We start from the raw sequence: 144179 nt of genomic DNA, 5'->3' as shown, positions 1-144179 counted from the left end.
TGTCTGCTTTCCTTGGTAATTCTGGAACAAGCCAATTAAGCTTTCTGGCTACACAACTTCTAGATGCCATAAAATTTATTATAAAACCAACTGATGCTGACACATTTTTCATTCAGCTCTTACAAGTAGAAAGGTTACATTTGCATGAAAGTACATTTGCATTTTCCTATTTACAGAATAAATACAACTATAGACAAAGCAGAAATAAAAATGCTTTGTTGGTTATTTACCTCTTCCATATGTGACATGTAAGGCTTGAATAGAGTTGCTTGTAATGGAATTCTTAAAACTAAAGCTCTGTGGAATGCTTGAAAACCGTAAAGGTAGATAGGTAGAAAAATGAGCTTGTACATACCTAACAACAAGGTAAGAGTAAGAAGAGTCTTATTTTTATTTTTATTTATTTTTATTTTTATTTTTAAATAATATTACTTACCTTTTTGTCTGCAGGAATCTGGATCTGACCCTTCCATCTCAGCACAACAAAGCAATGGGGGCATGGTATGAGACATCTCCTCAAACCAGAGGTTCACCCCGGATGAGCTATGAGTGTCTGCTGTCATTTATGGGTCATAGTTGACGTGGTTGTTGCACTAATATATTTGGCCAGCTGCATGGGTTACCAGCAAGTATAGAACTGGCTTCATAGACAGGGAGCCTTAACCTTCTACCAGTGAGGTCTCTTCTCCCTTTGTGCTCCAAGAAGACTGTAAAGCCTCTAAATGTTTCTGAGTGCCAAAGCTAGGACTGTTGTCTGCCCAGTTTCCCTGTACAATCAGTGGGGAGGCTGAGGGCTCTGCTGAAAGCAGTTTGAATTCTAGATGGGCTGGATTAGCTGGGTGCCTCAGACAGATGGCCAGAGTCTGGACCTGAATGTGGCCAGGAATCTGTCTCACAGTCTCATGTCTTGGGCTCCCAGTTGCAGTGCTGTGTACACTGTGCTGAAAGGCTGCACTCCCCTGGGGCACATTTGGCACAGCTGACCCCAAAGGCACAGTTAGTATTTCACTAGTTCTGTAAAGTGTTATGCTCTCTTATAGTCCTTTGGGCATAAGGGTGAACAACAAAGCATAAACAATGTTCTTGTAGCTCAAGAGACCTGAACATTGGCATCTACATGAAGGTGTCTACGTGTGTGCTAGGTGTCTAAGTTCTATTATAATCAATGGAAATCTAGTAAGGAATTAATTTCGGTCAATTTAGGTGCCTATTGCTAATTTAAGTGCCCTGGGGTATTCAAGAGAGCTGCATAGGGCTTTCAGACATTACAGAAGAGCTGTGAATAACTCCTGTCCTGCTGGATACCCAGTGCAGGTGCGATACTTAAGAGCAGCTCAAGATGCTTTTCTCTAGGCAAGAGTCAAGCCCCTCATCGATCCAGTTAGTGGAATCCAGATAGCCACGTAGGTACTGTTCTGTGATGAGCTGAATCTCTGCCTGGGCTCCTTGGCTGACTCGATTTTACCTCCTCTGACAACAATGGGAGCAGAGATACCTAGTGCACATGTAAACATCTAAATTTAGCCAAGTTAATCTGGGAGCTGAACCCTGCCTGAAGAATTGAAAACATAACTGTGACAGACCTGGCTTACCGAAATTTCCACAGCCAGTTTTCACCTGCCAAGGCAGGAATGTCTTTCTTTGATGTATGATTTTAACCAGAGCAGCAGGTGAAAAATTTATGGTGGGTCTATGCTAATTGCTGTTAATTCCTCATTTGTTTTCAGCTGGGATTTGGCTGCTGCTGCTCATTCTGTATTCTGACAATCCACAGATAATTTTTTTTTCCCCTTCACTCTCCCTCCATACACTGAGACCCCTCTCTCCAAACTTTTTTTTCCCTCTTTTGGCTCTGTTACTCCGTCTCTCTAATTCATATACATAAATGGATGGCATTTGTTTTAATTTGACACATATGTTAATAATTGCCAGTTGCTCATATTGATTGGGATACCACTTATCATCTCTACCCAAGTGGCATCCAACATTTTAAAATACCATTGGGCTGCTAGGGGAAGATGCTGCCTGACAAAGAGCGAGTCTGCTAAACAGTGCACGGCAACATCTGACTGAGATCTGCAGAAACCATTAATCCACTGCCATTTTATTCTAAGCTTCTTATTTCAAAATACACGCTGTTCAGAGGAACACTAGGACAGATGGAGAAGAAAGGCTAGAAAAGCCCGGGGTATTTACTGTAGTGCTGTAGACACAGCCTCCTACCTGGTGATATTGCTGTCTCACTAAATGTATTTTTCAGCTTAGTGTTTGTTAAACAAAAACAGAGGCTCTTTTATTTAGCAGCTCATTCCACAGAGCTTTTTGTTCACAAGGCCTAAGGATGCTGTTGATGTCCTGGGCAGCATTTTCTCTGCCTCACAGGAAATTGCTCTAATGTAAAAAGCTGGGTACATGCTATTCCAGAGATTGTAATAGCTGTCGTGCTGGCTCACACAGGCACAGCACTATCACTGTAATGGTCTTGAAAGCTTCTTAATAGGTAATGCAGACCAAACTCAGATGTGTTAGATCCTCCTGCATTATCATTACAGAACACTCTTTGATCAGTAAGTTGGCTGCAATAAGTGAGAATAGGATCAAAATCCTACTCTGAGTTTTTGTGCTCCTGCAGGTTTATTTTGCCTTTATATAAAATCACTCCCCTTTGCATGTCACCTAGGCACATGAATATTGTGAATTTTGTGCAGAGTTATGAAGGCTTGCTTCATTTCTATATAACTCAATTTCTTCTCAGCTGCTAATGTGTGGAGGGAATTGTGTTTGTGCATGCATGCTCTGCTCAGCATATGGTCCACAGCCAGGAGCAGATAACATCTCCTAGCTGTTGTATCCTCCAGGAATGCTGCCAGGGATTATTTGGTCTCTTCAGAGGCTATTTTTCACAAAGCCCACCTGTAAAGAAGCGAAGACCCTGGTTATTTACAATGGACACAGCAGTAGGTAGCAAGATTTTTAAAAAATATCCATAACATAACATGCAAGTAGTTGCATGTAGGTACCCTTAGTTACACCGGTGTGAATCTGCAGAAACTCTGTTGATGTCCATCTAGCATCTGTTTTAACCTTACTCTTGTTTGGTGACAGCAGGAAGAGCTGTTAGTTTGGCACTGGATTTATAACTTGAAATACAGGGTCCTTAGTCCACTGTGAGCAGGGGGAGTAGATTACCTTATTCCACCTTTAATTGCCTACTGTAACCCAGTTTTGACTTCTGTGAAAAGTGAGAACATGGGGCAGTTTTCCTGTTCCTTTTCCAGCTTCTACCTCTTTTCCCAGTTCACAATAACAGCTGCCAGTGACCAGGATGGCAGCTTCTCTGCCACAGAACTGCAGCAGCTGAAAAACAAAGTGACACCATGACACAATTTCTCACATGGTGCTGCCTGGTTGTCGCATCGTAGCAGGTTGCAGTCACTGCAGATTGGATTCAAAGTGGCAACTAAACCATGTTTTCTTCCCTGGTATCTTCCTTCCAAGATCGAGCACATGATCTTATGCATCATTTATAGGCTCAGCAAAACAAGCTTGTCCTTCTGATTTATAACACTTTTAACAGACACCAGGGATTTGGTAAGTCCCCTGGCATCCCACATTCTGCAGCTGCCTATTATGACTAACTCAACTTTGGTATGGCTCTCGCTGGCTTCCTTTGTACATTACTTTGTTTAAATTGGAGAGTTATATTACTTCTTATTGGCATGAGTTTACATCTTCAGAATACCGTACTTTGGCTGAGACTAATCCAATTTCTTCCTTGTTGACAGGAATATGGGAGGGACTGTCACTTGCTAGTCTGTGTATGAAATGTGATTTCATGCTGACTCTCCCCAAAAATGCAAAGCCAAGCAAGAGTGTTACAGAATGGAGATATTTTAAAGATCATGGCAGTTGGGAAAGTTTTGCATTTTCCTCAGCCTTTTTTTTTTTTTTTCTTTCAGATTTTGACAGTTGTGTTGTCTTTACAGTCTTATTCTTATGGATTTATCATTCTTAGATTTAACTCTCCATGATCTAATATTTGCAAGCTTGGAGAGCCAAAATGCTTCAATAGCTGTTTTAACTGAAGGAGATTCAGCTTCCTGTGAGACTATAACAACCTGTTTTAAATATTAGGTCAGGCTGTAAGTGAAAATTTTAGCTTCTCTTTCATCACCACAATACATGACGCAGTAACAGCCTTCTTAAGGAGGGGACTTTCTAGATGAGCATCTCTTATGTGGTCCAAGGCATGCTTGATTCTCTTCGATTCCAGTTACATCATGACTTAAATGGGGAAGGAGGATTTGAGGAGATCAGAAATAAAACATAGATACCCGGTTACAGAACTACTTTATTATGGAAGCAAAACAAAACAAAACAAAACAAAACCAACCAACAAACAAACAAACAAACAAAAAAACAACCAAACAACACATATTTTAATCTACCACCAAGAAAATTAATTTAAAATTTAGTATTTTACAAGGTAAAACCCAACATAGTAAAATTTAGCTTTATTTTTACTAAAATATTTAGCTACTGTTCAGGTACGGTAGTATACATTTAAAATACATGTTTGCAGTACTTAAGAGGAAATGCAAGGAAAACTCGATGATTCTGGTATTTATCTGCACCAAATTCCCAACTATGTTGCTCCACTTTTTGTGATGTATACATCTCATTCAATGTTATATTTACATTATTATTGGCCTCATGCTAATAGCTATGAATTTGTTTCTTTTATAGTTGGTTATATAAAAATCTAGGGTGTGTGATATAACAACTGTTATAGGACTTGCCTAAACCTGGTAGATACCTAGACTGTGATGTCAACTTGTTTTGTTTTGTTTTGCTATTATATATATATATTTACAATTTGCTTTTGTTATGATAACATGTTCCTACAGAAGTATTGATCTGATGGAGAAAACTTATGAAAACTGCACTTCTGTGAGGAGACAAGAAGGCTGTCCTCATTCACCAAATCCAAAATAGTTCCTCACAAAGTGTGGGCAGAAGACCTGAAATACTCCTGCTTTGGGGGAGTGCTATGAACACAAACCTTCACCTCATGTGACCAAGTTTGCACAACATGTAAAAATGGTGTAAATATAGTATTGCCCCTTCCATACTTGCTGAAGCACAATTGCTGAAGGAAGTCTGAGGGGCTATATCCCATGTGTAGCTGCTTTTGCTTTGCATCTAGTATGGCACTGATTTCATTAATATCAGTACAAAACACATGGCAGAGCAAAAGTTTAATGCATCACCATGTACTAAAGCATGTGCTAGAAAGGAATTACATATATATATATATATATATATATATATATATAAAACAGGTTGTGCAGGTCCATGTCCAGTCCAGTTTTGAGTATCTCCAGGATGCAGACTCCACAACCTCTCTAGGCAACCTGTGCCTGTGTTCAACTGTCCTCACAGTAAAAAACATTTTCTTATCTTAAAACAGAATTTCTTGTATTTCAGTTTATGCCTATTGCCTCCTGTCCTGTCACTGGACACTGCTGAGGGGACTCTGATGCCACCTCCTTTGTACCCTCCCATTAGATAGTTACACATGCTCGTAAGATTGCCACTGAGCCTTTTCTTCTCCAGGCTGAACTGTCCTTCAAAGTCCTTGCTTAAGTCAAGATAAACAACATCCACTGCTCTCTTCTCTTACACGAGCCAGTCTACCTCCTGCAGAAGGTACAGATGAAAGCACTGTTTCCTACGTTGCATAGGCCCAGGCCCTCCTAGTGTTCCCTGCAAGTGTTGAGGGATGTGGATAGAGGCAACTCAGCAGAGAGGGAGCTGGTCCTGAACAGTGTGAATGGGAACGGTTCCAGACCACTTCTCTCAGAGGCTTGGACACCAAAACCAGCACAGACATAGCCTAAGAGGTGGGAAGCTCTGAATCTCCGCTGGGTGTTTATGGATCTTGACACTAGCATTAAGTGACTTATCTGCAAAACAGAGGTACCAGGACTTCATTGCTTTGTGGGACAAGATTCATTAGTTATGTACCAGGCTTATGTTTCTGTAATACCTTGACCATCTGAAAAATTAAAAAATGCATGTTTTTTTTTTTTTTTTTTTTCCTGAAGAAAGTTGAAGCTTTTCAAATGTACATCTCCTAGACACTATGAGAAATGAATAAGAACAAATCTAAATCATCCCACGTATTTGTATAAGAAGTTAGAACAGTTTTTTTTTTTTTTTTTTGTCTCCTGTGTTTTCAGTCGAACTAAGAGCAGAAATCACACGAAATGAAGACTTGAAGCTTTATTTATTAATTTATTCATATTTGAACTGAGCCATAATTACCTTCCTATTTTTACTTTTATTTTCTAATATGAAGGTATAGGCAGGAAAGATTATTTTCCACCGAGAGTTTCATGTTATATTGGAAAGTATGTTGTGGTTCCTTTTATTTTGCAGCATCTTACATGATTGTAAAGTCACATCTAAATTGAGAGAATATCTCAGTTTCTGAAAGAGGAAACTGGTGTATAACTGCCAATTTTTAATCCACCAGTGAGAGAAGCCAACAAAAGCTTTGCATAAAAATTCTTTTCATGTTTACATTTATTGAATTGAGTATATTCAACCACCAACATACCAGCTACTTCCCTAGAAGTCTGTATGAGAGGAAATCAATTTAATTGTATTAGAACAAGGCTGGATTTGCAATCTGAAGGGCTTGGGTACCTGGAGACTAATTTTTCTCAAAACAGTTAATTTCACAATCATTTCTGAGATTCCATTTTGCATGTGGTTTGAGAGAGTGTGTTAGAGTGCTTTGGAGCTTAGAGAGCAATTACTTTTGACATGCTACAGAATGAATACTGTACCCATTGGAATATAAAATTATTCTGTTTGGAAGCATACTCGGCCCATGATTCATAAAAATATCAATATGTTACTATGTGTTATGTGAGGTTTGAAAATCACTGTTATATTGCCCCTACCATTTAAGGAATGTTTCTTGGTTTCAGAATACAAACAAGAATTATGGAGCTTTGAAACAACAATTTTACTAGCCTTGACAGTAGCCTTAGGAAGGCGCAGTGACAAAGGTCAGAGTCTCTTGACCTTTATAAACATTTCCAGTTGTGATAGAGTCTGTGTGGTTGTTTTCAATTCAGAAGACCACAGGATGCTCTCACTTCACAAACTCCCCTCTGACTGGTGAGTGCATTATTTGTACGAGCAAGCCATGGCCTTCCAGTGCTTTCAGGCTAAAGCTAGATCTGCTTAATGTTGTATAATGATCATGACTTTGGTTTGTACTTTAAAAGTCTCAAAATGAAATTTGTATAAAATACAGAATCTACTGCAATTTATCTATAACTGTTTCCTGAAGTACTGCCAAAGATCACTTAAAAATGGACCAAATTCTGAAATCTTCCCTCTGTCTGAATACATCCTATATCTTCAATAGATTCAATGTTTTTTTTTTTTTTTAATTATTATTATTTCTTTTATTTGTCTTTGTGCTTTTGTTCGTTTGTTTGTTTTCAACAGAGTTTGGAAATTAGGTTTGAATTTGTCCAACATAATGAAATCAAGAAATACAGTGCATTCATATGTGTAAGGGCCTTGTGGTTGAAATCAGACCAATATTTCAAAGGAATCATGAAGTTAAGATTCCAGTTGTTTCAACTACCCAAATGGAAAGTTTATAATAAAATATTTGAAAACAAAAAAGCAAAACAAAAGCAAAATCCAAAACCAAACCAAAACCAAAACCAACCCCCCCAAAAAAAACAGTGAAAAAGGACTTAGTTGAAAGTACTATTTTTGTAAGCCTTTTGTAAGCTTTTCCTGCCATGTGGTTGGATTGATGGAGTACAAGATTTAAGCAAAGAAATCTAAGTAATTCAGGGCTGACATGTGGATTTAGGAAGAACATGAAGCTGGACGTAGACACATTAATAAAAAATTTACAGCACTGGGCACAGATAGGGACAGTCTCAGATAGTGCAGTGTCCAATATTTGGCACTTCTGAAGTTTTGGAATCACGTTTGCCTTGGAATTACATCAGTTTGTGCTGCCAGAGGACCTTGTCCCTGTGTTGTTGGAAGTCAGCAGGAATTTTGAGCAATGTTTTCAGTGAGGAGACACCAAATATTATTCAGTAGAAAGTTGCAGATTGCACGTAGGACACTGACAGGATTTAATCTGCAGCAAGTAACTGCTTGTATTGCTGTAATGCTGTCACCAGTGTCTGGTTGTTTGACGTCACTGTTGGCATACCAATTCACCTCCCAGCCACCAGGAATGACAAAACAGATCCCACACTCTCCTTCTGCAATGGTACGGGCATCTGAGGAGGTGAAGGGGAACTGCTGATGCCTGTTGGAGAAAGCCTATGACACAAAACTGAGCAGTTCTGGCCTCACCCTGTGGACAGTGATGGCACGCACCAGATCACTGCGAGATACACCGGGTTACTGCAAGGCTGCCAGCCTTTCCTGGGGGGATCTCTAAGGGATTTGGTGATGGGAAGGTGGATGTTACTGCTTCTGTGTGGTGCACAGACTGCAGAGCCATGCTGTGATGGAGAATGAAATAGTGAGCAGGTGGTCTGAAGGTGTGTCCCTTGGCTATCCCACTGTCTCTGGAGACTTCAGGAATTGGATTTGAGAAAGCATTGCTTAATTAGCTCATCAGACTCACTGAACCTGGAAGCAATTGAGCTTTAATTCACTTTTCATAATATGCTTTGTTTTTATGAACCTCATGTGAAGCACTCACTCTGTAAATAAATTATATTTGCCCTCTTTTTCCTCTTCTTGCCACACTGGGCTCATTTAATACTCAGTTAACTTGTATCTGAGAAGCAAACAATCCCAAACCGGAAAGACCAGAGCTCTTTAGTTTTAACAAACCCTCCTTGTTCTGGAGCTGCAAGCATAGCTTAGTCTCAGCAAAGTAAGAAGCATAAGCAGCCTTTGGAGGCATTTTTATTAATATGTGGAGTAGCTTATTAAATCATTACTTCCTGTCTGCCTTAGTGTTTAAAGACTGTCTAAAAATATAAGGTTAACTCAATAATATAGCAGTCAGGTATCTGCAGCTGGATTTAAGTGGGATTTGAGGCACATCTCCAGAGAGTAGTCAGACACTGTGCCGAGATGTCTCAGGTAACGATGGTTGGGATAGTGTGGCTGCTGATGGCAAGAGGGCAAGCAACACACAAGCAGGGCTGTACTATTATATATGGGCTCCCTGGCCTACCTCCTCTGCCTCCTTGTGCTGGCTCAGGGATCATCGCAGGCTGGGCACAACCAGCCTCCTCCTTCCACCCCTGGCACTGTGACCATTGCAGACCATGTCCTGCTCAACCTCGGCATGCTTACAGAAAACCTGGAGCTTCAGGGGAACTTGGCTGTTAGATCCTGTGGAAGTGAGCAGTGGTTTTCAGAGGTCCCAAACTCCCTCAGCTGTGGGAGTGTTTTCAGCCTCAGCACACCCCTTCTGAACTACAGGGGTCTTCTCCAGGAAGGGAGAGTACTAAAGCTCCAGAGGAAAACATATTGTTGTGGGGACAAAAAGGTTCCCCAGCTTCTTATTGAACACCATGTTTTCTCTGGAAGTTTCCGAAGGAAATCAACCTGAGAGATACCAAGGATAGAAAGACTCGAGTTGGGCGAAAGTTATCAGCAACTGAAAATAAGGCTTCATAATAGCAAATCTGAGGGTATTTTCAGCTGCGTGTGTTGCTATCTGCACGGCCTGTCGAAACAAGAGCCTGTTTCATCCCTCCTGTGTTTCTGACGGGTTCATGTGAGGTGTTTATGGACCAGTTCTGCAGGCAGGGTGAAATACATCTGCTTGTAAGACTGTTGCAGCACTGAGCACCACAACATTTCTGATCAGGAAATGAAGACAGAACAATTCATCAAGTGCATCTTTAGAGTAAATTTTAAGCAGGCAAAAGTTAAATATTCTGCTGGAATGTAATCAGGATACCAGTCCTCTGCATAAAGTATGATCAAACTAAAATGCTGAATGAGACTTTCTCTTTTCATATTTTATTCAAAAATATTAAAACGTTTCAGAGAAAATAATTCAAGCTTGTAAAAAATCTTTATCGAAAGAAAAGAAAATCTCATAACAGCTGTAGCTGAGACAATACTTTTGACTTACAACACTTCTTAGATAATTAAGCTGAATATTCAGACTGTGTATGGGCCTCCAGGCAAACACTTAATCATCTGCTTTTTTGTTGTTACTGTAAGGGCAGTTATTTATGGTAATTTACCAGTGATGAGTGGAAAGCAATGCTGGTAATCTTCATCTTTCTTCCCTGTTCTGCTGGGCATGCTGAAATGCAGATAACACACTCTGGTGTATTAATCTTGTGAAGGGATTTATGGTCACTGTTCTCACTGATGCTAATGGAGATAACGTACATTCACAAATCCTGCAATCTTCCAGATGACAACATGCTTACTAATAGCAGATCTGGCTAGATAATACTGAGAAATATACAATTATTGTCTTAATTTTCTACAGACTGAAGGTTCCCTGGAGAACCCATGCAAGCTGAAGATGCTTTGGTAAGTGTAAGCAAATTGTGGAGTATGGCAAGTGGTTTTTGCACATGGTTCAAATTCCACAGTAACAGGCCTTCTCAAATGAAAAGCTAAAATCCCAACCTGACAAACCATCCTGGAGGCCTTCTTTGTGAGGGAGGCAATGGGGACAGTCAGATTTCCCTGGCAGCAGGCCCAGCAACAGCCAGCAGATTACAGCAGATCCTTGCCATGAGCTCATCCATATGTAAGCTCATGTACGTTTTTCCTACCCTGCCAGCTATGCTCACAGGAGGTAAGGATTGATTTGATTCTCAGTTGTGATTAGCATGATTGCCTTTGGATTCCAACCCAAGGAAGGGTAAAAGAAGTGATGAAGATTGGCTAGACAACCCCAGGTGCAAGCAGAGCACTGACACCCTGCAGCATTAGCCCCGAATCCTGAGGTAGAAAGGAGATCTAATAGGATCAAATCCACTGCACACAAGTTGTGCAGTCAATTTCATAAACTCATAGAAGTACTGGTGGGAAGAGACCCCAGGAGGTCTCCAGTCCAGCCTCCCACTGAAAGAATTGTTTTTAATAGCACTACATCAAGTCACCTGGTGCTATCAAAAATGTTAGGTCAAGGCAACTGTGGCTTTGTCTAGCCAAGTCAGGAAAACCTCCAGAGACAGGTTTCCTCAGCCCCCTGGCATCTGCTTCCAGTGTTACACTGCCCTCCAGATCAAGGAGTTTTTCCTAATGCCCAGCCCGAACTTGCCAAGCTACAGTCTGTGGTCTTATCTCTTGTTGGATTTCTGCCACTACCAAGAAGAGTTTGTACGTCTTTGCAATTGCCCCCTCACATAGTTGTAGGCTGCTGATAGATCCTTCACATATCCTCCCCTCCACTAGGCAAAGCAAGCCCTCCTTGTAGGCCATTACCTCCACCTCTCTTGACCATGTTGGAAGCACTCTACTGGGGGCCCCCTCCAGTTTTATATCCTTCTTTAACCGGGAGCACAAAATACAACAAGTCCATTACACTGATTTTACTGTGCAGGAGTTACTGGCAGGTGGAGTCCAGTCTGAGTGCTCAAGCAATACAAAATCCCATCGTAGTGTGTTTATGATGTAGAAGCACTCCGTGTGCATGCATACAGATGCTGCTTAGAGCCTTCTGGGTTAAGCAGTCTCTGCAGATGCCTGAACCTCTAGAGCACCCTGGAGAACAGGAGTGGAGCTTGACTAAACAAAAGTGCGTTGGCTGTAGATTACAAGTGCCATGCATTAGGTGCCTGGATTGCTGTGAAACTCCCTGATTAGCAATGGTTTTAAGACTGCCTTTTCTTCAGGCAGATAAACAGATCAACAAATATTTTTGTTTCAAGCACTAAACAATGTCTTTACAGCAATTCTTTTTAATGTCTGTAAGCCTAATTAATTTCTTAAGTGTATAGTTTTTGATGCTAATTTGTAATAACAAAAACCCTCTGATCCAAAGTTGTCTTTGGAAAGAAAAGAATCATGCTGAAATTGCAAAGAGAGATGAAAGGCATTGTTCTAAACGTATGTATTAATTAACATTTCTATATTACTAATCCTCAAATATCCAAACCTTTGGAGCCCTGAAATTGCTTGCTAGAACTTTGACAGATGTGTTAAGAAGTTATTCTCATCATCTGGTCCCAAGACAAAGTTCTTCCATGCTGCTGAAAATGTAGTTTTCTTGGCAAAAATAGGGAAATTTTCTTTGAGAAAAATTAGGATTTTTTTTGGCATAAGGAGTATTCCAGCTGGCAGCTCTTAGAAATTTTACATCTGAAGAAAAAAACTAAAGTGAGAAAGGAAAGCTGAAGCATCTGATACCATGTATGGCCTTTGTTTAAGGGCTTTATTTGGAGGGTGATGGACTTCTTCCCCAACTATATTGCACAGTTCATATGCAAATCTCATACTAAAGCTATTTTTCAGGCCAGATGAGGCTAAGGAGAGCTCTATACTTTTCCAGTGGCTCACCTGCATATATCCATCTCTCCACCTAGCAAAACACTACAGTGGGATACAAAAAAGCAATCATGTACTAAACCGTGATTCATGTTTTTTTGTGTAGTTCTATAATCTCTGTTAAATATGATTCTTTCCTCGTGATGCAAACTGTGGCCAGTGCTCGTATGAGCACCGCAGACAACTTCTGAGTGGAATTCATTTCAAAAAAAGTTAAAAGCACGAGAGCTGGCCAGATTTAAAGTTCATCATGTGAGCTCCCATCACAGTCAGAAATAGGCACCTTCTGAGGGTGAGTCACCCTCACTCTTTCGGAGGCTCATGCCTGTGCCTCCCTGCTGGCTCCCAGGGGAGCCTCATGAGCTCTCTAAGGCTGACAGATAACTGTAGTGGCTGCAGTTAGGTCCACTGGACCTCATTTATGGGGATTAAACTGAAATATCAGTCTCTTTCTTTGTACATTTTTTTTTCACAGACAAAGCTTTTTTTTTTTTTTTTTTTTCCCCTCCTCTTATTCCTCCCACATCCAGGCACAGGCTTAGTTTTGACTGGTTTGGAGACTGGAGCCAAACAATTGAGGGTGACAATCAATAGAGATTATTGTTGAGGGTGCAGTCATAAAACTGCATCACTAGAAAGAAAAAATAGAGGCTGTAGACATTAAAATGCATGTTTATGCAATGCTTGCCAAAAAATAATTTATTAGACAAGTAATACTGCTCCAGTTTTCCTGATAATTCTTTGTTTATATCATCCAGCATTCCTTCACTTATGGTGGTGATCTATCACTTATTTCTTCAGAACTATTCCAGAAAATAAGAAGACCATGCTAAGTACTAACAAGACCTCTGGGACACAAAACACTGCCTAAATACTTTGAATTCATTCTCCTTTTAAAGTATAAAATAAATCATGAACTAATCAGATTCTTCATTGAAAACCCGCCTGTAATCCATACATATTTTTGAATCCAGTTTCTCAAAATGTCCTCCTTATTAGATCAACCTTTTTCAGCAATTCCTTTCTAATCTTAGTGATGCAGCAACAAATCAAGCACAGTAATTTTATTTCTAAAATGCAGTAAAAAACCCCTTTGAATATTAAAAGTATAAACATACGTCTTCACACGTGTGTTTTATTACCTGTGCACATTTGCAATAGTTAAAGTGATACAGCTAAAGAACATTAATAAGAAAAGAAAACCCCTCGATATCATTCTGTCGTGGTTCCGCTCGAGTGGGCAGCCGAGCTCCACCACAGCCGCTCTCTCACTCCCCCTCCTCAAAGAGGAATGGGGAGAAAATATGTGAAAAGGGCTCAAGGATTGAGATAAGGACGAGAAAATCACGCAATAATTATTGTAACGGGCAAAACAGACTCGGCATAAGGAGATAGTAAGATTTATTGCCTACAACTAACAAGCGAGAGAAGTGAGAAAACAAAGGAAAAAAAAACCAAAAGCACTTTCCCCCCCATCCACCCTCTTCCACCTCCTCCCCCCGAGCGGCGCAGGGGAACGGGGAATGGGGGTTATGGTCAGTCTACAGCACTTCTTCTCTGCCGCTCCTTCTCGGTCACTCTCGTCCCCTGTGCTGTGGGGTCCCACCCACGGGATGCAGTCCTTGATGAACTGATCCGGCGTGGGCTTCCCACAGGCAGCAGCTCTTCCAGAACTGCTCCAGATATGGGTCCGTACCACGGGGTCCATCCCTCAGGAGAAAACTGCTCCAACCTGGCTCCCCTACGGGCAGCAGCTCCTGCCAGATCACCTGCTCCTGCGTGGGCTCCTCTCCACGGGCTACAGGTCCGGCCCGGAATCTGCTCCGGCAGGGGTCTTCCACAGGCGGCAGCCTCCATCAGTGCAGGGCCACCTGCTCCACCGTGGTCTCCTCCACGGGCTGCAGCGTGGAACCCTGCTCCACCGTGGTACTCCATGGGCTGCAGGGGGACATCCTGCTTCACCATGGTCCTCACCACAGGCCGCAGGGGACTTCTGCTCCGGCGCCTGGAGCACCTCTCCCCCTCCTTCTACACTGACCTTGGTGCAAGGCTGTTCTCCCACTCCCTTGACTCTCCCGGCTGCTGTGTGGCGCAGCGTTTTTTCCCTGTCTTAAATATGCTCTCACAGAGGCGCAAAACAACATCGCTTATTGGCTCGGATCTGGAAAACAATGGGGCCCTTCCCAAACATGGGGCAGCTTCTAGATCTTTCTCACAGAAACCACCCCTATGGCTCCATGCTACCAAAACCTTGCCACGTAAACCCACTACATTCCACCCCTCGCCTCTGTTAAAAGCATATTTAAGACTACTCACAACATACTCTCACTTTACAATTATCACAACAACCTTCACAAACTTCACTTACATCAAAAAGAAAAAGAATTCACCACACCAAAATAAACATAACATCATCACAGCACCGACAAGGTGGACATTTTACACACACACCACCCCTCGTCCCTTCACCACACTAACATCTCACAGTTACTGCTTTCTTAAATTCTTCACAACTTGTACATTCCTAACAATCATCCTGCACATATTTTTGCCCGTTACTTCTACTAACTATCATACTTATCTCAAATTCCTTGAGCCCCACGTTGGGCGCCAAAAAAGACTGTCGTGGTTCCGCTCGAGTGGGCAGCCGAGCTCCACCACAGCCGCTCTCTCACTCCCCCTCCTCAAAGAGGAATGGGGAGAAAATATGTGAAAAGGGCTCAAGGATTGAGATAAGGATGAGAAAATCACGCAATAATTATTGTAACGGGCAAAACAGACTCGGCATAAGGAGATAGTAAGATTTATTGCCTACAACTAACAAGCGAGAGAAGTGAGAAAACAAAGGAAAAAAAAACCAAAAGCACTTTCCCCCCCATCCACCCTCTTCCACCTCCTCCCCCCGAGCGGCGCAGGGGAACGGGGAATGGGGGTTATGGTCAGTCTACAGCACTTCTTCTCTGCCGCTCCTTCTCGGTCACTCTCGTCCCCTGTGCTGTGGGGTCCCACCCACGGGATGCAGTCCTTGATGAACTGATCCGGCGTGGGCTTCCCACAGGCAGCAGCTCTTCCAGAACTGCTCCAGATATGGGTCCGTACCACGGGGTCCATCCCTCAGGAGAAAACTGCTCCAACCTGGCTCCCCTACGGGCAGCAGCTCCTGCCAGATCACCTGCTCCTGCGTGGGCTCCTCTCCACGGGCTACAGGTCCGGCCCGGAATCTGCTCCGGCAGGGGTCTTCCACAGGCGGCAGCCTCCATCAGTGCAGGGCCACCTGCTCCACCGTGGTCTCCTCCACGGGCTGCAGCGTGGAACCCTGCTCCACCGTGGTACTCCATGGGCTGCAGGGGGACATCCTGCTTCACCATGGTCCTCACCACAGGCCGCAGGGGACTTCTGCTCCGGCGCCTGGAGCACCTCTCCCCCTCCTTCTACACTGACCTTGGTGCAAGGCTGTTCTCCCACTCCCTTGACTCTCCCGGCTGCTGTGTGGCGCAGCGTTTTTTCCCTGTCTTAAATATGCTCTCACAGAGGCGCAAAACAACATCGCTTATTGGCTCGGATCTGGAAAACAATGGGGCCCTTCCCAAACATGGGGCAGCTTCTAGATCTTTCTCACAGAAACCACCCCTATGGCTCCATGCTACCAAAACCTTGCCACGTAAACCCACTACACATTCACGCATCTGGAGAACCAATTATTCTTTCGACCAGTGATGTCATCTTTCTAGTGTTGAGGGGGGCCAAGGGATAAAACAATAAGTCATCTTGTAATCTTTATAATTTTTTAGTGGTCTGGTTTGTAAGATTTGTAATCGTTTTTACTGTACATGTGCCTGAAACAGATGCAAAAGCACACTTTAGGAAAGAAAAACAGCAAACACTGTTGGTATTTCATGGGTCTCAGGCAGAAGCAGTCGAGTAACTGTGTCTGCACCCCAGTGGGGACTGTGCCTGGACGGGATGGCCCCAGCTGCTCTGTCAGGGCTCCACCTAATGTGTCACAATTTGTGTGTGGCCCTATGAGTCAGGGAGTAGGACTGAGTCTACACAGCTGGTGGAAGAGCAACATGCCATTCAGTAAGGATATAGAATGGGAATATAGAAGATGTAAGAGCTGTAGAGGGTAACATGGTTATCAAAAAATAAATACTTTTTCTCTCCTGCTTGTTGTCTGCACCTAAACACACCATGCGGAAAGATCCATCCAGGAAAAGCCCTGTGTGGCTCAAGAGAAGTGGTAAGAAGACCATGAAAGTGAAAAGACTGTAATTTACAGCATGTAAAGATTACCCAACTGTGAGAACAGAGCACCCATAAAATGTGGCAGGTCAAGCATGAACAGGAAAATAAGAGAGCTAAAGAAGAATTGAAGTGTGCCTTGCAAATCAGGGTAACAAAAAGTTATTTAAATATCTCAAAAGCAAGAATCCAGTAAGAAAACTGGTAGTACCACTTGATTATCAAAATCTAAAAAGGACACTCAGAGATGATGAAGCCAGAGTGGAGAAACTCAGTGAATTCTCTGCTTCAGTCTTCACTGTGGGGAGATTATTTGGCAAATAGGTCAGATGATCAGGTTGAGATGAAGACAAAATATTAGCCCAAACAGGTAATCTAGATAATTACAACTCAAAAGATCTGGATGATGTTGATTTGTGAGTGCTGAAGAGCTCCTGTATGAAATTAGGTGGCTGTGGGCCAGGGTTTCTGAGTTGTCATTATGGTCAGCTACTGTGCCAGAGGTCTTGGGGATTCCCAGTGAAGCTCCTATCCACAAAAGGATCTGAAAGGGGGACTATCAGGCAGTGACCCTGGTTTCCCTCCCTGGCAAGATGGCAAGAAGGCAGACTGCATGCAGGAGTCATAAAATGTCACCCATAATTACAGCTGTCGTGCAGCTGGTGGAACAAAATATCCTTCAGAGTTTTGTGCTGAACAAAGAATTTCTGATCCAAGATTTTGTCCTGACAAGGACACTCTCCCAAGCGGAGAGCAGGTTTGCCTTTGTTCCTCCTGTGCCCCTTTGTTTCCTGGCCTGGTTCTCTCTGCTCCTTCTGGTAGGCCTCCATCCTGGGCACCCACCGGTGGAGAGCACTTCCAGGCACATTGTGGCTGGAAGAATTGGCTTGTGACTGGGAAGAGTCCAGTACAAGAGTAGGCCAGAGACATCATTGTCACCGCCTGGACCTCTGCTGTGGGCTGTGAGCTGGCAGCCCCTTTGGTAGCTACCCTTCTGCCTTGCTCTCCCCTTGTTCGTCCTTTCCACCTCAATGGGCCCTTTTCAAGGCATGATTTATCTTCATCTGTACAAGTCCCAAAGCCAGCCTGGCACCCACCTCCCACAAACTTTCCAGCTTTCCTGCTAGAGGATCCAAATTTTGTGGTTGGTAGTTATTTCTATTGCTAGCTAGGTACCTTTGAAATTAATGTCTTAAAATACATTTTGAAGTGAAAGGTTTTTTTTTTTTTTTTCTTTCTTTCCATGTGCTGTTCCCACAGGATTTCTCACATCCCAGGTGTTCTCTGATTTCTACTGGGAGAGGGATTAACTCTTGGACTAACTGTTGGATGGTGTCACGGTGTAATGATGTTGAGAACCAGATGTTATTTGCACAGACTTATGCACTTTTAATGTTGTGTGTGTAGTATTATTTATGAAAGTTGTTCATATAAGCATTTCACAATCTTCCCTACTCAGCCCTGACTGTCAGTCATCTCTGCTGGAAACCTCTAACTATTGTGATTAAATGGTTTTCAAATATTGAAAAATCCAGGCATGAGTGGCTTGATCTGAATTCCTCTATGGTGTCTGAGTATGGTTCTGTGTGACAGACTGCTTATTGCTATGTATATACATTTGTTTGGCAAAATGGGGTCACATGGACTTACAGGAGATAAAAATGTGCCTCTGAATATGCAGATTTTAGTTGTATGATAGCTGTTTCCCATTTTTTTTCTTTCATATGTTGCTCTGAGTTTGTTAAATTGCGGCTAGAAAGTACTACATAGTAAATATAATCCTTATGCCTCTGTGTTTTATTGTTGAAGAAGGAAAATGAAACAAAGGCATTCTGTTAAAACGAGCTGCTTATTTACTATAAACCTCCATGCACTGTTGGGAGGTTTGACAAAAATCCCTGGAAGCAGAAAAATGCTAGGGACTCCAGAGAGGTTGGAATATGTCTTTCCTCACAGGAGACACACCACTTGTCTAGAAGATTCCTAAAATCCTGACAGGACAGAAAACTGTGCTCAAAAGCTCCTATTTTGGAGGTTTAGAGAGGTGGAGAAGGTTTGCTGGGTTAGAAGTCGTAAAAACAGTGTTAATGCTGTTACTGGCTTATCTTCACAGCAACAAAGGCCATTTGTAAAATCACATTATTAGCATCAGCATACAGGCAATTTAGGGGAATTTAAATATTTTCTTGGGACAAAAAAATCCTTAAAAAAAAATATTTCAATCCTGTTCAGAAGCTGTTACTCCACTGCTGATGAGAAGGATGGAATTCAGTCTTTGAGAGGGAAACTGTGATAAAGGGCCTTGTGGGACCATATCTTCATCTTCACAAAGGCTTTATGAGAGCCTGCTGATCCTAACAGAGGCTCCAGAAATGCTGGCTGGAGCAGATCTTTGCACCCTGCTTGGCACCATATTTTTGCTGAGAAACTGTGGCTCAGAGACCATGACAAACTCCTGTGGGTTTGGAGCCTCTCCCTAAATATCTGGAGGCAGACTGTCTTTGGGCTGCTGAGGTGCTTGTAAAAAATGTGTAGAGCTCATCCTGCCAGGCACTGAACACTCTAGATGAAGTCAGCAATGAATTTAAGCACAGAACTGATTCATTTGACAAAATTATTGAGTTTTTAAACCCACAACCAGATTCCTTACTGGCCTAAGCCAATGCACCCTGCCTTTGGCATTCTTCATCCTAAGATCTTACAGGAAGTAGCAGTGCCCCCAACAAAACCAGTGTTTTTGCTGTTCCAGCATATCTGGGGGAGATTTTGTAAGAGATGTGGGGGAATCAGGTGGATTGGTGATCAGAGGGACATGAATTCTGGGTCCTAAGCCTGGGAGGGATCGCACTGAGAGCTCAAATTGCTGATCTGTAATCACCTTACCATGGGCGTCATCCACAGCCAGCTGCCCAAAAGAAATTAGCTTGTTGTTTGGGCATTCACTGCAGGGGCAGGCTCCAGGGACATGGGGCTGTTTTCTCTGATCACTCATTATAGCCTGTGCACCTTGCTTGAGGAGAAGGTAACAAAATGCTATCCTGGATCTCTTTCATCCTATTCCATGTCCAGGATGAGCAATCATGGAATCATTTAGGTGAGAAAATCCTTCAAGGTCATCAAGTCCAACCATCAGCCTGACCTACCGAGTCCTATCACAAATCTGTGGCCCTTAGTGCCATGTCCATATGTCTTTTACATGTACATACCTACAGGGATACGGATTCCATCACTTCCCTGGGCAGCCTGTTCCAACGCTTGGCCACCCTCTCTGTGAAAAAACTCTTCCTAATATTCAGTCTAAATTTCCCCTGATACAACTTGAGGCTGTTGCCTCATGTCCTATCACTTGTCACCTCACAAAAGAGACCAACACTCTCCTCTGTTGCCACCTCCACTGAGGTAGTGTGGAGAGCCATGAAGTCTCTGTCTCTTCCAGACTAAACAACCCTACTTCCCTCAGTTGTTCCTCACAAGCCTCATTTCCTACTCCCTTCACCAGCTTCGTTGCTCTTCTCTGCATATGTTTGAGCAACTCAATGTTCTTCTTGTAGTGAGTCATCTCCGCAAGTCATCTTGAGTAGCTCTCATCTGGCCCTTTTCTGGCACCAGCAGTAGTGTCAGTTCTCGTGGTACATCAAAGTCCTCTGCCTATCTGTTGGGACGTCTTCCCTCCATCACAAAAGTGATCCCTGCCAGGGTCGTGCCAGCCTGCCAAACCTCCATACCTTCCACTTCATCTCCTTTCAGTCTGCTGTCCTGGAGGTTTAATAAGGATAACGGCAGCCTTCTGCCTCAGGCCATCCCTGTAAGTCAAGAAAGAGTGCTCTGATGTTGTAAATTGTGTTGTAACTTTCCTACTTATCTCTCAGGTTTTGTTAGTTTATTTGTTTCACTTTTCCTCTGCAGCTATCAGCTGGTGCTAGGCAAAGGAGACCAGATCAGACCAGTCTGACCAAGGATTCGAGCCAGCATGGCAAATCTGGAACAATTTCTCTTTTTTTGTAGTGCAGCAGCAGCAAGTTAGCTTTCTAGCCAGCACTTCGTAGTCCCTTGTGACTATCATAGATATAAAAATCATGTGATGTTGCTTGGAAACACTCAAATACAAGTACTTTACATGTCCCACAGACTGCACTGTATTTAATCAAAAATAACAAATACTACATAAATACACCAAATTCAGGGGCATCTGCTATTAATTGAAGCGAGTAAGGATAATAGTACTGCTCATGAATCTGAAATTCTCTACTTATTAAATAGGAATTGCTGAAAACACAGCATTTACCATATAAGCTGTAGAAGTGGGGAAAAATATGACTCGCTGGCCATTGATAAATCGAAGAAGTTAAGCCTATGGAGTAAAACCAAGATAGAGTGAAGCAGTTTGTCAGAATCAAGCAAACCAGCATCCAAATTAACCCAGGCGAGATCCAGAGCTGGGCTATAGCCCCAGATCAAAACATTCCTCTGCACATAAACATCCTGCCATGGGGGCTGATCAACATCTCACGTTAGTAATACTATATTCCCCAAGAAGGGCTTTCAAGGCACACATCAGTACAAAAGATGTGAAGTTCAAAGCCAACAATAAGAAAACAATTAGAAACAGACATCTCCTACCCAAGGACTCCACCAAGAATGGCAAGTTTTTATTAGCACAATAATCCCTGCAGTGGCAAGGAGAGCTCTAAGAGAAGTCATAGAAGTAGTTGTACAAAGTAGTCGGCAAAAATTAGTAGACATGCTTGTGGACAATATTTTATATGTGCATAGTGGGAAACAAAGAGCAGAGAGAGGATAACACATCACTAAGTAAATAAAATGATTCAGACTTTAAAACCCGTGAAAATGGGCTTCAGTTTATCTTACATGTTTTTATATTGTTCTGCCCCCCAAACTGGAACTCTTCACGGTCTTTAATGTATTTATGGACATGAAACCTTCCTGATAAAGGGATTATTCCCATTGCACATGCAAGGAAATGAGATCTTACACAGGTATCCTGTGAGAAAGCAGTGAGTTGCATCTGTTCTTGTCAGTGTGGGGCCAGCCTTGGACCATGCTTCCTTTCTTTACCATAGTTTTTCTCTAATCTCATATAATTAGATAGTATATATGTTCTGGTAGATAGCATGTATAATGCTGTCCTAATCCATTAGAAAAAGCTTTCTGCTACCTAGATTTTTTTTTTTTTTTTTTAGCTGTTAGAGAAAACATCTTATAGTTACCATGATAACATGTACCATAAAAGTGGTAAAGCGAACAGGACTTTTAATGCTAAAATAAAACTATGCAATGACTGTGCTGCTGGACCATGTTCTTAATTCTTCCCTCTTTCTGTGCTCTGACAAAAGCTCTGTCAAGAGAAGGGCTTTATTACCCGACCATGGAACTGCCTCCGTTACTGCTATTGCTGCAGGTGTTGTAGGTCACAGAAATCAGCTCATCCTTTCCAGTATTTACCGTTCTGGTGATTTTGTTCCTGCGTATTTCTTTGGAAAAAAGTAATCTTGGTGAACTGACCCTGAGGAACCACCTAAGATGGATGTTTGCTTAGAGGTTTCCTGAGCAGTAATACAATCCAGGAGGAGACATGAGGCCACTGAAGATGCCTTAACCACAGGTGAAACCTTGCTGGCAGGGAGGCCAACAGACAGCAGTTTGCAGCAGAACACACTTGACCCATCTGAGAAGCTTCTGGGATCTCCCTTAGTACAGTTTTTGCTGAAATGCAGCATCCACAGCACTTTTTTTTAAACAGAGAAGACAATTACACAGGAAGGTTTATTTGGGAATCATCAATCATCACCAAATGCTCTATGTCATTCATATCAGCACTTCAGTGTGCTGTGTCATAATAATGCTGGAAAACTTTGGCTAACATCTAATAGCAGATTTGTACCATTCCGAATTATTCCTTCAGACATATAGAACAATACAAAGCTGAGCTAGAGAAGGAGGCTTTTACACTACAGGAGTGAGTCCCTGCAGCATTTTTCCTGCATGAATGCTGCCTGTTGAGGATGGCCAGGGTTAAATGGATGAAGAGAGGCACTTCAGCAAGAAAAGGAAAGAATGGGTGCAGGAGGACCATGCAGCCTTTCACATCACATGGAATAAGCTTTTTCTTAATTTCATTTGGGAAAACATAAATCTCCCCAGGGCGGGCTGTTGGCGTGAGCGCAGAGCTAGCTGGGGAGTGCAGCCTTTGGTATGGGGAGGGGGTTGCAGAGAGGTTGCCTTGGGGTAAAGTCAACCTCCCTCTCTTGAATCGCTCACATTTTGGCAGCCCCTAGGAACATAAACCAAGTAATTTTGTAACTGTGCCTTATTAAAAACAAGTTATAGAGAAAAAAAATAAAGTTTAAAAAATTGATAGGAGCGGTGATGGATTCCAGACCTGGTCCTGAGCTGCAGGTGGTTAACGGGAACCTTCCGAGGAGCTGCACTTGCAAAGGTACCCGAGGGATGGTCTCTGCAGTCGTATCTGCTAGCAGTAATTTCTCCAGCAATTCTCTGAGGCTGTGAAATAAATACAGGCTCCAATAAAATAGATGGTGCTTGTATTTAATGATGACTTTGCTCAAAAAGTTTTCACTGTGTCAAGAGGGCCATAAGGTGAAGAAAGAAAGGGAAATGTAACCTGGAGAATATTACTCAGCTCTGAAGCTACATTTGGGTTGATTAAATGGATGAAGAGAAAAAAAAATCAATGCAGGTCCTATGCTTTGGGATATGATTGTGAATGTGTTGCTCTGAAATCCTCCCAAGACATGTGCCAAGCAAATGCCCACATGGGTGTTTTTCTCTTTCACTGACTGCCCTCATCTTTTTGATTAAGGTAAGACTTTTCCAGGAACCCAATGTCCAAGGAAATCAGCCTGCTATAACTTCAAAGTACAAAGCACAGGCTCCGGTCTCCTAAATATTATTGCTGTTAAAAATGATCTTATTGTGAAGTTTTAACGTTGAACCATTCTGTGTATTTATTAATAGTAATGAAACTCTTTCTGTACATAGAATATATCAAATAGCAATTAACCATTTATTTGATCTGAGTTTCAATCCTCTGTCAGTCAATTGCCTTCCCTGATGATTTCCTTTTTAGCTTGTTCTGGGACCTACAACCTTCCACCTTTCCTTCACATTGACATAAACCTTCAGGAAAAACAGCCAGTGACATTTCTTCATTAACATGCCATTTTGTGTTAGAGAGTTGTGCTAGAGAAGCCACTGTTATTTCAGCTACAAGAGTTTATAATGGAGCGTAACTGTTTCTTGGCAGTATCACAAGTCAGTGTCAGCAGTTTATACCCCATCCATAACAATGATTCACTGGAAATTACTGAAATAACTGTAATGAGCTAGCCATAAACTTTGTCATTAGACAAGATGGATGTGCAAGGACACTAATCCCAGCAGAAGCACCTTAACAGTCGCATAAGTCAGTTGCTCCAACACAAATGGCAGCAATACACAATCAAGCAAAAACAGTGAAATGCTTTGGAAGTCTCCTCAAGATGAACCCAGATCCAAGCCCCACTGCCCACGGGCTTCTGAACAATAGATTTCAACTAGGATGAAGGTTCAAGTGTTACAGTTGTTCCCATTTATTTATTTATTTATACCAGTGTATAGCCACATCTTGAAAAGTGTGACAGTACTAATTCTGTTGGTTTCTACCTTAGAACTTTGCCCAAATACAATAACTACTTCTGTAGTTATTTTGCATGTGATGCTCATTTGTCTTCTAAATTCTCTCCCTTCTCCTACTACAAGAACAGACTGTCATGTTGTTGTAGAATTGCTCCAGTGTTGGGCTCATGGTGGAAAAAAAACCTGAAGCATTAGCCTTCTTTTTCCCTGTGCCCTCTATTTTTCATCAAAGATAAATGAAACTCTGTAAGAAAAAAAAAAAAAAACATGCATTTTTTCACAGCTGATTTTGGATGCTGTGCCTTGTTCCATGCTTTCAATTGGAAAAATGATCCTATAAAAGAAGTAAAAATCCATTTGTGTGTTTTGAGATGGATTCTCTGAGGAAAGTGCTATGAATCACAGTGCCCCAGCCATTGCAAGGGGGAGCAGCAGGTCGTCCAGCCAGCAGAACACCACTACAAGATGCTTCCTGGGACTGACAAAGTGCTGTGTGGCTGCTGGAGAGCCACTGCAACCTGCCTGGGGCTCTAACTCTTAGCTTCAGCCATAACAGATGAAATGTAAAGGCAAGGTAGCCCCTGTAACTCAGGTCAGTTTGTTCATTTGATGCTAAACTGCTCTGAAGGGTCAGCGTGTTATTGCTATGTGGAGCAGAGGAGGTCAGCATGAAGGTCACGCCTGGTTCACAAGGCTGTGTGATGAGGTTTGTTGGGACTCACCAGCGACACAGGATCATGCATGTGTTGCTGAAGCATTGGCACAACAACCTGCCAAGGGCATCGCCCTCTCGGTGGGAGTGCTGGCTGGTGGGCCGACAGTGCTCACACACTGTTAGAAATTGAGAAGCAGATCACGCCCAAGGCAAGGTTCACCCCTGTGACAGAACATCAGAAAGAGCCTTGGATATGCAATAAACAAAGACAGAGCTGCTGACTGGAAAGCTTGTGCTGATCCAAGCCTTTGGAGTGAGACCTTCTCCAGGTTCCCACCTGGCCTCTCACATGCTGGGAGCACGGCCTTCCCCTGGGCAGCAGAGAGGAGCTCACTAAAGGCTACCTTCAGAACAGTGCCTGCAAAGTGGAGACAGGGAAAAAGTACCTGGGAGGGGTTGCAGGGAGGAAAACAGCGTTGCTCATGTGAGGAAGATATGGTCTGGAGACAAACGCATGAAGATGAAAGGGGGCTGGAAGGACAGAAAGTGCAAGTCTGCTGTGAGAAGTGATGAAGGCATGAGGAAGGGCACAGACAGGCCGAATATCTTTGTAATGCATGATAGCAAAGAAAGCATGGCTACACCTCTCAGTAAATTAAACAGGCTAGGGAACATCCCTGAGCGCTGCAACTTGACTGTCCTGTACTATTCCTAGTTCTTTATCAAGGATAGCTCCCAAATGGCTTCAGTTTTGGAGACCTGTCAGCCACCAGGCCAGCTGGCTTTGCCTCTAGAGGGCAGTCCCAGGACCAGTACAGATACAGCTCTTTTGCATGTGATTTGTAGATCACTGACATCTCAAGGACATCTCAAGAGGTCCTGGGCAAGACTGAAGTGCTTGCAGAGGGGTAATTTGTTATCCTGCTTCACTAGACAGGCAATATAGGGTCTAGTCTCATGGCTCATGTGAATAGGTTGGGTTGATCTTTGTCATGTGAAACAAGGTCTCACAGGCCAGGTAGCAAAGCTCTGGTCAGGGCATGCATAGAAGGTCTGGTCCTCGCTGTCTTTGCACAGAGAGCTGCCTGGTGTGTGTGCAGTACACACAGCATTAAAATGATGCCATAGTAGCTCTGGAATTTGTCCAAAGAACATGTCGGAGTAACCGAAGGACTTAGGTCTTACAGGGGCAGTGTTTAGAATAAGTTAATGAAGTCAAGTAGGAAAACAGAGAGACAAAGGCTACAAGATAATGGATGAGACAATCACAGAGGTGTGTTCAGAGAGATGAGGAAAGCCTTAGAAGAGCCCAGGGCTGCTGAAGGTTGTGCAGAGGAGCCATTGAATATGCCGAAGGCTCAGAGAGGTGAGAAGAAGAATGCATAGGTCACCAAAGATTCTGGAGGCAGCCAGTCTCAATTGCACAGTGCTGAAAAATGTAGTATTTTAGGGGATCCAGGAAAGAGCTAGTAGAGGCATTAGGGGGACAGGTCTGGAAAAGCTTACTATTTACTATATACAGGATAGAGAGAAAGCAAGGTGTTCACTGTATGTGCTTTGTATGAGAATGAGATGTCATCAGTGTGATTTTGAGGAACAATGAGAAGATGCAAGTAAAAATAGCTTGTCTGATGCTTTTAATAGGGAAGCTTTTCTCTACAACAGCAGCTTTCTGAAATAGCAGTGTGTTACTGCAGAAATTATTCTGTCCCTACAGTAACAGATAACCATTTGTTTGTCCCTCCCTCCCTCCTTCTTATTCTTCCTTCCTTCCTTCCCTCCCTCCTTCCTGCCTTCCTTCCTTGCAAATACACACAAACTGGAACGCTGCAGGTCTAAAGCAAGCAGATGGTTTGCAGGCAGGAGATGTTCAAGCTGCCTGGCCCAGAGGCATCACTACACATCTATTCAGACCAGGGTCTATTTTGGGCTTGGCCCCCTCCTTGGCACAGTCCCGAGCTCCTCCTGTATCTCTGCCAAACTGTGGGCTGCGTCTCCTTTTTTGACAGAACTGGCACATGTTGTTCTTCATTCACAATCTGTTTTTTAGAGTCATTTTTACAGCAAATAGCCGAAGGAAACAACATTTTATTGCATAACAAGGCAGCCTAGAAATAGTGAAATGAAGGTGAGAAAAGTGACATCAGGAATTAAATTAATAATTAAGGAAAAAAAAAAAAAGAAAAAAAAAGATGTTTGAGAGCAGGTTAGCTCATGCCTTTGTGCTATTTTTATGACTCCTACTATTGCATTGTCAGGTCCTGGCATAGCAGCATGTCTGGAGCTCCAGCCTTTGCTGCTGACTGCAAAATAAGCACTCACTTTGGAATGTTTTTCTCATTTTGTAAAACATCTTTGCCTAAAGAAAATCAACAAACAAGTGACCCAGACAGTTGGGTTCGCTCACTCCAGCCTGGGATGCTGAGGTCTGGCCTGGCTGTGCTGCTTCCCACATTGAACACTGCTTGAATGGAGTGGGATACAGAACACCTCCAACCCATACCCAAGCATGGTGTGCAGGTGAAGGCTCCTCTCTCAGAAAGGCACCCGCTGTGCTGCCAGCTTGGAACGAACAGCAGCCACTGAGCCATGCTGCCCATATTTCCAGCATTAATCTCCTTGGCATCCCTGCCCAAAACACAAACATCTGTCCCACGTACCTCTTCTTGAACACCCGCCATCAGCTGCTCCTCAGGCGGCCGCATCTCTCCTGTCAGTCTGCATTGCTCCCAAAGCTCACAGATGCTCCTGGAGGTGCCTCGTCTCAACGGCAGCTTTTCCTACAATGGCACCAACACAACAGACAGGTTGTCCTGAAAGCCCAGGGGCTGTATCTGTGCAAGCACGTGGGACATGCCCCGGACGGTTGTTTGGTGCTGAGTACAGCACTGAAGCACCGTGCAGTGCCAGCTCTGAGTCTCTCTGAGAGGATCTTCCCAAATTTCCTGGTCTTCACCATCCTAAAGTTCTGCCTGTCTGGAAACCAGAGGTGTCTGCGATGAAAGTGAGAAGGGGCAGAAAGAGAGAGGACATTTTCCTTAGCCTATTTTTTCCTATAGACCTTGTTCTACCACAGAGAGCAGTTCTGGTGCGATGAAAGAGAGCCTTACCTTGGGTGTTGTGTGGATCAATGAATGAGTGGAGAGTAGGACAAAGGGCAAGCAAGAAAGGGTAGTTATAAAATATTTAAAGGCTGTAAATATAAAACAAAAAGAAAGATAAGGAAATAACCGTCTTTCTAGGGCCATCTTTTTATTTAGGCACCACACAATGTACAGCAATACCTTCTGGCTGTGGGGACCCCCAGGCGAGTCTCAGCAGCTCTGGCCAGGCTCCTTGGCAGTCCCACCACAAAATGCCCACTTCCAGCAGCCGAGCTGCTTGTGGCATCCAGCCCAAGTGCAGGGAGGCTGGACAAATACCACACATTTTAGTTTACTTGAGTGGGCTAACACAGACAAAAACAGTGTTGCTGGAGTCTCTCCAACCGCGTTTCACGCTTAGTTCTGTTAGGAGCATATTTGGTCTTGGTGTCTGTGTAAAGCAGTGCCTGAAAACACTCAGCTAATGACCTTCTGGGTAGTGTAATGCTCCTGGGCTTTGTAGGATGGCTAAAGCTTGTTAAACACAGCCAGGATTTCCCTCTCACTGCTCTTCAGGCTGCCACCAAGATGCTCAGTTTGCCCAGCCCAGCCTGCGGAAGGCATTTTTCTGCCTGATAACCCCTTTCTAACCACAGACCCCGGGTAACTTCCAGCTATAAACATAAAAACATTACACAGAAGCAACTTCCCTTAAAGTCATGGGAGACATTTTACACATTACAACTATTTTTAGTCTAAAACTTATCTTCCCTGCCCTCATATTCCAATAAATGCTCTATAGACACTGACAAGTAATGTTTTCTATACAGCCATCTTCTAACACATACACCAAGAGAAGCAAAATTCAGGGTATGTTTTCACCTTCCCATGTTTGTTGGGGCAAACTAACAAAATGAAGTGAATACTTAATAATGAACACATCAAATATAAACTGTTTTGTTACAAACTGACATTGGCTAGATGAGTTTTTAAGTTTTCAAAACCTGATGAATGGAAGAATCACAAAGACAGATGGAGAAATTTTAGCCTCCAATTTTCCCTAGAAGTTTCCCTGTGAGGAATTCAAAATCCTCAGTGTTGCCCATAGACAGGATGATGTCTGTTAGAAGTCATGTGGCAAACACTCCAGTTCATTAAAGAGTAATAAAACTTAAGTCTCTGCCATTGTAAAAAAAAATAATACTTCTCACCTGAATCACCTTTAAAGAAAGTTGTGAATGTTTTCAGTTGAATTACACCTGAAATGTAAAATGTTATTAAATCAAAATATTTTTCAATCATGTCACGAGTTTCATTCATATATTTCCTTTACCTCTCACTTTCCTCTTTTTTTCTATTGCTATTCAATAACTATTAAAAAATAAAAAATAAAACAAAAACCCATAAAACCTAAGAAAATTCCAACCAAATATTTTGGTTTCCTGGGAAGATGCATACTCACCTGCCATTTTCCCACAGCAGAAGGAACACACGCTTCTTGTCTTCTCCATCTCATGGCTCTCAGCTTTGACTGACCAGGTCAGATTTGACTGTGGCTGTAGGGATCCCTGTCCCACCCTCCTCTCCTTTCTAGCAGTTGTGTGAATGATTTGTTTGGTGGTGCCAGGGCTATTCCAACAGATAAGAGCTTGTCAGCACAAAGTGCACGTGAGAGAATCTAGGGAGAAACATCCCATGCTCTGTAACTGGATTAAGCTGCATTCTCCTCATATAAGAAATTATTCAATGATAATTGAAAATATTCAGTGATAAAACCAATTAATGACCTTACTTTCTAACTTCAGGTACTGCAATTATTGCTCCTGTGAAACCAATCCAAACTGATGAAATACATTTTAAAACATTTTTACTTGCATAATTCAAAACTCAAGTAATTTTTCCTCAACTTCAAACTCTGCATACATTTCTCACTGGAAATCTTGCCAGAAAACAACTCTTCTTTGAGTGTTTTTCTTTATTGCTAACTTATAAATTCCAGAAAGCAAGACAGAGTATCTAAATGTTAACATAACCTTAACTCTAAGCTCCTACATGATATTAGAATAACAGCCCTGGGTAATTGTGCATGCAGCCAGGGAAGCTGCTCTGCCTGGGGATGGGGTGTCTCAGCTGCTTGGTGCCCCATAGCCCCTTACAAGGACTTTGCTAGTCAGTTAGCAAAAGGCTAATGCAACCTACATAGGGTCCCCACTGACAAAATATTATCCAGACAGCAGCTTTTCCTTGCAGATATTATGCAAATGAAATGTATCTCCTCTAGCTACTCTTAAAGGCAGAAATTTCTCAGTACTCAGCACGACAACACTGGAAAACAACTGGGCTATAAGCAGGAGAGCTCCAGCTTTTATTGCCTTGCTTGCCCAGAAATCTGTGCCTGTTAGAGTGGAACCTCTGTTACAGCTGTTCATAAGCTAGGGAAATTACTGCATGCAAATAAAGGGTAAAGTACCTTTTTTTTAACTGCCACTGCAAGGAGTTGGTTTCTGCTCTCCATTTGAGGTGAGAAGGTTCCAGACAATCCTTCATCATACCGCCTCCTCCTGCTGTTAGCCATCCCTACTTGGGGTTTACCTTGCATCTCTCTCTGGAGCTGTCACTCCACCCCACAGTTTGCATTTTGAGCTCTACCACTGTCTTCTTTGGTGGCATGTGAAGGGACTTGCAGAATCTGGGCTCTTTTTCTTTTCTTTTCAGTGAAATATCTCAGTCTCTCAAGAAGGGTGGATGATTAAGTAGGAGCCCTGACCAGAATCCTAACTGTGCAAAAGGAGTTTTCTCCCACCAAGTAACAACTCAGTCCTCTTAAGGGTCTACTGACACCCCAAATCTGAGTGTGTGTGGGTTTATGGTGATTTGTTGGGATATTTCAGAGGGATTGTGTGTAGCCTGGGATCACAAGCAATGCAAGGAAACTGAGCACCATCTAAGAATGTATCCAGGAAGGGAAGCAAGAGCAGCAATAATGAGGTCCTGGCTGTGGTTCACGATCTGGGGAGAAGGTGGGGATGATGGCAGCAACAAAGGCAGACTAAGATAATGGTAGGGACCCCTGGCTTCGGCCAGCACTGTTTTGAGGGTTCCCGGGGGAGCAAAGAGAGGGCTCTTCCCCTACCAGACCTTTTGGCCACAAAAGTCCCCCACTTGATAGAGAAGAAGACAGCTTCCATGTTGGCACTGGGTCTCGATGGGTGGTGGACAGACACCTGTGCTCAGCGCACCTCCTTGCACAGCAGAAACATATCAGTACAGAAATAACCCCAAAAGCCTTCCAGTCCAGCCCCCAACATCTATCTATTTGTTTATCTCAATCCCTGGATGCCTCTGCTCCTTCCTCCTGTGTACATCCACCTGTGCCAGGGCACACGAGTGTGCTGCACATCCTCTGTACTTGGCTCTACAGAAACATCAGGACTGGTGTTACTGAGTTTGTGGTCAGGGCACTGCTGTACCTTATTGCTGTGCACTGAAGTGCTATGCTCAGAAATGACTGGGATGTGGAAAAAAAAAAAGGCACTGGGGGAACCGTGCAAACATCCTGCTCATCACTCACAAGGCTACCTAGCAAACAAAAAAGTTGACAGTCTATCATCTAACAACAAAGGCAATTACTCTGCATCTGGCTATATGCAAAAGAGACAGCAAGAAGATACAAGATGCTTTTTGTCTTACAAAAGATGAAGATCTTCATTTGTGTCTCTTATCCTGGGAGATGTTGTTCCTGTCTCTGCCTTGGTCCTGAGAGGGTAAGGGCTCCGCTGATGCTTTCAGGATCAGGCAGGCCCTCTGTCACCCCAGGACTGGATTGCTGTTCTCACGCCTCTGCGCTTTTTGATGAATTTCTCTATTTTTATGAAAACATTTCACAAGTGCCATCATGCTGGGTGTTAGCATGTGTCCAGGCACACAATCTAACAGTCACAGTGAAGCTGAACAAGCAGCTTGGCAGCAGAACAGGATCCCCAGGACCATGCAGTGGGCATCCCTGAAAGAACGGGAACGGTCCTCATGCTGGGGGAGTGGGAAACTCTTCAATAGCTGGTAAACAAGCTGAACTTAATGAATGAAAATTGCTCCTTGTTTTGGTTAGTGCAGGCTGCCAGCTTTTCTCAGTATCTGCCCTGATGTGCCACCTCTTCTCCAACTTCTGGACTTTGGCCCCTACAGTTGACCACACTTCTTGGAGCCACCACTGGTTTCTCTGTCTCCTGCCTTGGTGGCTTGAAAGGTGGATACTGCTTCCACAGGCTGCTGACCAAACTTCACCTCTCTCAGACAAACATTAAACACCTACAGGTGCTGTAGTAGGAGGTACTGTGGTTTTCTCTCACGTTGTCTCAAGTGTCTCAGCCCTCAGAGCTGTGCTCAGGTTAAAACCTCAGATTTAAGAGGTATACGCAGAATGATGCTCTTGGAAAAATATGTCAAAGGAATAAAACAGTGATTTTTTCTACATCTTTTCCATGCATTTTCCTTCAATATAGTGCCTCATCCATCTCCTCATACAATCTGCTGTAGATTAAGGTTGGAATGGAAACTTGTGTAACATATTTTCTAACGCAGACAAAAGCAACTTGCTTACATCGGTACTTGACATATCAACGTGCAGATCATCCAGAGAAAATGTCAATAGCTGGGACCAGCAATTTCATCAGAGGGAATGAAATTAAAGTGAGCAAGTGTAATTGTAGATAATTTCCATTCTCTGGGAGAACATGCTATTGAAGGTTGTTGTAGGCGAAAAAATAGCTTAAATTGTGAATGTGAACAGCAGATCATTGGGAATGTGCGGGGGGTGCATGGCTGCCCAAAGCCAAACTTTTGCACACTGGAGCAGAAACCCACTGCTTGCTAGCTGTGACTGGCCTGGGATGCTTGCAGATTTCAGTGATGCATGGGCTGAGGAACAGCAGCATGTCCTGAGTCCTCCACTTAACAAAGAGACATGAGGCAGAGGCACCAGTTAGGTGGTGGGTCTTGTGCCAGGCTTCCACGCATGGACCATTTATATTGGGAAACCTTGGGGTTTGGGGTTTTGGAGAGAGGAGCCAGTGCTGAAAAAGGAGGATACCCAATCAGAAGTGCTCTCAGAAAGCAAAACACCAGAGGAAACCCACGACCAACCCTGAGCAAAGCAGAGAGGACTCCATGGATGGGCAAGGTGAGGAGGTTTTGTTTAAACAGACGCCTGTGGGACAGAGAGGGGAGGAGGTCTGCCTGGACATCTTCTTTTGTGAATAAATCATTGTTATTTGAAATGGGAAGCAGTTGGCCCAACAGCTGCCAGTTATTTGACTGCTTAAGATTTACAAAGCAAGATGAGCATACTTGGAATATATATTTTGCTACACTATTAAAAATAAGTTGGCAACAGAAGAGAGAGTTAAAACTACTTTTTAAAAGTGTGCAGATTTGGTTTTCTACATCTGCAAATGTTCCTTTCCTGAGTGAGTGAGAGACTTTGTAACAAGTTGTACAACATGCAAAAAAAAAAAAAAAAAGAAAAAGAAAAAAAAAAAAAAGACAAAGCAAAGAACGATAATCCCATGTCACAGAAAATTTGGGTATGTGCAATGTGCTTTCCTTCACACAGGTCAGTGGAGGCAAGCTGCTGCCACGAAAGGAGGCACTCCGCTTTTTCCTGACCAGCTTTGCAGTCAAAGCGCATCTAGAGTTTGGAAAAGATTATTATTCATTACCTGGGCTTTGAGAAGGCTTGAGAAAACTTTGTCAGGTGTGTAAGAAGATAAATGATGACAAAAAGCTCACAGACGTGGTAAAGGAGGTGTCCACGGGTAGCTAGCCACAGCAAGCAGGGAGGCTGCTGGCAATGTCATGGCTAGCACGGTGAACCTCACCTGCATCTCCCACGTAAGCACATTTCATTAGCAGGGCAAGCATGAACCAGAGATGACATTTAATGATGGATAATGGTTTATGCGGCCTGGTTCAAGGCTGAGAAATGCACAAGAATTCATATTTCCATTGTCTGGTCCATGCCCTCCTTTCGCTGTAGCAGAGAAGAAGGACAGTGAAACAGTTACTTTAAAGACTGGTTATTATCACCCTGTTTAACCCTCTGCTTGATGTCTTTTCCTATTTTCTTTGTTAAGCCAGGTAAAACTATATTTCTGAGCACCAGAAAGCTCAGTTAAACTTTCCAAAATTTCAAGGTGGCTCAAACTGATATTTCATTGGTGACCCCAGAAATCTGCACTTTGTCTTTTCACTGTTGATTAGAGGGGTTGGAAGAGTTACCCATAATAAAGATCCTGCTGCTGGCTCTATGCGTAACTTACTTTTGTAATTTCTGTTTTTTAGGTGAAGTTCATTCCCCCACCATGTGCTGGAAGCCCTGAGTTACTCCTGTGAAGCTCCAGCTCTGTAGTGATGATCTTGGGAGTTTTTCCATTTTCATCAATAATTTCTCCTCTCTCCTCCTCCATCATTTCCCACAGCAAGGCTTATGCCAGACACAAACAGCACTGCTTCTCAAATAGCTGAACCTCATAGAAAGAGGCAAGCTGTCATTTATTTTTTTGTCTTGCTCAAATAACTCATAATCTAGATGACTAATTTACTCCATGCTGGAGAAGGACAAGAAATATCAGGGGAATATAAATAAGCAGCCAGATTTTGTAAAGCCAGCATGCAGGCAGGATCAGTCTTCCCATTTCACATAATGTCCCATCCCCACTTCTGCTCTCAATTTCCACATCCAGCAGATCTGGAGTTCCTCCACAGCCTCAAAACATTTCTCCACAGTTGTGTGCCTGAACATGCCCCATGCATTGTGTTTCTTCTTAAAACACTGCTTAAATGCTACCAAACTGGAGCACAGGGTCTGTCTCAGCCCTCTGGTGTCCTCTGCCCCAGTGCAGGGGGAGGCTTGGTGAATCCCCCAAGTGCATGTGCTGGAGACCACATGGGAGATGCACATTGCTTGGACATCTGCACATCTGCTGCGACTTGTATTTGTTGTCATAAGAAGGATGAATAGATTAAAGATTTGATTTTTTTTTTTTAGAGTTTTGCCCAGCCCTGCTGTGGCAGCACCTTGTTGGAAGGAAAATCCCTCCTGTGGCTCTGTGGGGAGCCTTCATGCGATCTGCCCTGTAAGGGTGTCACCTCCCGAAATGTCAGCAGGGAAATGAATGCTGATTTTGGCATGACAAGGCCAGCTCTGTGGGTACTCCCTCATCTCACAGTAGGAGCAGGCAGATGATGGACCAGGCTGGTGGGAAAAGCTGTGTCCTCCTGTGATGCTCGTGAGGCCACAGAAAGCTCATGACACTCCAGCCAGCTAGTGTTGTGCCAGGTCCTCAGACAAAAATGAGCTCCCTGATGGTGGGCCTGGAATAGCCTTAAAGACATCACAAGATGCAAGAAGATTAAGGTGATTAAGATTCATAGCTTTTATTTGCTCAGAAAGCTCTTCCAGCAGGGAAATTTCTGTCTCCCATAAGCTGTCCATAATCTTCAATACATATACCATCTTCCCAGGAGCAAATGCAGAGTATCTTGCTGTCGTTTCTTCCAGCAAAGTCAGCTGCACATCTTCACAACCAGATTCAGTGACAGTAGCTACCCTGAAGCAAGATCTTGTTCCCCTTTGCACATCAAGCTCCCTTCTCACTGCTGGCTCTAGAGAGAGCATCACCCTGGTAGTGGTACTGAAGGTCTTTTAATGCCAGTTTTCACAGAATCACAGTGTGGCTGAGGCTGGACCTCTGGAGGCCACCTGGTGCCCCCCCCCTGCCCAGGCAGGGACACCCAGAGCAGGCTGCCCAGGACCACGTCCAGGTGGCTTTTGGAGCTCCCTAAGGAGGAGACCCCACAGCCTCTCTGGGCAGCCTGTGCCAGGGCTCCGTCACCCGCCCAGCACAGCAGTGCTGCCTGGTGCTCAGAGGGAGCCTCCTGGGTGCCCGGCTGTGCCCATGGCCTCCTGTCCTGGCACTGGGCACCACTGAGCAGAGCCTGGCTCCGGCCTCTCTTCAGGGATTTAGGGACACGGATAAAATCCCCCTGAGCAGCTGGAGAGCAGCTCTGTTGGATTTAGTGCTTCAACCTGAGTTTAATTCCACTTCAGTGAGGGAAAAGCTGCCCCTTCAGTTTTGAAAGTGCTGCCTCTGTTTCTTGATTTGGCAGTGCAGGTAATTGGTCGCTTTACCTATCTGTACAGCTCTGCCTAGGTGTGCACAAACACATGCTCCCATATCCAAGTGAGATGAGCTCTCTGCTGCCTCTGAGGCCCTGGGTGAAACAGGATGGGTGGGATGTTTGCAGTGAGAAACTCAGAGAGGATGAAGATGAGAGCAGGGATGGAGAAGCACTGCAGCCTCTGTCCTCTGAGGGTTTCAAAATTCCTCTGGACAACCTGCAGGGACTCCCAGGCAGACCTTGCTCAGGGCATGGGTGGTGGGTGAAGGTGAAATTTCTTCAAGCAAAGGGAGAAAGTTTCAGCAGTTTATCAGGAAGACATTATAGCAAATATTTCATATCCCTTATCAACAGGAGCACTAGTGATATCATGGTAACACCGTCTGTCTGCATCTTCTTGGTAAGGCAGCAGTGGTCAGAGGGCTGTTGTGACTCGCCTGGCAAACATTGCCAGCCCAAAGCAGAATAAGCTGTGACAATGTTACACAGTTTCCTGGTTAGTTGTCAATCCCGCTTTGTTTTTAAGGCAAATCCCATTTCCTGAAAAGCATAATCCTTTATTTACTATTCTTTCCTCACCTGGGTGGATGATGCAGGGTCACACAGTCTCCGTGGAGTTTCACATGGTGCCTGTTGCCAATTCCTGGACAAAAATGAAACCACCACGAAGGAAGGACCATTTATTTTCTGCATTTAGCTTGATCTCTGTTTTCCTCAGCAGTAAAAATTGACTAGGATAACTGATGCATGCAGGAAGGACAGGCACACCCAGCCGAGTGGCTGTGTCAGACTGTCAGAGTTACCCCTGCATTCAGACAGAGACTCGATGATGCCAGCTTTGAAAACAGACTGAAAAAATACAGGTCTGGCCATAGTATGACTTGCAAAATCCTGTATTGCAGGGACATTGCTTTTGAGGAGTTTCCCATGTTTCTAAGAGCTGGAAGCATTTATGAGAAAAATTGTCAGTAAAGAAAACTGACCCGGATGTATGTGAGCAATGTTTGGAAATTAAGAGCACTTTTGTATGTGTCCTAAAACTGTGATCCCACAAGCACATTAGATTCCTACATAGCTTTAAACAAGCAATGTGATGTAGAAAGGAAGAGAATAAATGAGGAAAGACAGAAGTCCTTAATTTGCAGTTAATCCACTGCAAATTAGGGGCTCCACCTGGGCACCAAACTATCTCTCCCCAGCAGCAGGACAAGAAATGGTTAAGCAGGAGGTTATAGCAGTGAGATATAAGTGGTAAGGAGATCCACAAGAGAAGCAAAACCCAAACTGGTGTCCAGTAAGGACAGGGAGATTGCCTTCCTGAGCTCCCTTCCTACCTGCTGGCCCTGTCGTCTTGTGGTTCTGTGACTTAAAAACGCTTTGGGGAGGACCTTGGTGTGCTGCTTGGCAAATAGGACAGATGATCAATGACAGTGCAGACAATGCTTAATGAACATTTCTGTGCTTCTTTTAGATTATCTTTAGTGTTTTATAGTGATAAGGAGGGTTTTTTTGTTTGTTTGTTTGTTTGTTTTTTTCTTTTTTCTGTCCAGCAGTAACTGAAAGGGATGCTGAACAGTAATTCCTAGCCAATTAAGTCCCACTGATTGGTACATCTTATAACCAAAAGATTGTCTGAGATGCACTGGGAGAGCAGGTGTTTCTTTTTAGTACATTTTGGAAACCCAGCGAGCATGTGGCCAGAAGGATAAGGCCATAGCAGCGTTTAAAAGGGGGAAATTAATGCCTGAATTCAGACAGGTTTGCTGCCTTGTCATTCCCCTTGCACAAAATGGTGCATCGCCTGTCTCTGCCTTGCATTTGCCAAGCACAAAGGAAGGGAGGCAGAAATACTGGGGGAAACCCCACAGGCAAAATCACTGTTATCCAATATCATCAGCCACCCCAGTCATCGTCTCAGAAAATCACGACAAGACCCATGGGGCTGCCTGCATCCCATGGCAATGCCCCCAGGGAGCCCTGCATCACCCAGGAGCCACCCCCTGTCTCAGCAGAGCAAGAGTGATGTGTGGCTGCAGATTTCCCCTTGGGATATGCAGTGGATTCAAGGGGATCCACAGCTACTTCAGTCCTTCTCCACCAGGATACCACTTTAAGCAAAAACCATCATAGAAAATGACTATAAATTAATCTTGATTTTGCTTGGATTTTGTCAACGTGTGTTGTTGCATACGGGTAGTGCTACACTAGCTACAATGGCTGAAGTTCAGCATGTATATATATATATACATATACATGTATATATAATATATATATATGGGAATGCTCCTCCCTGGATGCCTCCAGTGCTCACTGCTCTCCAAACAGATGCTACCTTGGCTGCTTCTTAAATGCTTCGTGTATGTGTGCGTTTTCCATGTGTTTGTGTATCTAGTTCCTATTTTGTTCTCTGCATCCATTTTTAGAAAGTAAATATATCGTTTAATCCAAATATTTCCATATCCTCAGCAGAGACATTTTAATGACGTTTTGAACAATTTTCTCGAGAGAAAGACCAGTGTTACGGCTGTTCTGTGTTAAAGCTCTCAGCCACGTTGTTTAACTTCTTCTAAGTGTCAGAAATCTGTTCTTTAAATAAAAGAGGGCTGCGAAACCCTAACGGGGACCAGACAAGTACTTAAGCTGGCTGTTTAAATGTCACCTGTTTCCATTACGCGTGCTGTCAGGCATCTGCATGGGCTCTCCAGGAGCTGTTTTCTGTCTCGAGGTGCTGTGTACGGCCGTGACACCGGCACAATGGCTCCGAATCGCAGAGGGGTTGTTGTGGTGGGCTCTGGAGAGAAGGACCAGGTGCCTGCAGAGGGCTGCAGGTACCTGGGGGTTGTGCATTTCAGATATCCGAGGCAGGTGACCTGGTCGCATAAAGAGCAGAAAGTGCCTTGAAAGAAGATGCTTGAATACAGACTGTGCTTCAACATGGGCTGGATGATCTTGCAAGAGCATCCTTATCAAAAAATGCAGGGAGTTATCTACATTTTGCTGGCAGGTGTAAGCAATGTTTTGATAACACGTCCCGTGATTTCCTGCACAGAGGAAGTAATGCTTCCTGGGTCGTGGCTGAGGGCCAACAGCAGCCCGCTTTGCTGGGCTTTGCTGGCCAGAGTTGAAGCTCCCGGCTGCAGGCTGAAAGCCTCTCCTGCAGTCCTGATGAATTCCAGCTCATTTTGCATGGGACATTAATTTCAGAGCAGGTTCTCATGCTTTTATGCTTGTTAAGAAATGTCATCCTTCATGCTCAGCCCTGTGGAGTTACCCGAAACCATTTTTGTTGTCATCAGCCTAAGTAGGTATAGCAGAGATCAAGGTAATTCTCCTGTTCACACACTGCTTCTGATTTTGACCTTGCTGATCTGCTGACATGATCTGGCATAGGGCATGACATTTGTCTTTTATGTCAGCATCCAGGTCCCCATGCAGAAACTGCAGTGGTATAGTCTCTCTGAGACATGCATCAGCCTTGGAAACTCCACGTACCATTTGATTTTGGCAATTCTATGCTATTAATGATTTTTCTCTGGCTTTGGAAAACAGATTCTGCCTCCTACCTGCTCCCTGCCATTGCTGAGGCTGGTGGGCAGGAGGCACAGGGATACCTGAGAACCTGTAACCACTGTCTGTATGATACAGACCCATATCTCCTGACTTCTGTAGCATGCTGCAAATTCCTCCTACCCCTGTCCAGCCCCTTGGGAAGTCAAAAATGGGAAGCAGCGAGAGATCCTGATCTCTTTTCTTTATCTGGCGTAGGTTATTATTACCCCTTTATCTGTGGTAGGTTATTTTAATAACAAAGTTCTGGCAAACTATTTGCTTTCTGCAATATAAAGCATGCCCCTACATCATCCTGTAATTAAGCATAAAGCTAACCCAGAGGGGTTCACTTGGAAAAATATTTTCCTGGTTGGGAGTGCTGTAACCAGAGGGCAAGGTGCCATGCCTCCTCCATCCGAGGGCTCACTGTGTTCCTCCAAAATGCACAAAGGCTGTATTCAGTGCCCCCCTGCAGCCTGAGAGGTTTGAACCCTCTCTAAAGGCAGCCATCCACAAGATATAAGGTATGGGACACTCAAGGGAGGATGCTCTTGGGGAACATTTTTGATCAGCATTGGGAGTGAAAGACCAAAAATCATTGTCTTTTGCAATGGGTTTATCAGTCTAGGTCTCACCTGGTTGCTCTGCCTTCTTGTTCCCCTGCAGGGGAACAAGTTCTCTGCAGACAGGTGGTGTATTTCAGGTTAACCAAAGGAAAGAGATGAGCAGAAAAGGTTTTATTTGCACAGCACTGTCATGTCTCAATCAGGGTGCATTGCTACTTCAGGAACCTGCCTAAAAGAAACAAAATTCCTTCTCTCGTATCCACATAAACTTTTCAGGAGCTATTTTAAAAGTGCTCCTTTTTCTTGTTTTGCAAAGATACCGAGCTACAAAGCTGGCTGCTACAGTAATGACTGAAATAAGGCACATTATATTTCACCTGATGTAAAATGACATGCAGAAACAGAGAGAAGGTGATGAAGCCTCCTGCAGCTTGCCACAAACACATCCCCTGTGTTGAATGTGGAGAGGAGTGCGGAGCCAACAGCATCCCTTGTCCAGAGCCCACCAGGACGGATGGATGCCAAGATGCCAAGTGCTGTAAGAGCTCATTTCTCCTGGGCTTTATCATAAACAGCAGTGGCTGTGATCCCAGAAGCAGGGCAATTGCCCCAGACCACATATTTGCCGTGCACTGGAGGACACGTTTTGTTGTGAAAATAAACACAAAGACAGAACAGCAAGCAGACGAGGTAGGAGGTGCAGAAAGGCAGGTAATGGCCCCATTTTGTCTACAGTTTTTAGGCCAGTGTGGTTTATGAAATCAGGCAGGTTCTGCTACAGGCTCACTGTGTTCCCACAATATCCTTGTCAATGTGCATGCCATTAAAACTTACCAAGCAAAGACAAAGCCTGATGCTGAGGAGCCCTTTGAAGCACGTGTTTCATTTACCCGTGTCTCTGGGAATGTTTTTCTGCTTACATCAAAGTCCTGCCCTGACCTGCCGAGGCGAATAAAGATGGGCAGAGAAGCGTTTTTAGCTCAGCTTGGGGAACTGCAGGAATATGCATTGGGGTACCCAGGGCAGTAGCAACCTGTGAAAGCGGTGGCCAAAACAGCCTGGACTTGTGGTCACGGGGCTGGTGGCAGTGACCTGGCTCTGTAGGATCCCTGTGTGGGAACAGGGAGGGGATTTTAATTTCTAGATGGGGGGAGACACAAGGCCAAATATAAGAGTCCTGGGAGGTTTAATATGTTGCCCAGGTGCCTGCTCTCTTCCCCAGGGCAGAGGTGGTGGCTCCAAGGCTGGTTGGGAAGTGTCTGCCCATGCAGCTGGCAGCAGGCAGTGACCTGCTCCTGACACGGGAAAAACGAGGACCTGCTTCCTCTTCCAACATCCAAATGCATAAACCTGGAAAAACTCCTTCGGAGCTGCCCGCTACTCAGTGTCCAGGAAACCACGTGTAAGTGCTGTTAGGATGGATTACAAAATTAGTCTGAATTTAAGGGTCTAATTCTTGGCACCCACGTTATGAAAGTCTTTCTGGTCTAATCCATCATGGGAAATTCTCCTTTTCTGCCTTTGCCAGCTTTCTTTCTCGATGTGGCTACATTAGAATAACATCAAATATTTCGATTTAATTCATGAGACACTTTGGGGGGACCAAATGTTACTTGCTGTTAATATGGGATTGAAATGGTGGGAGCATTCTTAACCAAATATTATGAATAGGAAAAGAGAAATTGGGGAGCTGGGGAGAGAGGGAGTAGAAACATGGCAGCTTTAACAAAGGAAAAATGGAAACAGTGAAGTATATATAGTTTGTGCAGTATATGTTATTAATTGGACAAATCAAATGAAATACAGGCCAGCTTTCCAAGCAGCCCGCTGTGTGAGCTTACAAGTACATGCGTTTCTCATCCCCTGACATCCTGGAGATTTGGGGATTGGTTGATTTACGGCCACTGACTCCAGCTAATTCTCCTTCATGAGCTTTATTTCAGTAACATGAGTAGCACTAAATTCACTCCAGCCGTAAATCCTGGGCTGGTAATTCAGTTACAAGTGGCGATGCTTTGTCAGCACTGCCTGCAGAGAGCCTGCAGCACGTCCCGCTTGGCCGGCCGTGCTCTCCTGCTGCATGCCCCTGCCCTGGCTGTCTTCTTGACCCCATCCTCCTGATGAGGTCCACCTCAAATGAGGGTCCTCGGGAGGGGTCCAGCCTTCCAAAGCTGGGAGGAGACCCTGTGTTCATGACCAAGATGCATTGTCATGGAGAAGTGTTTAGTTACTGTCCTCAATTTGCAATAGAAATGAAGATCCATCCACGGTAGACCAGGCAGGGGACCCAAAATGTAGAAGTGTCCAAGGAGGGAGGAGGATGGAGGTCTGTCCCGGTCCCCATGGCCGGCGGGTGCTAACAGTCCCAGCAAGGAGCTCTGCGGAGCTGGGAGTTGGCCTCTTCTCCCAGTAACTAGTGATAGGACTAGAGGGAATGGCCTCAAGTTGAGCCAGGGGAGGTTCAGGTTGGAAATGAGGAGACATTTCTGCTCAGAAAGAGCAGTCAGGCACTGGGACGGGTTGCCCAGGGAGGTGGTGGAGTCACCGTCCCTGGGGGTGTTCAAGGAGAGGTTGAATGTGGTGCTTGGGGACATGGTTTAGTGGGTGACACTGGTGGCAGGGGGATGGTTGGACCAGATGATCTTGGAGGTCTTTTCCAACCCTTAATGTCTTGGTGATTCTGTGATATGTGTCAGACCTGTGTCCTGCCCCTGCTGAAGGTCCCATCACAGATAGGAAAGATGCTCCCAACTTCTCTGCTTTAGTTTCTCATTGATCAACTCTTTGATCCCCTTCCTATAAAGCCGCTGAATCCTTCCTGGCTGCATCATTCTTCTCCACACAGAATCACTTCTGCAGACAGCATGGCAGCTCTCCCTGCCTCTGGCCAAGAGCAGCAGGACAGAGCGATGTCCTGAGCACATTCCTCCCACTGCCCCTGCCAGAGGGGGAGGCAGAGCACCTTTATTTCAAAGGACTTGGCTGTGGGATGCATTTTAGATGGAGATTAAGTGAATGGAAACCTGTTCTGGCCATAGGAAAAGCTGCAAACCCTTCCTGACTATACAAACACCACTCGCCTACCAAATCTTCCAATGTCCTGTCTGAACAATCCCCTCCTAAAATAATGACAAGGTAAATGAATATGGCCAAAAGAGAGCAGACATTGAAGATACTTCAAGAGCACCATGAGGTCCATCCACTTTTCATGCTTAATTTTACGTGGAAGATGCTCACAGGCAGTGGTGGGAGGCCAGGAGATAGTGATGTATTCAGGCAGCTTTGCAGGAAAGAATATGATGTAAAAGTGGGTTAAGCAACAGGGTGTCTTCAGATTTCCTTCCCTGATGAACATGTCTCATCTAATGTTAGCCATCCAACATGTACCTCTTGGGTATCCTGCTCTGCTGTGGTCAATGGAGAGACAGCAATGTTGCTTGGACTAAAGAAGCAGCAACATTTTTGGTGGTTCACATTGGATGAGACAAATCTCACCCTCGCTGTGTTTTGCCCAGATATGGATACTGCGAGCACTAATGAGTTAATATTTATAGCAAGCTGAAAATGAAGGCTTCCAAGACAACAATCCCTGCAAAAATTTTAAACATGGTTACGCGAAGTTGCTGAGCCATAAATAGAGCAGCAGGCTTTGCTGTTTGTGGTTGGTGCAGGCTAAAAAGATATTGAAGCATAATTTCCCCCCTCCTTTTTTTTTTTTTTTTTTTTTTTTTTTTTAAAGGAAAGACCAACACACAACAAATTTCTCCTCTTTGATGAGATGGGAGATTACATTCCTTTCAACTTCAAATTTTATGGTATGCTGTCAGAGCACGGGGGTGATGGATATTCTGCGTACAAACTGTTCCCAGCTGCTGATAAAACCCTGATCACCCAAGGCTTGCCCTGGCCAAATGCTGTATGCAGTGCAGTCTCTGGAGCCGGATTTCAAGGAAAGGAACTGCTACTTTTTCTTAACTCCAGAGGCTTTGCTGAGCACAAAGAGAGCTAACTGAATTTATCCCAACCTGCCAGTTTTCTGGAGTTGAGGTTCATCTACTTTTTAAGTTTAATAGTTCAAGATATATATATATATATATATATTTTAATATCCCTTCCTTGTGTTTTTTTTTGAAGTTGCTCAGTGTGATGCAACGGGACGAGCTGTGTAGCCCCTTGCTTGATTGCTTGATGCAGCTGGTGGAGAAGGAGGAGCAGGATGGCCGTTTTCAGCTCATCCCCTATTGCAGGTCTGCACGTGGGCTTGGTGAAGGAGCTGTGAATGAGCAGTGACACCACAACGGGTGGTGTTGGCAGGACCCCTGCCTGGACAAATTCCTAATGGCAGTGCCAACGAACCCCATGATTAATTTTTGTGGAGGAAGCTCCCCAGGCTCCCCAGGCCCTCACCCCCAGGGGACAAGATGGGGAATTCTGATGCCTTGATATATGCACCAAGAACATTTTGGGCTAGATATGTAGGATCGCTTTCTGGTGGTGCAGACAGTGGTGCAGTAGTGTAGGATGTCCGTGGAGGCACTGGCTTGTCTGTCACTGGAAATTTTTAATTAAACACATCAGAGGAATATATCAAGAGCAGAGGTTCCTGCCACGGGGCAGTGGGACAGACTAGCAGGGAGCAGAGACCACGGAAGTCCAGAAAATATATCTCTCTAAAACTCATCATGTGGTCCAGAAAACCACATTTTAGGGTTGCTAATCTATATTTCTCCTCTGCTGCTACCATTGAAGCTGTGGGTAGGAAATATGTGCTCCTACGTGACTGTGTGTGCCTGTAATTATTTGTATTCAGAACTGCAGAACTGGGAGGATGATAAGGTTGGACGCGGTGCTTAAGGACATGGTTTCGTGGGTGACATTGGTGGTAGGGGATGGTTGGACCAGATGATCTTGGAGGTCTCTCCCAACCTTAATGATTCTCTGATTCTATGTGTGACCTCAGACGATGCAGTGACATAAGCTTAATTTTTTTCCTAAATTGCACCAGAAACCACACCTATGCTGTTAACAGGTGGCTAAAAGACAAAGTATTGGCTGCTCTTTATGTCTCCCAGCAGTGGCACCATGTTTCTTTTCCACCCTTTTGGAGCCAGATTGTCTCACTGCTCTGCAGTCCTACCTGTCACTGCTGTTTCTCCAGGCTGTGCAGGGTTCACAGCTGGCTGTATGCAGGCTAGATGCATTCAGATATTGAGGATTTCTTCATGAGGAAGAAGCACTGGAGAGGTTTATCTGAAAGTAATGGAAGGCTGAAGTTCTGCAAAAGAAATGAGGAGCTCATGAAAGACTAATGCATGGTACAGTCATAAGGCGATTTATCCCACCAGTGGGAAACAAAAGCAGGCTGTATATTGAAATTTCTATGCTCATTTTTTAATATATTTTTTTGGACAGCAATCATATTTGCAAAACACCTTTTCTTGTAGCTCATTAGCAGGAGCACAGGTGTGTGTGCCGTGAGCTGGTTGTCTCCTGACCACACTTTAGCAGACCTCACATCTCCACCGCCGGGTGCTGGAGGCCTTTCCCTGCTCTGTTTCGATGAGTGCTCTCTGACAGGGGAAATTTGAAGTCAATGTGTCAGAAATGCCTCCCCTGGGTCTCTTCTACAGAGGGGTGGCAAAGTGGGGAGCCCAAAGTGCACCTGAGTGATTGCTGCCTGCTGAAATTTATTCAGGCTTCTCCAGCCTGGGGAAAAAAAAAAAAAAAAAAAAAAAAAAAAAGTTAGATGTGTTGCGAGAATGAACTGTTCAGTTCTTACTGAGCTTTTGGCCAGGTCAGTAAAAACAAAATTTCTGTCATGTTGTGTAGAGCCTTATCTAGCCAGCCTGTCAAGGCATTTGTGCTGTGCTTATCGCTCTGGCATTAGAGTGCTTCAGCTGAGGAAATGATTGTGGTGCTGTCACCAGGAGGGCCCTGGAGTGCAGGCAGGGAGATCTGGGAGGAGATAGCACCTTTCATTAGAGCAACAGGAAGAGCTGACAAAAAGAAATGTGGTCAGACCATCCCTTTCCCAGAGCTGAAATGGGGCTGGCGCTTTCCCATCCTTGCTCTTGGTAACATCCTCTGCTCTCCCACATGTATCTTCTGAGAGTCAGGGAATTAATACAGCCAGACTGAACCCAGGGCAGCTGTTCTGGACCTGCATCACCCCCTTTTGCTGTGCCAGTCCTGAAGAAAGGTCAATGACTTCACCTGGTGCACCATGGTTTCATCTCCTGCCTCTGCTTGCAGACCTGTTGACCTTCAGGAGCCTTTTTGCCCCCTGACAGAGACCACTCTCATCCCTGAACCCCTGGTTTGCTGGAGAAACTGATGCAGGGGTCCCACTGGGTGTATCAGTCAATAGAGGGGCTGATTTCTGTAACTGGGTAGGACGAGTAATTCCTCTACAAATTCCTCTCCTCTTCCTGTCAGTGTTCAGGGTGTTTATTTATTCTCTCTCAGCTCTTCCTTATACTCTATCTGCATGATTTATCTCACTGATCCAAACACAGATGCTATTCTGAGATCAGCAGGAGCTTTCACTCTGATGCAGCTGGATCCTTGTAAAAGCAGTAACAAAGCACAGCAGCACCGTGCCGTGCGGTGCTGCCACACCGATACCCAAACAGGTGCCACCTAATGCTTCAGTCACAGCTCGTCTCTGCCAGCACAGCTATATGAGAGTCTTACCCCAGGCTGGTGGAGCTGAGACAGTGCTGACAACTCGTACACAGGTGAGAGAGCTGGTATTATCTGGGCAGAACAGGTCCTGCATGCATCCTGCTAGCAGTTTGCTCCCAGAGCCCTTTACACACCAGCCTGGCCACCTCCTTTTGAAAGAATTTGCCCACAGCACTGGTTCTTCTTGAAACGCTGCCCCGAGCTCTCACACTCGAGGTGACCTGATGGAGAAACGCCTGTGGAGCCATGAAGTGTCCATTGGCCAGGGAGCAGCATCCAGACCAACGTGTTTGGGAAGCCCCAGCATGTCACAGACACCGCTGTGAGCAGCAGGAGTGCCTCCAACAATGCTGTTCCCTGCATAAATGTATGAGAAATTTCATCCATGTTTTGTGAAGGATGTGTATGTATCTGATAGTGATACCTTTATTCGCTGAAGTTTTTGCAGATGTATTCCATCTCTTTACATCAGACTCTGCTGGGTAGGTATTGACATCAAACACTGATCGCCCAGATGGGGCAAAACTTTGCTTTTCATTGCTGGCCAAGTACTTGGAGCAGAAAATGCTCTGGGCATGCAAAGGCATGTCTTGATGTCAGCCAGTATTTTAGGCACAGAGCTCGCCCTGCACAGCTCTTGGTACAGCCACCAGCGTGTTAGGTCCTCCTGCTTCCACCTCCGTGTCGCTACAGCCAGGCGTGCCAGGACTGAGTGCAATTCTTTATGGACTGCCAGAGAAACAAATTACTACGCACTACAAAATGAAACTGGCATTTTAAATCTAAAACACATGACATCAGCATTACATGTGGAACCAGATACCATCACATCACATGCCACCTCATAAACATTCGGGTTGGTGGGGCAAAAGAAATGAGAGCTGGATTGCTGGCCAGGAATGCTCCCCGGGGTCTGCTGTTTTGTGAACGGCTTCTAAGCACCATGAGAGTGCAGCCCACTTTGAATAACTCACTTCGAATAACTCACAAGGTGCTGAGTCCACAGCGCTTGCATATTCACTGGGAGGCTGTAAGGGGAGGTATTCTGCACCAGATCCCAGGTGTGGGTGTGCAGATATCCTGCACAAGGGACACATGAAAGGACAATAAGGCAGCATTAGGAACAGGAATAACATGATGAGCAAAGTCATTTGGCTTGAAATCCAGGAGGGGCATTGATGTTCAGTGTCTCCTGCTGACCTGCCAGTGTGTATGGAGTATGGGAAAGCACCTGCTTGTTATCCCTTCCATGGAGCATCCTTCAGAGCATGGAGGGCATGCTTGGTTTGTCCCCAAAAGCAACACCTGAGGTACCTGTTGGAGGAGGACAGGGCTTCATGGTCACCTTGCTGAGAGCCCAGAAAGTTCATGCAAGAGTTGTGGTGAGGAATCAGCCCCCCCTTGCAACCCTCCCACCCCAAGCAACTTCTAGATACTGGAAAACTAACCTGAATAAACTTAGCAATTGATTAAAATAAAGTTTGGTGATTTTTTTTTTTTTTTTGGTGGTGTTGGAAAAATTTTAATTTTCAGAGAAATAACTCATCCAGACTCCAAAATAGCTTGGTACATTAGAAATGTGATTTTCCTATTATCTCTCTGCACAACCTCTGTGAGAAACTCTATTTAAATCGCATTTACATAATTCTAAGAATAGACTATTCTGCTCTTAATATCCATCCATCTATCCACCCTTAATTTATTATGGGTTCACCAAATATTTGCCCTTTCTTTCTGAATGTAAAATGGTTATGAATGTGGAAAAGTCTTACAGCATAACTTGATGCTCAGCTTATGAAAGATTTGAAAAGCATCCTTATTATGAGGCACCTAAAAGCTGCTCCAAGGGGCGATGAAGGGGGATCTTCTAGCGTATCTGTAATAATCTGTATGCTGAAGGCAATGTGCTGCAGTAACAACTGGTGTCTGCTTTTTATGCTGTGCCTTTGTGAAGAAGTGTTCCCAAACTCAGGGAAGACAAGTGGCAGAGATCCCCCTGCAGTGCTCCTGGCCATGGAGGTAGGAGATGCCCTGTCCATGGGGAGAGGCGTGCTCCAACTGGAGGACCTCCTCGCAGAGCTTTGTCACAGGAAAGTCTTTGCCACACTGCTGCTGGCTCCAAAAGGGAAGGCAGGAAATCCCAGAGGGAGATTTTGTAGGAATGGAGCTGCACAGTGTACGCAGCCTGGGTGGATGGTGTGCTTCTGACAGCCTGAAATTTGCATGGAGAGTGGACCTGGGCAAAAATGGGGTTCCAGATAAAATTTAATGGAAGAAAAGATGCTTGATGTCACCTTGACTGATCTTGCTGGGATATTGCTGACTTCTCTGCTGTCTCTGCGTGTGGCTACAGGACAGGGAGTGGTTTCACATGACTGCAGCAGCAGACAGGAGGCCCTGTGTGAAACCAGGCTTTGCTTGGGTAGGACCTTTAAGCAGGTTTGAGGGACATGCTAATCTTTAGAGTGAAATAAATAGCATTTCCCATGTAGGTTCATTTCTAAAATTGTGAGATTTTTCCCCAGAGCCTGTCTAAGAGCCAAGTCAGCCCTGTGAGGATGCTGGGGTACCACGGTGGGGAGCCAAGGCCCCACTGGTGCTCAGGGGCACAGGCTGGGGAATACAGGGCTGCACTGTGCAGCTGCAAGGAAACCTGAGGGGGAATCACCACAAAACGAGTTTCCCAGAGGTAAATCAGCACAGAAAGGGGTAGCACACGGCAGAAGATGCCTCTGCTGGAAACACAGCAGCTTGAGCTCTGTGGACTGCTGCGGCAGTGGCACAACCACTGGCTGGGGATGCCCGCTGAGCTCCCTGTGGTCTCTGTGGTTTTGCTGTGGTTTCTGCAACACCAGAATGACCCAGCCCTTGCTGTGAGCTGAGCTGGCAGAGGGGTCTCCTTTCTCATACAAGGGTGGCTGTGGTGGCCCTGGGCTGGGACATGCCGGGTCATGGGAGCCACGCACTCAATGTCCCTGGCACAGCCGCAGCCGGGAGCAAGGCGTTTCTCATTCCAGCTCTTACAACCAGCAAATCTTCAGCTGTAACAATTACGGGGGATATCTGGAAAAGCTGACCTGCATGGGGTCAAACACCAGCAGGCGGGGAACAAGAACCCGTTATTCATAACTTTTACGGCATTCAGAGCCGGCCCATAGCTGGGGCGGGCAGGGAGGATGACAGCAGCTTGGGGCTGTTTGCACAGCTGGGGCTGGCACGGGGCAGCCCCGGGGCAAAACACAGCTGGCCCATGCCTGGGGGACTTCTGCCCCCCTCCACAGTGTCCCTCCCTCTCTCTTCCTTTATATGAGTGTGTATAAAACATTTTTACACATGCACTTTTATGTGCAGAAAGCCAAGATGATGGCAAACAAGTCGGTAGCTAGCACGCTCGGTACCCTGGGCTGGTTTGCACTCTGTCCATGCTCTCAGCCAGGAGCTGAGGCTGGGTGATACACAGGGGTGAGCGGAGATCCAGCTCCTGGTAATCCACCTGCTGCCCTCCAAGGGGGATTCAAGCTGTGGGGACACCACACAACAGGGGATTCTCTGGAGCTTCTCCTTGGGCAGCCCCGGCTGGGGGCCAGCACCATGTAGGATGCTTTCTAGAAGGGCACCCTCATTTGTAATTAATTTAAAATAAGGTGCACAGAAGCAAACAACAGAAAAGCAAGCAGTGAGCTCATTATTATAAATCGTAGCAAGGCAAAAATGAAGCTCTTTTTGTTTAAATTTTATCCTCCAATTTGCATTTAATTGGCTGGCGAGTGCTGGAGGGGTCTCGGTCTTCTTCCCACCTCCTGATACCATTTTTCTAATAAAAATGTTTTTTTCCCTCCAATGCAAGCATAAAAACAACCTCTAAAGAGGGAGAGCGATTGTTAAGACAAAGAGGCAATAGATGGCTGCCAAGAGATAGAGAGCTGTGTGAATGCACAAATTAAAGAAAAAAAAAAAAAAAAGGAAGGAAAGAATAACAGGCACTTTTCCCTCTACCTTGTTTTCACTTATACCGAGCTACAGTTTCATTTGTAACAAGGGACAGCAAGTAATTTCCAGGCAGAGATGTGGTAATTTTGAAACTGGCAATGCCCTTGCAAGTACCTGGTTGTATTTCTAATAAATACATTTAGTGTAAATCAAGAGAATGGAGGAGAATCGGATATAAATATGGCCTTTTGCTGTTCCTACAGACCTCTGGTTTTTATCCTTTTCCCTGCAGAGTGAAGGACAGAGAGTTAGTGTCATATTTTCCCCTCTCTGCTGGTAGAAAAAAACAAACAAACAAACAAAAACCACAAACAAACAAAAAACAGAAACTGAAAATGAAAAGCTATTTCAAGGAAAGTACTAAAAGGAATGAAATAATGTATAGCAAAATTGCCACCACCTTCAACAACTACAGAGAGGATTGTGAAGGTTAATAAGGGTGTATTTTAGAGTGCCTGCCTACCCTGAGCTCCACTCGTGGTCATTTAACCCCTGCAAATATTGAGTAATTCCAGTGGAAGAGCATGGCCTGCTATGATTACAGGTGACTAGAAGAGGCAACAGGAGAAATGTAAGAAACGGCAAGATATATGCTGTATCACAAAGTTTTGGTTTACCCTACTTTTTAGTTACTTGCCAGCATGTATTTATGAGGCCACATCTACACACAGTCCTGCTCTTGCTTACCTGTGGCTGAGACCAATGGTTTCTCCTTCTGTGGGCACTTGGATGCTGCTCACTTCAGGTGGGTTGTAGGCGTAGGATTTATGGCAGCTCCCCCAGTTTTCACCTATTTGCTCAGGTACTGAAGTGGTGAGCCTCAGTTAGGTGGGCTGCAATGGGGTTAGGTTGCTGCCACGTTCCTACAGGGGCAGATTTGGGCAAAGCCACCTGCAGTGCCCATGCTGGGGCACATAGCTTGGTGGAGAAGGGAGACACCTGCCTGAATAATGGGTGATCCCCTTGGGTATCAGGGTGCTGACGAGGATGTTAGCAGCTCATGCCAGATCTGGCTATGGGTTCCCCCCTGGCCGGAGCTAACTCTGCCCTTAGCTGACCCAAGGATAGGGTGAGGGGCAGGGATAATGGCCTGGAAAATATTCCTGCTTGCAACAGAGCAGCGAAGCTTGCATGGCATTCAGGAAACATCTCTTGGCACTGCTGTTGGTGCTAAGTGAGCATACAGCTGCAGGCCGGTGCCTGCACACTGTCACCGGGGAAGCTGCTAATTCATTACCCCGAGTATAAACACCATTAGAGCATAAAGGGACACCATCAGTCTGCCCCTCCATACAAACATGCACATGCACACAGAGCCTCTGCTCGGTGGGACTGTTTGTTTCCAGGGTCTTCTGAAATGAGGCCGTGTCTGTGAAAGGCCATGCTTCGTGCTCTGGCTGAGCCAGTGCAGCCTGCTGATGAAAGGGTCAGCCCTGTCTCACCTTGGGGCACCCTGGCTCCAGGGAAAGCTCATAGAAAGCAAGGACGTGGCCAGATAGGGCAGCTTCCTTATTTTTAAAGCTGCTACTAGATTCTCAGTCAAAGAAATCCCAGGCCTCCAGAAACACATCTGACCTTGACCTGTCACTGGTCCAAGGTGCCCTGATACCTCTATAAAGGAGTTGAACTGTTCAGATCTTCTTCAAGATTTGGTTTACACATCAGCATTTCTTGTAGAGGATGCCACAAAACACTGGGTGGGCCCTTGTCTGGCCACCCCTGCCTGGAGCACAGGGGACTTTTTGCTTTGTTGTCAAATAGAACAAATTAAACTCATCTCAGTTCGAGGTAAGGGATCCCGATTAGATCTTGATCCTGAATACGAGTTGTGCCCATCAGCCAGCTCCAGGAAGTTCGCCTCTCTTGTTACTGGATATTAATATATTAAAAGGCCCAATTCTTCTAAATTGAACAATATTTAGTAGCCAGTTTTGCCTGTTTTCTTTTATTAGGCTTTAAAATATAAGATATTGGTCTAGTGGTGCTTTGCCACTGACTCCAGTGGGCAAAATGGAGTAACTGGGATTTGGCAGCTTCAACAGCTGTTTTTCAGATGTAAAGGCTTTGCAGAAGTCACCTTCATGGCTTAGCACATGGCTTAGACACCATCACATCTTGCATGGTTTCACATTAAGGTGGGTACAAGGCAGTCCTCAATATGAACTCCAGCAGTGTGTGATTCCCCACCAGAAGACCTCATCATGACATGAATGATGAGTGACCTGAGCAGCAGCACAAAGCCTAGAAGGAGCACAAACAACAGTTTCAAAAACAGTTGTGGACCATAAAACCTCAGAGTGCCTAAGAGATCCTCAGCTAATTACAGATATGGTAGCCCTTGCTTCTTCTCTTGATTTAACTTCAACACTGCTCTCTTCTCAAGAATAGGAGACCAGATGTACATGTATTAAGCATGGATTCAGAGTGCATTATTCAGGGAAGTGTCATGATTTTGAAATCCTGTCATTTGGCTAATGTTGCGGTAAATTATGAGCCAATATCTTTCATTAAAGAACAATTAATCACTAAGAAAAATTACTCAAAAGGATTAAAATCTTTTATGCTAATTTTCAAATCTCAAATGTGTTGTGCTATTCAACAGTCAGTGTGTTTCTTAGCTGCAGAACGGGCTGAAAATACTTGAGGAATGTTATGTGCTTTTTGGAGCTGGCTGCTTTGGGTGTTTTAAAACTTTCATATGAGATTCTCTGTAATTTTGGTAGCCAAGAAGCAGTCACACCTCAAATTGTGATCATCTCTCTGAATCTGAAAGCACAACAAGCATCCTAGACATAACATGACAATTCCCCCAATTCATCACCCTTTTTTTCAGTAAAGCCTGCTCAATGAGTGGCAGCATACCTGTCATTGAGACACAATTCTCAGCGCTAGAAATGAGTCCAAAGCATCATTATTTAGCCCTGTTTTGATAAGAGTGATTGCATTTTTGGCAGTGTGATGCTGTACCTTGTCAGCCCAGTCAGCCAGAGACCAACGGTGGCTGAATGAGTGGCAGTCCATGACAGATGGGTTTCCTTCCTTGCAGCTTCCAAAGCTGTGCCTAACAACAATTATTTCTGCAAATTGCTTTCCATCAAATTTCTGTCCATCCCATGTCTCATCCTGGCCTACAAGAAGGTTTCTCGGTGGCTTCTCTTTTGCTACATTAAGGTTCATGATGCCACTGTTCAAGGTTGCAAAGGAGACCGCCTCAAATACTCTGTCACTATTATAATATTACTTATTAACAATGTAAATGGGTCTTGAGACTGACATCCCACGGGAACAAGTTAGATCATCAGTTTCTAGGATTATTTTAACAAATCAGTCTGTAGTCTTTAAATTAGTACTACCAACTTGTCAAAGTGTCTGCCCTGACTTTATACATTTCTGATATGCAAATCAATCATTCCCATAGCAAACCAGACCACCTCCACAACCCCCAGTAAGGATGAACTGGTCTAACAGACTTTGTCCTTAAAATATTTTTGCAGGATACTGGTACACTTGGTCAGCCAACAGAGATACAGAGCCCTTTCCCCCAGCTTCATTCGATGACTGCTTTCATGTAAGTGGCCCCCTCCAAGTGCAGGTGCCCAGCATGTTGAGTGGGGTGGGAAGGAGGGGGCTCTGGAGATGCAGGCAGTGGGAGGAAGAGAGTAAAACTAGTATGGGGCGGGTGGAGGAGAGAGCAGTGTCTGTCTCTTGTTTAATTTTAGAGAGCATACATTGCCTCAAGGTGTCCAGAGGCTGCCTAAGGCTTGATCTAGTAGAGGCTCATTAGGGCTACCCAGCTACAGTCATACCAGTGTAGATGTGGTTTTATCATCTTGTTTTTATTACACTGGATTTGAGAGCTGGGCATTTGGGACTGCTGTGGAATATAAGCATTGTGATCCATTTTTATCCGAAATGGCTTGCAATCTCTTTGTTTAGCTCGTCGGCTGGCACACTGCACATCAGTTGTTTATTCAGAGCTGAGTATATTTGTTGTACATTCTCCTCTGCTCAGGCCAATGGTTGTTTTACTCTACCAAGGACAGAAGGTAACCAGGTAGGATGAGTGTTTTTGAGTGTCTTATGTCCTGTGACATTTGTTCACTTCTATTCCTTTGGCTTCCGAACGAGACCACTTAGCCCTCTTGGTCTGCGCTCCCCTCTGCATTACTGGAATACAGGCAAGTAGCCTGGCTATCAGAAAAGCCAAATCTCTGCAAAATTGATGAATACGAGATGTGACTCAGACCAGCTGATTTGATTTAGCCTGCTTATCACAGTCGCTGCTACTTTGGGGCTGACTTTAGAGGTGACTCATGTTGTACTAGTACTTGCAAAACACCTACCTTGAAAATATTTTGATAGGCCATCTCGAGTAATTGGCAGCATTTCTGTTAGAGCTGTATCCTGTGAGTGCCAGCTAACCTTTGCAAACACGGTTCAGAGAAGGCAGAGACGAATAAGATGAATCTGATTAATTTTGCTGGAGCTGAAATTCATGACATTGGCTGGCACAAAACTCTGCCTCACCGGCTCTGCGTCGTGGCTCTCCCTTTGAGGACACCTCTTGCTGTAGAAATGCAATCTTTCACAAGGTGGGCACTCTGACAGTTAACAAGTCCTTGATTAACACAAGCTACCTACATAATTAATCACGGGCCTCAAATTAAATGTCTGGGGAACTGATTCAGATGAGGAACTGTGAAGCTGGATGAAGGTTATTGGGGTTGTGGGTGCGGATCTGCAATGGAAACCGTTCAGCGCAGGAGGCTGGAAGGCAGCTTGTTGTATGAGACTGAACTTCCCAAATCAAAGCAGTTTCCAGGTGAGGGTAACTGAAATTTCAAAATGTGATGGTGAAGATGATCTCCAAGAGGTTACAACTGGTGTCAGGTGAATTCAGCTGTTTCGCTGATGTCCCTGGAGCAATGCTGGCTAGTGTGGATCAGGATCTCACACCCGGGCTTTCAGCAATCATCATCATCCTATTTTACAGTCTCAGCCAGCATTCCCCAGCTCCTTCAGCCTAATGAAACAATTGTAAGCTGGGAATGGCTGATTGCAGGCAACACACTCAAGGGGCACCATGCTGCTCATTGTGCTGCACGTTGCAGGGCACTGATGGCCGTTCACTTGCCCTCTTTCAGGTCAGGTTCTTCTTTTACTAGTGTTAGAATTTAATAAAGAAAAGCAGGAGAATAAAATATCTGGTGCGATAGTTGGTAATATGCTGGCCAGCCAGAAAATGATGAGGAGTTGAAAGCAGTTCAATAAACAGATCTTACCACACAGTGTGTCTGCATGGCTGGAAGACTGTTTTTATTTTCCATAACCATTTCCCTCAAGTGTCCCCAGCCTTCCAACATCTCGGTTGTTTAGGAATCATAACATGGGAGTTGCTTGGGTAACCAAAATCTGCCTGACCACCTATATCCAGCTGCTGGGGAGACTCCACGTTCCAGGACGTGGATCAGCCCTGGAAAGAAATCTTGGCCAGATGTGGCATGGCTCCACTGCCACATGCTCCAGCAAGGTGCTTGCTGCAAGCTGAGAGCCCTGCACGCACACTGCCTGTGCTGCTACACAAGGAGGGGACTTGTGTTGGTTTTTCTGGCCAGGGTGAGCCTGTGGGACAGCAGCATTTAACATTTGCAGGCAGGCCTGAGCAACACAAACAGTATAATTTGCACAAGACTGTGCAAAATCACTCATGAAGTAGAGAACTGAGTGCAAGGAAATCCTCAGGTACAACCTAAATCATTGGACCTTTCTTCTCACAGCTTCTGGTCAGTGCTCAAAAATGAGACTTCTGCAAACTCAGTGGGAAAAAGCATTAATGATTGGCTTCACTGAGGTCACTGGGAGCTTTATTTATGATTTCAGTGCAACCACCACCTTCTCCAGAAAGACCAGTAGCAATCAGTACCCATGCCTATAACTGATCTTACAGCATGGTTCGATGTATCCTCTACAGTCATCACATATTTTATTTTATTTCTTATTTGTTTTAAGTTAGGCTGGATTTCTAAAGTACAGCTGGATTTGTAAAACAGAAATTCCTACTCATCCCATATATAGGCCAGTGCCATGCTAGGTGGCACTGGCAAATCTTGGAGCACATCCCTGTAACCTAGTTAATCTTACAATGTGGATCCCCAGATACATCCCACACCCTGCCAAAGCCCTGTCTTATTGTTCTGTCTCAGAACTAGTGCTGTTCCATTGCTGGTATGTTGAATGCCCTAATAAATTTGGCACCAAAGGGTGGCCTTTTTCCCTGACAGATGCAAAACTCGTTGCACATGTCCTCTCACCACAAAGCATGGGCTGTCTTACAGATACAAAAGCAAGAAGATTAATTTTATCCCAGGAATTATTATTATTATTATTATTTTAATCTCTATAGTCTTTCCTGTCTTGAGCTGCCAGGCTGTAAGGCACAATAAGCAGAAAGTTTCATCCTGCAAGCAGAGGAAATGAGCTGCTGCCCTGGTGCTGGACTGGACCCCGGTGGTTTTCAGCACTTTCCCTATTGCTCTTTCATGCATGTTTTGAGCTGTGAATTCTGATCTGGTGGTTGTATGGGAAGTTTCAGCCTGTCCCCTGAAGATACTGCACCAAAAATCTTTTCATCTTCCTGATTTTCAGAACCGATGTCATCCTGGTCCCTCTTAATTAATCTGATTGCTCGTGTCGTGCTACCACTTTTGTAGTTATGCCTATAACTGCTATTAGAAGTATGATGAATCATTTGTCTCTGCCTGGAAATGTACTTGAATCTTCTTCAGACTTGTCTCAAGTCCATCTTCCCCATTCCAGTCCAAAAATCTGCATATGTCTCTGCCGTGCTGCTCAGCTGGAAAGCTTTACTGAGTTCAGGACCGAGCTACTCTAAGAACTGTTGTAACAAGATGTTCTTTTGAAAATAGTTATTTCCCCCACTTTCTCCAAAAAGACATGAAGTGGTCAGGAAAAATATGAGCTCCTCGCTCTGGATGTTCGTGCTGTGGCAGGATGTCAACAGTGTGGACCCAGGGCCCGTTGCAGCAGGTATTGCATGAGCACAGCACAGATGGTGCTAATCCAAAGTGCTTACAATTTAATTGCCGTGTCTACATACTCGTTAGCACGTGGGCACTCTTCCCAGCCCGTGGTGTGAGGCTGTATGTGTGTCTGGCCAGCTGATCCCAATTCCACACCGGCACTTATCTGCTTGCTCACTGCAACCCCAGCAATCCTGGCCTCAAGCTAACAGCTTCCAGGGCTGGGCTCACAGCTCCTACATCACCTCCTGACCTGCTCCGAGCATCACCTCCAACGCTGAGACCTCCAAAGCGTCTTCCAGATCCCTGCCTTCTGCTGTGCTGCTTGCAAGTGGCTCCTTCTGGGACCAACGAGGCAGGAGGCTGTGAGGATGGATCCTGCTGCACTTGTTTGACCCTGTTAACAACAGCAGGCGATGCTTGAGCACATACCTAATAGTGTGCAGGTGAGCTGGGGAGATGTTCTCTTCTGTCACTGTCCCTAAAAACACACACGTTACTGTCTTATAATCAAACCTTTGTTTACCTAAAAGCTAGTTCTATGCCCGTTTGAGGATGAACATACATGTAGATTCCCAAGACACACTTTCCCTCCTTTTGTGGTTTCTTCCTGCTATATAGGTTGCCCTGTTTACTCCTTCTTTTTCATACTCCTAATTTACTTTCTCTGAAATTTTCTGTGAGCAGTTAAATAGTGCTAATATACCTCCACCAAGGGATGCTGTAAAGTTTTTAACTGGTGATTGGGTGTTTGGCAGGCAAGAGGGGGATTGCTCTGTCTTTCCATGATCTCACACATCACATAAAGGTGAACAAGGGATTTTCTGAACTGCGAAGTCCCAGTGCTGCTGTCATTTGGCAATGCTGGGAGCCTACAATGAACAGATCCTATTTTTATTGGAAATATTTCGCTACAGTAAGAGGGGGTTGCAAAACAAAATGCCATCCAGTTTCCCAGCCCTGGAGGTGGTATTCTCCAGGTCAGGGCTCTGGAGGATGCTACGGTTGGGGAAGTTTGCATTGCTGCACTGGGTGTTTGAAATTCACCCCTGAATAGAGGATTTAGTTAGGATTAACATCCAGGCCTTTTATTTTCCCTTTTTACTGAGCTGAGTTCCACCCTGAAGAGATAGAAAATATCATTCTTCAGTGCCTTCACACAGGTACTTTAAGAAAAAAGATCACACGAATGATATATAGAAATGAACCACCCCTCTGTGTTTCATGCGTACCCAGAAATGTGCCTCCATACAGATAGCCGTGTCCTTGCCATAACCTGTGCTACTGAGTATCACATGCACTTAAGCATCCTCAGGGCCAATAGACAGGAAAACATGATCTTTCGGGTGCTTTCTGGTTTTAGCTGTTTCCACGCAGAGTGACTCCTCTTCCTTTTTAACCTATCCCAAAATACACTAGCGAGGAGCTGGGGCAGAGTGGCTGCATTTCAGTGGTTGTGTCTGGAACAGCTTTATGTTGATGCTGAGCGTATGTTTATGTTAACAATAATGACACATAAGACTCATTCCCACAAAGAAACACATCCAAATTAGCCTGTGCACATAAAGCCAAGGGAATTACTCATTGTGCAGAAGGTTACACGCGCCTGTATCCACGCTGAAAGAGGACCTGCACTTGCAGGCTGCATGGTGAATTGCTGAACCTGTGCATCCCCCACCACCAAGGCCAAAGGAGAGCTTTCTGCTGCTTCCAAAAAAGCCCCACATGGGGCTTTGGTGCAACTGGGAACAGCCCTGTTATCCTCAGGAGTTACACCTGCTGCTACACACAGCTTCCTCAACTGGAGCTGTAGGGCTGGCAGCATGGGCTGTGAAACTGGGAGAGGAAACCTTTGCCTGCTGCTGTGGGAGAGGCTGGTCAGATGTTAATGCCCAAGGCTTGCGTAAATGTAGTTTCTCAGGAGGGTGGGAAAAAAGGAACTTGTTTTGTCTCTCTTTTTTTTTTTTTTTTTAAATGAAATATAATCTGGTGCATAATGTTCTGAATTATCAGCGTCTCACATTGTGTGTTGCTTCATCCACTCTAAATATCATCTCTTTCTGCAGTCTGGCTTGACATATTCCTCTCAGATTATCTCATTTGCCTGTGTACAAATGCATCTGTGGCCTTACCCAAAATTATTAAGGACATACCCATGAAAGCGTGTTGTTCAAACCAGAGCAATAAAGTTTCTTCTTGGTGCCTAAATGCAAATTTCCCCGTAAGTGTCTTGGTACTAGAGAACCAACCTACTCAAGTTAAATAAAATAATGTGGGTCACAATTCATCAAAGCACATTCTCAGCGTCAGGTGCCTGGCTGTTCCTGTAGACGCCTAGCAGAGAACATCAGGACGTGCTGAAACACCATTGAAGGCAATTCAAAAGTGCCTTTTGTGCCTTTGCTGCTCAGATCTCTAATAAAGGGAATGTAATTCACAGCTTTTAGCTCTGGAAATTGGTCGCTGGACAGGTGCCTTTAGCAGGCAGGGCAGAGGAATTGGAGCACAGTGGCAGTGGGCAGTGGCAGCGGTCGTCCCACACCTTCAATGTGTAGCACCGTGGCCACGTGCTGCCAAGCCCCACGCTGCCGTGTTTCCACGGAGATGTTACATCACGCCAGAGTCTCGTAGGAGTCTGAAACCTGCTCCATCTGACATGTTATTTAATATTTCCATTAACAGAGCTTCGCGAAATGACCAAATTCTGGTCAAACTGCTGTCAAGTCAGAGAGCAGTAAGTGTCCTTGCACAGAGCTGGGAGCTTTGGTGTTTGTATGTTAAGTGATGTCAAAAATACAACAGAAAGCGCAGAAGCATGCTTCAAAGTGGTTTGAGGTTAGAGAAGCAAGATGCAGTGAGAGATTTCAGCTGAATCTGGTTTGTGAGGGACAGGACTGAGACTGGGGATGGTCAGAAAAATCAGTGGCACAAATTTGCTCTCCAAGAACTTGTGTCTGTGAAATGTTCTGTATGAAACTCACTTTTTTTTTCTTTCTCAGTGGTGACATCACATTTAATAGAGACAAGCACAGAATATACCAGGGATGTTCCCAGGTTGGAAAAACAAACTCTCCTGAGTCTGTGGGTGAGAGACCAGTGGAGGAGATGTTCACCTTCACACCAAAGGTGCTCATCTGTTTTTCTGCCTGTACTTGTCCTCTACAAAGCATGACAACATTGACAACAGTTTCACTAGCAAGGCAGTAATGAAGTCTTTACTTTGGCCTGGATTTTAACCTGAAACAGCTAGGAGTTACCCATGAACACCCAGAAGCCCTCCTACCTGTTGTCCTTTACCTCCCTCGAGAGCAGCCTGGCACAGAAGAGGCGATCAGCTAAATCCTTAGGCGGAGAGATTTACTTTTAAAACTTCCTAATTATAAGGATAATGAGAGATTTTTAAGACAAGGTCAAAGAAGCATCCATCCAGGATGGTGTGGATGTTGTACAGCCCATCTTGGAGCAGTTTGGATGGCGTTATCTCCCCAGGTACTTCCCAGCCCTGTCTGGTTCAGCATGGCTGCTGCTGGCAGCTCAGCTCCGGACACGCACATGAATCACCAGCAGTGCTCTATGAGCCTTTGTCTGAAGAGGGAGACAGGAGGCTCTCCAGGTGGTAGAACTTTAAAAGCAAACATAACCTTGCCTCGTAAATGACAGAGCTGAACCTCTTCCCATCCGTGCCAGAATCACTCATGTGTCACCCCACTGACTTTAATTTTCCTCTCGCTTCATGCTGGAGGAAACAAGGAGCGGGGCTGGGTCATGGACCATGACTTCAGAACTTGGCAGCCTTTAGGAAGGTGCTTGGGCTGCATGCTTGTGTCTTCCAGCCCCACGGGAGGCTCTCGTGTGAATTACAGTCGCTCTTCCACCAGCGATGTAGGTCATACCTGATAAATTTGCTTACCGGATTAGTGGGTGAAGGGGAAACGGTAGGCACGGTTCATCCAGCTGCCAGGGGTACATTTAATACCACCCTGCATGACAGATTCATCTGCAAGGTCAGAAAGCACGGCATAGAATAAGCAGAAAAACGCTGGAAGGGATTAAAAATGGTTTAAGGGCAGAAAAAAAGGCAATGTTATTAAGAGGGAAATTTTAAAGTGAGGTATTGTTATTGCTGGAGCCCTTGTTCTGCTGCCAACCCCTTGGGAAAACAAGAGGGAGGATGGCAAAGGGTGCAAAACCAGAGCTAAGGTGCCTCCACATGGTTCCCCTCTGTCCTGAGCAACTGGGCACCAGTCTGCATCAGCTGCTGGCTTGGTCCAGAAAGCAGGAGAGGTTTGTGAGCAGAGCAGTCGGCCTCTTTCTGGGGGAACCCGGGCTTCCTGCTCACGTGCCAGGGAAAGAGGAGAACTGAGGTTATCCCCTGAGCTCCCACATCTTCTCTCTTGTGTTTCCTGATGTTGGAAAAAGATATTTAAGCTCTTGGTTTCCACTCACCCAATAAGTAATTCTTCCTTCCAAGAGGTAACTTCCTTCTGCTACCTATATGGTTGAGTAATGCCAGAGCCACCGTGCAGGACAGCTCGGGAAGACCCTATGGAATGAACATCACTGCTCCAACTCCTCTTCTTCATATGAGTCTTTGCAGAAAGGGATATCATGTGCCACTTCAAACAGACCCAGGCTGTTGCCCTCTTCAAGGACTTCTGAGACTTTCTTGGCTTGAGAAAATAAAAAAAGACAAAAATGTGCAAATGTAGGTCCCCCAGCCCCATAATCTTGCCTCACTGTTACCTTTCCTGACACCACTTTTGGAGAAACTTGTGCACGCAGTGATCAGTAGGCTTAATGTGGCTATGGCAGTATTGCTTTTGGAAACTTAGGGCTTTTTTTTTTCCCTGGTTTTTAGATTTAACACATTTTCTTTTTTCAGCTATACACTAAGTAAAATCAAGCTGCAGCGAGAGAGAGTAATTCAAAAAATAACTTAAAACAGCCAAGGGTTATAAAAATAACAGATCCTGTGGGCAGCATCCAAAAGACTTTCTATCATGATGACTGATTAGAAGACTCGTTTAATTGTCTGTATGCAAATTGTGTGTCACTGATTCCTGGCACTCAGAAATCTTCAGATTATAAAATTAACTGGTTCACATCACTTAATTTGCCTTTTGGCTGATTTTTGGACCTCCACTCTGCAGGCTCCATTGTTTCTAGGTAAGGATTTTTTTTTTTTCTCAAAGCTTGAAGAAAATTAACTTTTTTTTTTTTTCTTTATTTTTTAAAAGCAAGCTACAAATATCTCATCTTCACTGGATTTCAAGTACTGTGGTCTTAAAATATTGCAAGTACTGGGCATGCCACAAAAGCTAGAAGGAACTTCAGGAGTCTTTTTTTTCTTTTTTTTTTTTCTTTTTTTTTTTTTTTTTTTTCCTTTTCTTCTTTTCTTTTCTTTTCTATACAAAGAGAATGCACAGACTTTAGTTTCAAAACCTAAAACCTCCCTTTGTCAGTACTAACACATTTCCAGAAGGAATTGGGCTCACTGGCTGCTGTTAGGCTTTCACTTGACCAGCAGTGTGAAGCAGCCAGAAACTAGTAGGGAAAATAGGCCATGCAATATCATTATTTCCAGGACTGGAAGATTAAAAACTCTTGAGCTAAAGTCTCCTGAAATCACTGGAAGGGCTGTCATAGCTCTTCCCTGGTTTAGTTATGCCCATCACTGCTTGTCCATGGAGGTTCCCAGTTTCTTTACAGCAAACCTTAGGTGCTTAAAAGCACTGCCACCTCCATCGCTGTCCATTTCTAGGCAGAAGGGAGCCAGCAGGGGCTGGACCCAGGAGATGGATCCCATGGAGAGCATGGCTCCATGGGGCAGCTGGCCTGAGACACACAGCACTGGCAGAGCTGAAGAGTGGGAGCTGGACCTCATCGCAGCCTTGCCCTGGTTGCAGGGATGGGATGGGACGTGCAGAGCCTGCAGGTACCCGCTGACTGTCTCTTCTCACAGCCTGCTCTTCGGTGCAGGTCAGCTAATGTTCCTCTCCATCCCTCGGCTGCCTTCTCTTTCACATGCTGCTGCACCAAGGACGTCTGCCAGTGCCCGGCCACGCAGAGGCGTGTGAGCCCACAAACACCTCCAAGAAGAGGAAACACCGCTTGCACTTCCACCTCCCCAGGGTGATGTGCTGCCTGCTTACAGGGCTCTTAAAAATATTTCAAGTTGTGGCCAGGTGGCTTCAGAAAGCCACTGTGGGCGGCTGGGCAGCTGTGTGCTCTCCTTGCCCCACTGAGCCCCTGGGTCCCCAGTCTCAGAAATGTGATGGATGGGAAAGGGAAGCTTCGTGCCCTGTGAAGCCTCACGTTGACACCAGAAGTGGGCTGCATGTGGCCAGGAGCAGGGTCTGGGGCTCCCTGGGAGGGAGCAGGGGGTGATGCTCTGCTTGGCCTTTGGGAAAAGGGATTGTGTGGGTCCTGATGCTTGAGGCAGGACAGAGGACATTTCTGGAGGCCATGCCTGCCCAGGGTAGTGTTAAATGCAACACCTTGGGTGCTCTGCAGAGCTGGAAGCCAAGCATTTTACCTCCCAATTTTTCCCCTGTAGCTGAAGACACATATATTAGCCTGTGGTGAAGAACAACTTACAGAAGCAGTCTTTGGTAGCAGTTAAATTGTCCATGGCCAAACTTTCTTTAAAAGTTTATCACCCGCACTGCAGAGGACTCACGTAAGGCAGGGCCCCATTTGACCAGATAGGCCGATGTCTCAAAGCCTCAGAGCTGTGTAAACGTGATGTAACAGGGATATAGACATGCTATCAGTTCTGGTACCAAACACAAATGTGGCTACGAGTGAGTTTTGTGTATACCGTCATTGTTTAAAAACTGTGCTCAGGCCAGGCTCTCCTTGATTAGGAGCAGCCAGATGGACACTATAAATCAGTGTGAAAACCCTGTGCCAAACTCCATGCTTGCACTGATTCATACGGCTCCATTTAATGTCGCAAATGGGATTTGTGCAAATGGAACCCAGATCAGAATTTGGCCTTTTATGTTTGTTTAGATTAAGAAATTTGGACAGCAAAAGGCCGCTTATATTCTGGCTATCAGGCTGGGTATTACAGCACTCGAATAGTGGGAAGCCCAGACAGATGGTTACATGAATCACAGAGAGGCAGGTCTGATTATCTTGATATTTTCCATGTGATAAAGCAGAGGGACGGTGTGCCATATGGCGGAATATTGTTGAGGGACCCCAGCAGCTGTGCGGGATGTGAGCACTTCCATGGACATGGGGTGTGCTGCAGCACTTGCTCCTGGGATGAGGGGGCAAGGAGAGGAAGGGGTGGCTTCCTGGCAGCACCAGAGATTTTGATCCACTGTGTGCCCTGAAGGGGGTTTAAAACAGTGCAGGGATCACCTGCCTTAGGTGACTGTTAAAGGATGAAGTACTTAGGGGGCTGAAGGAGGGCTAAAAGTCCAGGTAAAAGTCCAGGCACTGATCAGCAGTGCAAAGTCTAGTTGGAGGACAGTCATTAGCTGTGTACCCCAGTGTCCAGTCCTCTTTAACATCTTCATTAATGACCTGGATGATGGGGCAGAGTGAACCCTCAGCAAGTTTCCTGGTAACACAAAGCTGGGGGAAGTGGCTGATCCAGCAGGGAGGACCATGCTGCCATCCAGAGGGACCTCAACAGGCTGGGGAAATGGGCTGACAGGAGCTCATGAAGTTCAGCAAGGAGAAGTGCAGAGTCTCAGGGCTTCTTGGGAAAACCAAGCCCAGGCACAGGACATGCTGGAAGCCACACAGGTGGAAAACATTTTCTCAGAAAAGGACCTGGTTCTGCTGACAATACTTTGCCAAATGTAACCCAGCATACTATTCGCCTTCTTTGCAGCAAGAGAACATTGCTGGCTCACTTTTAGCTTGGTGTCCACCAGGACCCCCATTTCTCCAGCTCTTGGAGGTCCCTCTGGATGGCAGCATGGTGTATCCGCCACTTGTTCCAGTTTTATGCCATCTGCTCACTTGCTAAGGGTACACTCTGCCCCATCATCCAGGTCACTAATGAATGAACTTTGGGATTCAGGGACACATGGAAAGTGAAGGCACATGGGTGAGGGTGAAGGAAGAAGGAAAAAAGAGCTTTTGTGTGGAGTAGAAGAGAAGTTGGTGGCTTCTGTGGGGCTGAGTGTCTACAGAAAGTGCAAAGGAAGCAGGGAGAGGTCTGGCCTCTGTTTCAAAAAGTTGCTGTTGTTTTGCTGGACTTCACAGTTATTTCTTACAGGCTACCCTGAAACAGAAGCAGCCTGTGCTTCTCCGTGCTATCCTGAAAGCTGCAGAAAAAGGGAAATTGCATAAAAGAAGTGGATTTCCACAGACATCAAGGAGCTGTTTTTCAAAGTGAACTTGTGCACAGAGATCATTTACAGCCACTTCGCTTTCATAATGTGTTGGCTGGGGTTGCTGGTCTGAGGCTTTCATTCTGTGCATAGCAGATCTATTTGCAGAATATCATGTTTTAAAAAAATATACTACCTAAAAGCATGGAAATTTACCCTCCTAAGGCAATCAAAGGATGCGGTGGTTTTATTCCTCTGAACCCAAGTGACGATTACTGATACAAGAGCTCTCCAGCACCAGTACAAGGGGCTATGGGTGCTACTGTGTTAGACCCACCAAGAATTGCTCTGCCCTCCCATTGGCACTGAATCCAGAGCACAGGGCTAAAAAAACACATTGAGCAGTTAGAAAAGATTTTAGCAGCAGCTCTTAGGTTAACTGAGGGAGCGAGGGGCCAACCTCTGGGGCGAAGGCAGAGAAATGTGCAGTGCTGCATCGCAGCTTGGCCAGCGTTTGCCAGAGAGGATGTTGGTTTTCTTTTGCAGGGGCTAGCAGGAAAATCACACGTGTTTAAATTGGGGAAGTGTTGTAGATGTTTGTGTCTGGTGGCGGGTGAAACAGGGAAATGAGGAATAAGTTTTCTTTTGTTTGGGTTCTGTGGTTTGATTGCTGAAGCCTATGGCTGGCTGTATATTTAGCAGACCTCAAAAATAAGGTTAGATGCATCAGCAAGCAAGTGGAAAAGTACCGGGGAGAAAGTGTGAGATTGCTGTCTGGGTGATCCCATGCGTGCCTGCTGAGCTATGATGCATCGAAGCTGGTGCCCCGCGGTGCTGCATCCAGCCTGTGATGCTGTGTTGGTGGCCCTCCACCACAGGGACCAAAGCTCTGGGGCCAACAGGAGCCAGCCCAGCCTGTCAGGACAAGCTGGAATGACAACACTGGAAACCACTTTAAAGGGGAAACCATCAGTAACTGTGTCTGTAAGGAACTAGCAGTGTGGGTAACTCTAGCTAAAAGAAACCAAGATGAACATTTTCAAACCAGGTGTCTAACTTCACACAGGCATGTAAAGCACTGATAGATGCTCCCATTGACTGATGCCCAGCAGCACAATTCCAGAGCAAAGCCATAATTTCTACCTTTTTTGTAATGTAGGACTCTCTGTAAAAGCAGCTTGGGGTACAGGTGCGGTCACAGCTTTTATATCTTCACAGTGGAGTTACACGTTGCTATTTCCTTAAAAGAAAAGGAGAAAACTGTACCCAACTGCAGTAAAGTCATTACCCCATAAAATACCCAACTGTCTTTTGCGTGCTGAGGAAACAGCAAACGTCTCTTTTTGTGACATTGGAAGAGGACAGATTGCACAACAGAGGAACCGGGCCCTTTGCATGGAGAAGTCATCGCATGCCATGGGTGATGGCCTTTCAAGTTAGCAGACAGCTTTGTCAAGAAACATGGGATATATTTGCACAGACGTGGAAGTGCTGGTGCTTGGCTAACCTTTTCTTTGGAGGTGGTTAATGGGAGAGAGGCCCAAGGGATGGAAGTGGTGTGGAGCGATCCCATTATGCTCCTGAGCTGTGGCTGCACGTCACAATATGTGGTGTGAAAAGTAAGAATGATAAACTAGTTCGAAAAGGGCTGGATGTGTGCTCCCCTCACAACTGGCAGGGGACGGGAGTTTGGTTCCTGTTATGGCCTCCCATGGCTGCGAGCAGGAGGGGCTGAGGAAGCTTGTAGAGGCAGCTAACCCTCCAGGACACACAGAAGAGATGATAGTGCCTTTAATTTATCCCAAAGGAGACTTTCCCGTTACTCCATGGGGAAAAGCAATGTTTTATGGTGTCTGTCAATCTGCTACTATAATGAACCAAAAAGCCTGATTACCATAAAGTGACACTGAGTTTTGTGAGACTGAGATGAGGAAGACATAACCTCAACACGATAAGAACCAACCTCCCCCACAAAGGACAAGGGAAGCAACCTCTTCTCCACCTCTTCTTCTTACCTATTTTCACAGTGGGAAGTTCACTACGGACAAGTGCCTGCAGAGGTCTCATTTGTTACTGCCTTGCCTGTGGATGACAACAACCATAAGCAACTGGAAAATATGTTTTTCTCTTTAGTTCTTTATGTAGCTGCGCTTTATGAACTAAACTATTTTACTAAGTGTCTTAACTGAACTGACCCTCACAATCCAGAAAATCTCAAACCTTGGCTTGCTTGGGCTATTTATTTTGTTTTTAATAATGGACTTTGTGAGTTAGATTTCCCTCAGACTCAAATCCGATTCTCCTCAATCACATCCCCAGGTGCATGCCCCTGGCCATCACCCCTCATTTTCTCTGGGCACCACCGCTTCACATTCTGCTGCCTCAGACTGCACCTCAGTGAGCTGAACTCAGTTATCTGAGCATTTCGATTTCAGAACAGAGAATGGTTTTGAGATAACTTGGTGACTCAGGAGTTTTCCTCAGGATAATTTAATTTAGAGATGTGACCAGAATTCCTCATCCCCAGGATACTGGAGCATTGCAGCCCCTCACAGTTGACTCACTTCACATCTCAGCAAGTCCAAGGTCTGGGCACACAGGGAACAGAGCCTAGTGAGGAACTCAGCCCCTCTGTGAGTGCAGCAAGCTCACTTGAAAATATTTCTGGGCAGCAAAACATGCAAAGCTGCTGAATTGCACACAGCTGTTGTCCTTGCCTGCAGGAAGACTGACAAAAAATATTGCTTTATCACAGACTTGGTCATAGTGAAAATCCCATGATGAGGAAAGGAGGTGAACCATTTCGGTCCTGTGTCTGGTGTGATGACCATGGCAGTGCCATACCACACAGCTCTTGCCTCCTCTTGTCAAGTGGATGCCACAAAATCTAAACTAAGTAACATTATCTCTGACATCTTGGCTATTATGGTACCAGATCAAAAGATTTATATCACGATCATTGTAAAGCATTTACAGCCTGTCTCTGCTGAGGGAAAAGTCACAACTGGAATTTGATGTCAGTTTTAAAATTTGTTTTTCCTTAAATCCAGACCTGCTCATTACGGTGATTTAATTCAGCCTATCTCCTGTCCTCACCACCAGCTGCTCAGAGATGCCTACTCAGCTTTCAGTCAGTGAAATAAATCTTTCTAGCAAGTCCCAACAGTGTTTTCATGCTATCAAGGCAAAAATAGAGACTCTATTTGAAGAAATTCAACTTCAGACATATCAGAAATATGAGCCACCCCCTTCCAAACGAGTTCATTTTTATGTTCCATACTGAAAGTACATCTTTCATCTCCTCAATCAAATCCATTTGTAAGATTTCCAAGGACAAAATGTATATGCATACATACAACCCCCATGCTCACAGATACATGAAAAATGTAATTTATTTACTTGTCCCTGTCAGTTCTTTATTATGTATATACGATTTTATTTCCAAATCCACTCTCCTTGCAGTTAGTAGTAAATTGTGCAGTCACAGAAGTAGCTGAGTACAGTCAAAGTGATAAAAATTCTACTGAGGGAAGAAAAAATAGTGTAGGTAACATATTTAAACCTCAAGAGCTTCCATGAATATGCAGACTGCATTTGAAGAACTGTACATATAACTGAAATAGGATTAGACAGGTATAAAACAAACACATCTGCCCACCTTCACTCCACATTATTGCAACAATTAACATTGAGAATACATTTGAAAATCTTTTCCTTCAGAATTTTCCAATTTGCCAATGCCCAAACGTTTTGTAATGTGAAGTCAAACTGACCAACTACGTGGGCTATCTTGTTCCTCTGGGGAATCTGAAAGCTGCACAGAAATAACTGTTCCCTAATTGTCACCCATTTCCTCAATGCTATGCATCTGGGAGAAGAATCTTAAAAATGGAAGTAAGTAGAAAAGCTGAAAGAAATCAGTGCAGCAAATCTCTCCCAAATCTTTCCCACCCCCCAATCGCTGTGTTTTCAAATTGGCCGAGGCTTGGCTTACTGATTAAAAACTACAGCTCTATGCTAAATTGTGGTAAGCTGTGGCATGGTGGTAAACCACAGTCCTGCATAAAGAAAGTTCTTGAAACCATTATAGCATTGGCATGGCGAGTGCATTTTACAAGTACTAGATCTGCGATGCAAGTTATGAGAGCAGGTTTTTTTTTTTTTTTTTTCTGGTCTGTGAAAGTAAAAAACATCTGGGGGGGGGGGGGCAAGGATAACCTTCTTGCTGAGAATTAATGATAGAATACACAAAGAGCCTAAACCACATGGAAAAATAGCACGGCTTCTCTTGCATATGTGCTCTGCATTATAGGAAATGTGTACATGCGTAAGAAAAGATTGGTCAAGTATGAAATAAATGCATCCCACCTTCCCTCCACACTAATGTAACACTGAGATTGAACATATAATTAGGAAACATCAAGAGGGCAGCAGAATTATGTGCAATAAGCCCCATGTGTTTCTAAATAAAAAATCTTGCCAGACAGCCTTGATTACATCTATGATGGAGTTTTACCATTACTGGACAAAGGTGATGATGTAAAGGAAATATTCTGGGATTTTAGTAAAGCAAATGATAGGGTATCTCACACCAAAGAATAATAATCAGAATTGGCCTGGAAATGAATATTGTCACATGGACTGAAACCTGGCTGGAAAACTACAAACACAGCACTATGAAGGATAACAAAACAGCTAGTAGAGAAGCCCCATAAGGGACCAGAGAGACTGGCCTTTGATTCATTCTTACACAACAATTGGGTCTAAAAGACAAGGATGGGGGTAAGGCAATAGAGATTGGAGCAATATTGTGCCCAGAACGAAGCCTACAGTCTGCTGTTTGCTGCCAGCTGTCCTCAAAGTCCCTGCGGGCGCAGGTGGGAAGCAAGCACCGCTGAGAGCAGATGACTAATGCCAGCAGATACTCAGATCAACAATTAATAAAATGGGATGAAACAAGGGAAAATACATCTTTTTGCACCTGAGATAATATTCCTTGCTGTAGGTAGCTGTAGAAGGTAAAGAGGAGTACGTGACAACACTGAAAGAAAATCTGAACTTTGAAATCAAGCATAACCAAATTTCTCAGAGGTTTTTGGATATCACTGTTCCCGCTGTCCCTCATGCAGGGCAACTAAGATACCAGTGACTTTGTATCAGCCACTGTTATTCCATTTAGCTACACTTTTTTTTTTTTTTTTCTTTTCTTTCTATATTCATTACCATCCTGTGAAATTTTCTACAATATTGTGAGCATCTGACCTTTTACTCCAGTAACTCCTTGGTACCACTCAGATGCGAACATCGCTACTTTATTGGTGAATATGAGGGCGTGCACCACAGCTGACTTCATGCTACCATCCGGCCCTACAAATCTGTGGTGCCCTATAAAGGGTGCTGAGCAACATTGGAGCCAAGAGAGCTCCTGAGTTGACAGCTCTCACTTAACAACAAAATGATACCTGCTCCACATTGGTCAATACACAGACCAGGAGTAAAATCAGTTTTATAGTGGAAATCCATAGATATTAATTTAGCATGAGGACACTGTTATTGCCTAACAAAATGGCATTTATTTTACAGCCATGCTTTACAATATTCAAAGCACAGAGTAAAAGAAGCAGCTTTCTGTAATCAGCCCGCTGCAATTGCTAGCTTTTCAGTGCAGCTCTCCGGCAGAATTGTTATCCCCATTGTTATGCACATTATTCATTTGCTAATGCTCACATGCCAATTAGCTATCAATCCCCATGCACCAATTAAGCAATAAAGCAATCAAAACCACAGGCTGTCAAGCCAGGCTCACCTTGGTTCCCTCAGTCTCTGAGACACGGAGCTCACAGAAGTTCCCTGCTTGGTGTTGGATGAAGGCATGTCCAGGAGTGTGCCTCCCCCTTGCCAAGGGCAGCTCACTCCATAGTGTGCAGTGATTGTGCAGCAATGCATCCACAGCCTGGTGACCCCAAAACCCAGTGTGGCCACCCCACAGTAGATGGGAGGGATGCAGAGGGCTTGAATAGGGTTATATCTTGGCTTATCTTGGTTAGTTAACAGGTTAATTGATCTGCAAGTGACCTTGGTCTGCTGGGGTGTAAATGCCAGGATTTTAAGTTACAATCAAGAGAAGTGATATTATTCTCCAGATCAGGGCTTACGAGGCACAGGATCCACTCCTTTGCCCTGAGAGCCACCATGCCACCTAGAGCAGTACCCACCAAATTTTCCTGCAAGGCCTCAGCACAACTTTACATCTGTACCTGGGCCCCCTTCAACCTCCCCAGCACCAAAGGGGGCCTTCAATGAAAGGGATCTTTCATTTAATGCAAGGAGCCTTTTACGTTGCTGGAATGGGCCGCGAGAGCCTTGCAGCAAATGGGAAGCAGGCTCTGAACTGGGCAGCAGCAGCACCGCTGTGCTTTGGGACCCGCACGCCGCAGCAGTCAGGACTTAGGAATTTGCAATGTAAACTATCCACAAGATGTGATGGGGGATTTTTATTATTCTGCCAATAGAAACTTTTGAACGGAGAAGACGGGGAAAGCTCTGGCACTGATATCACTCCGAGGGCTTCCACTGATAACACCAGAGGCCTGTGGACATGCGCCGGCCCAGCTCCTGGCCCCATTCCCTTCCCAGAGTCTTCGTTAATGTCAGATCACAACCCCCCGTTAAAGAAATATGATTTATGAGCATCTTGCATGCTAAAGCAGAGGCAGAGCTTTCCTGGAACATTTTTAATGAGTTTGCGTGCAGGTGGAGAGGGAAAGGTAAGCTGGGAAAAGCCTGGGTTGCTGATGACTTAGTACATGAAACAACCTTCGTCTGGCAGCTTTTTACTTTTCCTCATCGATCCAATGAGGTAACTGTAAAATTATGGCATCCAAATAACATTGCAAAGTATTAAATAAAGCACAAGGCCAGCATATATTTTAGAGTAAGTGGATAATGTGACATCAGTGTCAGTTCAACCTTTTGAAAGCAGCAGAAATATTCTGGGGACATAAAAATATGTGTCATTATGTCATACTGCGAGGCATAAAAAAATCCTGCAGAATCCAGACTGTACTTTTATATGCATTTTAATTTAATTTCATTGAAACAGATTTTTTTTTGCTGCCTTGGTTACCAAAATTGGCCTAGCAACCACATGGCTTGGCCAAAACCCATAATTCACGTGTTTTCTTGACAGGCCTCTCAGGATCAACAGTTTCCACTGACCTGCAGGTCCTCAAGCCAGCCACAAACCTCTTTGGTTCAGCATTAAGCAGTGATGCCCGAATGGCAGCAGAAGCAACAAGGTAGGCCTGTGATTACTAGTTCAGGTTTCTATTTAACAAATGCACAATGATCTTTCTGACATTCATTTTAGCTTTTTTTTTTTTTTTTTTTTTTTTTTCTAAATTTTTGAGGTCCAGTACACATTCCCACAGCCAACTATGTTTCAAAGACTGCAAATACATGAGAAATGAAGCTGTTGGACCTTGTGCCAACCTGGGAAGATGCCACATGGGGCATCTAAGAGTGACCACCCATAAAAGCCATTTGCTTTATTTCTGCTCAGACCTGCCTTCAGCTTACATCTCTAGTGCTCTCTCCCATCTTTCTAATTACAAGGATAGCTCCTGATTCTGCTGTATTAATGACTATCCATGCTGTCTCCTGTTTCATTAAAATAATTGGAAGGTGATCTTGTATTCAAGTTGTGCTGCCATGTACGGCAGCATGTAGTAGTAATGCTGCATTGCTGCTGCTGTGCACACCCAGCTTTGTGGCGTCCAGCTAGCATACCCCTATCCCCTGGGCAGATCAGCTTCCCCAGGTACCCCTGCTGGTGTCCTGGCACCAAACAGCCAAACCAAGGCCAGTGGTGATCAGACATGGCTGTTCCCTGCTCTCTCTTCCCTCCTGTAGCAAGAGCTGTTTCATGGACCAGCAGCATCGCGCTGCCAGCCCCGTGCCTCCTCTCCCCTGCATCTCCCTTGCCTTCAGAGCCTCTCGCCGCTCCTCTGCTCAAAAAAAACTCAGCATTTGCAGCAAATGAACATTTTCACTCTTCCAGAGAAGGGATTATGTTTTCAAAATAGGTTAATGAAAGTGCTTTTTTTTAAAAAAAAAAAAAAATATATATATATCTAATTTTATTTTTCCCTGATTTTGTGGCCTATAGGAGTTTACTTTTTAACCACGTTTATGAAACAGTTTCTGTTTTGAAGCATCTGGCAGTCACTACTATTAAATCTAATTTTTTTCCTGAAGCCTGAATACTAAAACACTTCAAGCCCACCATTATTTTACAGTTTAGGTTTCCATCCAAGTGAATGCACTTCAATACTGATCACCTCTCTGCTAATTTAAAAGCAATAACCTCTTAACCTGAGACAGTGCTTTGCTTGATAACCGGGGCCAACATGCTGCTGATTCAGAAGGAGTGCTGGGTCACAGCTTTCATGTTAAGAAATAGTGCAGTACGGATATCTGCTGGAATCTTATCTAAATTTACACTATCCAAATATTGTAATAGCTTTACATATATTTTTATGGCTTCAACAGTTACAATGACACGTAGGAAACGTGAAATCAATACATTTCTCCTTGCTAGGTGGCTTTCCACATTGGTGGGAACAACCCGTGTGTGGTAAAATATTAATACAGTGCTGCCAGTCTCCATGTACCCCTCCTGACAGCTACACCCTTCTGCGGCTAATAAAAAAGCAGTGAAACAGTTGTTTTGGAGGTGGGGTGTGAAAGGAAGAGAAACACGTGCACGTGGTCCTTGCAAACAATACGTACCGTGCTTTGGAAATTGTGATTTCAAAAGGCTCCGTACCAGATGGAAAGAACTGAGAGAACCAGATTGATTGGAGGTCCAGAAATCATGAACTGCAAGGGGAAGCTGAAGGATTAGGTATTGTTTAGTACAGAAAAGAGGATTGTGGGCAGATAGTGTCCAAATACCTAAAAGGTAGCTCTATGGAGGAAAGAATAAACTCTTTTTGTATCCGCTGGGCTTAGGACAAGTTGTAATAGGCTTAGCTGAGGAGAAGGTGATTTCAGCCAGGCTTGAGGAAAAATAGCTTCTAATTGCAGGGACAATGCAGGGACAGGCTCAGGAGGGAGCCTGCAAATCCCCACCACAGCACATTTCTGAGAAGTTATCCAGGCGTCCTTCAGGAAAGACACAGGTAAAGCTGCTTGACAATGCGGTTTACGATATCTTCTGCAGCCCTCCCTAAATCTGCTTCTTACAATTACAGTGTAGGTGTCAGGAAAAGCTTGGATCTGCTTTGAAACCGTTGCTTTTTCTCTTAAAACACTGAAATATTGACAGTAGCAAATGGGAAGCAGAGGGGCCATGGTGCGAGCTGCAGCGCGGCAGCAGTGGTGGCAGCCCTAAACGTGGTTCTTGCTGGCAGTGGAGGGAATTCAACCTCTTGGCACTGCAGCAAAAAACAGGCTCCATTTTGGAGTTTTGACAGTCCTCATTGTCCACATCAGCTAGAAGATCCAGGAATTTCCGTCCTCGTATAACGGGCCGTTTAATTTGTAAACCACAGGCTGTGTGGTTAGAGGCCGAGACAGGCAGGAGAGCCAAGTCCTTGCTTGGTGTGGTGCAGGGAAGTCTGGGCTCCCACCTTGGCTTACAGAAGCTGAAGATATGTCCATCAGGTTATATTGAGTAATTCAACACTTTGTGCAAGGAAAATATAGCTATTTCCTCCTGGAGTCCCAGTCCGCGGGAGGATGTCTAGCTCATTTTTTATTCATCTGAGTCAGTTTTGAAAGCATCCCACTCTTGCAGTGAACGGATTTGAGTGTGTCATGAAAGGACAACTAAAAATCTTGCCCATAATTTTTTAATGTCTGTCGTTTGCAGCTCGACAGTCCCACAGGTTGTTAGGAAAAGAAAGTTCCCTATGGTGACTGGAAAACAGTAAATCCAGGGAGGGACCAGAAGTGCAAAACAATCCATCAGTGTGTTAAAAACACAAACTGACAAAAAATATGGCCCTCTGGGTTCTTAAACACACTGACAGTAAAATCTGTCTAGGTTGTGAAATAGAGAAACCGATGCCTGCAATGACTCCAGAGCGAGGATGATAATGTGATAACTTTTATGGATGATTGCATGTTATACTCCAAGGGCCCCCCATTCATGGGAGATTCCTTTGCATCTCCTAAAACGCCAGCGTCAACAGTCTGCTCTCTGTTTCCCATAAATTCAAGTCCCATCAGCCATAAAACGAAGATGCTCTATTCTTGACGTGACCCCAATAATTCCCCATTCTAGTTACCGTAAATGTTCCTGTTATGGATGTGTAACCCTCACTGGGCACATATATGCCAACCTTACTTATGTTATGCAATTTATGACTCCATGCCTCAACCCACCGAGATGGGAATCTGGCTGTCTGCGTGGCCAGCGCTTTGTGGAGCTCCGGGGAGTCCGTCAGCAACACCTAGCTGTAGCAGCAGCAACAAAGTATGGGTTATTTATGAGCTGTGCACAGACAGTCGTGCTTCTCAACGGGAACTTTGGGACGAGCATCTGCTAACACACTCTCGTCAGATTTCAGGTGACAGGTTGTCTTCTCTCAAGAATATGTCAATGAACAGAAACCAGCCCCGTTGCTGAGCATTGCCGCCAGTGCTTCTCAAGGAGTCACATAGTGTGGTGGGTGCACACTGAGGTTTATGAAAACTCAAGCCCATTCTGAAGAGCTGTGTCAACCTCCCTTCTTCTAATGGCACCTGCGTGTTGTGCTCAGGATCACCTTGCAGGTTCAGCTCTGGGTATTTCCATCTCTGCCCACCTAGCTGAGAGCAGAAGCTACACAGCTCCAAGTGCAAGTGCTCAGACTTAGTTCGGAAATGTTGCCCACAAAGGGAAGAGATTAGGCCTTATCTTAAATGAAACGCCATCCTTTCATGTCTAATACTTTGCTCCTGAGCAAGGCCTCTCCAGTTAGCAACTTTTAATTTTGCCTCACAATTTGCAGTTGAAAGGATGAGCTCTGGAAAATGACCGCAAGGAAACCTTCAGTGTGGAGAAACAAAATATAAACCACCTCATGAGACTATTAATGCAAATGAAGGAAATAAAGCATAAAAAAACAGAAGTAAGATGCAGGAAAAATAAGACAAGGATGAATGGGAGGGAAATGCAATGTCACTCACCGATGGGTGGTGTTGCCATGAGGCTGTACGCACACTGAGGAGCTCGTGCCAGCTGTATTTGCTCACAAGGATTGCACCAGTTCAGCTACGCCGATTATAAAATCAAGCTTAATTAAATCAGAGCTGCATTTGCATGCAGGAAGCATGCAGCCCTTCAAAGGCAGACTTCTCTTTGATGCGCTGGGCCGAGTTTCACACGGCATATGTAATAAGGCTGAAGTGGGTATTAAAAGGCAGCAGGATGGGCGGTCGGTTCCTGCGCGGGGCCAGGCTGTCACAGCCCTTCCTCGTGTCTGGGCAGCAGCTGTGGCCATGGGAGGATGGCTTCAGCTGGCCACTGGCCCTGAAATCAAAACCCGAAACTGGAAAGTCTCTGCAACCTCAGGAAGGGACAGAACGGGGAGTTTTCTGTCACCGTCAACCTACGTGCACAAAGTGTTAATAACCACCATGGCTTGAATCCCAAGACATTTGTGAATAGCACTCAGCAATTACTCACGTAGTATTTAATGATTTTATTAGCAAGCTGCTATCAAAAGTGAAGGACGGGGCTTGGTTCCTGGGCTTTCTTCTGTCCAGACCCTCAGGGACCGTGGAGCGTGGAGGATGCTCGTTGCCTACCGCAGCCTCTTTGGTACGGAGCAGCAGCAAGTCCCATGAAGATGAGCAGCGAAGGCTTCCCAGCTGCCCCCAAAGCTGCTGTGCTGAATTCCTGAAAAAGAAGGCGATGCCTTCTAGCCAGTGTTCCCAAGGGATGTTCTCACTGACACCAGGAACCAGCTGGACTGCTCCGAGCTGAGGATGACGTGAAGCTGCTAAGCCAGCCATCCTCTTCTCCTCCAGCTTTCTCTTTCAGCTCAGGTTTTCTCCCTCAGCGTGGCTCCTGCCTGTCCGGGATGCAGCCCTATTTTTAGAGGCTCATAATACACGAGCAGCATTGGGTTGGAGGCATTAGGTTATCAGAACAGAAAGCTGTTGCATCGGATCTCACCGTACATGTAATTGCCTCTGGAGTTTCCAGTTCTGCTCCGCTGCGTGGCTTTAATTGCACGAGGCGCTTGTGGGTTTCATAAAATTAGTATTCAGGAAAATGTATCCTTCTGGGGCAGATTTGGGGGGAATTGCATTTAGCCAGTGCAAGTTAAGTACAGCTCGCTCGCTCCTCGCCTACCGTGGCTCCTCAGATGCCGTGTTTTTTCTTGGAAGGGAACCTCTGCTGGTGCTAACGTGCGTGGAAAGCTCATAAAACCTGGAGGCAGCAGCAGTCCCCGCACCCAGCGTTTGCTAACAGCTCGCTGCGGTTTTCCGTGGCGTGGCAGATTTACAGGGCTTGCGTTCCCATCTGGATGGGCTTGCCCTCGAGTAATTCTCCCGTGTCTCATGCACAAGCGCGACTTCCCTACTACACCCATATATTTCTCCATTCCAATCCCCCCTTTATCCCCCCAGTGTTTTTCTTCTAATACTGTGGCCAAGGCAACAGAAAGAAAACCTCTCTACGAGCAGGCATGTTATTTTCTGAGCCTTGCACATCTCGGGGCAGGGCTCCCGCAGGCTTTTGGCTGGTGCTGAAGGCAGTCGGTGCAGTTTAAGGGCGGTTTGGTGAAATTACACATCCAGGCACTGCTGCAGGTGAGCAGGGACCAGGAGTTTGGGCTCTGCATTCCTGCAGCATCATCCACAGCCCCGACAAGCAGCGAGGGGCAGCCAGGGCTTTTCCCACCCATCCTCTGCACACAGAGATGGATTAAGCTTCCCGGGCAGTTTTTTGGCACAGCGAATTAGCTGAAGGTGTGTGAAAGTTAGCATGTTACGGCTGTATGTCTGCATTCACGACGCACAGAGAAGCTTCTTCTCTGATCTTGCTTAACCAAATGGCAGGGTTTTAATCTGTTTATCTCTGTGAGCAGGGGAGAGTCAGCGTTCAACAAACATCGTAGGAACCACACATACGGGATTAGATAAAAGGACACCTCAAAATCACATGCGAGCGTTCAGGACAGTTTATGTAACGTTTCCTTTGCAAAATAAATATATACTCACAGCCTAACTTCCAACCCCTCACCAAGAATGTCATCACTTGCGAACGTTTCTGGGGAGCAGGGTGCCAAATCGCTAAATGCATCCCGGGCTTGGCATAGACACGGAGCACAGCTTCCTCCCTCCCCTGCCCCGGCATCGGATGTGTCAGGCTGGGAGCCGGCAAGGTTTTGTCACGTCGGAGGAAAGATTGTGTGAATTCAGCGAGTGGAAAATGGCACAACTACACACACAGTGCACACACCTCTGCTCTGGTGTCCACTTCTCCTTGAGGACATTCGGGGCAGCCCAGGGGCTTTCTGAGCCCTGACGCACCACCATGGTGTCACCCAAGAGCCATCACTGAGCAGCCAAGTGCTTGTAAGTGTCTACAGCTTGTTTTTTTTTTTGCAAAGGTGGTGAGGAACAGTGAAGAGGTGGATGTGGGAAAGCCCAATGCTTCCGCAGAGGAGGCAGCAGCGCTCAGGCTGCATCCCAGGCGTTAATATTTCATCCGCCCTTCGCTTTCCATTACACGGTTCCCCTGCCTTGCAGAGAGCAGGGTGCAAGCAGCGGGCAGGTGCCCACATCGATCTCGGTGATGGGAGCACTGAAGCGCTGTGCTGTGGAGCTGCTGGGCCTTCACAACGTGCCAAGGTGGCCCCGTGAGGTGACACCAAACATCACCATTCCCTGCTGTTTCAGGTGTGCATGGCAAGTGGCCACTGCCTCGTGCATTTGTGCATCCAGAACCTGTTGAGATCTGATCCAGAGGAGAAAAGTGGCATTACAGAGCCAGACCAAGTCCTGGTGCAGAAGGAAGGTGGGAGATGGGAACAGCTGCACGTGCGATGGCAGCGCCTCTCCTGCCTTTTTTTGGTGCTCAGCACGAGGAAACGCTCACAGAGCCTGTACCCACCGCAAAGGCAGGAGATAAAACCCCACCTCTAAATGTGGACAAAGGCAGGATGCGAACGAGCTCCTCCACAGCCTCGCCACCCCTACCTACCACCAGCACGCCTCCTCCCAGTTTCCAGCCGGGATTTATTCAGAGCCCGTTCCCACATGGTTGCCCTTGGGCCAGTGCCAATCCAACGGGTTGCTGGTGGCCCCTGACAGCACCCCTCAGCACCACCTCAGCACCCCCAAGCACCCCTCAGCACCACCTCAGTACCCCCTAGCATCCCCCAGCACTATGTAGCCATCCCCTCAAGCCCCTCCTAGCACCCCTCAGCACCCCATAACACCTCCCAGCACCCTCTAAGCACCCCCAGCAACCCCTTAACCCCCTCAGCACCCACCCAGCACCCCCTGGGTATCCCCTCAGTACCTCTAGCATCTCAACACCCCCTAGCACTCCCCAGGACCCCTCAGCACCCCCCAGGACCCCTCAGCACCCCCTCAAAACCTCCTATCACCCCTCAGTGCCCCCTAACACTTCTTCAACACCCCCTAGCACCCCTCAGCACTCCCCAGGACCCCTTAGCACCCCCCAAAACCCCTCAGCACCCACCCAGCACCCCACAGCACCTCCTAGCACCCCTCAGGAGCCCCCAGCAGCCCCCAGGACCCCTCAGGAGCCCCCAGCACCCCCTTAGCACCCCGTCCAGGCCCCCTCAGCACCCCCTAAATACCCCCAGCACCCCCTCAGCCCCCCAGGGGCAGCACCCCAGCACCCCCTGCCCTCTACCCCTTCAGCAGGGACCCCCCCAGGCCATGTCCCTGCCTTATGCAGGAGCCCTGGGACCGGGGGGGGGCTGAACCCGAGACCCCACAGCCCCCTCCCCAAACCCCTCCATTCCCCTCAGCCCCGCACCGCGCATGCGCACGACCACTCCCCCCCTTCCTCCCCCCCTCCAGCGGGGGGGGCCGGCTTGCTCGGAGGCGGGCGTGGCTTCGAGAAGGGGGCGTGGCCAAGAGGAAGGGGGCGTGGCCTGTCGAGGGGGCGTGTCCCGCGGTGGCGCGCCCTGTCCATGGTGCGGGCGGCGGGGCGGGGGCGGCGGCGGCGGCGGGGGGCCGCATGGCCGCGATGTCCCCCCAGCAGGAGCACCTGGGGCCGGCCCGCTCGGCCTCGGTGAGCGGCGAGGGCAGGGGCTTCGCCGCCGCCGACAGCAAGAAGGTGAGGTCGGCGGCGCTGCCGGTGCCCACCGGGGACCCTCTGCAGGAAATAGAGGGGAGGGGGCGTCGGGGATGGGGTGCGGATGGGGATATGGGGAGATGGGGACGGGGTGTCCTGGAGGTGATTGGGGATCCTCCGGGTGGGCAGCGCTCCAGGGTGTAAGGGGGGAGCTGCCCGCCCCGGGAAGGGGTTGTGGGGGGAGCGGGGAGCAGCCCGAGGTGAGCCGGGGGGGTTTGGGGCAAGGGAAGGGGCTGTGTGGGGTGCGGGGGTCGCCGTGGGGATGCGTGGCTTGGATGGGGTTTGTGGGGTGGTCCTACAGGGGAGCTCCGGGAGTGGTGGTGATGGAGTGGCCGGGGGGGCGCTGGGGAAGGGTTTGGCTGGGGCTGGGGGGTGCTGGGTGCTCCCACACGTGTTTTGGGGGAGAGAAAAGGACGAGCGGCTTCCCTGAGAGGCGCCCGAGCGAAAAGGAGAGCTGTCCCAAAGCCGAAGCTGGGTGTGCGATCTGCCTGCTGGGTGGCGTGGGGGCATCCAGCACGACCCAGAGCACAGCGCTGGCTCCTGCACGCAGCCGGCTGCTCGCCTGAGCGAGCTGCAACAACCACCTTCATCCCCCTTCATCCCACTGTGTCCGACAGGAACCCCTTTTTTTCCCCTTGGTTTATAGCGAGTGCTGTAGTGCTTTTTGTACAGGGGCCGGGTGCCTTCCCGCACCAATTGTGCTTCGCTGTGCCGCTTAAATCCAGGCACCGTCTGCCTTTAGGGGAGTGTGGTGCCGCTGGGTGCCGAATATGCTGTCAGGATTAGAATGAGTGGCCAGGTGACGGTGTCCTTCCTTAAATCCCTCCACCTGATGGCTTGAATTTAGGATGTGTGGCAGAGAGGCTGAGCTCTTGTCCAGCCCTGCTGCCCAGCGGTGCTGGGGGCTTGGCTGGATGGGGAGCTGTGGAGCCAGGAGAGGTCCCGGTCCCTCTCCTCCTCCAGAGCATCAATTTGGGCTGGGAGGCGATGCTGTGAATTTCCCTGGGATGCGTCCGTGTGTGCTGTGTCCCACCAAGGCAGGCAGCATCCAACCTGCCCAGGGCAGAGATCGCTGTGAAATGTTTGCCTGGACAGCCAAGGCTCGTGCCACGGTTCGTACCCGGTAGGTTTGTGAAGAGGGAGCATGATGCACCTGCACAGAGTGGTGGAGTGTCTTCTGCTTGCTGCCTGGCTGGATGACATGATGGAGAAGATGCTCACCCTCTCTGATCCTGCAATCTGATCTGAGACAGCTACACGCGTGGCTTTGATTTTCCTTCTTCCACCTCTTTGATTTTTGCTGAGGACCGAGTGCCGTGGACCTTGCTGCCCCGGCACCAGACACCACCTGGGAGGAGGAGGGATGCTGGAGCGCTGTGAAGATGAGCACTGCTTTCCTCCGAGGTCTGCTTTGGGATCCGGCGTTGAGGACAAGGACTGATGGCAGCACTCGAGCTTCCTGTTCCTGCTCCTGCCGAAGGAACGCAGACCTTGTTTTCGCCAGCGCTGACAGGGGAGCGGGGATGTTACTTTTTACGGATCTTGGCAGCCCTCTTGGAATTCCTCGGCGTGCAGGCAGAGGCGGCGGGGGGACGTTTGGAAACCTTCCTGCCCAGCAGCCTGCAGCCAGCCCAGCCCAGCGCCCTGATCCCCTCCTACGGTCCTGGTGCTCCCGTGAGCATCCCGGCACAGCATCTCTCTGTGCCTCACTGGGGTGGAAGCATCCTACCTTTTTGTTCAACCTTGGGCTTGAAGCGGGATCTCAGCGTCAATTTGAACATTTTTTTCCCTACTAAGGCTCCCAAGTCTCTCTGAAAACCTCTGTTTTGACTCCTGCACAGTGCCAAGGCACCACACTTTTTGACAATCCTGCAGGTCTTTGTTGTAGCAGGAGAGGTTGTGCTGCTGGTGTGGTGGCAAGAGATCAGCTTTGATCCTGGTGGCACAGCATGGCAAGGTGAAATACATATGTCATGCTGTTTCTCATTCTGACATAAACGCCCCCAAATCCAGCATGGTGAGCGGCCACCGAACCTTTCTCTTTTTATTATTTCGACTATACCTTTGCCAAATGAAATTTATTCAGCTGAGATTTGCTGCGTTGTTCTGTGGTTGTCCTAATTCCTATTTTATCTTCCACTTGGCTGTCAAAACAGGGCTGAAGGATCACGTGCTTGATCACATCATAAGACCGAGAGATAGAAATTGTCTAGGACTCACTTCATGTATTTTGGGTGCCCCTTTAGACTATTTTTTGGGGGAACACTTCCTCTTCTTTCTGTGCAGAGCAGCCTGCACTGCTAGCATGCCTCACGCACGCTGTGGGGTTCTCCTATTAAACGCTTTTAAGGCATTCGAGACACCCTGCTGAAACATGACATTGAAGTCCAGTGTCTTAGTGAATGCTTTTGGAAAATCCTCAGCCAGATTCCCCCCTTTACTGGGCGTACTGGAGTTGCTGGACGATGCTGGGTCGGCCCACAGAGCAGTTTTGTACTGGCTGTTTGGTTTGGTAACCGCTACCAGTAAATTGATGCAACTCTGAAGTGGGCTGAAGTAACATGAGTAAGAGTGATTTTACTGATAGAGCTTATTTCTACAGATTTATCAAAACAAACTATTCAGCATGTCTTTTATGCCAGGATATCTGTGTCAGCAGTAACAGCTGTGGTCATTTAACTGTATTTATAAGTTTCTGGTGTTTCACTTCTCCCTTCGCAGAGGGGTTAGATTCCAGCCAGTGCCGCATATTTTACACAAGACAATATTTGTTAACATAAGCAATCGCTCTTAGGATTTTTTGCTGCCTCCTTGAAAATTTCAAGTGACTACTTATAATTTTTGTGAGGCTCGGCAGTTCTTTGTATTTACTCACACAACGTGTACAAAAAGTTAACCATTTTGTACAATAATATTTGTTATTTGAGACAAAATGTGGTATTCCCCTATCATAAAACTATGTTTCTTTGTGATCCTGCTCACACATAGGGCAGCAGTTTGCTGTCAGGAAAAGGAAACTTGTTTTCCTGATGGTGTACTAAATGGATAAAATTCAAGCAAATTGAATTGGAAGAGTGGAGGCAGTCAGACATAGTCTTCATCCTCTTCTTTGTCTTACCCTATGAAGATGTCTTTGCCATTATGCTTGATGACACCTTGCACTCATGCCCTTATATATAGGTTTTTGACATAAAGCTCCTTAAGGCTGATTGCTCCTTCCTGTGAGTTTCTGGCCTCTCTGCTGTGCTCCTGCCTGAGGATTCGGGGGGCTGTGGTCAAAATCACACCACGCGGTGCCAGAAGTCTCGGCTCCCCAGGATCACTTCTGTGATGTGTTGGACATCAGACGATTCCTGTCATCCTGCAGATGTACCCTGTAGCATCTCTGACGAGGACTGAAAAAAAACTCTGTTTTAATGAATTAAAATGAAAAACCTCTGTTTTAATGAATTCATCCATGGGATGGAATGACCTCGGCGGGCAGTGCTGACTTGTGATAGCTTTCTGTGATGTGCCTGGTGCTGCCGCTTCAATCCAGAACTAGAATTAGCCATCCCTCCTCTGTCTGCCCATGAGAGAAATGGAAAATTAGGCACAAAACAATGTGTTCTAGCTCTTATGTTTCTTGGTCTTGTTTTTTTTTTAGTCCCACATGATGGCAGCAGGAAGGAGAGGGACTCAGCATGCCATGTAGAAGCCAGCACCCAAGAACTGCATGTAGCACATCGCTGTCTCTTTACTTAATGCTGCTTGAAGTATCCACGTGTAGTGGGGGCAGTCTGCTTCCTCTGTCACCTGTAAACTGCTCCAAAGAAAGCCTTGCCATACAGAAACTGGGGCAGAATTGTGTCTCTGTGTTAAAGCTCCTGCTTTGTGAGGCTCGGAAGGAAAACCTGGGCTCCATCGCAGCCACCACAGGCAAAGTCTCAGCGGGCAGCGGGCGCAGTGCAGCTGCCAGCAGGACAAAGGCTAAAGGCTCAGCACTGCCTTCCTCCACGTTCATAGTCATCTTCCACATCTCCAGCCCTTGATGTAAATGGCTGGGATCCTTCCAACACATCTACATCCGTGCTGCCAAGGTTTAGCATCCTTTGTGGGGTGGTTGGTAGGACATCTTTTACCCGCAGGTTCTTCCATCAGGTTTTTCTTTCCACCTCTGGTCTCCATCTGCCCCTTGCTCTCCAGCAGCTGCTGGTCCAAGATGAGCAGCGTTTTCTTCCCCTCTCTTGGTAGCTCTTTCCTCCTTGCCATCATTTTCTCCATCCAGAATGGCTTTCTTTTTAGGAAAGCCCTTGTAAGTAGAAGTACCCTGCCAGCATAAACACAAGCACGTAGTTTTGTCACCTGCTCTGTGGTGATGGTAAAAGGGCTCCCCACAGGACCTGGCCTTCTCTCGGGCACACGTTCGGCTGCCCGAGCCAGCGGTGCACACGCAGCCATCTTCTCACCCTCTTTATAAGGGCTCAGGAATGTTACAGGTCACCGTAGGGCCATTTCTTGCTCTCCCCAAGCATAAGAGATTCTTGTCATTTGTGGTGTTTTTAGGCAGCCATGCACTGTGAGTCTGGCAACCGTCGGATTATGGCATGGGGGAAGAAGGCATTTATGGCCTCTCGTAAGAAGCCCAGTGATAGAGAGAGTGATGCCCACTTGCCTCGGAAAATTACCTCCTGGCTGATGAGGATTGTGCTGATTTTTTCACTGTTTGTCAGGCAGCGAGCTGAACTCTGTTGTGCGGGTGTCTGTAAAGGTTTGTGTTCTGCCCCTTGGTTCCTGCCTGGCTGAACCAGAAACGTGCCTCACGGATCTGTTTTGTTGCTCAGACAACAAGAACAGAGTTTGCATGGGTGAAATCCCTCGCTGTTATTAACGTAGATAGTTTTATAGAGCAGGCTTTGTTAAAATCGGACTTCTTTTTGTTAGAAAAATAAAGCAGCGGGAGGGAGAGCTTAGCCACTTGAGCACAATCCCGAGTACATCTGGGTGCCGTCCCTGTCACCCAGTCAAATGACCCAGGCACATGGCCCAGCCTTGACCCACTTCTGGAGCGAGCCTGTAAATCAGGAGCCTGAAATCCTTTCATCTCTGGGGAGGCTTTTAGCAAGGGTGTCTGTGAACTGCTGAGGAGGCATTTCTGCTGCATCCACCTGTCAGTTAGGAGCCGAGTGCCCTTTCCAACTATTTCATGTATGAATCCCTCGCATAGCATACAGGTAAAACCATTTCTTCAGCCTTAACTCAAGCCCTTCACTACGAAGACGATTGCACCGTAGGGTGTTAAGCTCACAAATTCTTCTGCTCCCTGTCCTTTACTCAGATAGCAAAGAGAGGATTGAGCTGATTAATTCAGCCCCGTTGGTCACCTTAGTTTTCTTTTGCAGTGGGTGGAGGAAATCGGCACTTCTAGGTCAAGACTCGTTTCATCTTCACGAATAAAGCAGGACAGGTGAACCGTGCACTGAATGTGTCCTTTTCTCTCTGGGGACCAGAAAAGGAGCACAGAGTGGGTGGCTCAGGTGTGCAAGGCTGAAGCTGGGTGGGGGGAACCCTCCCGCGTGTCGGCCACGTGCAACAACCCAGCAGGATGGGTGCTGTGCTCCTGGGGAAGCCCAGCACAGCCCAGCCCAGCCCAGCAGCCCCTTTTTCTCCTGCCCAAGCCTACCTGCTGCCTCCTACACCTCTGCAGGAGCTGCAGCAGGGTAGCTGCACAGGGTTTTGCTGCTCTGAGCACTTGCAAAATGTTATAAATGCTCCGTATCTGGTTCCCAAGTTGTTTTTCACCGCAAAAGAAATGTAAGTGCCACGCATTTTTTCATGCGCTCTTTATTTTATTTATGTTCTGCCATTAGCTTTCTAAGCTTGACGTGGTTAAGTGATGTACACAAATCACAAGAGTGCTTTATCTTCGGTTTGATGCCTTTTTAAAGGCAGCACGCAGATGCTGCTGTTTCCTTTTTTGTGGAGTGGGGATTAATATGCCACCTCAGATATATTCATTTACATAAATTCCATACAATATCAGTATCCACTTCAACTGCTAGCCAAATTAGCTGGATGTAGGCAGTCAGAAGTAGGTTATTCCTGCAGCCACCGACTCGTGAGATACTTGTGGAAGTAGTGCTTTAAATTTAACCCTGCTCCCCATACGGGCTCTGATTCATGAGCAGAGCCAGCACGGTTTCCAGTCGTGGTTTGCGAGGTTGCTGCCCTCAGCCCCGTGGGCTGATCTGCTCATAAACCACCTACCACCGGAGTTTACAAAATAGTGGTTCAGAGCATAGGTGTGATCGTTATCTGGGGTAAGCTCATTCTTTTGAAATCTGTAGCCCTATGTCTGTTTGCAGCAGGCGAGAAGCTAGCCGAACGCTGAAGCGTACCCCCGGTCCTACAACCACAAAAGCAGCCCCTTTTGGTTTCTGTTAAAAAAGGAGTCGAGGCAACCACCAGCAGAAATGCAGAAAGTATGAAGTTAAACCTGAACTCGAGGGGAGGGGGTAGGGAACTGAAGGTTTTCAAAGTGAGGAAGGCAAAGATAACTCTGGTTTGTCCCGGCTGATACGAGATTATCATCTCTGCATCTGGCACACTGTAAACATTCATTATGGATCCTGATTTTATGATACATTTCACATGGCTGTGACTCAACCAGCAAGTATGAGGATTTCTCCCTGTGTTGGCCCTTCTAATATTTACATGAAAAAATGGGAGGTTATGATGTAGGACGCGTTGTGAAATGCTTCTCCGTGTCCCATGCTTCGGTACTTGGTCGTTGCATCTCCTTTTGCTCCCAAACATCTGCTCTCACTGCAGCTGTCCAGGATGTGTCTGCTCCTCTCCACATTGCCAGGGGGACATCCTTGCACATGTAGCAGCGGGGAAACGGAGGGGGGCAGACATGTGGGTCCAACCCAGCCAAAAATGAATTCGTCCTATTCCTTCTCAAAATAAAATCGAGTCAAGTCATCAAGATGGACTCTTATTTTCACCACGCAGACTCTGTACATGGCAAACTAAGAACAAAACAACCCCTAATTAAAGAGGTTGTAAACAATCTCTGTAGTTAATGTCTCTGGGTAACGTTTTTATTTGCATACAGCTGACCTGACTCACTTCGTTTTTGCTGTGAAGATTTTCCTTTTCCAAATCGCATCAGTGATCTTCTTCATGTTTTCAGGCTCTTTTTTTTTTCTTAAAGTTTTGCTTAACAGCTTCAGTCTGTACTAAGAGGCTGCCCAGAAAGGCTGTGCAACCTCCTGCCTGGAGGTAACACAGACCTTGCTGGACTACAGACCTCCTGGGATCCCCTCCTGCCTTGGGACTACCATAAGTTTGACTACTTGTGGTAGTCCTAAGATTTACCTTAGTCCTTGTATATATAAGTCGAGGCTGGAATCTCACAGGCACTATTGAACACTGCTAGCCCAAGCATGAAAAAGATTGCCATAATTGAGAGAGATATTTAGGATGCGAGGAAGCATCCTAGGACATCAGGATACGGCCTCAAGTTGTGTTAGTGGAGGTTTAGATTTGGTATCAGGAAAGATTTCTTCATGGAAGGAGTGTTTAGGAATTGGAATGGGCTGCCCATGGAAATGGTGGAGTTCCCATCCCTGGAGGTGTTTAGGAGATGTGTGGATGAGGCGCTTAGGGACGGGGTTTAAGTGGTGGACTTGGCGTTAGGTGATGGTTGGGCTTGATGATCTGAAGGGACTTTTCCAGCCCAAGTGATTCTATGATTTCAAAATGCTACATTTGTTTGTGTCTTTCTTTTCGGACCTGAGCAGTCAAAGTATATAAGATCTCTAGAAATAATCACCAACCCCCCCACTGCGTTTACAGGAGCTGAGATGCTCCAGTTCAAACCACCCCCTGAAAGCCACCTGCCCAAAAATTGAGACTTGCAGTGAATTTCTGATTGGGAGTTGATGCTTTGTATGAACTCCTACAAAAACTGATGGTTAGGTGACATCTATAGCTTCCTTTCTGTAGGATTTTAGATTGTGTTGATGTACAGGCTTCCTTCTGCCTTCACATTTATAGATATGCCACTTTTAGAAATGCTAGCAGATTCTCAGTTTTTCCAGCTGTAAGGTGTACTGATTTCGTTCACTAGAAAAACGTAGCACAGTATTTTCTTTCCTTTTTGCTCAGTTAACTTTCAATTGGATAGAAGACATCTAAATGGTCTCAGACCTAATTTATCGGTCTTGAGATGGTTATTTCTTGATGACAGAAACGGGTAGGAGGGGATCATTTTTAAGGGTGAACTGAAATTACAGTTGTATTTGTGTAACTGAATATCTAAAAAAATAAACAAGCATGCTCTACATAAATAAAGGGGAACAAAAACAAAACAAAACAAACAAACAAAAAAACAAACCACCAAACAACACTAACATATGCATTGCAATGAGTAAAAGAGATACACTTGCCCAAAGCAAAACACATAGTGCTGTCGAATTTCTATCCTCAGAGTGAAGCTTACTGTGCACCTGCTCAAATAAAATGCATCCCACATCCAGAGCATAAATGGGCAGAAATCAGTTGTTCCCTAATGTATTTGTTCCTGGCATTTGATGGTTAAATAGAAAATCTTGTTTAGTGATTAGCTGTGAGCAATGAGTTCATGACTGTCAGAGGCGTGTTTGTTTGGGTGCTCCCGGCGGTGCCCAGCCTGGTGCGAAGGACCAGCACAGGACACCGGTCTGTCTGGGTCTCGGGAGGAGCTCAGCCTCATTCCTCTTATTCACCGGTTTACTATGAAAAATATTTGAGCTAAATAAGGTAACAACCATCCTCCTGGTGGAGAGGCAGTGAGGGAAGAGGTCACGCACCTCGGCCGCAGGAGGCTGCACCACTGCTTCCTAGAGCAGCTCCAGGGTTTGGGCCAGGGCTCCTCAGTCCTATTTCTGGCTGCAGGAGGGGAAAAAAGTACGGTGGTGAATACATTTGTGCTCAGGGCAATGTGTGTTTCTGTCTTCAGCACATGCTTTTGAAAATTTCTGCCTCTGGAGAAAACAGCGTTGTTTATTTGCTCGGTATTTTTATTGCAGTATTCAACTTCACGCAATGGGAATCCGTACTCCCTTGATAGCTACTGATATTTTCATCTCTTACCTGTGCTTTATTTTATTTTTATTTATTTATTCATTTATTTATTTATTTTCCTGCTGCATTCCCTGTCTTTGAGTGTTTCCTTTTGCCTATTCCCTCCTAGTTTTTCTGTGCCTTCTGAGAGCTGCCCTGCCTCTCACTTCCCTATTTTGGCCCATACGTGATCAGGAATGAAAAAAATGTCATTAATGACTACCGAGAGACGAGAGGTAATGCTCCAGTTAGATTAATAGGGAAGAAAACTGTTCGTACCTCTTTAGAGTTCTAAAGATTTGGAAAAAACTTTTAGCCCTGTGTAGCAGGTAGTCTTAGGGGGGTAGAGTTCAGACCTTAATTTATGATATATGTCAGACCAGGCACAGAAATGTATCAAGCATTTGAAAGTTGAATCACCATCTGGATTCCTGATACACTTAAAGTACAATAGATTCTTAAGGGTCAAAAAGTGTTTTAGGAAATGCTCTAGATGTTTATTTCATGTATGCAAGACCTCAGGCATCTCTGTATGGACACTAATGATCAACTTTTCTGTATCATGGGCTTCCTGGCTGTGCTCCCGTTTTTCTCAATATGTGATATTTTGCAAGCATTTTTTTCTCCCAGGGCTTCTGATGGCAGTAACTTATCTTTTTTTCCCATGGCCTGAAATTGGAGTCTGTGACAAGTCCGTATGCATGCACTAATGGTTCCCGATCTCACCTACGATTTCATTTTGTTTCTCTTTCCAAACAGAAAATGAAGAGCTTGGCCCAAAGGCGCCAGTCTGCACCATCTTTGATCTTTGTCAAAGCTCTTAACAGATCGAGATCCGTCTCAAGGTGAGTTTTGCTGGCTGTACATGCAGTACTAGGCACATCTCGGGCACGGTTATTGTGGGATTGTACCATTTAATTTGAGCTTGGTTCCTGCCATGGATCTGCTGCATGATACCATCTCTCCAGAGCTGTGGAGGCTCAGGCTGGTTTAGGACAATGCTGTGGGCGAGGGTCTGGTGGTCACCACCTACTCTCATCCTCCCATAGGAGCTTCTAGGACTGGGCGTGTGGGTGTGTGCAAGTGTGAAGCATTCGGCACATCGTATCTTCCGCCAGGATCAGCCTTTCTCCTCCCTTCCCACCCCAATGTAAAGCTACCACAGAAATGGGAGCTTCTATGGAGCTCTTCCAGTGTCCGTCTCTGCTTCCTGACCTGCCATTTGGACCACTCTGCATACGTAATTTTATCTTCCTGCACCTACAGTTCATTAGACTTTAAACTTAGAAAACATAAGTGTTTATCAAGAAGTGAACCATCTGGTAGGCTGTTAATGCTTCCAGCTGTGTAGAGCTCTTTACTAAGAAACATTATTGAGGGAAATTAAAGTATGGCTTTGTAAGGAATATTTTTTCCTACACTGTGGTGTGTTAAGTAATCAGTATGTGAGCTTTGGAAAGTTTTCTGTGTTTGATCTAACCAATACCTGGTTTCATATTTGTCATCACACAGAATTCCACAGTATTTCAGAAACCTGTGAAAGTATTCTGTGAAAACATCAGAGTTGCAAAATAGGGAAGGAAAATGAGTTGAAACTACTTGCAGGTCTTTTTACTGGCTATGACATGAAAGAGAAAACTTAGAAATGAATTCCTAAAGGCGTTTGCACCTTTTTGTGTAGTCTAGTGGCCTGAGCATAGGACCGAGAGCCAGCAACATGTGTTCTGGTTCTGGCTGTAAAATTTCTTCCGTGGCCTCTCTTCGACTTTGTTTCCAAGTCTTTAAAATAAGTCAAATAGGTATTTTGTAACCCCTTCATGGGAACATTGAAATGCTTTGATTGTCTGTACTATCCTATTTATCTTCCATTTACTACTGTTTCTTCACCGTATTTGTAATGTGCGTAGTTGTGATACCACCTGTGGGGCATAGATCACACATTCATAACTGAGGTTCTGAAATTAGAGATGGACTCTTGCTGTGGGGGCAGCAATAACTGAAGGGTACAGAGGACAAGAGATTGGATCCCTCAGCCCTCAAACTTCAGGGTTTCCTGCCATTTATACACCTGTGTCTGCACAGGGAGTCATGGAATCACAGAATGGTTTGGGGTGGAAGGGACCTTAAAGACCACCTTGTTCCAGCCCTCTGCCATGGGCAGGGACACCTCCCACCAGGTCACGATGCTCAAAGCCCCATCCAGCCTGGCCTTGAGCACCTCCAGGGATGGAGCAGATGTCTTCCCTTCAAGCAGTTAATGCATTCTTGAAGGGAGGACATTCCCTTCAAGACAGTCGCCACTACTAAAAGAAAATTAACTATATTCAGAATTCATATTTCAGAACTTCGTCATTTGCCTGCTGGGGTTCAGACATAATCATTTCTCTTCAATTTTGCTTTTTGTTGTTGTTGTTTTATTTCCTGGCCCATAAGTATCAGAAATTGGCCATAGCTGGAGAGCCTCTAAGTGAGATAATACTCAGCATGTAAATTTGCACCTAAGAATTTTACACTGTTTCGTAAGTGTAACTATGTCTTCCTTACATAGTCCAGGTCAAAATTCTTTCCAGATCTGGTGTGCAGAAGGATTTTTTTTTCTTTTTCTGTAAGACTAGTTCGCAGAAACTTTGTGGTGTAGAGGACTGAAGAGTGGGAAAAGTTGCCTTGTTCTGCAGGAAGGGCAACGGTTTGCCTGACAGACCCTACCACTTCCAGAGCTGGAATTTGTTGTTGGATTTTGCCTCAGCCCTGCCTGTCCTCTGCCTGTGGCATGCCATGGTTTAGCTGCTCCTGTTGTTTTGAACTGAAGTCTGTGACCTTAGTGAGAGGTGTCTGGTGAAGTCTGAGGACCCTGGAGGCCAGAGCAGGTGATTTTGTGGCTTTGAAGTCTATCAGTGAGAGACTAACACTTTGGATGATGTAGTGTTTATTATTGTTCGCAGGAGCAATAATTCTCACCTATGCCTGACTTCCTTGTTTGGCTGTGCAAAACACATTCCTCTTCATCACAAAACTGATGGATGAGCTTGAACTTTCTCCTCAGTTTGTTGTGTAAATGCTTAACTCCTGTGAAGTGCTTTCTCTTAAGGCAAGCTAGAGAGCAACAAAATGACTTCCCTTGTTTTCTAATCTCCTCCAAATGTTTTATCTCAGAACTGTCTCAGCTCTTAGTTCCCTTTCTTGTAGACACAGCCAGCCTGCAAAATCCATTATTCTCCTCTGGCAGTGAACCTTAATAGCGGGACTCCATAACACTTACTTGTTAATGGTTGATTAATGACTTGTAGATAATAAAGCTCCTATCTGAAGTTAGCAAACATCTGTGAGGGATTTATATGAATCCTCTCACCTCAGCAGCTGGCTCACCTCAACATTTGTTGAAATTAATGAACAAGTGCAAAGTTTAAAAGGGCAGGAAATACTTAGAAGCACAAGTCAGTTTGTATTTTTATACCATTTTATATGTCAGGTGCCCTTGGATTATATACAGGGCATTTTCATAAAATGTGGTGGCAGCCATTTGAGACCTACCTTTGGGCAGTTTAAAGTTTATTAATGGTTTTCAAAGAAACCATTGTGACATCTGGAGATGGCTATTTCAGCATTCGGAGGATTGAGGTTTTTTAATGGTAGTATTGCTGTAGCTGTGACAGCAGGAGGATGCAGGTGAGACAAGAAGATCTAGCTGGAAAAAGCAGACACTTTTGTTCCACTGCGCTCTTCACTCCTGAAAGAGAAGCTAATTGGAAAGTCTTGTGTGCTTAGAAGCTTGTCTTCTTTTTCCCCTGCTATACCATTTGGTTTAATGAAAGTTAGACCTTCTTTACAGATCTTGCCTTGCTACATCAGCCATATAAAAGGAGTTACATGATAACTTGGCTTGTGGAGGAATTTTGAGATGACTTTGAACAGCATGGTCATGTACAGATGAGCAACCAGGCAATCCCCATCTCACTCAATTGTAACTGTAAATAAATAGTAAATAGTATAGATATTGTACTGGAATTCAGGCCCTTACAACCAACAGATGAAAATATGCAGACTATTCATTGCCTCCTGGTTTTGCTCCTTTTTTTGTACAGTTTATCTTTCCTCACAAAGTAGTGATGAATAGGCATGCAAAGACTGTTTCACATCATCCCATGTCTTCTTTGGAAGCACTTTGAACAAAGTTATTCCAGAAATACACCAAAAAAGTAAGCTTTTGATATTTTTCTTGGCTGATACTCAGATGCAGAAAAAATGTTTGATTTTTAATGCCATTAATATGTATGAAATCAGTAAAGGATTTGGGTTAGTTGTATTTGGCCCTAGACCTGTTGCACAGTTGTAAATTTCCTCTTAATTTTCCTTTTTTCTTGGTGTCCTTTAATGCAAACTGCACAACTTAATGATATATTTCAGTGCAACACAAATTATGGGTTTGAAACAGAAATGTGTGAGGCCTTGATTTTTAAGCGTTGGGTCTTGTCTTCTCAAAATAATTGACATTAATAATAAAGACCTGTTTCAAACCAAATTTGCAGCCTTTGTTCCACTGTCCCTCAAAACAGTTCTCACATGTGACAGCCCAAGCTACTAAGTTTCTGCTCTGTGTTGGCAGACCTCTGTTCACGTGGAGGATACGTGACAGGGACAGCCAAATTCTGTGTTGCTGTCGCTAGCAGCTTCCTTTTTGCTAACGCGTGCCTCACAAGATCTTCCAAAGTGATATTTTTACATGCTTAATAATATAATTATTTACATGCCTTAATAATATAATTTACATATCTGAGTCTTCATAACCATTTATAGATATGTGCCGCTGCATGCTAAAGACATTAAAATATCAGCAATGAAACTGCTCTTTATTACAGAGTTAAGCATCTTTATGATATTATTTTGGTGTAAGCTGGAAGCAAGACTGGTTTTAAAATAAAATTAGATATCATTTTTAAAAGGTTTTATGAACAAACCTTTACAGAACCCGAAAAGGAAATACCTAAAAAGCCAGCCCTCCCCAATTTTATTATTCGTGTTTTACAGTCAAAGAAGTTCAAAGTGTAGGCTGGGGATTTGAGAAATCTCTGAGGTGTTTTTTTCTGGTCTGTAGGTAAAAGTAGGGTCGTGCTACTCATGGAGAGGCTGCTCTTTCTTCTTCCAGTGCACAGTAGATGACTCTGGCATGTTATCTTCCAGTGGCCAGTGCCAAATGCTAAATATCCCAGATAACGAAGATCATATGTGTAATCTAGTAATGCGTTCCACTTGGCTCTAGTCAAATACAAAGTGTTCCCGAAGTCTTGGACATTGTGTTTTCAGGGTTTTAGTCAGAAGATATGTGGATGATCCAAGCTATGTGACTAGATGAAGACAAAAATAGAGACTTCTAATAAATGTAAATTGCCAGAAGGCCTTAACTGTCTCTTTTTCACAGGAAGGATGAGTATTCGGTGTTTCAGACAAATCTGATTTTGGAGAGGAAGGGACTAAAAGTTCAGTGTAAATAACTAACTTAAATAGGTATTCCAGTTGTAATCATTTTGATCATTCTTCACTCGTTTCCATGGTAGCAATTAATTTTGCCTCTGCAACATAACCTTTGCAAGACGCCTTGGGTTGGTGAGGCTCCATGAAAGGGCTGTGGGTGAGGAGTGGGGACAACATGGTGCCCGCTGGGCTGAGGGCTGCCCTGCCACAGGGTACAGCCCAGTGGTCGTGTGAGACAAATAGTGCCTGGTGGCTAAACCTGAGGGCCTTTGCGGAACAAAGGCTGTCATATTGTGTGTGTACCTGCTTCTGTGTGCGCCTGTGAGGGTTACATCTGTAATCAGGGTGGGTTTTCACCTCTGGAGCCATTATACACCACTAGTGGTGGTGTGGGGCTCAAAACCAGGACAGGAGGAATAATACACTGTCAAATACTGTCCCAGCCTATTCCCGTTTTAAATGAAGGCATTGCATTTGCGGGGTGCCTTTGAAGGCTGCACAATGGCGGTGAGGGGAGAGGATGGTAGGGTGACAAGTCGCTTCAAACCCAGCACTGTGAGAGGTGCTGGAAGATTTATGGCCACTCAGGCAGCAGTGGCTGTGGGGTGAGTCAAGGCCATGGTTTTATAACTTGGGTAGTGTGGGGTCTGGGGATGGCAGTGGGTTGAAATCAGACATCACTGAAGTGTGATGTCTTCACCACTTCAGTGTCTTCACCACTGGTGTGGTGAAGCACTGGGCGTACAAGATCTGTACTGGCTCAAATAAGAGATCAAAGACGTGGAGCTCTTGTCCATGGGGGATTGCTTCACCTCACCACCCAAGACCACTGCTGCTGCAGCAGGCTGGCATTGGGTTAATGAGCAGTAGGCATGCACACACACAAATGAAATAACATCTCTAAAACCTCTCCCTGTGCCCTTGGACACCCAAATGGTCTGGTCACAAGTGACGAGGGCTGTTCAATGCCTCAGTTCACCCGCAGGAAGATGCATGCTGTGGAGGGCAGCCCTTCCAGGCCCTTTTGAAACCTCAGGGCTTTTTTTTTCTTTTTCTTTTTTTGTGAGAAGCTGCCATTATGGTAAAAGTTTCATTAGAAATTAAGTTTCTAGTCATCAAGATGGAGCAAAAATCCAGTTCCTAAAGACTCAGCCAAGAATGCAAATGAAGAGCTCTTCACTTCTGGATTTAATTTGTAGATTTAATTTGACCTTGACATTTTGGACCAGGATTTTTTCTGAAATTTTCTGTTTCATGAAAAGTTTTGACGCTTTAACATTTTATCCTTAACCGAAATGGGCATAAATCTCTGAAAGAGAACTTCCCCAGAGTTCTCCCCTCAGTATATCATGTTTCTATAAGCAAGGCAAGGAAACATGAATTTGTGTAAAAATAGTGAAAAGTTTAAGAAAGACAAAACTACTTTGCATCAAATTGTTCTTTTTAAATGAGTTGCACATAATTAAAATAACATGATGATATTGTTCTAGTTGTCATTTTTATAGAATTTATAATTCGCTCTTGATTTAAGCTAATTATGACACTGGAGTATTGTTTCCTTAAACCATGTGCTTGAACGCAAAAGTTATTTTTATGTAGTAATAGCTGGGGATAAAATTTTATTAACTGTTAACAAGGAACAAAGTGAACTTTCTGAGGCCTCAAATGGCCTTTTAACTGCAAGACTGGCATTCCTGTCCCCCTGCTGGTTTCTTTCTGTTTTGTTTTGTGTGTGAGCATGTGTGTGTATGTGTGCATATGTTTGTTTTTGATAAAACACATCGGTTCTTCATTTATTATATACAAAGTGGTTTGTAGCGATGTTTGTACATCTGGAGATTGAAATGAGCTGAGCCTCTCAGAGATGTGCTGCCCTTTTATTAAAAGAAAAGAACTGAAGGTAAACAGAATGTGGGCCTGGAAGCAGGGTTTTGGAGGGATTGGAGTTTAAATGAGGGATTAATTTTACAATAAATGACTAATAGTTTAACTCTAGTGCTTTAAGCCAATTCCCTTTTGGATAGAGTTGTGACAATTGGAAGCAAAGGCTGTAAGGGGCACTACTCATCAGGATGAGTGCAGGGTTCATTCAGCTCATCCAGATGTCTCACTGCCCACATGTGCTTTTGGATTCAGCCATTTGGGGTATTTTTGGATTAAGTCTTGAGTCCTGGCAAAATACAGCCCTTGTCCAGCCATTATGTATCGCTGGTTTTAGACAATAAAATCTCTGCCAAATGACAGTCTGGCCAAGCAGTTTGGGCAGCAGCATACCTGAGGAAATCACAGGACTGACTCGCTCAGACTTCTTTGTGGTCATTTATCTTGTGTAAACAAGCAGAAAGCCTCTAATGATGTGCAGGCTGATGTGCAGCTTCTGCTGCTCCCACCTCTGACAAGGACCAGCATTAAATACAGATTGAGCTCTCCCGGCTGATACAGCATCACTTCTCCTCTTCCAGTTGCTTTCTCATGGTCTGCAAAACTGCTGGTGGGAAGTTTGTAATCGCACCACGGAAATAACAGTCTGCCTTTGGATTTCTTCTGTGGCTCTCACAGACGCAGCTGCAAACATTGCTGTCTTTTAAACCCTCTGGCTGAGTCCCCTTTTCCTGGAGCACTGTTTTTTTCAGTAGTTGTTTAGGGCAGCGGTCTGAACATGCAGTATCAGGGCTGAGGTGTGAAGGAGTCTGGCTCATCAGGTATTTTGGTGGGTGGAGACCACGGTCAGCATTGCAACAAGGGTTTGTGCCATCTAGCAGGCTTTGTATAAGCTATGCTAGGCATCTCTGGCTTGTTTGCCAGACAGGTCCCCACAGACCACCGTTGTTTTTGGTGAAGCTGCTGGCCACAATGTGTTCTTTCAGTGGAAATGAGTCACCCAGGTTCAGTTCTCTACATCCTCAGGCAACTTATCTTCCACTTCCAAAAGACTGATGCAACTACTATGTCTGTTCCCAGCATTTTTTTATTGCATGTCACCCACTGACACATCCAGGTTCGACCTTTCACATCCCATAGCTTCAAGTGGTTGTAAGCACTACAGTGAGTGTTTACACTTTCTGGCTCAGAAAATGCAGAAACGTCTTTTTCTGTCGCTCATGGTAAAGATCCTCACCTGAAGGAATAAACAGAGCTGAGGTGTTTTCATCTACCTTCCTTCCCTCTCCTCCCTCTGCATGTTGTTCTGGTAGTAAACCTGTCTCCCAGACTGCTCAGAGCATCTCATGTCTTGGATCTCCTGTCATAGACTTGGTTGGTTGCCAAGCCCTCGACTATGTGCAGCCTCACATTCAGTGTGGCTGTCCAGGAGTGGGACAGGTTTACATTGAATTTTTACAAGTAGGTCACTCATCAGACACAAGCAAGCTCTTCTGGTAAATCAAAGGCTCAAAGAAACACGAGGGAAAAAGTCATCATGTAAAAGGCTCATGTGTTTCCCCCTGCTCCACGCTACTGCTCTTTGCCACTAGCTTGCTTGTGCCCACTTCTCACTTATATAATTACCAATTACCATCAGGTGCAGGGATTTTGGGGACTCTAACAGCTTTTTTTTTTTTTACCCAGCTTAAGCCACTGCTGGAGTAGAAGCCTCTGACTAACCTGCCTGAGTCGCTCTGAAAAACTCCTGGACTGTATAGGCATTGGTTATAAGGGAGTGAACAGGTGCCTGTGGCTGCCACTAATTTGTCTGCTGGCTGTTCCTAAGGAATCTGGGTCATTACACATGCGAGAGCTGGCAGCGGCAGGCATATCAAGTAATCTCTTCAGTGTAATAGGATAATTCCTGCGCTGTAGTACGAGTATCAAAATATGGTTTAAAGCCCTTGAAGCAAACCAAAGCCAGATTTGTTCCTGTTACAGCCGCGACAGGTGCAGTGAAGTGACAATCCCGCCTGACACAGGCACCCGTATTGGTTGTCCCTCGTAGGGAATCGGTCCCAAGAAGCTCGTGCCAAGACAAGGGCTGGGCAGGTCCTTGCTTCAGGTCTTCACTGGAGCCCTGTGGAGCTCATCCCACGGCTGTGGGGACAGAGGCAAGGCGGGGTGGCAGCAGCTCCGGGAGGATAAAGTGTGGTGCCGGGGCTTATCTTTTAAGGGCGGCACTTGCAGCTATTTATAGGTCGCTTTGAATGTGATTACTTTGTTTAGAATCAGCAGGTTTTCACCTGAAAAAGGGCAACCAGGGAACAGCCACTGGCAGATTCTACCTTTGCTTTACCTGGCCACATTTTTTGAAGTCCTGTAATGTTTCAAATGCATTTGCTTTTCCTCAAACTCGTTGCCGCCCAACCGCAGACTCTCCCTATGTGGCAGAAGCTGAGGAGAAGAGCCTAGGTGAACCAGTTCTTGAAGAATGGGAAAATCAGAAACTAAAGGGGAATGAGTGCTGAGACGTGGGACTTTGAAAAGTCCCAAGCAGCCACACTGGTATTACCCAGTAACTGCGTGAGGTGACTGGCAGGCAATAAACCTTTGAGCAGTCACCTAGAAACTGCTGTGCTTCCCTGTTAAAAAGACACAGTCCCACAAGTGCCTTATTCTGGCTCATTTATAGCCTGTGTACCAGGTAGCTGCCGACAGTGGGGTGTGCAGATGCTTACAGGCTCACTGACAGCCATAAATGATGGCCCAGAAGGGATTCCTAGAGATGCTCACAGCAGGCTTTTCACACGTGCACCTCAGCTTGACCAGACCTGTTTCTGCTGAGCTCTGCAGCATGCCCTGGCTATTTCTGGTAGCCCCAAATGCCTGGCTACTGCATGACCTGCACTGAACTCTTGTGATATATTTTGCAAGAAGACACTTGAAACCCCCACTTGGGCGAAGGGTTAATTTCATCCCTGAGGTAACTCACAAACAGCTGAGTGGAGCTACGCCTTCAAATGTCCCTATTGTGATTAAGTGGGATTAGATGTCCCAATTATGATTGCTGCTTCACAAAAAAGTTAAGGTGGGACAGAAACCACACTACTGAAATAATACTGGACCCTTCAGGGGGGCACAAACGAAGCTGGCATCCCGGAGCACTCCCCTATGTCCCACCTTGGAAGGGGTAGGATGGAGCCAGGGTGGAAGTGGCAGAGGCGGCCTGTGCATCCTGGCCTCTTGTAGGCCACGAGAAGCTCCAAATTCAGTGGGAACTGCAGTGAGGAGCAGAGGATGGATTCTTCCCAAGGGCAAAACAGGTTTTATTGACTTCTGTAGGTGAATATATCCTCCCCTCAACTTCTCCCCCTGTCACGGGGAGTCAAACCAAAATCCCTTGGAGTTGGTGGTCACCAGTTGAGCTGCATGGCAGGACTGGAGGACTTCCACACCATAAGAGCTTTTCAATAGGGCTTAAATAACTTGCACTAAATTCTTTTCTGGTGGAAACAGGCAAAATATGACCGAACTGTGTGGTGCTAATTTATACCAATAGAGAATTTTGCCCTTACACTAAATTTTCAGTGTAAACACCTTGCAGCTGTTTGTTAAAATAAAATATATATATAAAAAAAGCTTGGAAGTAAACCAAACCACAAGCATGTTTCCTGTCTCCAGCCACTACACTGCAGTACATATTTGCTCTGCAGAAAATATTGTCCTTTTGGCTATGTAGAAATTACTTAAGTGTAGTTTGTTTGCTGTTAAGCTGCCAAGCTTCCATTCTGAAACGTGTGAGGAGGTTTTTTTTAAGATACTTTTTACCCTAAAGCTATATGTTGTTTTACTGCAGTCTTAATCATTTACTCATTTGTGGAAGACTGCAGAAAAAAAAATACACACTTTGGCACCTTGAGCATATAGTGTAAACCATGTTCATTCACTGTAATCATTTTTTTTTAATTTTTAACAAGATTTTGACATCATGCGAGTACGATTTCAAATACAAATCAACTTTCAGAATTCTAGAATAATATAAGTTGGAATAATTTCTCAATATATTTTGAATTAAAATGTGGATGCTGAGTTTTAGAAGCAGTACCTGATGACTGAAATAGAAGTGGTAGCCTTGATTTCAGCCCTAAAATGTAAATTTATCTATTAATCGGGGCGAAACTTGCTCTATTAATATTAATCTTTCATTAGGTGCTTGTCCTGCCTGTGCTGGAGGTGGGGTTGAAGGCTCTGTGATCCCGTTGGGGCTCCCTGCTTTATCTGGGGTGCAGCATTTGCTGCTGCAGCTGGCTTGGGGCTGGGGCTGAGACGGGTAGAGTGAGGGCAGTCCTGTGCCAGGAGCTGCCAACTGAGGCCCATCTTTCGGTGAGATTCACGGACATAGCCCTTAAAGGACAACACAGCAGTGTGAAGAGTGCCTCTGGTTTGTTCAAATTTGGTATTCATAAAAAAAAAAAAAAAAAAAAAAGACATTGCGGCCACTAAGGCACCCTTACTCAAACAGGAGCATATATTTTATTACTTAGAAAATAAATAATGCTTTCTGAAAAACTGAGCAGATCTCACGTGTTTTGTTGCACAAAAGCTACTGTACATGATAGTGATGGCCTAGGAGGCTTGAACAGAGTGCTGCAGAAAATAGACTTGCTATTTCTGGAATGCTGTGCTGTTTTCACAGAGCACTGCTCTAACTGTGTAAGATTTACCATAGATAACAAAAAGCAAACGTGCCCAGCATCCTCAGAAAGAAGCTCCCTTAGCAGAACAGGAATCAAGTTGACAGCAGATTTTCAGAAATGGGTTGGTAGTCCATGTGATTAAGAGTTTTATGCTTGTCTCTCCAAGTCCCTTCTATAAATAGTCAGTTTGAGATTACACCAGCATACCAACTTTCTGTCAGCTCATACCTTACCTACCACCTTCCTGGAAAGCACTCCTACCCTCCAGGCTGATCCGTTTTGTGCTTACCTTCACCCTCTGGGTATAATTCTTATTTATTATAATAAAGTGCTGCATAAGCCTAGATGAAATGCGTATTCCAAATCATGAGAAGCTGAAGTGGGAGGACGCATGAAAGATCCTGAGCATGTGGGTGGCTCCCCGGTGCATCGGTCATGGCTGCAAGGCAGTGGCAGTAGCGAATGGTTAGCACCTTTACAAATGCAAGATTATTATTACTTTTTAAATTTATTTATTTTTTTAATCTTCCTGTCTAAATAGGTCTCTGAGCTTGCAGATTGCTCTGTGTGGGTGAGCCGTGTCTGCGTGGAGCCTCTTTCATGGCAAAGGAGCTGCAAGTGCTCAGCCCTGAAGCCATCAGGACTTGGCATGGCCATGCCAAAGAGCTGGTGAGGGCAGGGCAGGCAGGCAGAGCTGTGGGCATCCTCATCATCAACATCTTACCCCATCTATAAAATGGCTTGTGAGTTTGTGCCAAGCCAGAAGCTGTGTCACAAGGACATCTCCAGCTAGAAGGTGTTAACACACAGAGCCATTTGCCAGTTCCTGCCTTTTTCCATCTATAGCTGGATTTGAGCTAATGGAAAAACAAACAAACAAATGAACTACATAGGACTTTGATTGTCCCACAACTGTTCTTCAAAGGGAGAGTCCCTTGCTGATGAATTTCAGAAGACCTGCTGTGTGTAAAGTGGCTGCAACCATTTTTTTCCTCCCCCAGCCTTTCTGTTGTGGGCAGGGATTCTTTTCAAGCCATGCACCATAATGAGCTACCAGTGTGACAGAGGCTAAATTCATCAAGAGCATTTGCAGGACCATTTCTGTTGCCTTGCAGTCCCAAGCATAGCCATTTGGCTTCAGTGTACTAGAAAGGCTCTTCTTTCACTGCGTTTTTTCCCTTTTTTCTTTTCACACACAGAATGTGATGATCCGTTATCATGATGCTGCCAGATTGGCCAGGATGTGGTATGAGACACATCCAACCCATCATTTATGATGAAATTAGATAGGTGTTGAAGCCCTGAAATGTTAGCGCTGCACTTGAGTGCACTCTGAGCAGCCCTGGGACGCGGATCAGTGCTCACTGCTGTGTAACAGGTTTGGGTTTTTTCTGCCTTATCTCAGGGGAGACGGGGCTGCACGCTGCATCGAAGCTGTTTTCTTTTGGTTGATTAAAGAACAGTTCTCAGTACCTTAACGAGTTAGTTATCTTGGATGCAAAATACTGCCTAACCACACAATGCGGGTAATGTGCCTTATGTGTTAAACAATTTCCAACAGCAAACAACCTTGGCTTCAGAGCTCCAGCTAATAAAGCCTGCCTCATCAGCAAAAACATGAAGCGAGCGTCTTCCAAGCTGACATTGAAGTTTCTTCTGACAGGAGGTTTTAGGAGCCCAAGTGTCTGAAAAGGAGACACAGGAAGAAAGCACAAATATTGTTACCTGATTTCCAGTACAAGCTCTGTTAGGAAAATGACAGGAATTTGACAGAACTGCTTTTGGGCATATCTCAGCTGGTCCCAAATCACATGTCGTCCCTGACTGATCTATCCATTTTGGCAAAAATCCGTAATGTGGGCTGGACTGCAGACGTTTCTTACTGTGCAGATAGCTGCTGTTTTCACTAGCCTCCAGCGGGTGTGAATAGCTCCTGCTTCTCTCAGTGGGTTGCTCTAGCCCAGTGCTGTGACTCAGTGATGAGAAAGTAGAGGCAGAAGTCGAAAATTCATGTGCTGGATTTTGCCTAAAGATAAGTTGTGGGTTCTTTAGGTCCATCCAGACCTGGATTTTGAGATATACAGAGTAATCCTGTGGTCTCCGAGCACCACGAGGAGGTTTGGCATGAGGCTGACTTCATGAAGTTAACTTCAGAGGTTAAAGAGCAGAGTGTTGTTTTATTTCTATAGGTACCAGCCATGGAGAGAGCATCAGGGCTGTATCCTTAGCTGCAGAAGTTATCGTCAGAGGAGAGAAGGTCTGGCAGAGGACAGTAGCCAGAACAACGGAGTGAGACTGAGGATGGAGCATGAGCAGTGTGCAAGAGGGATGTCATACAGCTGAGATACCTGCAATAGCTCATTCCAGATTAAGGACCTTGGAGAACAGATTGTTCCTGTCAGGCATGTTACAGCTTAATCTAAATCATCGATGGAATGAGGTCATCATCCACTGAAATCAAGGGGGGAATGTCATTTATCCCGTTGGCATAAATGACATTTGGATCGTGGATTTTTTTTTAACATAGGCTGTTAAACTCTCATTGGAAAATACAACTTCTTCCATTGTTTTCACTTCAGATAAAAGCACAATGAAGCTGACATCTCCATTGCACTAAGAATTAAAATAAACACCTTGGGGATCATACTGTTCAGATACATGTTTTACTGAGAAAACCCCAAGGAAGCTCCATAGGGGGAAGAACAAGAATTCCTTGTGCTTTTGTGGCTTCTGGTAAATAGAGGATTGGTGAAGTGAGCACTGATGTGTTTGCTTTCACGCTGAATGCCGTGGGGATGTATTTTCAGTGTTTGGCTGACTACTGATAGCTTTCGACTTCATACGTTACACCCACAAAATTGAAGTGTTCTTTTAAATCACTGCGTATTTTAAAAAGGAACAAAATGCTTATTTTGATTAATATGAAAAATAATAGGTGTAAAATCTAGGCCTTGGAAATGCCAGGAGAAAAGTCTTCAATTATCTTTCCACTAATTTCAGGCAGTACAATGATTTAATCTGTTCCTGAATAACTCTGTAGATATCCTCAAATTCTTGGTTAAAACCACGCATGGAAATCTCAGGCCCCAAAATAGTAAGTTTGTGAAGAAATGCCCACTTGAGACTAGACAAATACAATGGCAATGCCATCTGAATTTCAGTATTGTCCAGGCTCCTACTCGAAGTGGAATGTGACTGGTTGCTGACTTTGCAGAATAACCCCATCTTTCAGAAATTAGTTCACAGCTCATTCTTAACAAACTCAGAATACAGAAAAGGCCCCACAATGCTGGCTTTTACTTTATTAATGATACCAGAAGTCTCATTGGCTTAAGGAATGAATTTTGCATAATTCTATTAGAAAGAATTTTCAAGAGTGCTTAGCACTTTTTAAAAATTAGACTCATTTAATGGCCTGAAAAATCAGCGAGCTATTAAAAACTGAACTCCAAAATCACTTCTCTTACATAAATCCCCACGCCTGAGGGTGTAGCTGATCTGCATTTTCCTCATTGTAACAAAACTTGTGTTTCATCCCTGACATGTAACAAAGGAACATCAATTGAGAGGATCAAAAGCATGCTTTCTGAAATGCATTTTTGTCACTGCTGTTGAATTTCCCCCCCATGTTCCTTAGTCAATGAGATTTAGAAGGCCTGGTTGAATTAATGGCTTTGATTTTTTTCTGCTTTGTTTCCAAAAAAAAAAAAATTCTCTTTTTTTTTTTTGTTATAAGACTCATCAGGTAAGCTATTAATCTCTTTTTAAAGTTCAGATGATAGAGACGTATGGAAGGAAGTGGGTCCAAAAGCCAGATTTCATTAAAATGACCAATTTATGATGGTTCATTTTCCTTTTACAAAAACCGAGTTCAATTTGCTTGACCCCTGGTGGCATCAGTAAACCCACTGCACCAGCCCTTGCTCATCCGCATGACAAAGATTTTGCTTAGTTTAACGTGGGAAGTTCCTGGGAAGATCCTGATTGGTAATCAGGATGATGAAAGGATGCCAAGAGGAATGCATCAACATATCAGTTGTTGATATGAAGATGAGTTGTTGATATGAATGAAGACTGAGCCTATGGGAGCGTTGGGTGGGGGCAGGCACTTCAGCATGGCTTTATGAGTGTTTCTGCTGATTTGGTTACAGCGGTAGAACACTGAAGGTTTTGTTCTGCCTATTGTTGTTACTGGATTCAAATATAAGTGAGTATTTCGCTGCTTAACCTTTGAGGTAAAGGCCACGCATGGCGTTTACACAGGTGGGCTGGTCATCGTTCCCAATTTCTGCCTAAGTTTCTGGGCCAAGTGCTGCTGGAAGTTTATGAAAGTGAGTCCCCGTAACCAGTCATGGATGAACTGGTGAATTGGTGAAATCCCAGTCACACAAAAGTGGTGGGGTAGGAGAGGTGCTTGCTGTTCCTCCCACTCATGTTGCTGGCCACACATCCTATAAACACCCAACGTGTTGGACCAAAGCCCCTTTCTCTGCCTTAACCTCAACACTCCTGAACATCCCTTCTGTGTAGGAACAACTGAATAACTTTAAGTTTGCATTATTCATTCTGCAAGCTATTCCTCTTCTTTCTTTTTTCCCCGAAGGAGTTGGTAATTAAAGACAAGCAAGAAACTGTCAATTAAGTTGAGGAATTCTTTCAAAAAACTTCAGGCTCCCAACCAGAAGGTGGAAACCAAGGAAACCAAGATCCTCACCAGCTCCTTGCAGATCAGTGAAAGCGTGTCCTTCTAATGTAGGCCAATCTCAGAGCTTATCCTTTCTCTCCCTGCTGTCAGGATTTCCTAAATAATTTCCTGAGTAATCCAGCCACAGGCATCAAGGAGAGAAGGGTGGGAAATCAGCCAGGCTCTAAGAGAGGTGCTAGGAGGTTTGTAATCTTCAAAGAAGATTAGAGTTTTCTCTGCTCACTCTTGTTTTCTTTCATATCCCTCCCATGTGTTTTGAGACTTTCACTTTGTAATGTCCATTTCTTATAAAGCCCCAGCAAAATCAGTAAGTGTTTGTCTTTCTTTCCAGTGGGGACAGGAATAAACTGTAATCTCAAAGCTGCTCACTTCAGCCTTTCCTTGCCAAGATGATCCAACCACATTTTAGTTTATTTTTTTTTCTTTCTTTTATTTTCTTTCTAACAAGGAAAAATAAGTAAATACATTTGAATAGAACCAGAGCTGTTGCATTCAACCAAAAGGAAGTGTTTCATTTGGAGGCACCTCTAGGGAAATGAAATGATTGAAAAGGTACATTTACAAAATCTGGGGAAAAGATGCTGGAGGTTCCTTTGGCAAGGCACACACAAGGTACAGAAGACCCAGTTTTGGTTCTCTCATCTGCCTGGGAGAACTGGAAGCCACGTCTCTGGCTTTCCAGATTGCAGCCTGAGCTGCAATCAGATCCTGAAGAGCTTTAGAGGAGGAGAGTGTGCCCCTCAGCCCCTCACATTGATGCAGTTCAGCTCTGAATAAACAGACATCTGCTAGAGAAAGGTTCAAAAAGTAAGGAGATCCTGTCTGGGTGAGTGAGCTGACCATCGTGATAGAGAAACTGCTATTTCGGCTTCAATAACTAATGAGCTGCTTTATATCAGGCTGAAGTTAGATCAGGACCGAGGGAATCCTGTCACTACCATCAGTGAAGTCTGACTGCAACCTACTCGATACCTGCTTGGAAAAGATCAGCAACTTCCATCAGGGAGCCTGAACGGTACCACTGCCTCCCCTAGACCCAGGTTTGGGTTTTCCAGCACAGCACAGCCACTGACCAGCACAGCCCTGCTCCAGGCACACAACCAAACCCTGCAACAGGAGCTTGCTTCAGTGCTCGTGGGTCGTGTGCTGAGGGAGGGAGGCTGAGCAGCCCCTTGTATTGCATCTAGCAGGTACCCCATCTCCAGCAAGGTTCATTTGCACCTCATGTTTGCCCTTGGTTCTGAATAATTTCTATAAAGTGCTCTTAAGCCTGAATACGAGTCCCTTTCTGACCAAGGAGGGGTTGAGGATATCCATTCATCATGCTAATGCCTCCTCTCTCTTCGGGGAGCCTGCAGAAGGTGCAGTATTTCCTCTAAGGACACAAACAAAGGGAGACAGATACAAATAGACAAAATGGAAAAGGCTGTACTTTAATTATTGTCATTTGCTAAATGCTACCCATGTGCTTGTGCTGTAAGAGATTCAGTAAGGACAGTCCCTAGCGTGTTTTGCATAAGAATCAAATGGATGAGGTGTCATTAGTGTCTGTCTAACCCTCCACTGAAATGTGCTCAAATAAATTCCCTTTGGTGGCAGGTGTGGGAAGTCACTGCTGGTCCTCACTCATGGGCAATCGGCTGAATTGTGTTCCTTTATCCCCTCTGCTTCCTTTCACAGGGAAGGCTGCTTCTCCCCCATCAGCCCCGAGGCATGTCCCCTTGTGCAGTCGTTCATGTGCCACAACAGGACGTTCCTCCTCGATGGCCACGTGCAGCTGAAGACGGGCCTGCAGACCCAGGAGCGACACCTTTTCCTCTTCACAGACCTTCTGGTTGTTGCCAAGTCCAAGTGAGTATGGCACCTGGGGCAGTGCTCCTACAGAGCAGCCCTTTTACTCAGCAAAGCATAACATGGATTCCCTTAATGCTTGTTTTTCGTAGTAAATCTTCCCTAAATCATACAGCAGCCTTTTATTTGGTCAGCAGGAGTTAGGTGTCTGACCTCTCCAGGCCCTTCTGAAAACCCCGTAACCCATAGAGGAAGTCCAGGCCGCAGCATTTTAGAGGAACAGCAGATGTCTGAACACACTGCTTGCGTTGGGTGATGTTCCCTGCTTTGGCGACTCAGTGCCATAGAAAAGTCTCACCAGAGATCAGTGGTGTCCATGGGGCTGCCTTGAACTAACAGCCGTGTTTTAGGCCATCTTCAGTCCTGTGGGGTGGCTGTGTCACAGAGAGGTTACAGACCTTAAAACTTACCAGGGAGCTGCTTTGATACACTCCAGCAATGGGCAGCTGTATCAAAGCAGAGACTGCAGGCAGTACCACCGTGTTGGTCTTGTGCTGTGCCAGGAGAAGTGTGGGGACAGGGACAGGGACGGGAAGCAGTGCAGAGCAGTCTGGCTTGCTGCTGAGCTCTGATTATTCACTCTACCATTCACAATTAAATCAGATTTACAAGCTGCATCTAGCATGCCAGCTTCATGCAGCATTTGTGGTTTCAGGCAATTTTAGAGGGTGCTTTCACTTGTTGTTAGGGGGAAAGAATCGTAAAGGATTCTGATGCAGCTTCGTTCCCTGTTAGGCACTGTTTGTGGTTTCATAGGGTGGGTAATCTGGATGTGAATCCTGGGCTTTCACAATGTGTCTTATCGCTTAAGCAGTTGTTTCGGTGACTGCTGGGAAAAGCCAGAATAAATCTGCATTTTCTGTAGAAATCTGAGCTGTGTCCCTTTGAATCACACATAGTAAACGTAACCCCCCTAGCTGAACTCCTTAACCTTATGTGGTGTGACAACACGGAGAATATTGTATCCAAAACATGCTCTGCTATGGGTGGGTGGTGAACGTAAAGGTATTTATGGGAAATCTTGCTATTCTACCACAGTAGCAGTAATATTGTTACTGCATTTATTTGTTTTTGTGTCGTATTTAGGATGGGGTTCACCTCACCTAATTTAAGCTTTCAGATGTTAGGAATTTGCAGCTCACCCAGGCTCCTAGGCTCCTTGCGTGTCACCGGGAGAAAACCAGCACCTCCCTGTGGCAAACTCACACTTTTAGGAAAGTGTTGACGGTGTTGAAGGCAGTCACACTGCTGGGGGGCTCTCCCTGGCTGTTCAGTGGGCACAGTCCCACTTCCTGAGGTGTAAACTCCTAAACTGCAGAGGACTGAAGCCAGGTGAGATGAATCCCTCCCACCGTGGTCAATGTGCTGAGCAGAAGTGACATTACAGCCCCAGGCTGGGCTGTGCGGTACTGCGGGTTTGAATGGGTCCCAGTGGGACTGTTTGCATAGGAAAGCCCTACTCCGTGTAACCACTCCGAAATATGGCTCCTGGGGAGTAATAATGGCTCTTACAGAACTTGATTTGATGCAGTGAGGAGTCTGCAATGTTTGAAGAAGGTGAAAGAGAACAAATTGTACTTTCGTGTGTGCAAAAAAAAGGAGAAAAAAAAGCACATCTTTGGTAGAAATGGTAAAAATAGTATTCTGAGTGGTATCGCTTCATGTATTTTAAAGAACTCATCGGGATGTTCTCTCTGTGGCTGCCCTGTCAGCAATTAAAGCATCAGAGCTGTCACTAATGAACAGTGTTTTAAAAACAGCGTTTTTAAAGGTACAGCATACTAAAATACCATTACTAATAGAGGGAAAACTTGGCTGGTATGTATGGCTATGCAGCTGTAGTAATGATTGCTAAGGACTTTACTAGGGGATGCAGAGCCAGGACACCACATCACCAGGATAATATCTAGACAGAGTTAATGATACAGTTGAATATGATTTAACTTCAGAATTATTCCGTGTGCAGGTGCTAAGGATTTGTAATATTCTTTTGAGTTGGATAGTTTTTCAGCTTGGGGCATATACACACCTGAGGGATAGCCTAGGTATGGCTCAGTGCTCTGGCAGTGTTGTCTCAGCTGGAGGTAGCCAGTCACTGCACAAAGGGAGCTCACGTGTCATCAGACTTTGTGTGATCAGCAAATGTGTACAAGTTTTTTTCTGAATATAGCACCAAGTATCTTGTGGCTCATGGCTGAGTAAACTGTACAGCACTGAGCTCCTGCTTAAAGGCAAGGAATCAGCATTGCTGCCATGGAAATCTGTGGGGTGAGCCTTCTCCACAGCTGGTCTGCATGTGACTTTGGACAAGGTGCTTGTAGGTTTGTTTTCTGGTACTTTCTAATTATTTTTGAAATGTAGGCATCTTTTCAGTTCATCCGTTAGCCCAGCTTATGAAAATTAGACTAATACTTGTTCTGTGCTTGTCTCTTCTCTGCCCCTTCCTTTATTTACCTTCATGTGAGGTCTGTCATAAATTATTTGAGTTTTCCTCACTAAACCAATATTAAGAATATAAAAGTTTATATTGTTCTCTATTTACTGATTAGATTTCTTGCAGAGAGTGTGTGTTTTAATTTGGCAAAGTAGGTATTTTAAGGGTCTTTCAGTTAATTGATCAAGGTTTCTCATGTAAGGGTTTGTATGGAAAGCACAGAGAAAGGGTTTCCTCTTTCTCCTTCATAACACATGCATGTATATATACACATACATTTTAATATTATTTTCTCAGCGTGGCTGGGTATATACATTAGTGGTTGAGTAAATACATGGAATTTGGGTAACAATCTCCCAGTAGCTCCATTAATGCTTTTGTCAGAAGAGTCTATGAAGGAGATTAGCAAATCTAGTGAGAAGTTAATCTTCCATCTGTTAACAGCCGCAAGGTATCCAGTTGCCACTTAAAGAAAGCAAAAGGAACTGAATTTGCTCTGTGGAAGTGAAACAGCTTGGGGTGTATCAATACCTACACCACCAATGTTCATGAATTTTCTCTTGATTTCAGTGTGGTCTGGATCTGTCTGATTTTTACAGGACTTCCTTAAAAATCCTCTTAGGTAAAAATTCTTTAAAAAATAGATTGTTATTCTTTCAATTTTTCAACTGTTCAGCCATGCTGCTGCCTTAGTCAGTGAAGATTTATTCATTTCTAGAGATAACGCTTTGGCACTTAAATGGAAGACCCGCATTTCCCAAATGCTGAAAACCCATGGACTGCATAAAGGACGTGGCAGATAGAGATAAAATTATACTTCAGGCTCTTTAGATGTTAATGGAGGCTACTGTTTCAGCGCCTCTGGAAACCAGGCCACTTGAATACTGATAATAGCTGAGAGCTGTGACTAGGCATGGCAAATTGGGTAAGAATATACATCAGGCGTGATTGGGAAAGCATCTTTGTGCTTCTGCCAACACCCTGCCAACACCCGCTACTGGCACTGTAGGGGTCTGGCTTTATGAACTGTAAATGCTAAAAAAGTGAAATGGTGTGTAGAGAGTTCACTCTACTGGGTATTTGAAGAAAGAAATTGAGGGGAAAGGGAGGCTTGACAGATTGATTCCTGGCGTAACACAGTCTTGTTGATAGAGTTGGACCAGGCATCCATTTATTAACGTTTGTGTCAGAATTCACGTCTGTATTTTTTTGTAAATACACATTTTTTGCAGTTCATTCTGTGGCCTGTTACAGCCATTTCTATACTCATCTTACCTGTTAGGTCATAAATTGATTTGCTGGGGTGCAGATTGAAATATTCCCCTATATTTTAAGCTTCTTTTGAGTGGGGTAACGAAGTGTAATAGATTAAAGGGAAGTGAAATGTACTGCTGACAGGGAACACAGGTATAGTTTAAAAAATACATGAACTTGAGATGGTATTTTACAGTATTCTGTAGTGGTCTAATTCAGATGCATCTTTTTGCCAGTTGTAATATGCACTCATGGTCTTTTCTTACCCACTACTGCAAATGTTGCTGGGTTTTTGTCCATGCTCCCTCCAGAGATACCTGTTAGCACAACGCCTGCTGGAAACCTCAGACCAGTCAGGGTGGTGCAAGTTCATCTAAGTCCTCTTTAAAGCCACAAGCTTCGAGTGCTTTAGCGTTGCAGACTGTATTAGTTCAGTGTGTCCTAAATCAAATACCTTGTAAATGAGACTAATCTCCAAGAAGGTAGTCCGTGTGTACCAGAGCTGTAAGAAACTGCTTACCTGGCATATTTATTTATAGAGCACTAATCACCGTGGTGCCTGGCACTGTCCCCATCCACATTTGCAACACTGTGATGAGCTGACATGCTCTTGTTAGCAGTCCTTCAGTTAGAAGGGCAGAGCATTCTCAGCGAAAGGCCATTTTCCCTCCAGCTTTTCCCTGCTGGCCCAGCAGGCTCATAGCTTTACTGTACTTGAACATTCAGTAGGATAAAATACAAGGAAGGACAAATTTTAAAAGTTTGGGGAAATCATGTAAAGTATCTTTGGTTTTGGTAAATGAGTAGATATTTTGACAACACAGGAAGCGTTCTAATAGGAGCACAGCTCTGCAGAAAAGGACCAGGAGGTCCTGGGAGTCAACAAGTTGAACACAAGGCAGCAATGTGCCCTTGCTATAAAGAAGGCTAGTGGTATTCCTGGCTGTAACAGACAAAGTATTGCTAGTAGGTCAAGTGAGGTGATCCTTCCCCTCTACTTAGCACGGGTGAGGCCTCACGTGGAGTGCTGTGTCCAGCTCCGGGCTCCTCAGTGTCAGAAAGACCTGCATGTACTGGAGAGAGTCAATGTAAGGCCACCAAAATGGCTGCCCAGAGAGGCTGTGGGGTCTCCTCCTTGGGGATCTCCAAAAGCCACCTGGACGTGGTCCTAGGCAGCCTTCTCTGGGTGTCAGATGTGATCAGATGGACCCAGAAGTCTCTTCTGACCTCAACAATTCTGTGTTTCTGTGAAGTCCTGGCTCATTCTTTACCACAGTTAGCTCATGGAGGCCAGGTATGACCTGTGCTGCCCTGAGCACAGGTAGCAGTTTTGTGCTTGTTCTTCAGGACTGCTACATTCAGTCTGGCCTAGTTGTTGCTACTCAAAGTCACCATAGTTGTTGACCTTGGAGCTAAGCAATCATACTGTACTATACAATAAACACCTCAATGACATTGAAGTCACTTAAAGATGAGTCCATTGCAAGTGGAGATGATTTGGAGGGGAGCTCCAGGCAGAAGTTTCCCCACAGGAAAGGGTATGTCTAGGGATGCCATAAGCAACCTGTTTATCCCACATATAAAATATCTGTTGACCCCATTTAGATCAGAAATTGCTCTATTTTTACACACAACCCAAACAAGACATTGTTTTCATTGACTAAAGCAGGAATGCTTCTTCCATCAAGTCCTTTCAGGTGTTCCCAAAGGAAGAAGAAAAACTGGGTTGTGTAACCTGTCTTGCTATGTTTTCATGTGTGTGACGTACCTGTGAATTTCTGCCGGCAGGTCACACTCTCATTTCAAACTGAAGTGCCAAGCACGTCTCTGTGAGATGTGGACAGCATTTTGTACGGAAGAAGTCTGCGAAGGCAGCACAGACCCAGAAAGGTCCTTTGTTTTGGGCTGGCCCACCACTAACTGTGTGGCAAATTTCAGGTAAGGACTATGTTTTATTTACCAAGTTACTGAAACATTTTTAGGTTGACAGGTGACTATCACAGGTTCATTTCAGCACCATTGAATAGGAAGCCAGAATGTATTGATTCTTAAACTCGTTCCTTTATTGCTGTGAGCCAGTCACCCTCTGTGCCTCATTTTCCATCTCTCTCTGCAAATGTGGCAGTGATACTCCCCTATCACTTAAAAATTTGTGAGAAATATGATTTGGCAGGGCATACTCTGTGCTGCAAGCTTGCTCAGTTGGAATTTTCTTTTTTTGGATATAATTCGACAAACACATTGGTTAATTAATAAAATGAACAAGCTGTAGTAAACAGTCAAGCTAACGAAAGGATCAAAGAGACCCTCACAGGACAATTTTAAGCAGAAAAGCTTGTATTGGAAGTAGCAGGAAACATAGAGTGAAATACTGACCTTGTCCTGTTTCTCTTTTTAATTAAATTGTGCCGGAGAAAATGTCAAAATTCCTCCTAAAGCAGAATATCAAAGATTTTTGGTCCATCTTTGGCAGCATTGGCTGTAGGACACAGAAAGGCTATAGAGGTAATTTCAATGATTAGGCTAATTTTGCTCTCAGCAGGAGGGCTCTGTCGTCACTGTGGGTAAGGGAGGGCACCGTCCCACTTAAATCCCAGCTGCTTAACCAAAGTGATTTGGCTGGGTCTTGGGAAATGCATTTTCCCCTTTACCAACAGAGAGCAAAAGCTGACGCATGCAGCTTAATTTGTATGTCACATTGTCCATATCCAAAGAAAATGCTGTATGCAAACTGCTTGTTGTTAAGCTGTCTGTGCTATTTATGATTTTTTTCCCGCTTAATAATCCTGAAACAAAGCTGAAATTTCCTATTGATTTTCAATTGAACTCCTGCCAATAAACATGAGCTTTGATCTAGAGACGGTACGTGATCCTTTATAGCTATTAGAAAGTAGGTGAGTGTGAAAGCAATAGCATCAAGCAGAACAGAGTCAGAGATTTTATAGAAGTGAAATTATTTTATGTCTGGAGGTACACAGAAAGTCGGAGACACCATGCGTGAGTATGTAGGTATCCTGCAGAACTGAAGCATCCAAAGCAATATCACAGTTTTAGTGTTTATGATGTGCATGCCCCTGAAGCAGCATCATTCAGTAGGTTTGTAGTTGCCTAAATTCTTGCTCTGAAAATGTGAAGAACTTGATTTGCATAAGCAGCAGTGGGAATAGCAATTACTCCATCTGGGCCAGGATTTAGATCAAGAAAGTTGACATAAAATTAGGTTAAATTCCTTGCACTGTCCTATTATTAGCTACATTTCACTGGATAGGTTTGTATCCTTGAAAGTGTGTAAATGAGATAAGCCATAAAAAGTCCAAAGTTAAACATTTCTAGGTAAAATGGGACTTTTTTATTGTGGTTTATATGTACTTTTTAATGTGGTGGAAAACCAAGTATTATATAAGAAGAGAAATAAAATAGTGAAAGAAGAAAGAAGTCTATATACCTGAGGAAATACCTCTAAAGTTTTGAATTAAGCCTTTATTTTAAAGTGGTCTGCTTCTCTATTTGCACATCAGTTTCTTACTAAATTCACTGGTAAAGCTTTGATTTCTGTGATAAAGATGATATCTGGAGCTTTTGATCTCCATGGGAGGCTTCTCAGATCATTTTGCAGGGAAACAATTTTTTTTTCATTCAAATCTCCCCCCAAAATTATTTTTTGTATGTATTTATGGAAATTGCAACCAATAAGCAGTCCCTTTCACTGTGGGCAGTACAAGGGCTATTTTGGTATTAGAATGACATCTGATTTGTCCCTTTTTCTGTAATTCTTGCAGGTCGGCAGAACAAAAGGAAACATGGCTCTCTTTTTTGCAAAGGTATTTTATTACAGTCTTTGAAGACATTGCAAAGAGTCCCAGTCATCTAGACCAGTGATCCCCGAGCTGTCATCCTATGCCATACTGATAGATAAAAGCTCTTTCAAAGAGATGTTAAGAAAAAAAGTCATCCCACACCTTCTCCCTGGAGAAGACAGTATGCACCCTACATGTAGTGTTCATTGCCTGAGGAAGAAAACTCTTCTCCCTGTGCCTTAACATGGCTCGACACAAAACCAGAGGAATTTGTGACATGTTTCCTGCCCTACATTGTAGGAGGCACTGCCACCATTGCTCTATTTGAGCCTGGGGCTTTTTCAACACTGATGGCATCTAATCAAGCCAAGCTTGGGAACCTCTGCTTTAACCTATCTGCTGCTCCTGCCTGGCTGTATCCTATCTGAGTGGAGAGCAGTGGGGCTGGCTTTGGTCTTATAAAATGTATATAGAATGTATGCAGAGGGTATTACAAGAGTTTGGATAAACAGGACTGTCCCATTTTAGTCAGCATTTTGCACAGAATATTGCTATAGGCTTTGTTTTCTCTACACCTAGATCTTATGGTTGAGATTTGTGGCTTTATCTGCTTCTTTGCAGTTCATGGGGTTGTTTAAATCATTTTTTCTGGGGATGATTTCTAATCCACTGTTCTCCTGTTCAGTCAATTTCTCTGTTCTGGACAATGGGCTGCAACCGATTTCAGTAGAAGCTGATAGTGCAGCCTAAGGCATCACAGTGATCAGTATGTTTTACTATTTTTTTTTTTGGTTAAAAGCATGCTGTTACTGCTGCAGCCCATTCTTCATAGTATAGTCTCTCCTGTGCAACTCTTCTCCTCTGGAGTTTGTATCCTTCATAACTGTCATGGTCCCAAATAATCACTGAATTACCTGAAAAAGGAGAGTGATGCCATGTTGATGGATTCTTCAAAATTAAAATTGCGGGGAAGTCCACATGTAGATTTTAAGATTGGTTTCTTTGCTGCTTAATCTGATTCCTGTAATGTATCAATTTTGTTACAACAGGGTGTTACTGGGGCCATGGTCATCATGCCTTCCAGATAATGCTGGAGGCTTTCCTTTTGTCAGAGATCTTTCTACTGCACTACATCTGAAAATGATTTGCTTCGTGTCCAGTTACTGCTTGATCACTCTTAAAATCTCAGTCTGGTGTTTTCAATATTAAAGAATTACTTTTTTGTACATGTGTTTTCAGTCGAATAAGAGAAGAGAAGGAAAAAGACTATCCTAAAAGCATTCCTCTGAAGATAATTGCAAAGGATGTTGGAACTTGTGCATATGTAAGTGCTCTCAAGCTAATCTGGGGATCTAAATTCACATCACCTATGAATGCTATTCATCTGTAAATCCTATGGATATTGGGATGGGGGGTGGACACCTTCTTTTGGGTTGCAATCTCTTGAGAATCTAGCCCCCACTAGAAGACTCAGGATAGGCAGCCCAGAAATGTGTGTTTCCTGTCTCTAATGTAAAAGTTCTTTTTTAAAGACATTGTTCCTGGTGAGAAATACTGGATCCAACACAAAAGCTAAAGACTATGAGTTAAAGCCCCAAGAAACACATCTAGAAGAACTTACGCAGAAGCATTTTAAGAAATGCCCCTACAATGTTCCTTTTTTTTCCTTTTAAAACTGATTTAAACTCACAGCTGCCTTCATTCAATTCTGCAAAGTTGCAGTGGGTTGTTTTATTGTTTATAATGATCGTAAATCAGTAAAGCTCTGTATATGAACACTCTGAAATTGCCTTAAACGTGGTTTTCATCAGCTTACTGATGTTGGTACATTGTAGGCGCAAAGTAAATTGGTAAAGAAAGATTGTCCACGGGGTGATTTGCACCTTTTTTACTAAGCCATTTTTGACCAATTTAAAGGAAATTCTTGAAGGTAGGCTGTTCCCTAGGGATACCCTAGCATTTAGCGATAATCCATCCATTCTTCCTCTGCTTCTTAGACATTTGTCCTTTCTTTCAAACAGAGCTTTTAAGATCTGTATTTCATCTTCAGAAGCCTAAAGAGCATTTGCAAGAACTTGAGAAGTTTTCGCAGAAGTTAAACTTCATCGAAGGTTTTTGTCCAACAGTGAATCTCTGCTTAGAATTCTGTACTTGCACAGGAAGAAGCTTAAAAAAAAGCAGCCTTTTTCAGAAAATTATTATTGAGGTGAATTATAATAGAATTGCTGGGTTGCTAAGAGAAATGTTAATGAGCAATAATAATCGTTGTGGTAGTTCAAAGGAAGGACTGCAGATCAAGGTGTGCATGTTCTCAAAGTTCATGTTGAACTTTGTTGTTTTTTTGTGTGATGGTTTTTTTTTTTTTTTTGTATGCCTTTTCTCCTTAGCTATAATTAGCTTATGTGCCAAATATGTTTTTTTTGTTTTGTTTTTTTTCTGATCCTGATAGTCCTAGAAACGACACGCTGTAGTCTAGCTATTATCGGTAATAAAGCAGTGGAGGAGCAGATGGAAACTTTGTAATGCAAATAGTTCTTATGGCTCTGTGTTCCCCATGCTGCAGCAGCTGGAGATGCCCAAGAATTATTTCAGTTTTGGGGGAGAGGGAATGGTGAATGCAAGGCACAAACCATTTTATCATATTCTAGCCCAGAGCAAAACTTATGCAAATATGCTGACCTACTCCTGAGAGCCAGATGTCATTGCTTTGGGCAAATGTTAAATTTTTTATGGTATGAGCGTTCAGATATGTCCTTGGGCAAGATATACAGTTCTCTCACTACTTTCCTTTGATTGCCATGGCAGTTTGCTACCATCAGGGACTTACACACACGTACAGCTCAGATCTTTCCTAAACGCAGAACGTCAGGGGGTTGTTTCACCTGAACATCCTGTGGCCAGTGTAAAACTGGTACAAATTCACAGAGCAGCAGGGTATAGCAAACTGTCCTGGGACTGGCAGTGAATATTTACATCCTGGCTCTGCCACCCTCCCTTCCTTAGGCCGTTTAGGCGGTTTATTGCAAGCGGGCATGCATTTGTTCTGCCAGGGCTTTGCACTGGCCACGACCCAGCTCCAATCCAGCAGCTGTGCAGTCTCGTTAGCAGAGCCAAACTCGCCTGTGTGTCAGGAGGGCTTCACAACTGGTGCCTGAGGCCAGGGCAGTTGTGATAATGCCAGCAGAAAACACTCTGGACATGCCCTCCCCGCTTACTGTTGCCTCTGCAAGGCAATGGCAGTGGTGCTGCCACATCCCAGCGGGGCTGGGGATGGAGGCATTAATCCTGGTGTGCTTGAGATGCCCAGCCCTGCGGAGGAGCACGATGCAACGTGAAGGTAGGGAGCGGTGTCCCGCTGCACGGGAATGAGCCTGGTGCCAGGCAGCAGGTGCTGCAGCCTCCCTCTGGGAACGCTGCCTTGCAGAAAGCCATGCTTCCTCCAACACAAAGCACAGCCCTTCGTGCTGGGTGCCGTGGCTGTTTAGAAAGAGGGGCTTTATGCCACCCCATGCTTTTCCGATCTGCCGGTCAGCAGAGTCAGGAGGATGCTAGCGAGGCAGTGTTTTTAACTGGAGGACAGACTACCAAGAGGAAGTGTTCCTGGTATTGAGCCAAATCTGGCTTTGAGAATTCTATATAGAAGGTGGCAAAGGATATAGAGATGAACAGCCTATGTACAGTGTTTTCTTACCAGGGAGATCTTCAATAGAAAAGGAAGGAAGTGATTAACATTTGACGCAAAAACCTCTTTTTTCACTGAAAAAAATCACTGAAATGTTTCTTTTTGTTTCCTTTTTTTTTTTTTTTTTTTTTTTTTTTTCCAAAGGCAACTTGCATACATCTTGTCCTGACTAACCATGGCACTCTGCCTGTTTGATGGAGCTCTTGGGGAAGCAGGGAGCAAATCCAGAAAGTGTACGATGAGGCAGAGGAATCAAAGCTCTGTCTCAGGCAGCTGGGTCTTTCTCTGTGGCATAACTTACTTATGAAGCAAAATTTCAACTGTTTTTTTTTTTTCCAGCAATGAATTATGCAGAGTTATTGGACTTCGGATATTCTTTGCAAATCCAAATCTTTAATACCACTTTCTCCTCTTTTCTGTTCACAGTCAAAAACCCTAACTGTAACCAATGTTGATACAGCAAATGATGTAATTCTCATGGCCCTGCAGCAGCTGGGAATTTCTGTAAGTACTTGCACAGGTTTTAATGAGTCTTTTTGTAGTCACTTTTAATAATCAAATCTCTTCTTGCACCTTTTCCAAGTTTTAGGATATTAATATTAATTAAAACCTTTATCATAGCATTTCAGTGTTGATGAAATGAAGCAAAAGTGTCTTGTTAATATATAGACCTCCAGAGATAATCAAATGCCTTAAAAGTGTTGAATAAGTCTCCCATCCCTGTAAGGAATCAGTCATATTTGAAGTTGCTTTTAAATCTATTTTGCTGATGCATGAGAGGAGATACCGAGACACAAAAACTGAGTTTGATGCAGCTCCTTTTGCATACTTCAGTGTGAACAGAAAACCTACTGACCTGCTTGTTTGTTAGTTTCCAAATGTGCAAACACGCATGGTCAGCTGTGTCCTCAGATTACAAATACAGGCACTGCTCTCAAGTGTCCAGATCAGACTCTGTAAATATCTGTCGATCTTCAGTGTCATGTGAGGTACGAATGCAGCCGAGTGATCGCACAGAATCTGAATGCACCCAATTTAAGCAATGGCCTGAAACTATTTGGAAAGAAGTCTTCCCAGGATACCTAAGATACCTCAGAATAGTGCTCTGAGTAGATGCAGCTATCCCCAGGAGATCCAGTAGTGTCTGATCTGGCTCCCTTTTCTCTAAACCAGAGAAGGAAGTGCCTCAGGTGTTGCCAGGAATCAGTGCCAGGGGCAAGAATTCTGACTCCTTTTCTCCCATTGTTTTGCAATGTGACTCTAACCAATGCTGATGGTCATAGAAGCTCCTGGATGGCAGGTTTTTGACTGGCCTGTCAGTCTCCTGTTTGGGTAACGATATTTTTAAATGTGTTGGTCTGGATGCATATGTTCATCTAGATGCAAGGATCCTGACAAGTCTGACCCAGTGCCACTCTTGTGCTTCCCTGAGGCTTCCAGGGACCCCCAGCCAAAGTTCGAGTAGCCTCAGAATTTACCTTCCCTAGCATGCATTATCCCTAATTTATACAGGTTTTTAGTGCATCCAGAGGCTTATTCTTCTAGTTTGGTGTTTCCTGTGCACAGCAATTTCCATCCCATCTTTTTCTGGCTCCGACATCCCATTTACACCAGGTGTGTGGCCCCAGCTCAAGATCCTGTAGTCTGTCCGGTTAAGGTAGCTCTGGAGGTGACAGAGGTGAAGAAGACACGATGTGAGTTAAAATCAAGCCCATTGTCTCCCACAGTCTGCACCCAAAATCAAGAGACTGGGCTATGTTACAACTGCAAGTCTTTATTAGGATGTTTCGTTTTTACCTGTTGTATGGGTATCATTTGCACTTCCTCATTTCATGTCTGGAAAAATCAGGAAAATGGTAGTATCAAAAAAGAACATTTTGTTTGAGGTGAGCAGGAGGAGGAGCTGGTTCGGTTTCAGCTACGTGTTCTCAAGCCTTTCCTCCTCTTCACGTTTTCATTTAGAGTGAGAAAAAAATGAAAGCCGTCTGAAAGATGTAAAATCTTGCCCGCTGAATTATTTGCCCTAATAATATACTACATTTTTTCACTGCGTCTTCACAGCATAAAGCCTTTTTCATTAGAGACAGATCACAAGATTAGCAGTAGAGTCAGACAAGCTAAATAAATTAAGCTGTAGCCTGTATATCAATCAAACACCCAGCCCCCTCCAAGGATTTCTCTAACTGCGAGGGAGCTTTTCCTTAGGCACCATCTCAAGGTTTTTTTTTATGTCCAGAGAGAACCACTTGAAAGGAGCTCTATGACTTTTCGATGGCAATTATAAAAACTACATTTCACATGTTGGGTGATTAATGGGGCTGTTACTTTTGCTGAGTTCACTCTGTTTTAATGCGTCAGGGTTTTTCCCTCCGTGGTTTCTCTGGTAAAACGACAACTAGTTCTTGCAAAATGGCATCGAGCCTCTCTTCCAAATGATCAAGGGGAGCAGAAAGAAGGACCTTGGGTTTCCCAGCTCCGTACTTGCATATCCACTTGCTGATTTTTCTGGGGCTGCCACATTCATACTGACAAATGGCCTCACAAAGCCCATAAAGGACAACATTTGCAGCTGGGAGATGAGCAGGCTGCCTCCTGAAACCGCACTGCCTAGCTCTTCCCCTTCCCCTGCCTCCCCTTCACAGCCACTAACCCTTTGCTATATACATTTAAAAGGAAAAGTAAATACCTTTTCCTGTGCTCCTCAGCTGTATTTATTTGCTCCTGGCGGCTTGCCCTGAGGCTCCAGAGATGTCTCTAAAGCCTATTTATTTTCCTTTTGCCTCCTGCTAGCTAACTTTACAGCAGTGCTAATATGGCCCAGAAAGCTCTGTCAGTCAGCGAGCAAACTGCAAAGGCTTTATTTTAGAGGGCATATCAGCATTACACCAGGTGCGTGCGCCAAGCAGAGCCTCAAGAGCTCTGGGGACACTGGGTAAAGGGCCAGACAATGCAAGATAGTAGGCAAATCTGTTTAAAAGGAGGTAAGGTTTAATTTTAGAGCTAAATAAATACCAGTGCTAGGTATTTATCACCTTTTGTAGCCAGAAAAATTTGGCCTTTAATTACCCTGTCGTAGCAGTGTTGCTGAAAAGGGATTTAAGGTGTAAGAGATCACTTTCCACATGTGTATTTATCCACACGCTGTTACTCTTTGTCCCGAGGGGGGTTTATATTAAATGTCATTCTTTCTATCTCTATTTGTCATATCTGAAGTAATGCGCCATTCTCCTCCTTCAGTTAAACTGCAACATGCTCTTGTATACCTGTGCTCAAGGCAGTATTTAGGATTTGCTTTCCAATCAGCAGTTTTTCAGGGCTTTTCCCAAAGTTGCTCACATTCTCCGATCCTCTGGAAATTGTCTCCTTTGATGTAGATTTATCCTCTCTGTGGTGAATTTTAAAAGAGGGTTCAGCAGCCTTAAAGCACCACACAACACTCCCAAGCCCTTGCACACAAAACAATGCATCAAAGGGCCAGCGAGGCTGTTTTGGGACAGCACTGAGTTACAGGAGTCCCTTGGATGCCATCCTTGCCTTGGCCCCAGTGGTGGGTGCTTGGTTGCAGGTGAAAGGGCTCCTGCCCCGTCCCGTTCTCCCACGTGCAGCGTGGGATGCTCTTCACTGGTGAGGCTGAGCTCGTCCTGCTCGGAGGGGATGTAGAGAAGCTGGGGAAATATTGGAGCAGATGTCTCAGGTGAGAGGCTGGTGGCACCTGTTTGCCAGGGCACATCATGATTGCCCTGATCCTCAGGGTGGAGCTGAAGGGTCATCTTAGCTCATGTGAGCTGTCCTCCACATAGAATCACAGAATCACTAAGGTTGGAAAAGCCCTCCAAGATCACCTGGTCCAACCATCCCCTACCACCACTTACCACCCACCAAACCATGTCCCCAAGCACCACGTCCAACCTCTCCTTCAACACCCCCAGGGACGGTGACTCCACCACCTCCCTGGGCAACCCGTCCCAGTGCCTGACTGCTCTTTCTGAGCAGAAATGTCTCCTCATTGCCAACCTAAATCATGTGCTCCACATCAGTCCTCTGCCTCATCCTGCTTATCCGTAACCCCTCAGGATGATCAGAGCTGTCACTTCTGGGCTGGAGGTTGCCTCATCTGCATCCTCCTGGTCACAGGGAGGCACGTGGGCTGGGGACTGACTCACCGACAGCATGGCTTACGTGTTGGTGAGGCCTCAAAAGCAATCCCGAGTCCTGGCAGGCTGCGACCTCAACCCCTCTGCATCCAGGAGTAGTGCCAAGAACTAGGGCAAATCATCCCCTTTTCCTACCAAAAGAGAAAACCCCCATAGGAAGCTGCTCAGTGTTTTAGAAAGGATGGGTTCTGGCCACCCTCACAGCTCAGAGATGGACCAGTGCTGCTCACACTGCATTGCAAGCGACAGAATTCAGAAACCTGGATGGTGGCAAATTTGGGCACCGTGAAAGTAAGCAGGGCTCCCCGTTGGTGCTGGTGGCAGGGTGCAGGGTATCGTGTTGTGATAAACCTAACACAAAGCTATTGGTAATGGCTGGGAAACTTATTCTTAATTCTGGTTTCACAGGGCTCTGAAAAAGACTACAAGCTGTGGGTGATTTCAGGAAGAGAAGATGCTCCGTACCCTCTTATTGGTAAGCTGTTGGCATGATTTTATTTTTCAGTGTTCATTTATTAGTTTTTAGTGCTGAAGGAAGCAAGAAATGCAGAGAATACTGACGTGAAGCTTCCTCTTTATTTTTTTCCCCCCTGTTTTTCCTCTTACTTCCCCGTCATGCAAGTTTGCCTATTTGGGGAGCTAGTCAGATGCTGATCTTTTGTTTAGAAGAGCAGTTGGGTCTGGTTGTGCCATATTCACTGGAAAAAGTTCATTTATTCCTGCACCGTTTTTGCTGTTTTCAGCTGCGTGAGCCTCCGTCTTTGTACAGATCCAGCCTCTCCACTCCCCCTCCTCCTTCCCTGGAGCTGCTCCAGCTCTACTGTATTTCTTCCTCCATTTCCATAGCGTTGTTTACTCTGCCCCCCTCCTCAGCACAACTCGGCAGAGTTTTGAGAAACATTCCCTGCTTCCACAACTCAAGAAGCACTTTCCAGCCCTGTGTTTCCCTTCCTGGCTGACAGCTCCCCTCTGACTAGGAGCAAACTGTTGCTTATTCGCTTTCTCAAATGGTTTTGAAAACATTCCCTCGCCAGGAATCGACTCAAAGCTGAGAAGTGATGGGATGGGGTGATTTAATTTTGGCCCGTGGTTCACCGAGAATAAATCCCTTCCCATTATTAAGAACCCTGCTCCATAGAAGCCTGCATTACTCATGCTAGGTAAGAGTTCACAGACGATTAGAACAGGAAAAATATGTGGATTTTCTGTTTTCCTCCTGCAAATCTAACCCTGGTAAATCTTAGCATTCCTTCTCAAAGCAGCCCCAACTACAAATGCTTTGCTGGAGTCAGACAACATTAATATTTATAAAATGTCTAACCTGCACACCTTATAGACACTGCAAGCTGGTTTGTCTTTGAAACGTACCAGACTTTGACTTTTAGACTGTTCTGTGTAGCTCAGTCTGATGAAATCACAGCTGGGGTTTTGAATGCAGAACCAGAGAGTTCGGAAATGGAGAAGACCTTTTTAGCCGACTGACCCTTTCCCTGCAAATTCAGTGTACAGCCTTTGGAAAAGAAGAATCTGACAGCAAACTGATGCTGCTCCTGATATTTACACAAAGGTTTATCACATGAGGCCGGCTTTTAGCATAGGTGCACATCAGAAGCAGCATTCAGCTGTGCTTCAGTTTCACTCCACCTCGAATGCCAAACGTTGTTTCTTCCACTAGCAGCATTCAAGTCCAAGTGCAAGCTAACTAAAACTTCCCAGCTTTAGATTTAATATGTTTCAACTGCCCCATCCTTGGACAGGTCCAAAAAACTATCTTTCTGCTGGCATTTTTGAAAGCTCCCCCTGGAATGAATTACCTCTTTGTAGTCCCTGAAGATGCTGGGTAGTGCAGCCCGCAGCTCATCTGCCTCAGCCCCGTGATGAACGCTTCCTTCCTGCCCCAGCCTCAGGCAGGAACCGTGATTGTGCCTCTTTTGGCTGCACCGAAGGTGCTTGCACTTACCACGGAGAGGCAGGGGAGATCACTTCCACTCTGGATTTTGTTGGTTTTGCGGGCTCAGCAAAAATTTGACAGGCGACTGCTCCCAAAATCGCATTTCTTGCCAGAACCGTGTGAGAAGCGAGTACCTGAACTTGGAGCAGTGCGAGTAAAGTGGTCGAAAGAATGAACGCTGATTGCAGAAATAGTCACTTGTATTTTTCTGACGGGCCTTTATGTGATACAGCTGTAACAGGCCTGAGTCTCCTTTCACATCTGTCTAGCTACCCTGAACGCAGTAACTCCATATCAGCCAGTATGTGATTTGTGCCAGTGTAAATATGCAGAAAAGCATCAGTTCTGAGGTTACCAAAAAATTGCTGCTGGCCAGCATGCAAAATCTGCTTTTCCTCTGAGATAGATGTGAGTTTTGCAAGTCACCAGCCAATCCAACCCCAGACAATGACAACTTCTCTCTGCACAGGCCACGAGTACCCCTTTGGCATTAAGATCAGCCACATCCGCGATGCGATGCCCCACGGGTCGAAGCACTGTGCCTGCCCCCGGCAGCTCCAGGGATCCTTCCTGACGGAGCAGCTGCCCCAGGAGCTGCAGTGCCAGTTCGTGCTGAAGCCCAGCCGCCTGGCCGAGAGCCCACCGCTGCACGGTACGTCGCCCTGCCTGCCAGCATCCTTCCTCCACAGCCTGCCCATGTCCTGGCTCTGCTGTGGGATGCCAACGCGCTGGGACAGGGGTGGGAGGCGAAGAGGAGCGGGCAGATGTTGGCTCCAGCTGCACGGGGATTTTGCTGTGTAGCTCTCTGTGATCTGAGCGTGCTGCTGTATGTGTGCCGTTTTTGTAAGTTACATTTTGACAAGCCGCCTGTCAAGGGGTTGCTCTAAAACCTACAAAAGAAAGACAAAATCTCACCCCTGCAGTTTTTTTTTGAAGTCTATTAGCTGGGCTTCTCCCTGCAGCCCTCGCTGTGCTCTGTAGCAAGGCAGGGTGGTTCAATGGTTCACTGTCAAGGCTTCACTTTGGCACAGAATTCCCATACAACACTTGGCAACATCCCTTATCTGAACAAGGTGCTAAACAAGCACCCACCTCCCTCAGCAGGACCCCTCACATGGCACAGCCTGGGCATGAATTTGAGAACCTAGACAAAGTGAGCAAATACAACTTCTTTATTTCAGTTCTCCCTTAGTAAAATGAAGATAGTAATATTTTCTCATTCCTTTGGCCTTGATCCTGCAAAAATATGAGCACCTGCTCTCTGTTTCGCACTCTGTTGTCAATGACACAGTGACTACTCACTGCTCATGAGTAAAACATGAACTCTCCATCGTATAAAAAGAGATGGAGAGCAACTTTTTGCTCGGGCAGACAATGACAAGACAAGAGGGAATGGTTTTAAACTAAAAGAGGGGAGATTTAGGTAAGGTATAAGGAGGAAATTCTTCCCTCAGAGGGTGGTGAGGCCCTGGCACAGGTTTCCCAGAGAAGCTGTGGATGCCCCACCCCTGGCAGTGTTCAAGGCCAGGCTGGATGGGGCTTTGGGCAACCTGGGCTGGTGGGAGGTGTCCCTGTCCATGGCAGGGGGTTGGAGTTAGACAGTCTTTAAGGTCCCTTCCAACCCAAATCATTCTGTGATTCTATGAAAACAGATGAGTAGATCTTGACAGGACTGGGGCATTAGACTACAAACTCTGTACGATGAGGATGCATCCCATGATGTGTTTTTATTTTTGCTTAACACACTATCACACTAAGCTTAATTAGGAGCTCTGCCCTAGCTCACCATTAATGACTGTACACTAATAAAAAGCACACTTCATTATCCTATGCAAGCCCCAATAGCCAAGATCTCCCACAATGTACAAGTAGAATCCATTTGTAATGTTTTTAGAAATTAAATATAGCAAGGTTATATCAGTGCCTATTAGAAATTATTCGGGAAATTGATTGCGTTTTATATAAATTAATTTCCTTTCCATGCTCCTTCATCCCCCCCCTCCCCGGTAATTTGTATCGTATATTACTTCACGGCATATTTCAAGAGTGAGGCAATCTAGCGAAGGGGTGTAATTAGGTTTACAGGCCCCGCTTGGCAGCTGACATTGACTGGCAAGAGAAAATAGGAATGCAAATCAGCCCCGTAAAGCCCCAGCACAGATGTGTTGTCAGCAGCGCCCTGCGAGCCGCGGGAGGGGAGGCCGGGCTGGCGTGGGGCAGCAGACGCCCGGGGCAGGCTGCGAGTCGTGCTCAAGGATGGGATACACAGGAGGAGGAGAGGCTTTTTCTGCTTTCATCCTTGGCTGGCAGAACCTTTCTGAGTGATGCATAGGGCTGGCTGCTTGCAAAGCAGATTGTTTTGCTGCTCGTGTGCTCTTCACGCCTCCTGCTCACCTGTTTTGGTTTGGGAAAATGGAGAAGGGTACCCGCCTGCAAGCCAGGGCTGTGATCTGGTTTGGGGCTTGTCTTCTGATCAGCGAGCCAGGAGCTGTGGTGTTGTTGGGGACCACCGGGCACAGCACCACGTGCAGGGCAGCTCGCAGGGAGAAGGGTCTGGGAGCCCACGCTTTGCTGCCCACCTGCCGTGTAACCCTCCCTCCATCCCTCCAGGGAAATCCAGCCTGGGACAAGAGGCCGTACCTCCTCCTCAAGCAGTGATTGCTGTTCTGGTGGTGGGACTTACCTGAGCCCTGAGATAATTCTGTTGATTTTTCCTTAAAATGTGATAAAACCTGGAAACCAAGATTGAGCAGCACCTCCAGCAAGGCTCTCAGCTGACGCCTGCGGTTTGACTTGAAGGAACTGACTGCTCTCAGTGGCTCATTTGCCGTCCAAATTGTTATTTAATCGTCTGTTAGAAGAGAAAGCAAAATGTAAGCAAGGTGGTCTCAATACAGAAAGGAGGTCTTTGAAAGAAAATCCCTTTCTGCTTGAAAAGGGGTTTTCTGTTTGAAAGGGATTTGGTCAGAAAGGCTGATGGGTTTTTGAAGAGATCTGAGGTTTTCTTGGGAAGTTTCAGTCTATAGGCAGAGGAAATGGCACTTGAGTGGCTGAGACACTACAATGAATGGACTAAATTCCCTCATATAAAATACGAGTAGAATTGATCCCTAGGCAGATGGCTGTTGTTGTGAGCTCTGAGCAGATCTGCAACCAAAGTAGTGTTGCTTTTCTTCTGGTTCTGGGCTGGGAATTATCCCCCATAGCCAGGCCTGGGGTGCAGCGCTGGTGTTTCCCTGTGGAAATTGTGCATCTGTCTGGGCTGAGAGGAGGCTGGGCACCCAGTGTAACTTCGCACAGGTTCAAGAAAAGAAAGTGCACGTCCTCCCTTTCCCATCTCTTCTTTGCCCTGACACTTCTCAAACCTCTTCGAAGCAGGGATAGGAAACACATGAGCTCTGTTATTGGTGAGTGTTGATTTTGTGAGTGAGGTGGCATTTCGCTGCTGTGCATTAGTTGTTGGTTTGCATCCTGGTTTGCTGAAGACCACCACTCAAGATTTTCCTCCTGCCCCAGGAGAGCTGCATTCAAGCAGTTTCCCCTCGGTCACCTTGTCCGTTTGGGCTTTGGCTTTCAGGAGTGGAGCAAACAGTGAGAGACTTAAGGTCTTTAAGACTTTTTTCTTTGTTATTTCTGCTATTCCTTTGTCTCCAAAATAGGATCTCTCCTTAATTTTTACTCCTGCTAGATCTACAGGTCTACCAGAAAACAAACAAACAAACAAACAAACAACAAAAAAAAACCATCAAAATGTATTTGTGACTGGGTGACTAGAACTGCAAGAGGCACAGTCACATGCTCATGTCCTGCTCATCCGAAAGAAAAAATGTTGTTTTGAAAGTTTTTCTTCGTTATGTTCTCCCAAAACATGACGTGTCAAGGAAAGCCTCAGACATTGCCAAGCTGATATTTCATGGAGCTTTGGACTGCTTAAAATGTATGTCCTCGTTACTTTTTATGAAAAGAATTTTTCATCGGGCTTTAGCATTCATATGCTCACATTTTGCATTAAACTGTAACTTTTCATCCCGTAAACCGCTAGTGAAAAGACTTCCACCCATTCCCGAAGGGAGCATGATCCTCCAGAATGGAATGATGTATAACAGAAAATCACTATTGGGGCTAAAAAATGCATGAAATGAAGTACAGGAGAAAAAAAATGTGGTCTTATACTGCAGTCCATGCTTCTGCAAGCCTTGCTTCTACCCTCTGCCCTCCACAGCAGCAGAAAGCTGAATGTTTGACCCGGTGAAAGAACCAGCTGATAGCAAGGTGCATAGGGTGGGTGAGCTACTAAATCGAAGCTGAGTGGCTTTGAAGACGTCTAGAAAAGGAAAAACATGTTGGAATAAGTTTTTCCCACTTAGCACGTCCATTGGAAATGGTGTCAGCTCCCCTTGAACAGTAGCCCGTGCTTTTAAGAAGCATTTAACTCACGGATGTTGAGAGAGGTCACGTTAAAAACCTCTGGGTCTTAACATCACTATTTCCTTCTTCATGCACTGCAAACAAGGGCTTCAATTAGCGGTGCTCTTTAGCTGTCTCCTGAAATGCATTAAAATAAATGAAGACAAATGGAGCCCATCGGCGTGCTGGCAGCGTGCTGAAATGCCATCTGGAAGGCGTTGATCAAAGGGCAGGCAGCATCCCCGAGCCATGGTCAGTGAGGACACGCTGCTTCTGCAGAGAGGAGAGCAAAGGTGGCAGCTTCTCATAGCCTGACAACATCTCACCCAGTCGGTGAGGGGGAACGGGCTAAAGATGCCCCAAAAGGAGGTTTGGGTTGGATATTAGGAAGAACTTTGTTACCGAAAGGGTTGTGAGGCATTGGAACGGGCTGCCCAGGGAAGTGGTGGAGTCACCGTCCCTGGAGGTCTTTAAAAGACGTTTAGATGTAGAGCTTAGGGATATGGGTTAGTGGAGGACTGGTTAGTGTTAGGTCAGAGGTTGGGCTCGATGATCTTGAGGTCTCTTCCAACCTAGACATTCTGTGATTCTGTCATTCTCTGGTGTTACTTGTGGAGAGCATCTCCCGCATTGCCAGCAGACCTAGGACGCCTCCGGATGGTCAGCCAAGGTGAGGGCCGTGGTGTTTATTTACCCATTTTTACCAGACAAGGTCTGCGGCCCGCACCTCCATGGGAAGCTGCCGGGCTGAGGTTCACCATCCTGCACTGAGGGGAGGTGCGGGAGCCGTGCTGGAGCCGTGCAGTGCAGGTCTTGGTGAGCCTCTTCAGAGTGTGGGTAGGGCAGCACAGTCTCCACATGCACACACGCACAGGTATGCACGTGGGGGATTAGGCTGAGCCGGGTGCCAAGGAGTTGGTTTGGTTCGTGTCATTTTTTCCTTTGAAACCATAGTAACCACGGCAAAACAAACACTGGAATTAGGATTGAAATGCATTTCTTCTAATAAACGCCTCTCTCTTTTCCCAGACTTGAGCCAAAAGTCGTTTAAAAGGAAAAGATCTATCATAAACTGGGCTTTTTGGCGTGGCCCAGGCACTCACTTGGACAACGTGCCCCTCTCCTCAACATCTGCTGCTCCTGGGAAGCTCTTTGGCCTCTTGCTAACAGCCATCTGTGAGGATGACAACCTGCCCAAACCTCTCTTGGTGAGTCCCAGGCTCGGGGCTGGTCTTACAGTGGTGGAATTTCTTTGAGAACATGGGGATGCTGTTAAATGGGACACTGAAACTACTCGAGCAGAGCAAACAGAAGGAAGCCTCATTTATGCTTCCCAGCAAGAACTTGGGTTTTTGAAATATGCTGTGATCAGCCCTGGTTGGTACCAGGCAGCCTGAGAAGTGTGTGATGGGCCGACTCCTCCAGGCTGCTGCTTCCTTACAGCTTCCTTACAGCTCCCTAATCCTCACTCACACTCTGTAAGTACACACCACGGTCATGCACATTTCTTAAACCACTCCCAAAGTCTCTGTAAAACCCCTAACTCCAATCAGGTTGTGCCTGCTGCCCACTGCAGGCAGCCCATGCTTGTGTAGAAATGCCTCCTGCCCTTAAGCAGGCAGCTTCAGAGCCTTTCTTGGAGGCATCCCAGCACTCTGGGTCCTCATTTTTGATCTGGCATCGCCACTGCAAAAATGGTTGGGATGGCTGGAGGCTTCAGGAACTCCTCAGCATCTTTTCACCCTGTGTCAAGCAAGTGCTCGTGCTGTGGGTGCCCAAAACTCCCTCTCCACCCAATCCATGGACAGCAGAAACATCCCAGAGCCCATCCTAGGCACAATTAAGGCAGATGTGTAGCATTTTTTCGGTCATGAGGGTGTCCTGAGGACTGCCCTGTTATTAATGCAGTAATTGAAGTGTTTGTGGAGGGGGAGGGAAGAGCGCCCACCATGATCCCTGCAGGACTGGGCCCTTCCTCTTAGCAGGCTGCCTCCCAGCTGGCACAGCTCGCCAGAACCCCACTGAAATCAGTGGGGTTACATCAGTTTGTAGTAACAGATGGTTTGTCTCCAAAGCTTGTGCTTGATGCTTTATCATAGCCCAAATAATGAATCATACCAGGACTTTTTGAGTCTTGTAATAGCGTTGGGTTTTAGTTCCTTTCGAGGGGGAATTGTACATTTTTATCATTTAGGTTATTTAAGTAAGCCTGCCAGAGATGGGCTCGGTAAGAATCTGGTCTCTCTTTTCCTCCGTCTAAGAGAGGAGCCGGCGCTGCGTTTTGGAAATTTTTCCAAAACATAAATATTCAGAAATTTATATCTAAGTTACATCTAACATATCTAAGTTACTAAGTATAGCATCAGAGCTTGGTAGACTTCGTGGTTTGAATCTTAACACACTGTGTTTATGCCCAAAATACAACTCGCTTTTGATTTCTCATGCGTCTCTGGAGAATGGAAAACTGCATCCAAGGTACTGTGTGGGCTACACCTGCAAGAGAAGGGAAACATCAGGGCTGAATGCTGCAGGCGTGTTCAGTAGCCCTGCTGCAAAGCCCTGCACTCACTTTCACTGCTGAAGAGCTCTCTTTTAGGCATCGCTACACCAAATTGTCTTACACCAGTAGCTTCATTCATGTGTTTTGGGTTAATTACTGTACGAGGACCTTCCCCGTTTTATTTTGTGGGCATTCTATTCAAAAAAAAAATAAAATTTAAAGTGTTTGTTCAGGCAAACACTTCTCCCACCATCCCTTTTGATAAGTTGGTCCTCAGAGCACTGCGTGCCTGCACATCATTCAGAGGCTGTCTGCATGCGTTTTCCCTCAAAAGAGACAAACCTGACAAATCCCACCTTGCTCGGAACACGGCTGCAGAGAAGTGATCAGCGTGTCTGAGAGGCACCCCAGACGAGGCTGCAGAGAATGAAACAGCCGGGAAAAACTCTGTCATCTTCTCTTCTGCTCATTTTCCTCTCTTATTTAGCAGAAGAAAGCAGGCCCTCGTGTTATTTTAGAAGCTGAAATCTACTTGTTTCCCCTGAGCTGCTTGCAAAATCCAGCTCTGATGTGGAAGTGCGGATGGATATTAACAAAAGAAGCACTTTCCAGCTTGGATAACATCTCCTTTCTCCAGACCTCAGGCTGATAAGTTGGAACAGGAGTCTTCCTCTCTGGTCAGTGCTCATACCAAGCACACTGACAAGTGGGGAGGATTTTTTGTCTTCCTGCAAAGGGCACTGCGTTAGGCACACGTAGCCTTTTCCCATACCACAGTGTTTATTTATTTCAGTGACTTGGCTAAAACTTGTACAAATCCTGGAATAGATCATTCACAAAGTTCGTGCTCCTCAGTGGTGGCACCGTGTTTTTGAAGGGACATTTTCCAAAATCCTTCTCTGGACCATAGCTTTGCTGTGCAGTTTGGCATGGCCTGGAGGGAGCCTTGACTTGCCTTTAACTTGTGAGCTTTTTGAGGACTCGGAGGTTCTTGCCTGTGTCAAAAGTGGTAAAACCACACTTCAGTGGTGCTGGACAATAAAATATGTCTCTGAGAAAGCCTCTCTGCCTTTTGATTTTGTTTAGGACATGCTTTCCCTCCTCTACCAAGAAGGTCCTTCCACTGAGGGCATTTTCAGACGCTCTGGAAGTGCAAAAACCTGCAAAGAGCTCAAGGAGAAGCTCGATTCGGGTGCCGAAGTGGACTTAGCCTGTGAATCCATATTTGTGACCGCATCTTTGTTTAAGGTACGTGAAGAAAGTTCCTTTCTCCCTTTTGGGGTGAGAGCAGCACAGATCCTGGGCACAAACAAGTCGGGCTTTACACCAGGGCCAGGCCCAGAGGGAAGTTGCTAGGCTGAATTAGGAATGGGCTGGCACATCAACATGAGGGCCACTGAAGGAAGCTGCCACTGGATTAGGATGGGGAGGAGGAACGGTCAGCTTGTTTTGCTGCCAGCTTTCCTGAGGTCTCAGTTACATCCTGGTCCTGTAACTCTCTTAATCTCTCCTTAAAGTCAATGAAATCCTAGAAAGGCCAGTTTGCAGGCCTGTTTCTTTATTCATCAATAATACATTACACCACAGGCCCTTGTGAACATACAGTGTTGCCTGAAATACTGGGGTTAATTTTCCCATGGATTATCTTTTCTTACAAACTTGTGTGTTAAAAGCAATGTTGCTTGTGCAAAAAAGCATCACACACCTCCAGCAGAACACCAGCCACAAGGAGTGTATTTCTCTTCATATTTTATTACAGTACATCTGTTTATGTATAGCTTTTGGCTTAAAAGAATTTGTAATATCCATTCTCCAGCAAGCATTGCTTTGGGGGAATAGTTTTACCACAGAAAACCATTCTTGCTGCCACATGAGAGGTTTTCATGGGTGAGACTCACACTGCTGTGTGTCTGCTGGTGGGTTTAGGGCACACCTGTAAGAGCATGAGGGCAGTCACCACATGAGAGCACATGTGTTATGCATGCACACCATGGCTTCTCTTACCCTAATGTGTTGGGGAAGCTGGGATTTGGGCTTCTTCCCAAGCTGCAACAGTTTGCCTGCCAGTAGTTGAGGTATTTGGAGACAGGAACAGGAAGACTATCCTGGACTGGTACAAATACTCCATTATCAAAAAGGACTCTGCTCAGTGAGGGGCAGGCAGGGATGCCTTGGGGTTCTTATGGTCTGGTGGGGTTGAAGGTTGTCATCTGAGGAGAATAAACAGGGGCTACAGATGGACTCAAGTGATAAGTAAAGGCAGACAAACTGTATCGAAATAACTGGCCCCAATGCAGGTGTTGTTTTTTAGTTCAATAGCAGATGAAGCATCCCAATACCTCTATTTTGATAGGAAAGGGTGAGGACAAGTCAGGAAAATATCCACTTTCAGCATAATTCAAAGAACTTCTTTATCTCAGATGATTTTCTGATGGGTTTGGATGCTGTGTGGATCAAGACGCTTGTCAGCTAGCGCTGTCCTACTGATACATCTTCTTGTATCTGCATAGATTATTCCTGTTTCCTCCCACACTCCAGAACAGCTGTTCACGTTTTCTTCTTCTTTTCTCTGGATAAGGATTTTCTTCGCAACATCCCAGGCAGCATTTTGTCATCCCAGCTCTGTGATAAGTGGGTCTCTGTGATGGATCAAGGAAATAACGAAGAGAAGATAAAAAGCATCCAAAGGTAGAGTTCCTTATATTCTCCATATTCTCTTCCTGTAAAATTATATCCCAGAATGCAGAATCCCAAACACTCAATTTACAACCTGCAATTAAAAACCCACAACTTTAAATAGATGCTAAAAATATCTTTGCATATAACAGAGCATTCAAACACACATTTATATTTAAGGGAGAGTCTGTATGGGGCAAATTTATGACTCTCTTGTCACACTTTTCTGCCTTTTGTGGATGCCAGTAAATAAATGAAATACTGTTTTTTATTAATAAAATATTTATAATACTTATAAATATGCTGTCCAAGATCTGGATTTCTGCCAGGTACCAAAGCCAGAGTCATCCACAGGGAACCTGGGCATGCTGGGTGACAGAGCAGCTGAAATCAGTTCCTCGTATTTCCCCCTCATTCATCTCAAATTTTAGTGACCATTTTGAAGCCAAGATGGGATTGTAAATAAAACACTGGAGCATAGTGGCAAGGGAATCCTACACACTTGAAGGTGATATAAAACAGAAAGTGGGCAAAGTTTCTGTCATGGGAAGCAGAGCTTTGTACACTAGCTGACCTCACGCATACTTCTGTACGTGTATACATGGCTATGGCAACTCGATGGTAGGTAGTGGCAATGGAACTGCTTGGTTAATTGAATAGAGAACTATCAGGCAACTTAAGTGAAACACAGTTTCATGTCATGCATTGCATGTGGTTCATTAGTCTGACAGACTATAATTTTAATTATCTGTTAGGGTATTTCGTGGCAGCCCAGGAAACTGTTTAGAGATGTGTTATAATGAGGGCAAGCAGCTGAGCAAGAACGCCCCATCAGCACACCACCTGCTTCAATTAGTGGACCGTGTTACCTTGTTCCTGTATTTTCATTGTCTTGACTTGTGTGTATCTATGGAAAATGTTATCTTCAAGGCTTTGGTATTTTCCAGTCACTAATTTGAAGAATTATGTTTGTATATGCTTTCAGGTTAATAGAGCAGCTCCCCAGAGCTAACGTTGTTCTCCTACGTTACATCTTTGGCGTACTACATGGTATAGAAATGCGATCTGAAGAGAACCAGATGAATGCATTTAATCTAGCTATCTGCATTGCACCTAGCCTGCTCTGGCCTCCTGTTTCCTCCACTCCTGATATGGAAAGTGAATTCACAAAAAAGGTAGGAGACTGCAGTGTACTAAGCAAAAATAACCATCTTCCTCTTCAAACAATCTGTTGCTTACAAATGTGAAAATAGTTAGTACCCCTTCAGATCCTTGTCCTCTTACCACGGTTCCACAAACATTCATCGATTCATTCTCATAATCTGCCTGGGAGAAGGGAAGAGAGATCAAAAGAGATACCCAGTGCTTTAGCAGAGGACTTCTGTCACCCAAAAGATCTCCTGTTGTTGTAGCCTTGAACAGGACAGAGGAAAAATGGAAGATCCATATGCAAGAAGGACAGGAGTATTTGGACCCTATTCCAGGGTACAAAGGGACATGGGTAGGGGAGAGGATTGCAAAAGGTAGCAGGGAAGGAGATAGTGGGGAATTAATGTCATCTGCCTTTACTGAAAAAGATGGAACTTGATGTGATGTGGGAAACACGTGGTAAAAACAACTCTAGAGACAGGGCATAACAGGAGAGATGGGATGATACCCCAGGAGAGGCTACCTTGCTCTCCCTGGCTCCTTCTGTCCTTCTGTGGAGCCACATCCCTTCATGCCCCGGCTCAGAGTGCTGGGAGATAGCTCATCGGGATGGCTCATGGCAAGAGCCCCTGGCTGGCCCACCATGGGGAGGTCTGGTACAGGTCGTCTGGGGTAAGCCTCTGCATTGAGACTGTGTTAATCAGGGCACTTCATGGATGGCTGTTGCTCATTTTCTTCCTCTGCATGGTGTGTTTGCCCTGAATGTAGTAATGCAAGAAGTGACAGGACGTCTCTCTGCCATTGCTTTGTTGCAGATTTCTAGTCTGGTGCAGTTCCTCACTGAGAATTGCTGCAGGATTTTTGGAGAGGAGATTAACTCCCTCTTTGGAGAAATACTGATGACATGCAAGAGAGAAAATGGCTCAGGTAATGCAGATAATGTTTTGATTCCATCAGTTAAACACAGCCAGGCAAAAGATTGATTCACATGGTGTTCCCAGATACCGCTGCTGTCTCCTTCACCTTGCCCAAAGTATTGGTGATAGTGACTCAGCTTACCACAGAGCTAGAGCATACCTCCAAGTGCTGTCCCAAATAATCCCCCGTTCCTATTCCAGTCATCTGAGCTACAATGTTTGAAAAATGGGGGGTGTTAGGGAGAAAGGAGGAAAGGATGTAAAGAAGGAAGAAAGGAGGGGAGGAAGAAAGAAGGGAAGGAAGAAAGAAAGAAGTCTGGAGAAGGTTTCATCTCAAATACAGAATTTGTGTCCCCGCATGTGTCTTCTCGGAATATTTGAAAGCCATTGATCAACAGCTGTCACATCATTATATGAGTGCTGAAAGCATTATTTATTATCAAAAGAGAGAGATTCTCCAGATTTTTAATGGGACAGGCAGATTTTGCTCCTAGCACAGAAAAGTCACGAAACTGGGGACTGAAACTGTCCAACAGAGTAGTTGACTGATATGCAGCATGTTCCAGAATATCATTAATACTCCTTTCTCTAGCACTGTGATAACATGGATTTTGACTGGAAGTTCAGGTCCCTCCTTAGTACATTTCTAAAGCTGCATTTCTACTTCTACTCTGAATGCATTTCTGCTCCCTAAGAGTAGAAGAATGTGGAATTGGGCTGAACAGCCAGGTTGCATTCCAGTAATCAATGGAGTACCCCAGGGGGCAATACGGGGTCCAGCCTGGTTTAACATCTTCATTAATGATCTGGACAGTGGGGTTGAGTGCACCCTTAGTAAATTCGTGGATGACATGAAACTGAGGGGAGTGGCTGACTCACCAGAAGGCCCTGCTGTCATCCAGAGGGACCTTGACAGGCTGGAGTGGAGGGCTTACAAGAACCTCATGAAGTTCAGCAAGGAGAAGTGTGGAGTCCTGCAGCTGGGGAGGAACAACCCCAGGCACCAGTATGTGCTGGGGGCCACCCAGCTGGAAAGCAGCTCTGCAGAAGAGGACCTGGGAGTCCTGGTGGACACCAAGCTGAACATGAGCCAGCAATGCGCCCTTGCTGCTAAGAAGGCAAATGGTATTCTTCGCTGCACTGGGCAAAATATCACCAGCAGGTCAAGGGAGGTGATCCTTCCCTTCTCCTCAGCACTGGTGGGGCCACACCTGGAGTGCTGGGTCCAGTTCTGGTCTCCCCAGTACCAGAGGGACCTGGGCACACTGGAGAGAGCCCAAGGCAGGGCCACCAGGATGATGAAGGCACTGGAGCTGTGAGGAGAGGCTGGGAGAGCTGGGGCTGCTCAGCCTGGAGAAGAGGAGGCTCAGGGGGATCTCATCCGTGTCCCTAAATCCCTGAAGGGAGCGTGCAGAGAGGCCGGAGCCAGGCTCTGCTCAGTGACCCCCAGAGAGGCTGTGGGGTCTCCTCCTTGGGGAGCTCCAAAAGCCGCCTGGACGTGATCCTGGGCAGCCTGCTCTGGGTGTCTCTGCTTGGGCAGGGGTGGGAGCAGACGGCCAGCTGACCTGTGACAGTGCCCCCCAGCCTCAGTCCTTCTGTGATTCTCTGATCTGCTGACTGGCTGTGCTGGGACTGAGAACTCAGCCCCACGGTGGGTTACAGTAGCTGAGCAAGCTACTGTATTTTCAGGCAGGCACTGAGGCACTGCCCATTCGTGAGCTCTGCTGCAGTGTGAGATAACCCCGCTTAGCATCGCCCTGAGCAAAAGAGATTTGATGTAATGCCAATTACCGCATATATGGAGCAGGGTGCAGGTGTGCACAGCTCAGTTGAGATGAGGTGACTGTTTAAACAGACTGGAACTTTTTTCCTAGTGCTGCTCTTAAAAATGTAATTTCTGGAAGGCCGTAGAAGCATGAAGTATGCCCTGTTTTCTTCATCTTTCTAGAAGAGGGAAAGAAAGGTTAAATGATGTTTTCACTAACAAAAAGAAACATTCAATAAATTGCTGATTTAATATTCTGTATATAAATTAAGGTTCACAGCTGGATTATTTACTGCTGAAGTACTCAAAAAAAAAAAAACACACAAAGAAACTTCACCCTTATTTGTCCCATTATCCTGTGTTTCTTGATTGAACTGCTACTTAGCACTCATTCAGTTTTTCCTTTCCAAATTTAGACAGTATTTATTTCTGAAATTACTGACATTGCTGTTTGAAGAGACTTTAACTGACAAATGCTCCTAAAAGTAAAAGATACTAGCAAAAAAAAAAAAGAAAAATGCAGCTGCCTGTCAGCAGGGTCGCTGCCATGCTAACTCTTGGTTTATCCCTGCAGATGTGGCTTCCCTCCACCTGAACGACTCGTCCTACGACAGCCTGGAAAATGAGGCGAACGATGAGGCCGACTCCTCTTCCAGCGACTGGATTAAGAACCGGGATCAGGACAACAGGAGCAGGGAGTCTGTCTTCACCCTGAGCGACGGCGATTCGGAGCAGACAGAGGTGGATGAAATCCAAAGTAAAACCAAATCGAAACAGTTGACGATTTCTGTTGATGTACACCGTAAGTTTTCCTCGCAAGAGAACTCGGAGAAGGAGTCTCTCTGCTCTGGTGCATTGGGCTTCTCTTCAGCAGCTACCTCAGGTGTCCTCAAAGCCTTGAGGAGACACAGGCGCTCCTCAGAGCCTGCAATCGGCCTCCTTGCCCCCAGCTTCACCCACAGTGGTGGCAGTCACGAGAAGGCAGCGCGCAAGGCCAGCTGTGACGTTGTCCTGTCTCACGAAGACGAAGACTATCTTCGTCAGCTTCGGTCATTGCAGATGGAAGGGCAAAAGCTTATCAATCAGAGCTTGATTATAGGGATTAACGTTGGTAAAAGTGACAACACAAACCAAAATGTTGAAAAGAAAGACTTGTCCCACTGCCTCCTGCCTCCAACGCCAGAGGGATTAAATATTTGCTCAGGATTTAGCTCTTCTAGCCTGTCTTCTCCTGGGACATCTCCGTCTGTGTCGTCAATGAGCTCCCTGGACAGTGCTTTCTCTCAGTTTTCAGACCAATCTGTGTTTACCCCAACTGAAACCTCCTCCCCTTTTGATATCAGCACTTTTCAGTCAGTAAAGAAACACGAAGAGACTGCCGCTGATGCGGCCGATGACTATTTGGTCACACCCACCAGGGTGCCACCATCTCCACAACCTACCGAGGCGCTGGCTGAGGGGGGCTTGGTGGAGCCCAACAGCAGGCCAGCAGCCCTGAAACCTACTGAAGGAGTCGACGGCTACTTGATTAAGCCTGACATTCAGCCATTACCTCTGAAAGTCACAGGAAAAGAGAGACTTCATGATCCAAGATCAAAGAGGAGGTCTAGGAGAGCATTACAGCAATCCAAAGTTTGAAGAGACTGACCAAAGCTTTTTTGCGGAGGAATCTTAACGCTTAAAATAAACACCATACAGAAAATGCCTTTGGTGTTAGTGTGTGTTCATTTTAAGTTTAATATCCAGGCTGCTCAAATTTAATTGAGCAGTCCCTGAATTCGTGGGTTTTCTTTTTCTAGGAAACTGTTAATGTTCCCACATAAAGCTTTGCAAGAATATTGTAAGAATAACAAAAATTGCTAAAAGCAAGCAAACAGAAACCTCCTGAAAAATCTGATAAGGTCCCAGGAGCTAAGAGAAGGGACCTGTTCTGTGAGCCTCTCGAGGCAGCAGGGTTCCTGCTGGGACTCTCCCCCTTGACCACTTGTGTGTTGAGCCTTGCGGATGTGGGTCCTGGTCCTTTGTGGTTTTGATGTAGCGTGCAAAGTCAGCGTAGAATCCATAACTGTGGTATTATACTACTGTTCTGAAACTGATAGGTATTACCTTCACTGTCCTCCAAGGAATAAGTGTATTGTTTTCTGTACGTTTCTGAGGTATGTTCAATAGGTGTAGTTATTTCTTTCACACTGCAAAAGAAAGAAAAAAAAATAAGCTCAAAAATATGTAAAGATAAATGCTGAAGCTTGTAACTAACACCTCCCAACTCCGTGTGTTTCTTTTATTGTGCTTCGTTGGCTGTTCTGTTCATGTTTAAGTTGTGAATAGTTTAACATTGCTGTAAATGGCATTATATATTATTGCAAGCAGAACACATGTAATTTTATTATGCAGCATCTAAAACATCATATAATATATTAAAAGTAATGCATTATCTAAATGCTTTGAGTTTGTATAATATATCCTGATAAATTTTGCTATTATATATGTTCTGAAAAAATGTGTATTTTTGTACTTGCAAAAACTGCTGCTAATTTTATGAGTTCTGTTTTGTTGTTACAGCACTGGTACTGATGTGTATGCATTCAATGCTATATATTAAATATTATTTGTTATGTCATAAATTCAGTTTATATTCTTTGTAATGTTTTTTAGGTGTTTTTATAGTTCTACAAGCTATCGCTGAAGCAGAAGTCCCAGTGATGCCACTGCAAATCTTGCCTGGGGAAGGACTGCAGCATTTTTCCTCCCCTTTGGGTGGCATCATTCATACTATATGTGTCATGAAATCTATTAGCATTTGTAAATTTGGGTAATTTTCAAACAAGAATTCCTACCCTTTTGCTTTTCATCTAGAGAGTGGGTAGCGTTTTCAGCTAAGGGGATGATGTGAACAATATTGAGGTGCAGAAAGAGATTTTCAGGTAATAGATATTGGGGTGGGGAGCAAGTCAGAGAGGGGAGCAAGATTTATTCTTTAACATCAGCAGGATTGTAGAGAAGGCAAGAAGGAATAGCAGTGCTAAACTAAGCATCTGTGCATGTGTGCATGCGTAAAGTGCTTCTGAAATTGCATAAATTCATTAATTAGCTTTCCATTTTCATCCCCCACTCCAGTTAATTCTGGCCAACGGTGGAGTTTCAGATCCTGTTCTGTTCAGCCACACTCTGGTAAAGGTGCTTATGCTCCTAAATTGTTCAGTATTTCTGAAAAAAAATATAAACATTGTCCAGTGCTCTAAGCTATTTCCAAGTATTATCAGTGTAAAAAGATTCCTAGCTCTGTATCAGACAGAACGGATTATCTCCAGCAGATTCAGTGTGGGAGTTAACTTGAAAATACAGAATCAGAGACTTACTATTTTGGGCTCTAATCCTGCAAATGGTTATGTCAGTGAACAGAAAGGCATTTGTAGAGACCTACATAATGCAATAAAATATCATGCGCTTGGTAGTATACCAGCATGTATAATTGTTTACAAGCTCATTTTTTTTTTAACTGGAAATTCTCTCTCTCTTTTTTTTTTTTTTTTTTTTTTTTGCATTTTTCGTATTTAGCTATTTTAATAAAAATGGTGATTTGCAGAATCTGATCTGTAATAGTCACCTTTCAAAGGTAAAACCCTTTGTGTGTATCCTGAGACCTGTCATGTAACAGGTCTAAGCATGCACCTCCTTTAAAAGAAAAAATGATGCTATTTTGAAATAAAGCAGCTACTCTGCACTTCTTTTCAAAATGGCAAAAAGCATGTTGCCATGCTGCCAAGATTACATCAAGTAGCAAATGCTGATTCATTGCAACAATAATAAAGCCTTAGAAAAATCTCTAGTCTCTACAATATAAATGTTCTGTCCTACAAATGATATCTTCCAGCAAGTCGTTTATCTCTGCTAGTCTGAAGTAAAAGCATATCCAAAAGTGCCTCGATGTGAAACAAATTATGTGTCTGCTTTTGAGCTGTAGCTAAAGCTAGAGTGCTTTCAAATTTAAACATATGGTGAACAAGCTGGATGTG

The 144179-nt window shown here is 45.1% G+C and overlaps 2 protein-coding genes and 1 long non-coding RNA gene across 3 annotated transcripts; 2 read left to right on the top strand and 1 right to left on the bottom strand.

The window, feature by feature from the left end:
* Window positions 1-12302: 12302 nt before the first annotated feature.
* Window positions 12303-16025, top strand: LOC311426824 (uncharacterized protein). The gene is made up of 2 exons (XM_084503501.1): window positions 12303-12314; window positions 13926-16025. The coding sequence occupies exon 2, from the start codon at window positions 14219-14221 to the stop codon at window positions 15245-15247; it is 1029 nt and encodes a 342-aa protein (XP_084359627.1). The 5' UTR covers window positions 12303-12314; window positions 13926-14218; the 3' UTR covers window positions 15248-16025.
* A 5811-nt stretch (window positions 16026-21836) lies between these two features.
* LOC311426830 lies at window positions 21837-29739 on the bottom strand. Its single transcript, XR_014687067.1, has 3 exons — window positions 29633-29739; window positions 27748-27867; window positions 21837-23298 (listed from the first exon to the last, which is right to left on the bottom strand). It is a non-coding gene; the product is annotated as an uncharacterized lncRNA (long non-coding RNA).
* Window positions 29740-81672: 51933 nt separating this feature from the next.
* ARHGAP20 (Rho GTPase activating protein 20) lies at window positions 81673-142787 on the top strand. Its single transcript, XM_084503486.1, has 15 exons — window positions 81673-81784; window positions 91649-91734; window positions 109307-109477; window positions 114954-115103; window positions 116945-116986; window positions 118202-118286; window positions 121071-121148; window positions 125207-125273; window positions 127219-127401; window positions 132186-132364; window positions 134743-134904; window positions 136235-136344; window positions 137318-137507; window positions 138297-138408; window positions 140738-142787. Exons 1-15 carry the CDS (start codon window positions 81686-81688, stop codon window positions 141799-141801), a joined length of 2778 nt encoding a protein of 925 aa, XP_084359612.1. The 5' UTR covers window positions 81673-81685; the 3' UTR covers window positions 141802-142787.
* The last annotated feature ends 1392 nt before the right edge of the window (window positions 142788-144179 follow it).

The sequence above is a fragment of the Aythya ferina genome (assembly GCF_964211825.1).
Source record: "Aythya ferina genome assembly, chromosome: 1".
NCBI lineage: Eukaryota > Metazoa > Chordata > Aves > Anseriformes > Anatidae > Aythya > Aythya ferina.
This window is presented reverse-complemented; position numbering and strand designations above follow the sequence as displayed.

Excerpts from the sequence above, each read along its gene's own strand:
- LOC311426824 (XM_084503501.1), top strand. The coding sequence starts at position 14,219 with ATGGGTCCGTACCACGGGGTCCATCCCTCAGGAGAAAACTGCTCCAAC.
- ARHGAP20 (XM_084503486.1), top strand. The coding sequence starts at position 81,686 with ATGGCCGCGATGTCCCCCCAGCAGGAGCACCTGGGGCCGGCCCGCTCG. Across the intron at positions 91,735-109,306 it reads AGATCGAGATCCGTCTCAAG|GGAAGGCTGCTTCTCCCCCA; the intron begins GTGAGTTTTGCT and ends TTCCTTTCACAG. Across the intron at positions 137,508-138,296 it reads AAAGTGAATTCACAAAAAAG|ATTTCTAGTCTGGTGCAGTT; the intron begins GTAGGAGACTGC and ends GCTTTGTTGCAG.